Source organism: Somniosus microcephalus, chromosome 12 (genome assembly GCF_052327205.1).
Source record: "Somniosus microcephalus isolate GS21.2 chromosome 12, FLI_Smic_1.0, whole genome shotgun sequence".
Lineage (NCBI taxonomy): Eukaryota > Metazoa > Chordata > Chondrichthyes > Squaliformes > Somniosidae > Somniosus > Somniosus microcephalus.
The window spans coordinates 219,172,932-219,317,110 of record NC_140998.1 but is presented as its reverse complement, the minus strand read 5'-3'; the positions used below and the strand labels follow the sequence as shown (position 1 = coordinate 219,317,110).

General features: G+C 52.1%; 3 protein-coding genes across 4 annotated transcripts in view; 1 reads left to right on the top strand and 2 right to left on the bottom strand.

Annotated features, from left to right (window-relative positions):
- Positions 1-7,623, top strand: part of LOC147110141 (myelin-associated glycoprotein-like) — a 26,174-nt gene extending 18,551 nt beyond the window's left edge. For both annotated transcript variants that reach the window (XM_086004070.1, XM_086004069.1), the window contains exons 5-7: positions 2,300-2,581; positions 4,168-4,249; positions 7,534-7,623. In XM_086004070.1, the coding sequence (XP_085860196.1) occupies positions 2,300-2,581; positions 4,168-4,220 (335 nt within the window). In that variant the 3' untranslated portion in view covers positions 4,221-4,249; positions 7,534-7,623. The remainder of the gene's footprint in view (positions 1-2,299; positions 2,582-4,167; positions 4,250-7,533) is intronic.
- Positions 7,624-15,417: 7,794 nt separating this feature from the next.
- Positions 15,418-23,930, bottom strand: LOC147110140 (sialic acid-binding Ig-like lectin 13). The gene is made up of 4 exons (XM_086002472.1): positions 23,854-23,930; positions 19,944-20,309; positions 16,933-17,226; positions 15,418-15,518 (listed from the first exon to the last, which is right to left on the bottom strand). Exons 1-4 carry the CDS (start codon positions 23,891-23,893, stop codon positions 15,418-15,420), a joined length of 801 nt encoding a protein of 266 aa, XP_085858598.1. The 5' UTR covers positions 23,894-23,930.
- A 38,071-nt stretch (positions 23,931-62,001) lies between these two features.
- On the bottom strand, positions 62,002-120,857 carry LOC147110139 (B-cell receptor CD22-like; the record flags this gene model as incomplete). Its single annotated transcript, XM_086002471.1, is given in 13 exon segments — positions 62,002-62,177; positions 66,228-66,408; positions 66,410-66,517; positions 66,730-66,734; positions 69,257-69,532; positions 72,378-72,659; positions 90,060-90,326; positions 94,453-94,740; positions 106,087-106,371; positions 110,659-110,958; positions 115,230-115,580; positions 116,895-117,161; positions 120,557-120,857. Coding segments are annotated over 13 exon segments (3,087 nt in total), but the record flags the coding sequence as incomplete, so codon positions are not given.
- Positions 120,858-144,179: the final 23,322 nt, after the last annotated feature.

Sequence of the window (144,179 nt, the reverse complement as noted above, 5' to 3'; positions counted from 1 at the left end):
TAAGGTATCTGCCAGTCACTGGCAGTGTTTCGATAGTTTGCGCAGTTCTGTTAAATTTTCAGCATTGCTTTCATCCTTATGCTGGTTCCGTTTGTGAAACTTGAATCTTTCTGCTATCAGCAGCGGTGCGGGGTTTAAATGTTCCTGTAGTATTGTTACTATGTCTTCAAAACTCTTTTCCACTGGCTTCGCTGGGGTTACTAGATTTCATAATAAGCCATACGTCTTTGCACCCATTAAATTTAACAATACCGGCGCTTTCTTGTCATCTGACACCTCATTTGCCTTGCAGTATACCTCTATTCGTTCGACATATGTAGTCCAATCTTCGACTTCATTGTCAAATGCGGTGATACTGCCACTCTTCGGCATTTTGGGTGTGGCTTAAAATGGCGTCTCCTGCACTTTCCTTCCTCCCCCGCTGCTGCCAACGCCGCTCTCGGTGGTCCTCGTTTCAATGGCGGCGCCCTGTAGGTTTCGCGCGCTTCTCCTGCGCTGCTGCGAACGCCACTCTTGGCGGTCCTCGTGGCAATGGCGGCGCCTCGCGGGTTTCTGCGCGTCTCTCTCCCTCTCCTTGACGCTGCTTGGCCCCTGAACACCGGCTGCGCCCTGTGCGCTCTGCCCTCTCTCTCTCCCGTCGAGGCTGCTCGGCCCTTTGCTGTGCCGCTCGGTCGGGCTCTAGCCCGCCGCTGTCCGGGAAGGGTCTGCGCACTACCTGTTGCCAGCCCGTTTCGCTGGACCACCACGACTGGAAAGCCAAGCCTGGCTCTCAACAGCCTCTCCCGCAATTCTCGAGTCTCTGCTGGATGACTGGGCGGTTGCCCGTGGTCGATGCCCGTGTCTCTGGCCTTGACCTCCAATCTACTGGTCTCTAGGAACGAATCCCTGGGAGGTGATGCAGAGTTGCAGGTAGGATCGAATTTGCCTTGTCGCCAATGTTGTGTCTGTCAGTAGTAAGACACAAGACTGCAGGAGAACGTTACAACAGGTATTTACTCAACGTGGCTCACTCTGGAACTGAACTGTACAGATTACTACTCAGTGCTATATACAGGTGTGGTCACTGCCGGTACTACAGTATACATGAGCTGTAAAAAGTAGTTCCCCCCCTTAAAGGTATATAAATTACAGTCACCAAACTTGGGGGGGGGGCAAACAGTGAGGATGATACCGATCGACTGCAACAGGACACAGAAAGGCTAGCAGAATGGGCAGACAAGTGGCAGATGGAATTTAGTGCAGAGAAGTGTGAGGTGATGCATTTTAGCAGAAGGAACAGGGAGAGGCAATATACATTTAATGACACAGTTTTAAAGAGTGTGCAGGGACAGAGGGACCTGGGAGTTAATGTGCATAGGTCCCTGAAGGCAGCGGGGCATATTGAGAGAGTGGTTAACAAAGCATATGGGATCTTGGGCTTCATAAATAGAGGTATTGAGTACAAAAGTAGCGAAGTTATGCTGAACCTTTATAAAGCGCTGGTTAGGCCACAACTGGAGTATTGCGTCCAGTTCTGGTCACCACACTTTAGGAAGGATGTGAAGGCCCTTAAGAGGGTGCAGAGGAGATTTGCCAGAATGGTTCCGGGGATGGGGGATCTTAGCTACAAGGACAGGTTGGAGAAGCTGGATTTCTTTTCGTTAGAGCAAAGGAGGTTGAGGAGTGATTTGATTGAGGTGGACAAGATTATGGCAGGTTTGGATAGGCTAGACGGGGAAAGGCTGTTCCCACTAGTTGATGGTACAAGTTCCAGGGGACAAAGATTTTGGGAAAGAGAAACAGGAGGGATGTGAGGAAAAACGTTTTACGCAGCGAGTGGTGAGGATCTGGAACTCGCTACCGATGACAGTGCAGCACTCCCTCAGTACTGCCCCTCCGACAGTGCGGGGCTCCCTCAGTACTGCCCCTCCGAGAGTGCGGTGCTCCCTCAGTACTGCCCCTCCAGCAGTGCGGCGCTCCCTCAGTACTGGCCCTCCGAGAGTGCGGTGCTCCCTCAGTACTGGCCCTCCAGCAGTGCGGCGCTCCCTCAGTACTGGCCCTCCAGCAGTGCGGGGCTCCCTCAGTACTGGCCCTCCGACAGTGCGGGGCTCCCTCAGTACTGCCCCTCCGACATGCGGCGCTCCCTCAGTACTGCCCCTCCGACAGTGCGGCGCTTCCTCAGTACTGCACTAAAGTGTCTGCTTGGATTACTTGCTTTGTGATGAAGGAACTTGCTTTGATATCATACCTTTGACATTCTAAGGGTCTCTCAAAGTGCTTCACAGCCAATGTACGTTAACTGATCTTTATTTTTCTTTAGACGCCCCATGTAATCTCTCCATTACTTCTCGTGATACAATTAAAAATTCATCGATCAATATAAAAGAAGGGAGCTCTACAGCGATACTCTGCTCTGTCGCGAGCTTCCCAGCTTCTAACCTGACCTGGCGACTTCATGGTGTCACAATGAACAGAACAAGTTCCAACAACGAGCTGTGGTTGGAGATTCCTCACGGTACACCCAGGGCCGCTGGAGACTATCAGTGTGTGGCGGAGAATGGACATGGAGCAGTGGAGAGGACCATAACCATCACTGTGGAACGTGAGCCTACAGATACTTCCACATCTCTCTAAATACAAACTGGATGTTGTTTTCTGATACAAGACAGCTGCTTGTTGCATCAGGCAGAACGTCACAAACATTGCAGAATGGTCCCAGGGATGAGGGACTTCAGTGATGTGGAGAGACTGGAGAAGCTGGGGTTGTTCTCCTTGGAGCAGAGAAGGTTAAGGGGAGATTGACCAGAATGGTCCCAGGGATAAGGGAATTCAGTGATGTGGAGAGACTGGACAAGCTGGGATTGTTCTCCTTGGAGCAGAGAAGGTTAAGGTGGAGATTGACCAGAATGGTCCCAGGGATGAGGGACTTCAGTGATGTGGAGAGACTGGAGAAGCTGGGGTTATTCTCCTTAAAGCAGAGAAGGTTAAGGGGAGATTGACCAGAATGGTCCGAGGGATGAGGGACTTCAGTGATGTGGAGAGACTGGAGAAGCTCGGATTGTTCTCCTTAGAGCAGAGGTTAAGAGGAGACTGACCAGAATGGTCCATGGGATGAGGGACTTCAGTGACTGGAGAAGCTGAGGTTGTTCTCACTGTCTGCCATCCCAAGATAGGTCAGTTTCACTCCAAATCTTCACTGATTGGCGTTCCTTCAGCATGACACGTTCATGTTCCTGTGAGGTGTGTGGGGGCGGGTAGAGGGCGGGACTTCCTCTTCACTCGGTGTTTCTACTTCCTGTCCGTGTGACCTTACAAACAAAGGACCAGGCTGACCACCAGACAAAGGAAGTCCCTGCTGACCTCCGCCATTCTGCGTCTTCACAAACACGGAACACATGCTGACCTCCTACTCTTTGAATCCGTCTGTAACCAGTTCACGATTCATTCTGAACTCCGATCTCCACACGGTAGCAACGGTTTAAGTAGAGTTTTCAGAATCTTACACCACCCACCTCCCCCTTCTCCAAGGGGCAACTAGGGATGGCCTCGCCAGCGACGCTCACATCCTGATAATGAATGGCCAACTAATTAATGAATTCATGGCCGTTTTTACAGGTGGCAATGAATGGAGAGTAGGATTGCTCACTGCTGGGATCGCGCTGAGCGTGGCACTGGCTGGATTTGTGATCTTCGCATGCGTGCGAACGTAAGTGCGAAGGTTTAATTTAATTTTTTCAAAATCTGCACTCCAATCACCTCTCCTTGAGTCAGTGTCTGTTTCCCATTAGGTTCGGCAGCAGACGTCGCTCCCCGTGAGCGGTCCCTGCGTCCGCTATGTTCTGGAGTGCGCCTTTCACTGCCCAGTGTCCAGTTGTTGGGATCTGGAATGCGCTGCCTGACAGGGCGGTGGAAGCAGATTCAACAGCCACTTTCAAAAGGGGGGAATTGGATAAATAATTGAAGGGGTAAAATTCACAGGGCTGTGGGGGAAAGAGCGAGGGGGGGAGTGGGGCTAATTGGAGAGCTCGTTCAAAGAGCCGGCACAGGCACGATGGGCCGAATGGCCTCCTTCTGTGCTGCGTGATTCTATGTATGGGGACAGAAGCGATGCAAAGAGACTGTCCAGTATTTGCTGTGATGTTTTACTCTGAGATATGATAACCGCAGTGCGATATTCTGCTATTTCAGGAGAAAGACAGCGACTGAGGAGAGAGTTTCAGAGCCCAGTGACATTGCAATGAACTCCAGTCCACTCTCCGCCAAGCACCAGGTACAGGAGCTGTTTGTACTTAGTCTCAAGCCGCAATCTCAGCGTGTAGACAACACGTGTTGGAGATTCCCAGTTGGATTGCCCATGAATTTCTGCCTCTGATGTCAGTCGTGGCTCAGTGGGTTTACAAATCTCCCTCTCGACTCTGAGTCAGAAGTTCATTGTTTCGAATCCCCGCTCCAGAGAGTTGAGCCCACAATCCAGGCTGACATTCCCCAGTATCAGTACTGAGGGAGCGCTGCACTGTCGGAGGGGCAGTACTGAGGGAGCGCCACACTGTCGGAGGGGCAGTACTGAGGGAGCGCTGCACTGTCGGAGGGGCAGTACTGAGGGAGCGCTGCACTGTCGGAGGAGCAGTACTGAGGGAGCGCCGCACTGACGGAGGGGCAGTACTGAGGGAGCGCCGCACTGTCAGAGGGGCAGTACTGAGGGAGCGCCGCACTGTCGGAGGGGCAGTACTGAGGGAGCGCCGCACTGTCAGAGGGGCTGTACTGAGGGAGCGCTGCACTGTCGGAGGGGCAGTACTGAGGGAGCGCCGCACTGTCGGAGGGGCAGTACTGAGGGAGCGCCGCACTGTCGGAGGGGCAGTACTGAGGGAGCGCCGCACTGTCGGAGGGGCAGTACTGAGGGAGCGCCGCACTGTCAGAGGGGCTGTACTGAGGGAGCGCTGCATTGTCGGAGGGGCAGTACTGAGGGAGCAGCGCACTGTCGGCGGGGCAGTTCTGAGGGAGCGCTGCACTGTCGGAGGGGCAGTACTGAGGGAGCGCCGCACTGTCGGAGGGGCAGTACTGAGGGAGCGCTGCACTGTCGGAGGGGCAGTACTGAGGGAGCGCCGCACTGTCGGAGGGGCAGTACTGAGGGAGCGCCGCACTGTCGGAGGGGCAGTACTGAGGGAGCGCCACACTGTCGGAGGGGCAGTACTGAGGGAGCGCCGCACTGTCGGAGGGGCAGTACTGAGGGAGCGCCGCACTGTCGGAGGGGCAGTACTGAGGGAGCGCCGCACTGTCGGAGGGGCAGTACTGAGGGAGCGCCACACTGTCGGAGGGTCTGTACTGAGGGAGTGCTGCACTGTCGGAGGGGCAGTACTGAGGGAGCGCTGCACTGTCGGAGGGGCAGTACTGAGGGAGCGCTGCACTGTCGGAGGGGCAGTACTGAGGGAGCGCTGCAATGTCGGAGGGGCAGTACTGAGGGAGCGCCCCACTGTCGGAGGGGCAGTACTGAGGGAGCGCCGCACTGTCGGAGGGGCAGTACTGAGGGAGCGCTGCACTGTCGGAGGGGCAGTACTGAGGGAGCTCTGCACTGTCGGAGGGGCAGTACTGAGGGAGCGCTGCACTGTCGGAGGGGCAGTACTGAGGGAGCGCCGCACTGTCAGAGGGGCTGTACTGAGGGACCGCTGCACTGTCGGAGGGGCAGTACTGAGGGAGCGCCGCACTGTCAGAGGGGCTGTACTGAGGGAGCAGCGCACTGTCGGCGGGGCAGTACTGAGGGAGCGCCGCACTGTCGGCGGGGCAGTACTGAGGGAGCACCGCACTGTCGGAGGGGCAGTACTGAGGGAGCGGCGTCCTGTCGGATGGGCAGTACTGAGGGAGCGCTGCACTGTCAGAGGGGCAGTACTGAGGGAGCGCCGCACTGTCGGAGGGGCAGTACTGAGGGAGCGCCGCACTGTCGGAGGGGCAGGACTGAGGGAGCGCCGCGCTGTCGGATGGGCATTACTGAGGGAGAGCTGCGCTGTCGGAGGGGCAGTACTGAGGGAGTGCCGCGATGTCGGAGGGGCAGGACTGAGGGAGCGCCGCGCTGTCGGAGGGGCAGTACTGAGGGAGCGCAGCACTGTCGGAGGGGCAGTACTGAGGGAGCGCCGCGCTGTCGGAGGGGCACTACTGAGGGAGCGCCGCGCTGTCGGAGAGGCAGTACTGAGGGAGCGCCGAGCTGTCGGAGGGGCAGTACAAATGGAGCGCCGCGCTGTCGGAGGGACAGTACTGAGGGAGCGCCGCGCTGTCGGAGGGGCCGTACTGAGGGAGCGCCGTGCTGTCGGAGGGGCAGTACTGAGGGAGCGCCGCACTGTCGGAGGGGCAGTAGTGACGGAGCGCCACACAGTCCGTGGGTCAGTACTGAGGGAGCGCCGCACATTCGGAGGGGCAGGACTCATGGAGCGCCGCACTGTCGGAGGGACAGTACTGAGGGAGCGCCACACTCTCAGAGGGGCAGTACTGAGGGAGCGCCACACTGTCGGAGGGGCAGTACTGAGGGAGCGCCGCACTGTCGGAGGGGCGGTACTGAGGGAGCGCCACACTGTCGGAGGGGCAGTACTGAGGGAGCGCCGCACTGTCAGAGGGGCAGGACTGAAGGAGTGCCGCGATGTCGGAGGGGCAGGACTGAGGGAGCGCCGTGCTGTCAGAGGGGCAGTACTGAGGGAGCGCCGCACTGTCGGAGGGGCAGTATTGAGGGAGTGCCACACAGTCCGTGGGGCAGTGCTGAGGGAGCACCGCACATTCAGAGGGGCAGGACTGATGGAGCGCCGCACTGTTGGAGGGACAGTACTGAGGGAGTGCCACACTGTCAGAGGGGCAGTACTGAGGGAGCCCAACACTGTCGGAGGGGCATTACTGAGGGAGCGCCGCACTGTCGGAGGGGCGGTACTGAGGGAGCGTCACACAGTCGGAGGGGCGGCACTGAGGGAGCGCCGCACTGTCGGAGGGGCGGCACTGAGGGAGCGCCGCACTGTCGGAGGGGCGGTACTGAGGGAGTGCTGCACTGTCGGACGGGCAGTACTGAGGGAGTGCCGCACTGTCGGAGGGGCAGTACTGAGGGAGCACGGCACTGTCGGAGGGGCAGTACTGAGGGAGCATCGCACTGTCGGAGGGGCATTACTGAGGGAGCGCTGCACTGTCGGAGGTTCTGTACTGAGGGAGCGTCGCACTGTGAGAGGGGCATTTTTTCAGATGAGACGTTAAACCTGTAAGGGTGACATAGAAGATCCCGTGGCTAATATTGCGAGGAGCAGGGGAAGTTCTCCCCGGAGTCAAGGTCCAATTTTTATCCCAGAACCAACATCACAAAGTATTTCATTGGCTGTGAAGTATTTCGGGATGTCCTGAGCTTGTGAATTATGGGACTCAAGTCTCTGGAGCGGGGACTCGAACTAACGGCCTTCTGACTCAGAGAGGAGCGAGCGAGTGTGAAACCCCCTGAGCCACCACTTACACTGGTGAGTCTGTGCAATCATTTCACCCTATCAGCCCCGGGAAATGACCTGAGAAAGTCTTGTGCCTCCATTTGCTTTGTAGCGTTTGCAGTGCGGGACGGTTGCTGATGCCTGGAATGCAACCAGTGACGCAGCGAGCGAGGCGGAGACACCAGCTCCCCGGGGTCTCTCTGAAGGTCGGGCGGGAGGAGGTGTTGGACATGGACAACCCGCCAAGAGCGAGGACCTTCTGTACGCCAGCATCAACTTCTTAAAGCTGCCCAACGGCGACGGGACTGGCGACAAGGACGAGGGCACGGAATACGCAGCGATCAGATTTCAGGGAAACTGAGACTGAAACGGGGTGAGGGGTGAGGGGTGAGTAGGTTGAGGAGGTGAGGGGTGAGGGGTGAGGGATGATGATGTGAGGAGGTGAGGGGTGAGTAGGTGAGGGGTGAGGGGTGAGGAGGTGAGGGGGTGAGGTGTGAGGGCTGAGGCTGTGAGGCGGTGAGGGGTGAGTAGGTGAGGAGGTCAGGAGGTGAGGGGCGAGATGAGGAGGTGAGGAGTGAGGGGTGAGGAGGTGAGGGGGTGAGGGGTGAGGGATGATGAGGTGAGTGGTGAGGAGGTGAGGAGGGGAGGAGTGAGGAGGTGAGGGGTGAGGATTTGAGGAGGGAAGGAGTGAGGAGGTGAGGGTTGAGGAGCGGAGGAGTGAGGAGTTGAGGGGTGAATAAGTGAGGGATGAGGAGGTGATGGGTGAGAGGTGAGGAGGTGAGGGGTGAGTGGTGAGGGTGAGGAGGTGAGGGATGATGAGGTGAGGAGGTGAGGAGGGGAGGAGGTGAGGGGTGAGGGGTGATGAGGTGAGTAGGGGAGGAGTGAGCGGTGTGGAGGTGAGGATTGGAGGAGGTGAGGGGTGAGGAGGTGAGGAGTGAGGATGTGAGGGTTGAGGAGCGGAGGAGTGAGGAGTTGAGGGGTGAATAAGTGAGGGATGAGGAGGTGATGGGTGAGAGGTGAGGAGGTGAGGGGTGAGTGGTGAGGGTGAGGAGGTGAGGGATGATGAGGTGAGGAGGTGAGGAGGGGAGGAGGTGAGGGGTGAGGGGTGATGAGGTGAGTAGGGGAGGAGTGAGCGGTGTGGAGGTGAGGATTGGAGGAGGTGAGGGGTGAGGAGTGAGGATGTGAGGGGTGAGGAGGGGAGGAGTGAGGAGGTGAGGGGTGAAGAGGTGAGGGGTTGAGGAGGTGAGGGGGTGAAGAGGTGAGGGGTTGAGGAGGTGAGGGGTGAGGGATGATGAGGTGAGGGGTGAGGGGTGAGGAGGGGAGGAGTGAGAAGGTGAGGAATGAGGAGGGGAGGGCTGGGGTCGGTTTGAGATTCTGGGTAACAACAGACAATCTGCTGGGGGAGATGTTGGGAGGAGGGAAGGGGCGGAAAGGTTTTGCACTTGGCGTGATTGGGATGAAATGGTTGACCAGGGACAACTTGATGCGGACCCCATTCGGTCCGTCTCCCCCTGTGCTACCTCATGCAAACTAGAAATTTTAATATTAAATTACAATCTAGCAAAGCTTAATGCTGAAAATTAGCAAAAGGGATTTGTATTTGGTTGTTTCAACGACTCACAAAGCTTTGCGCATTCCCACAGATTTAGAAAGAGATAAAAGAGAAGCTACAGGTGTCTCTGAGTCTCTCTTGTACTTTCCCTTGCTTTTATAGCAATGAGCAGTGTGTTTGTGCAATAATAAGGCCGCTTGTGATGCCCCCCAGCACCTGCAGTCAGCAGACATTCCAAGGCAGTACGTTTTTGCAGAACGGTAGCTTTTAGAGAAAAGCTTAGGGTCATTTAACTCTTGCAATGCCTAATGCCTCAGAATGCCCTCAAAAGCCCATATTCTTACAGTAGCCATCTTATTTCTTATCCTTCGGCGGGAGGTCCACCAATTCAAAGTTATTAGCGCGTCGACCTAGTACATGTGGTGACTCCACTTCAAAAGTTCTTCATTGGCTGTAAAGCACTTTGAGAGGTCCGGTGGTCGTGAAAGGCGTGATAGAAATACAAGTCTTTCTTTATTTCAAGCAACAGATCGTGATACAGAGAAAAAAAATCACAATACATTGTACAGAAAGCTACAGTTTACCATATAGTCAATAAATCATGGACTTAAAATTTTCCCCAGCTCTCCCTTTACCGGTAACCATCTTGTGAATAATTCTTGCTGGGTATTATTTCTCCCTCGCCCTCAATTGTCCCAATGCAAATTCTATGTCGCTCTCCACTTCAACTTCAATTTCAATCCCTCTGACAGGTAGCAGTGGGCTTAACTCTATCCTGAGTGTTTCACTAATTAGATGGTTTCTCCATGGAGTATGTGTCAGTGCCCTGGTGATTTAAAAGGTTGTCTCATTCTCCTGAGCAACATTAACCATTTTGATGTTGTTGTGTTGTCAGGTGAGTGAGCATGTCTGAGACCCATTCTTCAGTGCAGGTTTTCCATTTCCACATACTAGCTGCCTCACATCTGCAGACTCACACCAGTATCCCAATATCATGCCACACATGACATCCGATATGGGCTTTCAGGTGATCTTACCAAAAGATCGTGGGCTGCCTGGAGATCTTTGCTCATCTCCCCCTGCATGACCCGAACATCTCGGGTAGTGGCCAGGCTGTCAAATGCAGTTTTCTTAACAAGATCCTAGGCAAGGACACAAACATCTCCACGAGAAAGCTATCAATTTATGATTCTCGCCGACACTTTCTTGTCTCTCACCAGAATGTGCATTAATACCAGACCGATGTCTTTTGGTGAATTGCGATCAGGTGATTCATTCCAATTCACCGAAGAAAAGGATTTTAGAGAAATTCCCATTTGGTGTGATTTTCCTGTTTCTATCTTCCACCCTAAGTGGGGCCTCCCATTAATTACCCTTCTGTCTCATTCATGAGCCCTGGAGGAACTCTACTGTCCATTACAATATTATCATAATATCTTTAAATCAGTGATCAAGCGTTGTCACCTAGTCACAGTTATTAACACATGGGGGTGATTTTGTCAATGGGGGAGTGTTGGAGATGGTTTAGGATAGAGTGTACCTGTAGGATTTAGTAAACATTGTTAAGATTTTGTAATCATTATTAAATAACTATAAAATGTGAAATTGTATGTTAAAAACCTAAAAAGCCTGTATAAAATGGCGAATGGCTAAGAAGTAAAGCATGATGGTAAAATGTAATATCCCTTATCGGTCAAGTTTCAGACCAAGCTAGATAATGGGCTATGTGACAGGCAAAAGACCTCTGTGGGACTATAAAAGTTCTCATAGAAAACCTCACGGCAGAAAAAGGGAGGAAATCATAGGACGTACTTGTGAAGGTCAGAATGGTGAGATAGCCCAATCAGCTGCAAGTAGCTCTGTATTTTTGAAAGGGAAAAAAAAAGCTAGAAAGCAGTAGCTATGGAACACTGAAAGCAGCGCGAAACCAGAGGCTGAGAAGCTTCAGTCAACAGAACATAGCAAGTGCTAAAGATTCACTCGGAAGGAACGCTGGGGTTCAATGAACAGTCTGCGACTATCTTCTTGTTAAATATTACCTCTTTGTACCGGATGTTTAATGTTTAATAAACCTGTGTTACTGATACACAATATACCTGTACCCAGGGTGGTTCGTGCAGTCACGGACAAATTATTATAAAGAGCTTTTGAAAGCTACAGCGGGACTGCTGCTTGTTGGGTTTTAGTCCCGCCTCCATCGACTTGTGGCCAACCCACACTAGGTTCCCTTGGTTAACCTTGTTAAGCCCCGCCCAGCGGGTTTAGCCGGCCAATTAAGGGGAAGCCGGTTACAGAGAACGTCAGCGTATGACGTTTCATCTGTCAAAAATTTTAGACAGGTGAATTGTCACCGTTTGACAGCTCTGTGAAGCTGTCAATCACTGACATTCCCTGTTGTTTGATGAGTCCTTGTATTCAAGACCTCATCAAACCTCTTTTGTCAGCTGAAATCAGATGGTTGTTGCGTCGGAGAATGCAGCGGCCATTCTGTCATCTCTGCCGGCGAGATGCGAGTCTCTCCGCATCCCCAACGGTTGGAGCCTGCAGGAAGAAACAAAGGTAAGTAAACATTTTCTATCCACCTCTTGGGAAGAAGGCACGGAGACGGGATGGGGCGCGATGGGGCGGGATGGGTACCCGCCCCCAGATTCTGCCATTTTCCCAGCAGTCCTGTCTCCAAACCCGCCTCGCCAGGGCTGGCAAAATCCAGCCCATTGTGTCTGTTTATTTTAGAGGATCTTTTAGTTCCCCCAAATAACCCGCTAGATTGTGCCTGATTCCATCTTATCAGTTCAAAATGATCATAAACCCAAAGAGCAGTATTGGTGGACTGACAGGTTTTATCGATGTTCAATCTTATTTCCCCCAAACTTTCTTCCTTGATAACAGCAATCGGCAGGACCACCTAGATTTCTTTCCACCAGATTCTTTTAATAAAAAATTGATTTTCCCTTAAATGCCAGGTAGATTTTCCCTTCTCAAGTGCTTGAAACTGCACCTCATATCAATTTATCTTGATCAATTCCAATTTCAGAAACAAGTGCTGCCCAGGACTGGTGGTTGTATATTAGAGACTGCAGCGCTTGCAATGATATTGTCATTTAACTCTTGCAATGGTATTGTCATTTAACTCTTGCAATGGTATTGTCATTTAGCTCTTGCAATGGTATTGTCATTTAACTCTTGCAATGGTATTGTCATTTAACTCTTGCAATGGTATTGTCATTTAACTCTTGCAATGCCTAATCCCTCAACATATCCTGAAAACCACAACAACTTATATGTGTATCGTGCCTTAAACGTCATAAACCATCCCGAGACGCTTCACAGGAGCGTTATCAAACAAAAAACAAAATTTGACACTGAGGCAAAAGACATAAGAAATAGGAGCAGGAGTCGGCCATTCGGCCCCTCGAGCCTGCTCCGCCATTCAATGACATCATGGCTGTTCTGATCTTTGCCTCAACTCCAGTTCCCTGCCCGCTCCCCATACCCCTTGACTCCCTTATCGTTGAAAAATCTGTCAATCTCCACCTTAAATATATTCACTGACTCCACCTCCACGGCTCTCTGGGGCAGAGAATTCCACAGATTAACGACCCTCTGAGAGAAGAAATTCCTCCTCATCTCCGTCTTAAATGGGCGACCCCTTATTCTGAGACTATGCCCCCGAGTTCTAGATTCCCCCACGAGGGGAAACATCCTCTCTGCATCTACCCTGTCGAGCCCCCTCAGCATCGTATATGTTTCAATAAGGTCACCTCTCATTCTTCTAAACTCCAATGAGTATCGGCCCAATCTGTCTTCATAAGACAACCCTTTCATCCCAGGAATCAACTCATGAACCTTCTCTGAACTGCCTCCAATGCAAGTATATCCTTCCTTAAATAAGGAGGACAAAACTGTACGCAGTACTCCAGGTGTGGTCTCACCAAGGCCCTGTACAGTTGTAGCAAGACTTCCCTACTTTTATACAGCATACCCCTTTGCAATAAAGGCCAACATTCCATTTGCATTCCTAATTACTTGCTCTACCTGCATGCTAACTTTTTGTGATTCATGTATGGGAACCACCAGATCCCTCTGTACCGCAGCATTATTTAATATAAGGAGATATTAGGGCAGATGACCAAAAGCTTGGTCAAAAAGTTAGGTTTTAATGAGCATCTTAAAGGAGGAGAGAGAGGCGGAGAGGTTTAGGGAGGGAATTCCAGAGCTCAGGGCCCAGGCGGCTGAAGGCACGGCCACCAAAGGGGGAGCGATGGAAATTGGGGGATGCGCAAGAGGTCAGAATTGGAGGAGCGCAGAGATCTGGGAGGGTTGTAGGGGCTGGAGGAGGTTACAGAGGATAGGGAGGGTTGTAGGGGCTGGAGGAGGTTACAGAGACAGGGAGGGTTGTAGAGGCTGGAGGAGGTTACAGAGATAAGGGGTGTTGTAGGGGCTGGAGGAGGTTACAGAGATTGGGGCGGTTGTAGGGGCTGGGGGAAGTTACAGAGATAGGGAGGGTTGTAGGGGGCTGGAGGAGGTTACAGAGAAGGGGGCTTGTAGGGGCTGGAGGAAGTTACAGAGATAGGGAGGGTTGTAGGGGCTGGAGGAGGTTACAGAGAAGGGGGGGTTGTAGGGGCTGCAGGAGGTTACAGAGATAGGGAGGGTTGAAGGGGCTGGAGGAGTTTACAGAGATAGGAAGGGTTGTAGGGGCTGGAGGAGGTTACAGAGATAATGAGGGTTTGTTGGGGCTGGAGGAGGTTACAGAGATAGGGAGGGTTGTAGGGGCTGGAGGAGGTTATAGAGATAGGGTTGTAGGGGCTGGAGGAGATTACAGAGATAAAGAGTGGCGAGGCCCAGTGATTGCTTTAAGCTGCAGGCCACTCGGACGCCCAGCGTTCTACAGCTCCCGCGCACGTGCGGTATTTTGAATGGGTCGCGCAGCCCCTTAAATCGGCCGCGCACCCCAGCAAAAATTTAAAGGGAACAGTGGCGAGGCCAGGGAGGAATTTGAAAACCAGGATGAGAATTTTACGATCTATAACGGCTGTGGCGGCGAGCGCTCGTCTTCAGTCTGTTGTCCGATGGAATAAGTGGTCAGACCGCTGATTCCCGCTGTTTCCCGACTCCCGGCTCCTCACAGCTCCCAACAGGCTCTGGACTTCCGTTAACTGTCCTTCGGTCCCAGACGCCGACCCCAGCGACGGTAGCGAAGACGGCGAGAATGAATATAGCAGCTCGTATTCCCAGGATCTGAATCGAGTGCAGAGTGCCTGGAAACGTACAGCAAGAGACGAGGACTTACTCTCCGCTTTAGATCCACTCGCTGTGCGATCAGCAACCAAGCTTAATATTAGTGGAATGTTTGGTGTAAACATTCATACATCTACTAAACACATCTGTAACCATTGAGCTCATGGCAAACTCTCTGAGAGGGAGCGATTGTAACTGGCTCCTCAGGGTGGGACACTGGCATTAGTGGACTGTTTCACCCCCTGTCCAAGGTCCCCATCTATTGACGTGGGCAGGGTTGTGCTGTACAATGATCTGGAAACATTTTACACAAAGTGAAAATTCATCACGGACAGTTGTGCAGTTCGGGCGCTAACGCTTCGGACTCCCGTTACACGCCCCGCTTAATAATCACTTCTGCTCGTTCCCCGAGAGAGTGGTGAGAATGGGGAATTCGCTACTACGGGGAGTAGTCGAAGCGAAGAGCAGAGATACATTTAAGGGGAAGCTGGATAAACACATGAGGGAGAAAGGAATAGAAGGATAAAGTGATGGGGTGAGATGAAGAGGGGTGGGAGGAGGCTGGTGGTGATGGGGTGAGATGAAGAGGGGTGGGAGAAGGCTGGTGTTGATGGGGTGAGATGAAGAGGGGTGGGAGGAGGCTGGTGTTGATGGGGTGAGATGAAGAGGGGTGGGAGGAGGCTGGTGTTGATGGGGTGAGATGAAGAGGGGTGGGAGACGTTCTCTCACCTTTGACCCACAGATAAACCTTGAGCATGGCCTCTCCGTGCCGGTTCCTACCCGAGCAGTAGACCGTCGCTTCCGCCTCTCCCTCGCCCTCCCTCAGGGTCTGGGAGCCAGTCAGCAGCTGGCTGTTGCTGACCCGCCACACCAGGAAAGGGCCGCGCGTTTGACTGCCACTGACGTTGGCGAAGGGGGAGACGCCAGGTGAGGTCTCCGGGCCGGTTGGATCCGGCCGCGCCGACGCAGGGGACGCCCTGGGCATTCCGAGCGCAGTGCGACTTGGGGGAAAGCTCCGGCTCATTTGCGGAGGGAAGAACAACAATTAAGCGACTCCCTTGCAGCGTGAGACCGTAAGGCTGAACCTAACGATGCATTGTGTTAGCAGGCAACCTCCTCCCTCCCCTGGTCTACAAGCAGACGTCTCGAGTGAGCACGGGACACTTCCTAGTGGAGTATGCGGAACAGACTTTATTAATGAGTGGATTAAGCGATCAGCTCGACCTCACACTTTATCTTCAAGTTGTAACGTTCGAGCTCTCTGAAGAGCTGCTGAAAACCAGGCTTCTCGATCCACCATATTCTGCCTACATCAGAGGCACGTGTCACAGATAAGACTGCAGGACGGATCTATTCCTGAATCCTTCACACAGGAACAGGAGGAGGCCATTCAGCCCCTCGAGCCTCTTCCGCCTTTCAATGAGACCATGGCTGGTCAGTGACCTAACTCTATCTACCCGCCTTTGGCCCATATCCCTTCAAACCACCACCCCAGCCGACAACACAATCCAGAGGCTGCCTACACTCTGGGACAAGACAAACCGCCCAACACCCAGTCCATTCCTGCATCTTGTGGGGTTTAAACCCTACAGGGAGAGCAGGTGTAGCTTTCCATAAGTAACAGATTGGCTTGTAAAATGTAAACCATTTTAAAGGCGTACTTCATTTCCAATTAAATCTGTCCCAAACTGGTGAGTAGAGTTGGTTGGAGCCTAGAACAGGCTGAGGAGCTGGGAAACGCAAGGATTGAATACTGCAATGCCACCACTGGTGGGAGGGTGTAATTACAGCGTGACATTTACATAGGCAGTGTCCATTGGTGATGTGGACACTAGACTTAACGGGAAAAGTGGACACTGGACAGGTGAGGACAGGATGTACGCTGTTCACAGACAGGAAGTGCCCGAGTTTTAATAAGAGACGGATAGAGGAAAGTACTTACATTCCACACACAGGTGTACAATGGCGGACCTGCCCATACTCCCCAGGGCCAGTACTGAGGGAACACCGCACTGTCGGAGGGGCAGTGCTGAGAGAGCGCCGCAATGTCGGAGGGGCAGTACTGAGGGAGTGCCGCACTGTCAGAGGGGCAGTACTGAGAGAGCGCCGCAATGTCGGAGGGGCAGTACTGAGGGAGTGCCGCACTGTCGGAGGGGCAGTACTGAGAGAGCGCCGCACTGTCGGAGGGGCAGTACTGAGGGAGCGCCGCACTGTCGGAGGGGCAGTACTGAGAGAGCGCCGCAATGTCGGAGGGGCAGTACTGAGGGAGTGCCGCACTGTCAGAGGGGCAGTACTGAGGGAGCGCCGCACTATCGGAGGGGCAGTGCTGAGGGAGCGCCGCACTGTGGGAGGGGAAGTACTGAAGGAACGCAGCACTTTCGGAGGGACATTACTGAGGGAGCGTCGCACTGTCGGAGGGGCAGTACTGAGGGAGCACCGCACTGTTGGAGGGGCAGTACTGAGGGAGCGCCGCATTGATGGAGGGGCAGTACTGAGGGAGCGCCGCACTGTTTGAGGTGCCATCTTTCGCATGAGATATTAAACCGAGGCACCATCTGTTCTCTCAGGTGGATGTAAAAGATCCCATGACACTATTCAATGAAGACTCCTATCTGTAAAATACAGCTGATCTTGACATCGGAACATTGCTGTTTGTTGGATCTTGCTGTGTGCAGTGTAGACTATCACGGGTAATATAGAATTAAGGATGTCCATACTTACATTGCACAGTGAGTGTGAGGGTCTGCTCCGATGAAACAGATGGATATCTGACTCTGCAGGTGAGAGTTTGTCCGTGGTGTTTGAGTGATGGGATCAGGGACAGAACAGAAGTATATGTCAGAGTGACGCCATGCTGAGTTACACTGTTTGAGACTGACCCGGGTACGTCAGTGTGATGGACCCAGGTTAAGACAGGTGCTGTTCCAGTGCACGTGGTGTTGAAGGTGCAGCTTACGTTCACACGCTTTCCTGCAATCATTTCAGCAGGGAATATCCTGGGTTTATCTGTGAAATCTAACACACAGAGAATGGATCCTTTTAGATAAATATAACGTGAGGCATCAGTTCAAATAGGAATCACAGTCCCGCAAGAGAAAGTACTTTTATACGGATAATACCAGAACTGAGAGGTTATAACGATCAGGAAAGACTGAACAGGCGGGGGTTCTTTTCTCTAGAAAACAGAATGCTGAGGGGTGACCTGATCGAGGGCTTTAAAATTCTGAAGGGTTTCGATAGGGTAGACGTAGAGAAGATGTTTCCACTTGTGGGGGAGACCAGAACTAGGGGCCATCAATATAAGAGAGTCACTGATAAATCCAACAGGGAATTCAGGAGAAACTTCTTTCCCCAGAGAGTGGTGAGAATGGGGAACTCGCTACCACAGGGAATGGTCGAGGCGAAGAGCAGAGACACATTTAAGGGGAAGCTGGATAAACACATGAGGGAGAAAGGAATAGAAGGATATGGTGATGGGGTGAGATGAAGAGGGGTGGGAGGAGGCTGGTGTTGATGGGGTGAGATGAAGAGGCGCGGGAGGAGGCTGAGGTTGATGGGGTGAGATGAAGAGGGGTGGGAGGAGGCTGGTGTTGATGGGGTGAGATGAAGTGGGGTTGGAAGAGGCTGTTGTTGATGGGGTGAGATGAAGAGGGGTGGGAGGAGGCTGGTGTTGATGGGGTGAGATGAAGAGGGGTGCGATGAGGCTGATTTTGATGAGGTGAGATGAAGAGGGGTGGGAGGAGGCTGGTGTTGATGGGGTGAGATGAAGAGGCACGGGAGGAGGCTGGTGTTGATGGGGTGAGATGAAGAGGGGTGGGAGGAGGCTGGTGTTGATGGGGTGAGATGAAGAGGGGTGGGAGAGGCTGGTGTTGATGGGGTGAGATGAAGAGGGGTGGGAGGAGGCTGGTGTGGATCGGGTGAGATGAAGAGGGGTGGGAGGAGGCTGGTGTTGATGGGGTGAGATGAAGAGGGGTGGGAGGAGGCAGGTGTTGATGGGGTGAGATGAAGAGGGGTGGGAGGAGGCTGGTGTTGATGGGGTGAGATGAAGAGGGGTGGGAGGAGGCTGGTGTGGATCGGGCGAGATGAAGAGGGGTGGGAGGAGGCAGGTGTTGATGGGGTGAGATGAAGAGGTGTGGGAGGAGGCAGGTGTTGATGGGGTGAGATGAAGAGGGGTGGGAGGAGGCTGGTGTTGATGGGGTGAGATGAAGAGGGGTGGGAGGAGGCTGGTGTTGATGGGGTGACATGAAGAAGGGTGGGAGGAGGCTGGTGTTGATGGGGTGAGATGAAGAGGGGTGGGAGGAGGCTGGTGTTGATGGGGTGAGATGAAGAGGGGTGGGAGGAGGCTGGTGTTGATGGGGTGAGATGAAGAGGGGTGGGAGGAGGCTGGTGTTGATGGGGTGAGAAGAAGAGGGGTGGGAGGAGGCAGGTGTTGATGGGGTGAGATGAAGCGGGGTGGGAGGAGGCTGGTGTTGATGGGGTGAGATGAAGAGGGGTGGAAGGAGGCTGATGTTGATGGGTTGAGATGAAGAGGGGTGGGAGGAGGCTGGTGTGGATCAGGTGAGATGAAGAGGGGTGGGAGGAGGCTGGTGTTGATGGGGTGAGATGAAGAGGGGTGGGAAGAGACTGGTGTTGATGGGGTGAGATGAAGAGGGGTGGGAGGAGCCTGGTGTTGATGGGGTGAGATGAAGAGGGGTGGGAGGAGGCTGGTGTTGATGGGGTGAGATGAAGAGGGTTGGGAGGAGGCTGGTGTTGATGGGGTGAGATGAAGAAGGGTGGGAGGAGGCTGGTGTTGATGGGGTTAGATGAAGAGGGGTGGGAGGAGGCTGGTGTTGGTGGGGTGAGATGAAGAGGGGTGGGAGGAGGCTGGTGTGTGGCATAAACACCAGGATGGACCAGTTGTGCTGAAAGTCCTCTTTCTGTGCGGTAGACTCTATGTAACTCTGTGTGAATCTGTAAGAAGAAATTTTTGCCAATTTCTAGTGTTGGTGGAGTGTCTGTCATGGAGCTTAATGCACTTTCTCTCCGAGACCCTGGAATTGACAATACTGGGTGGGGGTGGAGGACCTGGTCACAGCCCCAGGAATACTGGCTGGCCACTCGCTCAGAGATCTCTGCCAACGTTAAATTAAATCCTCTCCACTGCAGGACACAAACAATTTGTAATTATCCATCAACCAACACTTACAAGAAAGACTTGAATTCTACAGCACATTTCATGCCCTCAGGACGACCCAAAGCGCTTCACAGCCAATGAAGTACTTTTGAAGTGTTAAACCAGACGATCTGGTCATTATCTCATTGCTGTTTGTGGGAGCTTTCTGTGCACACATTGGCTGCCGCTTTTCGTACATTACAACAGTGACCACACTGCAAAAAAATACTTCATTGGCTGTGAAGCGCTTTGGGACGTCCTGAGGTGGTGAAAGGGGCTGGAGAAATGGGAGTCTGTCTTTTGTCTGTATGTAAGACTTTTAAACACGATTAGAGAGATAGGTGGGAGTCGATAACCTGATTACAATGATGGACACAGTCAAGACATTCAATCATTGATAATAAAGTGAGTATTCAAGGTTGCTTTAGGACTGAACTGGACGGTATCGCCAGGTTATTGATAATCAGACGCTGTGTTATAATACGCTGTGTTTTGTGTTAATATGTAACTGCCACAGCTTATGTTATTTCCCACTGAATGTTGAACGTGGATTGTTGAGTAATTATAACCCAGCACTTACCAGAAACATGAAGCTGTGTTACAGGGTAGTAGCTATACCGATGAATGTTCTCAAATTCTACGCTGAAATAATAAGTTCCTGCGTCTCGCTGTGTGATGTTGTTTATAATCAGGGAACAGTCTCCATCTCTCAGGTCTCCAGACAGCTGGGTCCGATGGCGAAACTCTGACGACTCATGATTGTGATCCTTGGAGTGAAAGACTATAGACGAAGATCTCCGTCCCTCATTATTAATCCAGACTCCACCTCGTGGTCGGTTTGCCAGATGCGATGGATAAGTGTAATGACATGGAATCTGTGCACACAAACCTTCCTGTGCTGTCACCTCTCGTGGAGTCTCGCCTTTCCACTCCTCTGACAATACAGCTGGGGAGAGAAATATCAATATTTAGCACTGGATGGCTGGTCGCTCCACTGGACTCGATATCCACCCCCTCTGTCACTGGCGCTCAGTGTCTGCAGTGTGGACCATCGACAGGACACACAAGGAACTGACCAAGGTTATGTTGACCGCATCGCCCTCCCCTGCAACCTCTACCACCCAGAAGGACAAGAGCGACTGAGACAACACAATCTAAGAATGAATATCAAACACTGCGCACCGTGTTCTGTGACTGGGGAGCATTATAGTGAACCCACATGTCGGACAGACTTATAGTCACCTTGCCCGTGGACATCGCACCCGCCTGTCCTCATGCCTTTTCCTCAGCACACAATGTTTCTGTATGTGAAGACAATTCTTGACCCAACAGATGGCTCCATCAACCCAATGGATGGAAGGGAATCCTCGGCACGGGAGTGGACAAGTTCATTCTATATTGGTGACCAGTATAACTTCTCTACTTTTGTACTCAATACCTCTATTTATGAAGCCCAAGATCCCATATGCTTTGTTAACCACTCTCTCAATATGTCCTGCCACCTTCAGGGACCTATGCACATTAACTCCCAGGTCCCTCTGTCCCTGCACACTCTTTAAAACTGTGCCATTAAGTGTATATTGCCTCTCCCTGTTCCTTCTGCCAAAATGCATCACCTCACATTTCACTGTATTAAATTCCATCTGCCACTTGTCTGCCCATTCTGCTACCCTTTCTATGTTCTGCTGTCGATTGGTATCATCCTCACTGTTTGCCACACCCCCAAGTTTGGTGTCATCGGCAAATTTAGAAATTCTACTCTGAATTCCAATATCCAGGTCATTTATATATATCCAAAAAAGCAGTGGCCCCAGCACTGACCCTTGGGGAACACCACTGTCTACCATCCTCCAGTCTGAAAAACAGCCATTTACCACAACTCGCTGTTTTCTGTCCTGAAGCCAATTCCTTATCTAAGCTGCCACTGACCCACCTATTCCATGAGCCTCAATTTTGTAAACCAGTCTTTTATGTGGTACTTTGTCAAACACCTTCCTAAAATACATGTAGACAACATCCATTGCATTCCCTTCATCAATCCTCACTTTTACTTCATCAAAAAATTCAATTAGATTAGTCAAAGACGATCTGCCTTTTCCAAACCCGTGTTGGCTCTCCTTAATTAGCTTAAACCTCTCCAAGAGTCCGATAATTTTTTCCTTGATTATTGTTTCTAAAACTTTACCCACCACTGATGTTAAACTGACTGGCCTGTAGTTACTAGGATTGTCCTTACACCCTTTCTTGAACAATGGTGTCACATTTGCCACTTTCCAATCCTCAGGCACCCCCCCGAATCGAGGGAAGATTGAAAAATTATGGCAAGCCCTTCCGCTATCTCCTCCCACAATTCCCTTAGCAAACCTAACTCTCTTGTTTGCTCTAAAGCCCTTCTGATTGTCTAAACTGATTCAGTCTACTTGGTGCATTTTGGATCCTCATTGTCTAAACAATCTCTTTGGATTAAAGCCTAAGGAATCTCTTTGGACCCTCATTGTCTAAGGAATCTGTTTGGATTCTCATTGTCTAAGGAGTCTCTTTGGATCCTCACTGTCTAAAGTATCTCTTTGGATTCTCATTGTCTGAGGAATCTCTTTGGATTCTCATTGTCTGAGGAATCTCTTTGGATCCTCACTGTCTAAGGAATCTCTTTGGATTCTCATTGTCCGAGGAATCTCTTTGGATTCTCATAGTCTGAGGAGTCTCTTTGGATTCTCATTGTCTAATGAATCTCTTTGGATCCTCATTGTCTAAGGAATCTCTTTGGATTCTCATTGTCTAAGGAATCTCTTTGGATCCTCATTGTCTAAGGAATCTCTTTGGATTCTCATTGTCTAAGGAATCTCTTTGGATCCTCATTGTCTGAGGAATCTCTTTGGATTCTCATTGTCTGAGGAATCTCTTTGGATTCTCAATGTCTAAGGAATCTCTTTGGATTCTCATTGTCTGAGGAATCTCTTTGGATCCTCATTGTCTGAGGAATCTCTTTGGATTCTCATTGTCTAAGGAATCACTTTGGATTCTCATTGTCTAAGGAATCTCTGGATTCTCATTGTCTAAGGAATCTCTTTGGATCCTCATTGTCTAAGGAATCTCTTTGGATCCTCATTGTCTAAGGAATGTCTTTGGATTCTCATTGTCTAAGGAATCACTTTGGATTCTCATTGTCTAAGGAATCTCTTTGGATCCTCATTGTCTAAGGGATTATTTTTGGACCAACAATATTGCTGTAGGGTGATTCCGATACACCATTGTAGACTGACTTGTCCCCAAGCTCAGCAATGGCCCTAATCCAGCAGACTCTTTGAAGCACAGGAGCGAATCGCCTCTCGCCTGAGCTCTGAATGTGTCGGAGGGGCAGGGCGTTGGGTTCATGACTTTTACAGGCGGTCTCGCTGCGTGTTTGTTAAAACTGAACTGGGCCTCACTGTAAACGTTGGTGGCAAACACCTCTTGTTCCGTGTCCATCTGAAATATTCATGGTTTCAGCAGGGCTGTGGGGAAAGAGCGGGGGAGTGGGATTCACTGGCTAGCTCTACCAAAGAGCTGGCACAGGCACGATAGGCAGAATGGCCTCCTTCTGTGCTGCCTCATTCTATGATGCTATGAAATGTAACTGCCCAGCAGATCAGAGGCAAACAGAAAAACTGTATATATGACCCCTTTATACACTTTCTGTCTTGTTTGCTTGTTAACTTTACCATATCTCGCACCCTTACCGTGGTTGCTATCATCCTGAGATTTGACACTAAGTGTGAGGGCTGAACTGCCTGTCTATTCCATGCGCTGCTGTGTTGCGGTCATGGCGACTTGTAACTAAAATTTGGATCTCTGTATTCCTCCAATTCTGGCCTCTTGTTCATCCCTGAGTTTCAGGGAGGGGATTCCAAGGCTAAGGGTCTAGATGGCTGAAGGCACGGCCGCCATTGGTGGAGCGATGGAAATCGGGGAGGCACAAGAGGCCAGAATGGGTGGAACGCAGAGATCTCGGAGGCTTGCAGGGCTGGAGGAGGTTACAGAGATAGGGAGGGTTGTAGGGGGCTGGAGGAGGTTACAGAGATCGGGAGGGTTGTAGGGGCTGGAGGAGGGTACAGAGATAGGGAGGGTTGTTGGGGCTGAATGAAGTTACAGAGATAGGGAGGGTTGTAGGGGCTGGAGGAGGTTACAGAGATAGGGAGGGTTGTAGGGGCTGGAGGAGGTTACAGAGATAGGGAGGGTTGTAGGGGCTGGAGGAGGTTACTGAGATAGTGAGGCAGAGGGGGGAGCCCGTGGAGTGATTTGAAGAGGAGGATGAGGATTTTAAATTTGGGGAGTTGCCGGACCGGGTGCCAATGCAGATCAGCGAGCGCAGGGTTGATCTGTGAACGGGACTTGGTGCGAGTTAGGACACTGGGTCGCTGCTGAATTTGGCCCCCAATCATAGCTCAATAAGAATGATCTTTCACAAAGACTATTAACCACAAATATGTCCGAGCTGATGATGATATTACCTTGGAGAAGTGACAGGAGGAAGTAAGATTTCCTGATCATTGTCCGCTCCCAGATATTTCATCAACTTCTCACTTTCAAGGTCTGAAAGAGAAAGGAGTTAATGAGACCTCACCTCTTGCCCGACAGCTCTCGAGAGATCAAAACTGCTTTGAGACAATGTCTTCACGGACTAATTTGACTCACTGTGGGATGATAGGTGCTCTGCAGTGAGTTACAAGGCTTCAAGAAAGAAAAACAAAGGAATACTTGCATTTCTCCAGCCACTTTTGTAAAGTCTGTGGGTTGTGCAGTTAATAAATGCACAGACTTCAGAAGTAACAAACAAACAGGTCTTTACTATTCGAAGGTCCGGGCGAATCTGCCCCAGCAATCATGCCACAACACTTATATACTGGTGTGGTCACTATCGGTATTACAGTATACAGAAGCCAAACAAATAGTGCCACACCTAAAGTAGTTCCCTTAAAGGTGAACGGTTACATTCAATACGATAGCAAAAGAAGGGTCAAACCCGAAACGTCAACTCAAATTTCTCTCCACGGATGTTGCCTGACTTGCTGAGTTTTTCCAGCATTTTCTGTGGTTACATTCAATAGTTCCCTTAAAGATAGACGGGTACATACACTACAATCCTCCCTTTTTAGCTTATTACTTACAGAGTCCCCGTTAAACATACATATCTTCAAATTCCTATAAAACAAATTACAGATATAATCTCGGTGGAGTCAATGTCATATAAAACAATTTACAAATATAATCTCGGTGGAAACAGTTCACAGGGTCAGTCTCTGCGGAAACAGTTCATAGATTCAGTCTCTGATCTTGACTCGTTCCGAACAACATTTCTTTGGTGTAGCCGGTTCACCTGGCTAGCGTGACTCCTCCATAGCCTTTTTCTTGACGTAACAGCTTGAACTTTCGTCCTGTTGAACCAGCAGTGCGGACTTTTACAACCAACTGGCTGTCTTGACATTTTCCAGTTTTTCAACTAATTTAGCTCCTTTCGTAATGTCCCGCCTGGAATGGTAGAAGTGCTAATATTTTAGACAGTTATTATCTTCTGCTTCTTCTTTTTCTTTTCTGCCTTTTTGAAACTCTCGGAGCTCCTTTCTCGGCTGCCAGCTGTAGCGCCACCAACTCTCTATGTTCCTTAGACCTTAAGTGCTTCATCCGGATTTCAGCACTTTGAGAGTTTTCATCACAAGCTGGGAAGACCACACCCTCGTAATATTCAATGTCACTCAACAGGTCATGGTAATGTGATAGCAAAATACTGCAGATGTTGGAAATCCGAAATAACAACAGAAAATGCTGGAAAAACTCAGCAAGTCAGGCAACATCCGTGGAGAGAAATTTGAGTTGACGTTTCGGGTTTGACCCTTCTTCAAAACTGGAGAGAAAAGGAACTGGATCGAAGGCAGGGCTGCGATCGGACAAAAGAATAAAAGAACCAAAAGAAGTAAAAGAGATTAGAAGCTAGACGAGATGGTAATAGGCTGTGATTAGGTGTAAAGTGTACTGGCAGGGCAAAAGATAGCTGCCAGGTGTGAGAGAGAAACAAAAGGAAAGGGGGGGGGGAAAGGAAAGGAGTGGAAAAATATAAGTGAAAATGAAATAGGGGCCGAGGTTATGATCTGAAATTGTTGAACTCGATATTGAGACCGGAAGGCTGCAGAGTGCCTAATCGGAAGATGAGGTGCTGTTCCTCGAGTTTACGTTGAGCTTCCGTGGAACAGTACAAGAGGCCAAGGACGGTGAGGTCCGAGTGGGAATGGAGCGGTGAATTGAAATGACAGGCGTGGTAATATTCAGGTTCGTCCTGAGTTAGGCCAGCGAGAGAGACTTCTTCTTCCTCCTCACCCGTCTGGACGTTAGCTGACGGTGGTTCCTTCCCTAAACATCTTTCTTGAAAAGCCTTCTTCATGCATTCATATTCCTCCCGCTCTTCCTGGGTTATCTGCCATTCCTTCACGACGGACCTCATTTGTGAGTTCAATACCTTCCTTCCCATCGGTAATTGCGTTATCAGGCTATTTAACCCTTCTACTGAAATAACGGTTTCCACATTCTTCTGTTCACCTTGACGTGATTCAATGTACTTTTGGCATCCTTGTAAAATTTGTGTTGCCACCTCAGCTATCTCTGTGACTTTTGAGAGCTCCGAACTCGTTCCCCCTGAAGATTGAAGCTCGTGTTCAGATTGTTCCCCTTGCCGAGTCTTGTCCTTCAGCATATGAAGGAGTTGGCCGACCGTTAACTCTTCCCTGGGAACACGGTGGATCAGAGTCTTCTCCATTTCATCCACCTCTTTCTCCAATACTTCCACCTTACGTTCCTCTTGAACTTTGGCTTTCAGCGCTCGGCAAAGTTGCGCCCTGATGCTCTCTAGTTCATGTTCAGGGACCATTCTTACAGTGTCCTGTTCTTCCACTGAAAGGATTCCCAGTCGAATCTGTTCTTCAAGTTGTTGAACCTCGGTCATTGCCACCTCATACTTGTCTTGGGTGTCCTTCAATGTTTTTATAAGTCCTTGGACATCCTGTCTTTCATGCTCTGCCATGATTTTCACCTCTAATTGCTCATCTATGGATGGAGCTTCTATCGATGAGTCTGTCTTGGCCTTGAGTTCATCAAGAATTTCCTGCAGCCTTTGGACTTCTTGCTCATGTTCAACCTTTAGTTGTTCATATGCTTCTACTGAAACTAGCTTTTCGGAGGCTGCTGAGTTAACCCCCTCCAGAATTGTAGCCTGGGCCTGTTCATACTGTTCTTTCAACTTCTCACACTCTGCTTGTAAGGAGTGGTAAAGAAGAACTGGAATAAAATCCTGGCTCCCTGAAGATTCCTCTTCCTTTGGTTCATTCTGTAAATATTCTAGTTCCTGAACAGCATCAGGGGAATGTGATTGGTATTTGACCATGATGGCTCTATGGTCGCTCCCTGCTTGAGCTAGCTGTCTCTGTAGTCTTTCCAGGTTCTCCCATTCGGTGTCCCAGAACTTTTCCATATTTTTCATCTCCTGTACGAGACGGTCACTCAACTGTTCTAATTGTTGTCATACTTTGACATAAGTTTGCGTCCGAGCTCGGTGTTCTTCCATCATGGATGAATCCTTTGCTTGAACAGGCTCAGGATTCTCTGTCAACCTGGAGTTCTGCTCTGCAGCTTTATTCTTCTTGGTACCATAAGTCCTTCTGCATGTCTTCGTTTTCTTTCCCATCGTCGGCAAGTCCCTTTTAGCCTTGTCTTCCATATTCGACTTGGTCTTATCATCATCCATTCCAGAATCTGAGCTAATAGCTTGCACCGAGTCCTCCCTCATTATGGCTTTTAGGTAATGCCATTCCATGTCTATTTTCTTAATCCACTCCCGTCCTAGACGTGGTGGTCCTCCCTCAGGTAATATGTACAAGTTCATTCTTGGGTGTTCTTTACCCCTATCTCTCACCTTGACTCTTATTTTCCCCACGGGGTATACGTTATGCCCCGTGTATGTCTGTAATACAAACTTGGTATTTCTTAAAGGTGTGTGAGAGAATAGCCGGTGGTAGTCCCTTTGGTTGATGACTGATAGAGCTGATCCAGTGTCCAGCTCCATTCTTACTTGGACTCCAGCTATTTTTAGTATGACCCAGATGGCCTGTAGATCCGTTTCTTTACCCACATTGTGGATTCTCAGACTACCCAGCTCCTGGTTGTTTGGGTCTGAGTCTGAATTCTGTTCGTCTGAACTTTTCTCAGCCACCTTGTGTACCTTGTTGTACTTTTCTGGTGGTGGCTTCCTTTGATTATTGGTCTTTTTCCCGGACCGGCAGACCTTCGCGATGTGACCCAGTTTGCCACATTTCCTACACTCTTGGTTCTTAAACCAGCATTGATTCTGGTCATGCGTTGTCTTCCCACAACGGTAGCATTTTGTTGTGCTTGAAGTAATTTGGTCCACCCCGAGTGCCGCCGCCTTTAGTTGCATTTCCGCCGTTCCTTTCGCTGCGGCTTCGTGCGATGCAGCTATAAGGACAGCCCTGTCCAGTGTGAGGTCGTTCTCTTCCAGTAGTCGCTTCTGCGTCCCTTCTTTGGACAATCCGCATACGAACTTGTCCCGCAGCGATTCTGTCAGATTCCCTCCGAACTGGCAGTATTTCGCTAGCCTACGCAGTTCGACCAAGTATTCCGCATTGCTTTCGTCTTTCTTCTGCGTTCTTGCGTAGAATTTGAATCGTTCAGCCAGCATCAGCGGTGTGGGGTTCAAGTGGTCCTTCAGCACAGCCACAATCTCTTCGAAGGTCTGATCCGCTGGTTTATTTGGTGCTATTAGATGCTTCAAGAGCCCGTATGTTTTTGCCCCCATCGAGTTTAGCAATGTTATCGCCTTGTTGTCTTCCTCTATTTTGTTGGCTTCGCAATAGATCTCTATGCGTTCCACGTACGTGGCCCAGTCTTCTATTTCAGAATTAAAGTCATTAATATTCCCTCGCTTAGGCATCTTTCTTCCCTTGGGAGCAGCACCAGTATTTCTTTAAGTATTCTTATTTATTTGTTTGTTTCTAAGATGGCGGTTTTCCCGCGAAATCGGCGGTTTCCCGCTCTTTCCTTCTCTCCCCGCCCACTTCAATGGCGGTTTCCCGCTTCTGGCGTCTTCTCCGCCTAATGGCGGCTTCCCGCGTTTCTTCCCGGTGGAAGGGGTACGCTTCCCCCACAGCGGACAGGTTCAGCCGCTGGCTGGCTACCGCACAGCTCCCCTTACTCGGCTATGTCTTTTCCTCCCGCCCGCACGGCTCTACCGGCGCTGGGTACACCCCGTTAACGGAGGACAGTTCAGCCGCTGGACTGGCTCTCGCGCAGTCTCTCTCTCCGTACCCGGCTCTGTCGCTCTCTCACCCGCACGTTCGGTGCTACCGGCCCTGGGTACCCCGTTGGTGGAGAACAGCTCAGCCGCTGGACTGGCTCTCGCGCAGTCTCTCACCCCGTTTTCGGCTGTGTCTCTCACCCACTCCCGCATGTTCGGTTTTGCCAGCTCTGAGTACCCCATTGGTGGAGAACAGCTCAGCCGCTGGACTGGCTCCTCGCAGTCTCTCTCTCCGCACCCGGCTCTCACCCGCACGGTTCCCGTTCGCCTCCCCAGCCCTCTCGCAGACCGGTGTTTCCCTCCCCGGCTGTGGCTGGGTTTCTCTTCCCGCGCCTACTCGCAGGCTCAGCGCTTCGTGGCTGCGGTCGCTGCCCGGATTTTTCCCGCCGATCGCGGTCCGGCTGTCACCCGACGCCGTTGGACCCGACTTTTGGCCGGCACAGCTCCCCCTCGACTGAGGTCGAGTGCTCTGCCCTTATCCTCCGGATACTTCTACACCTTCCCCTACTCACAGTCTCTTCGGCCGCCTTGTTTCTTGCTGGTCGGCTCACTCTGCACCGTGGCAGAAGGGTAGTCAGTGCCTGTTGCTGATACGCTTTTGTTGTTAGTCTTCCTGCTTTCTGATGTTGCAGCCTCGTGTTTTCTTTTGGTAGCACGACGAGGGCGGTTGTCTCTCTTCGACGCTCTTCGTTGCTTTTGGTAGTCTTGCCGCAGGGTACGATCGGACTCGTCGCCACTGTAAAGTCTGTGGGTTGTGCAGTTAATAAATACACAGACTTCAGAAGTAACAAACAAACAGGTCTTTACTATTCGAAGGTCCGGGCGAATCTGCCCCAGCAATCATGCCACAACACTTATATACTGGTGTGGTCACTATCGGTATTACAGTATACAGAAGCCAAACAAACAGTGCCACACCTAAAGTAGTTCCCTTAAAGGTGAACGGTTACATTCAATAGTTCCCTTAAAGATAGACGGGTACATACACTACAACTTTCACCACCTCAGGACGCCCCAAAGCGCTTCACAGCCAATGAAGGACTTCTTACAGTGTAGTCACTGTTGTAATGTAGGAAACGCGGCAGCCAAATTGCACACAGCAAGATCCCACAGACGGCGATGTGCTAAACGGTCAGACAGTCTGTTCTTGATGTTGCCGACACTCACTGCTTGGGCTGAACGACCACTTCCTATGCTGCGGCTCTCCCTCAGTACTGCCCCTCCGACAGTGCGGCGCTCCCTCAGTACTGCCCCTCCACCAGTGCGGCGCTCCCTCAATACTGCCCCTCTGACAGTGCAGCGATCCCTCAGTACCGCCCCTCCGACAGTGCGGCGCTCCCTCAGTACTGCCCCTCCGACAGTGCGGTACTCCCTCAATACTGACCCTCCGACAATGTGGCAGTCTCTCAGTACTGCCCCTCCGACAGTGCGGCGCTCCCTCAGTACTGCCCCTCCGACAGTGCGGCGCTCTCTCAGTACCGCCCCTCCGACAGTGTGGCGCTCTCTCAGGACTGACCCTCCGACAGTGCGGCGCTCCCTCAGTACTGCCCCACGGACAGTGCGGCGCTCTCTCAGTACTGCCCCTCCGACAGTGCGGCGCTCTCTCAGTACCGCCCCTCCGACAGTGTGGCGCTCTCTCAGGACTGCTCCTCCGACAGTGCGGCGCTCCCTCAGTACTGCCCCTCCGACAGTGCGGCGCTCCCTCAGTACTACCTGTTAAGTCTGTGTGTTCCAGTTATATTTAAGGTCAATTACTGACACAGACTACAAGAATAACTTTTCAATAGGTCTTTACTATTCGGAGGTTAGGGCTGTACTACCCAGCAAATTACTACACAGCACTTATATACCGGTGTGGTCACCACCGGTATTACCGTATACAGCAGCCAGAGAAAGTAGTACATCTCTTAAGGTGGAACAGGTTTAAGTTCTCTTAAGGTGGAACAAGTTACATACACCACAATCCTCCCTTTTTAGCTCAACAGTTATATCCCCATTTAACATAACATAATAACATATATACATATACAACTTCATGTAGAAACAGTTCAAAGGTTCAGTCTCTCAGGAGGTCTCCTGATTCGAGTTGGATAACGCCTTTCAGGGGTCTCTGATTCTTGTTGCTGAGTTGACTCCTCTAGTTGGTCTCTTATGTCTTGGACATCATCATCAGGTACATTCACTGCCGAGGTAGATGCTTCAGGTTCACTAACTTCTTCCACTGTTGTCTCTGTCGTAACCATGGGGTCGACCCTTGTTCTCGATTCTACCAGTTGGTCAGCATGACGCCGTATTACATTTTTACCAACATCTACCGTGTACATCAGGGGTCCTTGTCTGGCCCGAATTGTTCCGAATTGCCATTTCTCGTTTCCATAGTCCCTGGCCAACACTGGTTGTCCTACCTCGAAACTCCGAGTGGTCTTGTTATTTATATGCTGGAACTGTTTGTTTTCAACTTCCCTCCGCACATTTGGTTTTAACAAGTCCAACCTGGACCGCAACCTCCTGTTATAAAACATCATGGCAGGACTTTGGTTTGTCACTGCATGAGCGGCGTTTCAATATGCCAGTAGAAACTTGTCCACCTTATGTTGTAGTGGAATCTGATCTTCGCTCATGGCCTTTATTGCCTTTTTGAATGTTTGTGCAAATCTCTCGGCCGACCCATTTGTAGCCGGATGATATGGGGCAGAGGTATAATGTTTCACCCCATTCTTCTTTAAGAATTTTTGGAATTCTTCTGACACGAACTGTGGTCCGTTGTCGGAACATATTTGTTCTGGCAATCTGTTCCTTGCGAATATCGTTCTTAACACCGCAATTGTCTTTTCTGAAGTAGTGGTAGTCATCTTGATCACTTCTGGCCATTTAGAATGTGCGTCCACCGCAATTAGAAATATGGAGTCCATGAATGGACCAGCAAAGTCAATATGTACATGTTGCTATGGGGCTGAAGGCCATTCCCATGGATGCAGCGGTGCAATCGGAGGTGCATTTTGCACTTTTTGGCAACCTGAGCAGCTTTTCGTCAACTCCTCTATCTGTTGGTCGATACCCGGCCACCACACATAAGCCCTAGCAAGGCTTTTCATCTTGACTCCCCCCAGATGACCTTCATGCAGTTCCTTTAGAACTCTTTCCCTTAACTTAGGAGGAATAATCACTCTCGTTCCACACATCAATGTTCCTTGACAGACGGACAGCTGGTCTCGTCTTGCCGAGAATGCCGGTAACAAAGAATCACCATGTGCTGGCCATCCCTTCATTGCCACCTCGTAGACTCGGGACAGTGTCGGGTCGTTCCTGGTTTCTCTTTCAATACTTGCATTGGTGACTGGTAAACACTCGATGATGGTCGAGTGAAATAACTCAACAGGGTCAACCTTCGTTGTCTCCTCTTCTTCAGGTAGTGGCAGGCGCGACAGCCCATCAGCATTACCATGCTGCTTTGTACCTTTGAATTCTATCTGATATTGATGTGCCCCTAGGAAAAGGGACCATCACCGACACACCCTTCTTAGGGTTAAAAATGGATACCAACGGCTGATGGTCTGTCAGAAGCGTAAACTTTTGGCCCTGCAGGTAATGATTAAACTTCTTAACTCCCCACACAAGGCTGAGAGCCTCCCTATCTATCTGAGCATAGTTGCGCTCAGCGGAGGTCAATGATCTGGATGCGAACGCGACTGGCCTCTCCGTGCCATTTGGCAACTTGTGTGAGAGTACTGCCCCAATACCATATGGAGAAGCATCACAAGCCAAACGAATAGGCAGTGTTGGGTTGAAGTGAGCCAACGCTTCCTCTGAGGTTATCAATTCCTTGCTTTTGCGAAAGGCCTTCTTACAGTCCTCGCTCCACTCCCATGGTACTCCCTTCTGCAAAAGAGCGTTCAGCGGGTGCAGTGCCGTGGATAAATTTGGCAGAAACTTATGGTAATAGTTAATCAATCCTAGGAACGACCTCAACTGAGATACATTAACCGGAGCGGGAGCCTTCACAACTGCTTCGATCTTGTCAGGAGACTTATGAAGTCCTTCCTGGTCAATGACATGGCCACAATACGAGATCCGCTTCTGAAAGAACTCACATTTCTGCCGATTAACTCGAAGTCCATATTCTTTCAATCTGATGAGCACCAGTTCCAAATTTGCGAGGTGTTCCTCGTCACCATCTCCTGTAATCAGAATATCATCCAGGTAACATTGTGTGCCTGGAATTCCCTGTAATACCTGCTCCATGGCCCTCTGCCAAATTGCTGGAGCCGATGCCACTCCAAAAACCAGTCTATTATACCGGTACAAGCCTCTATGCGTGTTGATCGTGAGGTACTGGCGTGACTCTTCCTCAACTTCCATCTGTAAGTACGCCTGCACCAGGTCTATCTTGGTGAAGTGTTTCCCGCCCGACAATGAAGCGAAGATATCCTCAATCCGCGGAAGCGGATACTACACCGTGTGAAGGAACGGATTAACAGTGATCTTGAAATCTCCACAGATGCGAACCTTCCCTGGTTCTCCCGGCTTGTTGCTCGAAGGACGTTTCATCACGGGAACAATGGGCGTAGCCCACTCACTCCAGTCTACCTTAGACAGTACTCCTGAATGTTCTAGCGCTTCCAGCTCCGCTTCCACAGCAGGTCGTATCGCATAGGGTACCGGTCTGGCTTTGAAAAATTTAAGTTGTGCATGTTCTTCAATCTTGATGTTTGCCGTAATCCCTCTCAGTGTTCCCAGTCCCTGCTGGAACACCTCTTTAGCATCGTCCAATATTCTGGACAATCGTTTAGGTTTGACATCTGTTTCCCTGGCATCTACCGTTAGTGCTTTTAAGGAATGCCAGTCCATATTCATTTTTCTAATCCACTCCCGTCCCAGTAGTGGTGGACCTCCTTCAGGTAGCACATATAAGTCCATTCCTCGGCTTTCTTTGCCCTTGTGGACCACCTTTACCTCTATCTTTCCGATGGGGTATACTCTTTGCCCCGTGTATGTTTTCAATACAATCTCCGTATCCCGTAGAGGAATATGTTGGAATAACCTTTTGTAATCTTTCTTATTCATGACCGTCAATGCCGATCCAGTGTCCGATTCCATCTTCACTTGGACTCCTGCTATCTGAAGTGTGACCCAAATTGTCTGGAGGTCTGCTTCCTTACCAACGTTGTGTACTCTTAAGCTACCCAGTTCATTACTGCTGGCGTCTGAATCTGACTTCTGTTCGTTCGAACTGTTCTCTGTCACCTTGTGTACCTTTCTGTACTTTCCCTGCGGTGACTTTTTGTCGCTGGTCTTCTCTCCTGACCGGCATACTTTAGCTATGTGACCAAGCCTGCCACATTTTCTGCATTCCTTATTTTTGAACCAGCACTGGTTCTGATCGTGCGTTGTCTTTCCACAACGATAACATTTTACTGTACCCAAGACCATTTGATTTGTGCTGAGTTCCGGTGACCATAGCTGCATTACCACCGTGCCTCTCGCTGCGGCTTCGTGCGATGCTGCCATAGCGACAGCTTTATCAAGCGTCAGCTCATTCTCCTCAAGCAGTCGCTTTTGTGTCTCTTCTTTTAACAATCCACACACAAATTTATCTCTTAGCGCATCTGTTAGTCCTGTTCCAAACTGAGAGTGCTTTGCTAGCTTACGCAATTCAATTAAAAATTCAGCATTGCTTTCATCTTTCAGCTGCTTTCTGCTGTAAAATTTAAATCGTTCTGCTAGCATCAGCGGCGTGGAGCTTAAATGATTTTTCAGGACGGTAACAATATCCGCGAAAGTCTTATCCGCCGGTTTCTCTGGTGATAGAAGGTGTTTCAATTGCCCGTATGTCTTCGCACCCATTAAGTTTAATAAGGTTAGTGCTTTCTCCCCATCTGGTATCTTATTTGCTCTACAATAAACTTCTATGCGTTCTACATACGTGGTCCAATCTTCGATGTCGCTATCAAAAGTATTAATGTTCCCATTTTTCGGCATCTTTGCAATTTTTTTTTCCAAAATGGCGGCTTCCCGCGCTTGGCGGCCTTTCCCGCGCTCGTCTTCTTCACCCGCTGGCTGCAATGGCGATTGCTGTGCTGCTGCCGGTCTCGCCTCCCCAGTGGTTAACAACTCCCCCGACGCTGTTTCTACTCCACCGCGGTTCCCGTGGGCATTCGCGCTTCCCTGCCGTCGCGCCTCGCAGCCCTTCTTGCAGCCCGGTTATGTGCACCCGCTGTGTTCGACTTCACCGCGGCTCTCGCACCTTCAGCTGCCCCAGTCGCTGCGCCTTTCGGCCCGAATGCGGCCCGGCCCTTTTCACCGGCCGCGGTCGATTTCACCGCCCACTTTCCTCCGTCTTCCCTCCCCTTCGCTACAGCCATTGCGGCCGACTTTCGCTGATTGGCTTACCCACCACCGTGGTAGAAGGAAGATAGCTGTCTGCCGCTGATGGGGGCTTCGAGTTCAGAATTTGTCTTCTTCACTCCGGGTCCTCGATGCCTCCCGCGCGACGTGCTGTTCAGCAGGATGATGAGGGTGGATGCCTCTTCTCGACGCCCGTTCTGAGGACGAAGCTGCCGTGGATGTAAACTGCCGCAGGGTAAGATCGGACTCGTCGCCACTGTTAAGTCTGTGTGTTCCAGTTATATTTAAGGTCAATTACTGACACAGACTACAAGAATAACTTTTCAATAGGTCTTTACTATTCGGAGGTTAGGGCTGTACTACCCAGCAAATTACTACACAGCGCTTATATACCGGTGTGGTCACCACCGGTATTACCGTATACAGCAGCCAGAGAAAGTAGGACATCTCTTAATGTGGAACAGGTTTAAGTTCTCTTAAGGTGGAACAAGTTACATACACCACACTACCCCTCCGACAGTGCGGCGCTCCCTCAGAACTGCCCTTCCGACAGTGCGGTGCTCCCTCAGTACTGCCCCTTTGACAGTGCGGCACTCCCTCAATACTGCCCCTCCGACATTGCGGCGCTCCCTCAGAATTGCCCCTCTGACAGTGCGGCGCTCCCTCAGTACCGCCCCTCCGACAGTGCGGTGCTCCCTCAGTACTGCTCCTCCGACAGTGCGACGCTCCCTCAGTAATGCCCCTCCGACAGTGCGGCGCTCCCTCAGCACTGACCCTCCGACAGTGCGGCGCTTCCTCAGTACTGCGCCTCCGACAGTGCGGCGCTCCCTCATTTCTGCTCCTCCGACAGTGCGGCGCTCCCTCAGTACTGCCCCTCCGACAGTGTGGCGCTCCCTCAGTACTGACCCTCCAACAGTGCGGCGCTTCCTCATTTCTGCTCCTCCGACAGTGCGGCGCTCCCTCAGTACTGCCCCTCCGACAGTGCGGCCCTCCCTCAGTTACAGCCCCTCTGACAGTGCGGCGCTCCCTCAGTACTGCCCCTCCGACAGTGTGGCGCTCCCTCAGTACTGACCCTCCAACAGTGCGGCGCTTCCTCATTTCTGCTCCTCCGACAGTGCGGCGCTCCCTCAGTACTGCCCCTCCGACAGTGCGGCCCTCCCTCAGTTACAGCCCCTCCGACAGTGCGGCGCTCCCTCAGTACTGCCCCTCCGACAGTGCGGCACTCCCTCAGTACTGCCCCTCCGACAGTGCGGCGCTCCCTCAGTACTGCCCCTCCGACAGTGCGGCGCTCCCTCAGTACTGCCCCTCCGACAGTGCGGCGCTCCCTCAGTACTGCCCCTCCGACAGTGCGGCGCTCCCTCAGTACTGCCCCTCCGACAGTGCGGCGCTCCCTCAGTACTGCCCCTCCGACAGTGCGGCGCTCCCTCAGTACTGCCCCTCCGACAGTGCGGCGCTCCCTCAGTACTGCCCCTCCGACAGTGCGGCGCTCCCTCAGTACTGGCACCATGTGTCTAGGCCTGGATTATGTGTTCAGGTCTCTGGAGTGAGGCGCTGAACCCACAACCTTCTGACTCAGAGGCGAGAGTGAGAGAGCGAGAGCGCTGAACCCACTGAGCTACAACTGCCGCAGGATAGATTGAGGATTGTGTTCGGAACAGAGAACCGAGTCTGGCCTTGAGTTGATAAAGGGAAATCTGTCAATAATTGTTTATTGTTCAAAGGAGAAATAATCTCAAATGGAATATAGCATGTGTCATCATGTTGTGTTATATTTACTTCTTTCCTATTTCTCAAGCACCTCTTCACATAAAGGGGGGTGGAAACCTGGAACTCTCTTCCCCAAAAAGGCTGTGGAGAAAGGGAGTCTTTAGAAATTGAGTTTGCTAGATTTATGTTCGTTAAGGGTGTCAAAGGATGTGGAGCAAAGGCGGGTAAATGGAGATGACGTACAGATCAGCCATGATTGAATTGAAAGGTGGAGCAGGCTCGAGGGGCTGAATGGTCCTCCTGCTGTACCTGTGTAACAGGCTCGAGGGGCCGAATGGGCCTCCTCTTGTTCCTGTGTAACAGGCTCGATTGGCTGATTGGACCTCCTCCTGTTCCTGTGCAACAGGCTCGAGGGGCTGAATGGTCCTCCTGCTGTACCTGTGTAACAGGATCGAGGGGCCGAATGGGTCTCCTCTTGTTCCTGTGTAACAGGCTCGATTGGCTGATTGGACCTCCTCCTGTTCCTGTGTAACAGGCTCGAGGGGTTGATTGGACCTCCTCCTGTTCCTGTGTAACAGTCTCGAGGGGCTGAATGGGCCTCCTCCTGTTCCTGTGTAACAGGCTCAAGGGGCTGAATGGGCCTCCTCCTATTCCTGTGTAACAGGCACAAGGGGCTGAATGGGCCTCCTCCTGTTCCTGTGTAACAGGCTCGACGGCCTGAATGGGCCTCCTCCTGTTCCTGTGTAACAGGCTCGAGGGGCTGAATGGGCCTCCTCCTGTTCCTGTGTAACAGGCTCGAGGGCTGAATGGGCCTCCTCCTGTTCCTGTGTAACAGGTACGTGTGGCTGAATGGGCCTCCTCCTGTTCCTGTGTAACAGGCTCGAGGGGCTGAATGGGCCTCCTCCCCTTCCTGTTTAACAGGCTCGAGGGGCTGAATGGGCCTCCTCCTGTTCCTGTGTAACAGGCTCGAGGGGCTGAATGGGCCTCCTCCTGTTCCTGTGTAACAGGCTCGAGGGGCTGAATGGGCCTCCTCCTGTTCCTGTGTAACAAACTCGAGGGGCTGAATGGGCCTCCTCCTGTTCCTGTGTAACAGGCTCGAGGGCCGAATGGGCCTCCTCCTGTTCCTGTGCAACAGGCTCGAGGGGCTGAATGGTCCTCCTGCTGTACCTGTGTAACAGGATCGAGGGGCCGAATGGGTCTCCTCTTGTTCCTGTGTAACAGGCTCGTTTGGCTGATTGGACCTCCTCCTGTTCCTGTGTAACAGGCTCGAGGGGTTGATTGGACCTCCTCCTGTTCCTGTGTAACAGTCTCGAGGGGCTGAATGGGCCTCCTCCTGTTCCTGTGTAACAGGCTCAAGGGGCTGAATGGGCCTCCTCCTATTCCTGTGTAACAGGCACAAGGGGCTGAATGGGCCTCCTCCTGTTCCTGTGTAACAGGCTCGACGGCCTGAATGGGCCTCCTCCTGTTCCTGTGTAACAGGCTCGAGGGGCTGAATGGGCCTCCTCCTGTTCCTGTGTAACAGGCTCGAGGGCTGAATGGGCCTCCTCCTGTTCCTGTGTAACAGGTTCGTGTGGCTGAATGGGCCTCCTCCTGTTCCTGTGTAACAGGCTCGAGGGGCTGAATGGGCCTCCTCCCCTTCCTGTGTAACAGGCTCGAGGGGCTGAATGGGCCTCCTCCTGTTCCTGTGTAACAGGCTCGAGGGGCTGAATGGGCCTCCTCCTGTTCCTGTGTAACAGGCTCGAGGGGCTGAATGGGCCTCCTCCTGTTCCTGTGTAACAAACTCGAGGGGCTGAATGGGCCTCCTCCTGTTCCTGTGTAACAGGCTCGAGGGCTGAATGGGCCTCCTCCTGTTCCTGTGTAACAGGCTCGAGGGGCTGAATGGGCCTCCTCCTGTTCCTGTGTAACAGGCTCGAGGAGCTGAATGGGCCTCCTCCTGTTCCTGTGTAACAGGCTCGAGGGCTGAATGGGCCTCCTCCTGTTCCTGTGAAACAGGCTCGAGGAGCTGAATGGGCCTCCTGTTCCTGTGTATCAGGCTCGAGGGGCTGAATGGCACTCCTCCTGTACCTGTGTAACAGGCTCGATGGGCTGAATGGCCTCCTCCTGTTCATGTGTAACAGGCTCGATGGGCTGAATGGGCCTCCTCCTGTTCCTGTGTAACAGGCTCGAGGGGCTGAATGGGCCTCCTACTGTTCCTGTGTAACAGGTTGGAAGGGCTGAAGGGCCTCCTCCTGTTCCTGTGTAGCAGGCTCGAGGGGCTGAATGGGCCTCCTCCTGTTCCTGTGTAACAGGCTCGAGTGGCTGAATCGGACTCCTCCTGTTCCTGTGTAACAGACTCGAGGAGCTGAATGGGCCTCCTCCTGTTCCTGTTTAAAAGGCACGAGGGGCTGAATGGGCCTCCTCCTTTTCCTGTGTAACAGGCTCAACGGGCTGAATGGGCCTCCTCCTGTTCCTGTGTAACAGGCTCGAGGGGGTTGGATAGGCCTCCTCCTGTTCCTGTGTACCAGACCCGAGTGGCTGAATGGGCCTCCTCCTGTTGCTGTGTAACAGGCTCGAGGGGCTGAATGGGCCTCCCCCTGTTCCTGTGTTACAGGCTCGAGGAGCTGAATGGGCCTCCTCCTGTTCCTGTGTAACAGGCTCGAGGGGCTGAATGGGCCTCCTCCTGTTCCTGTGTAAAAGGCTCGAGGGGCTGAATGGGCCTCCTCCTGTTCCTGTGTAACAGTCTCGAGGGGCTGAATGGGCCTCCTCCTGTTCCTGTGTAACAGGCTCGAGGAGCTGAATGGGCCTCTTCCTGTTTCTGTGTAACTGGTTCGAGGGGGCTGAGTGGGCCTCCCCCTGTTCCTCTGTAACAGGCTCGAGGGGCTGAAGGGGCCCCCTCCTGTTCCTGTGTAACAGGCCCGAGGGGCTGAATGGGCCTCCTCCTGTTCCTGTGTAACAGGCTCGAGGGGCTGAATGGGCCTCCTCCTGTTCCTGTGTAAGAGGCTCGAGGGGCTGAATGGGCCTCCTCCTGTTCCTGTGTAACAGGCTCGAGAAGCTGAATGGGCCTCCTCCTGATCCTGTGTAACAGGCCCGAAGGGCTGAAAGGGACTCCTCCTTTTCCAGGGTAACAGGCTCGAGGGGGCTGATTGGGCCTCCTCCTGTTCCTGTGTAACAGGCTCGAGGGGCTGAATGGGCCTCCTCCTGTTCCTGTGTAACTGGCTCGAGGAGCTGAATGGGCCTCCTCCTGTTCCTGTGTAACAGACTCGAGGGGCTGAATTGGCCTCCTCATGTTCCTGTGCAACAGGCTCGAGGAGCTGAATGGGCATCCTCCTGTTCCTGTGTAACGGGCACAAGGGGCTGAATGGGCCTCCTCCTGTTCCTGTGTAACTGGCTCGAGGAGCTGAATGGGCCTCCTCCTGTTCCTGTGTAACTGGCTCGAGGAGCTGAATGGGCCTCCTCCTGTTCCTGTGCAACAAGCTCAAGGGGGCTGAATGGGCCTCCTCCTGTTCCTGTGTAACAGGCTCGAGGGGCTGAATGGGCCTCCTCCTGTTCCTGTGTAACTGGCTCGAGGAGCTGAATGGGCCTCCTCCTGTTCCTGTGTAACAGACTCGAGGGGCTGAATTGGCCTCCTCATGTTCCTGTGCAACAGGCTCGAGGAGCTGAATGGGCATCCTCCTGTTCCTGTGTAACGGGCACGAGGGGCTGAATGGGCCTCCTCCTGTTCCTGTGTAACGTGCTCGAGGGGCTGAATGGACCTCCTCCTGTTCCTGTGTAACAGGCTCGAGGGGCTGATTGGGCCTCCTCCTGTTCCTGTGTAACAGGCTCGAAAGGCTGAATGGGCCTCCTCCTGTCCCTGTGTAACAGGCTCAAGTGGCTGAACGGGCCTCCTCCTTTTCCTGTGTAACAGGCTCGAGGAGCTGAATGGGCCTCCTCCTGTTCCTGTGTAACAGGCTTGAGTGGCTAAATCGGACTCCTCCTGTTCCTGTGTAACAGACTCGATGAGCTGAATGGGCCTCCTCCTGTTCCTGTTTAACAGGCTCGATGGGCTGAATGAGCCTCCTCCTGTTCCTGTGTAACAGGCTCGAGGGGCTGAATGGGCCTCCTCCTGTTCCTGTGCAACAGGCTCGAGGGGGCTGGAGAGGCCTCCTCCTGTTCCTGTGTAACAGACTCGAGTGGCTGAATGGGCTTCCATCTGTTCCTTTGTAACAGGCTCGAGGAGCTGAATGGGCCTCCTCCTGATCCTGTGTGACAGGCTCGAGGGGCTGAATGGGCCTCCTCCTGTTCCTGTGCAACAGGCTCAAGGGGGCTGGAGAGGCCTCCTCCTGTTCCTGTGTAACAGACTCGAGTGGCTGAATGGGCTTCCATCTGTTCCTGTGTAACAGGCTCGAGGAGCTGAATGGGCCTCCTCCTGATCCTGTGTGACAGGCTCGAGGGGCTGAATGGGCCTCCTCCTGTTCCTGTGTAACAGGCCCGAGGGGCTGAATGGGCCTCCTCCTGTTCCTGTGTAACAGGCTCGAGGGGGCTGATTGGGCCTCCTCCTGTTCCTGTGTAACAAGCTCAAGGGGGCTGAATAGGCCTCCTCCTGTTCCTGTGTAACAGACTCGAGGGGCTAAATGGGTTTCCTCCTGTTCCTGTGTAACAGGCTCGTGGATCTGAATGGGCCTCCTCCTGTTCCTGTGTAACAGGCTCGAGGGGCTGAATGGGTCTCCTCCTGTTCCTGTGTAACAGGCTCGAGGGGCTGAATGGGTCTCCTCCTGTTCCTGTGTAACAGGCTCGAGGGGCTGAATGGGTCTCCTCCTGTTCCTGCGTAACAGGCTCGAGGGGCTGAATGGGCCACCTCCTGTTCCTGTGTAACAGGCTCGAGAGGCAGAATGGGCCTCCTCCTGTTCCTGTGTAACAGGCTCGAGGAGCTGAATGGACCTCCTCCTTTTCCTGTGTAACAGGCTCGTGGGGCTGAATGGGCCTCCTCCTGTTCCTGTATAACAGGCTCGAGGGGCTGAATTGGCCTCCTCATGTTCCTGTGTAACAGGCTCGAGGGGCTGAATGGGCCTCCTCCTATTCCTGTGTAACAGGCTCGAGGGGGCTGAATGGGCCTCCTCCTGTTCCTGTGTAACAGGCTCGAGGGGCTGAATGGACCTCCTCCTATTCCTGTGTAACAGGCTCGAGGGGGCTGAATGGGCTTCCTCCTGTTCCTGTGTAACAGGCTTGAGGGGCTGAATGGGCTGTATTGTATGTACCTTGAAGAAGGAACTATATTCTGCAGCCCCTGTATACTGCAGTACCAGTAGTGACCACCCCTGTATATAAGCCTGTGAAGTAACTTGTATAGTAGTTCCAGTTTTGTCTCCTTTCAGTAAACACCTGTTATAACCAACTTGTGCAGTCCGTGTTTCAATTACACACGGACATTACATTGGCGACGAGCAGATCCGAACTTACCTACAGTTATGCCCCACCTCACGGGGATCCATCCCTGAAGCGAAGTTATTGGAGGTCGATGCCAGAAGGAAGAAATCCAAAAAGAAAGGAAAAAGGAAAAAAAAACAGACAGAGGAAACGTGCGTCGACCGTGGGCAACCGCCCTCTGATTCATCAAATTCGAAGATTTGCAGAAGAGGCTGTCGAGAGCTGGGCTTGTTTCTCCAGTCTATGGTGTTCCAGCTAATCGGGCTGGTGGCAGGTAGTACACTGATCCTTCCTGGGCTGCGGCGGGCTAGAGCTCGATCGGGTGGCTTTTCAACGGGGCGAGCAGCGTTGTCGGGAAAGAGGAGAGAGAGAGAGAGGGTGGAGCACACAGGGCGCGGCCGGTGCTACGAAGCCGGGCAGCGTACAGACCCGAGAAGAGGGAGGAAAGTGTCCCATATGGTCTGCTCTGACGACGGGAACAGTAATTAAAATAAAGGAAAAAGAAGTTAGCAGCGCAGAAAGCCGCGAGGAGCTGCAGTTTGCCACGCAGACCGCGGAGAACTGCGTTGGAAGCAGCGCGGGGGGAAGCGCGCGAAGGCCATAGGGCGTCGCCAGCAAGGCATAAAAATGCCAGCAACAGCGCTGGCAGCAGCGGAAAAGGCAGAAAGCGCGGGAGGCGCCATCTTAATCCAGCGGGGAAGAAGGCAAAGCACGGGAGGCGCCATTTTGTTCAATCGGGGGAGAAGGCAAAGCGCGGGAGGCGCCATCTTAGATCTCCAAGATGCCGAAGACTGGCAATATCACTGCCTTCGATAATGCATTAGAAGACTGGACCACGTATGTGGAAAGAGTCGAAGTATATTGCAAGGCAAATGAAGTAGCCGATGAGAAAAAGGCATCGGTACTACTAAACTTCATGGGCGCAAGAATGTACGGCCTATTGCGGAACCTGATCACTCCAGTCAAACTGATGGAGAAGCATTTTAACGAAATTGTTGATATCCTACAGGAACACCTAAATCCTACACCGCTGCTGATAGCAGAAAGATTTAAATTCCACAAGAGAAATCAGCATAAAGATGAGAGCAATGCTGATTACCTTACGGAACTACGCAAGCTATCAAAGTACTGACAGTTCGGAGCAGGACTGGCAGATACCCTACGGGACAAATTTGTCTGTGGACTCCTGAGTGAAGGAACCCAGAAGAGGTTACTCTCAGAGAAAGAGCTGACGCTAGATAAGGATTTCAGCGTGGCAGTATCATCCGAAGCAGCAGCAAGGGGAGCTGCGGAAATACAGCAAAAGCCACAGGAATACGGCACCCATGAAATGACACGGGGATTTGAAAAATGTTATCGCTGCGGCAGAACAACCCATGACCAGAAGGACTGCTGGTCCAAGGACAAAACATGCAGGCAATGCGGAAAGATGGGACACATTGCATGAGTTTGCAGTTCCGGGAAGAAAACTAACGACAACAAAAAGACGACGAAGGAAAAGTACAGGAAAGTACAAAAGATGACGGACAGTAGTTCCGAAGACCAGAAGAGCGATAGTGAATCCGGGAATAAGAGACTAAGCTGTCTCAAACTACACAACGTAATCACAAAAGAGGATCACCGAACCATTTGGGTCACCCTCACGATAGCAGGGTCCCAAGTCAAAATGGAATTGGATACAGGATCAGCCCTGACCGTCATGAATCGATGAGACTACGAGCGGCTATTCTCACACATACCCTTGAAAGACACATCCATTGTCTTGAAGACATATACGGGGCAGAAAGTATACCCCAGAGGGAAAATAGGGTGCCTGTCGAATACAATGGCAAGGAAATACAGAAATTGTATCTGTACATACTGCAAGATGGTGGACCACCGTTATTGGGACGTGAATGGATCAGAAAGATAAGTTTAGACTGGCACTCCATTCAGGCACTGACGGTGGCTAGTAAAAAGGATGACGACGTCACACCTGGACGATTGTCAAAAATCTTAGCTAACGCTAAAGAGGTATTTCAACAAGAACTGGGAACTCTTAAAGGCATAACCGCCTCGATAAAAATAGAAGAGAATGCAATTCCCAAGTTTTTCAAAGCAAGACCGGTACCGTATGCAATTTGCCCAGCAGTCGAGGCAGAGCTGGAGAATCTGGAGAATGCAGGCTTGCTAACTAAGGTAGACTGGAGCGAGTGGGTGACACCCATCGTTCTTGTCATGAAGAAAACGTTAAACAATAAGTCTGAGGAGCCAAGGAAGGTTCGCATCCGTGGGGACTTCAAGGTGACTGTGAACCCAGTCCTTCACACAGTACAGTATCCTCTTCCGAGGATAGAAGATATTTTCACCTCACTATCTGGAGGGAAACTTTTTACAAAAATTGACCTAGCGCAAGCATATTTGCAGATGGAGGTTGAAGAATGCTCTAGGAAATATCTCACGATAAACACTCACAAAGGTCTTTACCAGTATAATCGACTGGTATTCGGAGTTGCATCAGCTCCGGCTACATGGCAAACAGCGATGGAACAAGTCCTGCAAGGGATTCCGGGGACTCAGTGTTACTTGGACGACATCCGAGTGACAGGTGAAAATGACAGTGAACACCTTGCCAACCTAGAGCAGGTGCTCACTAGACTAAGAGAACATGGGCTACGAGCCAATCGCCCCAAGTGCGAGTATTTTAAGAAACAGATATCGTATTGTGGCCACGTGATTGATGAAGAGGGGTTACATAAGTCCCCTGACAAAATTGAAGCGGTAGTTAAGGCTCCAGCGCCTGAAAATGTGTCGCAACTGAGGTCATTCCTCGGATCGGTGAATTACTACCATAACTTTTTGCCGAATTTGTCCACAATTCTGCACCCACTGAACGCCCTGCTACAAACTGGAGTAGCGTGGAAATGGAGAGATGAATGTAAGCGGGCCTTTCATAAGTGTAAAGGCCTGATCACTTCAAGAGAAGTATTGGTTCACTACAACCCATCACTACCGATAAGACTGGCGTGTGATGCGTCTCCCTACGGCGTTGGAGCGGTACTGTCACATAAATCCCTTGATGGATCAGAGAGGCCGATAGCTTTTGCGTCACGCTCGTTAACTGCAGCCGAGCGTAACTACGCCCAGATTGACAGAGAGGCCCTCAGCCTGGTGTGGGGGGTGAAGAAGTTCAATCACTACCTGCACGGACAGAAATTTACTCTACTAACTGATCATCAACCTCTTGTCTCCATTTTCAACCCTAAGAAGGGCGTCCCGATAATGACAGCACAACGGCTACAGAGGTGGTCCCTTTTCCTAGGGGCACACCAATATGACATCGAGTACAAAGGAACTAAACAGCATGGGAATGCTGATGGATTGTCGCGCCTACCGTTGCCGACGGTGGAAGAAGCACCTGCAGTGGATCCAGTGGAGATATTCCACTCGACCATAGTCGAATGTCTCCCTGTGACGAATGCAAACATAGAAAAGGAAACACGAAATGACCCGACACTCTCCAGGGTCTATGATTTAACTGTGAAGGGATGGCTAGTACATGGCGAACCACTGTTGCCATCATTCTCGCAGAGAAGAGAACAGCTGTCAGTGTGCCGAGGAACCTTGATGTGTGGATCCAGAGTAGTAATTCCACCCAAATTGAAGGATAGAGTGCTCAATGAGCTTCATGAGGGTCATCTGGGTGGGGTAAAAATGAAGAACTTAGCCAGAGCGTTTGTGTGGTGGCCAGGAATTGATAGAGAAATTGAAAAGATGACCAAGAGCTGTACAGGATGCCAGAAGGTCCAAAACGCCCCACCACAAGCCCCTCTACATCCATGGGAGTGGCCCTCATCTCCATGGCAAAGGGTACACATTGATTTTGCTGGTCCATTTATGGACTCGATGTTTTTAATTGCGGTGGATGCACATTCAAAGTGGCCAGAGGTAATAAAAATGTCCTCAACCACCACAGAAAAAACCATCACAGTCTTACGAACCATATTCGCCAGGAATGGGCTGCCTGAACAGATTTGCCCCGACAATGGACCACAGTTTGTGTCTGAAGAGTTCCGGATAAAGAACAATGGTGTTAAGCATTACACATCCGCCCCATATCATCCAGCCACCAATGGATTGGCTGAAAGGTTCGTTCAAACATTCAAGAAGGCTATCAAGGCTTGTGTAATGAAGACATACCTCTACAACACAAGGTGGATAACTTCTTGTTTGCCTACCGGAATGCGACACATGCGGTTACCAACCAAACTCCAGCCATGATGTTCTTCAATCGAAGACTAAGATGCTGCTTGGATTTGGTTAAGCCAAACATCAGAAGAGATGTGGACAACAGGCAGTTTCAGAACATGAATGAAAGGCCAACCGGGAGTTTTAAGATAGGTCAACCAGTTTTGGCCCGGAACTACCGCACAGAGAAATGGCAGCCAGGAATGATCTGCACACGGCAAGGACCTTTAATGTATACCGTGGACGTTGGAGAGAGCATTGTAAGACGCCATGCTGACCAGATTCTAGAGTCACTGGAAAACGTCAAATCCACACCACGATCCGCTACAACTGGTGATGAAACCGAAGTACCAATTGCATCAACCTCAGAATCGGTGATATTGGAAGCAGACGAACCAAACAACGACGTTGATCCCGATTCAACTTTGTCAGAAGAACCTGATACCCCAAAGAGGCATTATCCGGACAGAATCAGGAAGCCTCCTCAAAGACTGAATTTATAATTGCTTAACTTCAGCTAATGTATATAGCAACTGTAATTGTAAATATGTTATTTAATAATTAATCGAATGTTATGTACTGTTTAGCTAAAAGGGGAGGAATTGTAGTGTATGTACTTTGAAGAAGGAACTATATTCTGCAGCCCCTGTATACTGCAGTACCAGTAGTGACCACCCTGGTATATAAGCCTGTGCAGTAACTTTGTATAGTAGTTCCAGTTTTGTCTCCATTCAGTAAACACCTGTTATAACCAACTCCTGCAGTCCGTGTCTCAATTACACACGGACGTTACAACCATCAGCTCCAAGTTCCCCTCCAAGTCACACACCATCCTGACATGGAGATATATCGGCCGTTCCTTCATCGCCGCTGGGTCAAAATCCTGGAACACCCTCCCTAACAGCACTGTGGGAGCACCTTCACCACACGGACTGCAGCGGTTCAAGGCGGCGGCTCACCACCACCTTCTCCAGGGGCAATTAGGGATGGGCAATAAATGCTGGCCTTTCCAGCGACGCCCACATCCCATGAACGAATAAATAAAAAAGTTGAGTTGTTTGAAGGTAAAAAAAAAAGCCATGAGCTGAATGTTTCTCGTCTGGGTTACGAACCCGCCTGCGAAGCTCTGCACAACTTGGCAGAAAGTGCTGGTCCCACTTAGAGGGGTCAGCTGACTTGTTTGGGAAGCAAAGTGCAGTGGGAAGGCTGCTTTGCTGGGAATGGGCTAGAGCCCAGTGTTGGAGGTCACATGGAGAGAGCGTTACTTTGAACCTGACCCTTTGAACCCGGCTCCCTTTTCCCCCCCCTCACTCAATGCCTGCCCCCCCCAACCTCGCAAACCTCAAGCCCAGCATTATACTCGAAGCCTGCGGACTAAACGCTTATGCTAAACTTGTATAGGCATAGTATGCTCCCGTCAATTCCTTCTTTTCAGAACTCACCAAAGACAGCCCTCGTCCAACAAACCTCTCGGAAAAGTCCAGCCTTCGGATCAGCGAGTGAGCCAACAGGGTCTTATCTGGGATGGCACGGGAGTCTCGGGTGAAGAGAAACACAGAATGGGGATTGCTAAACGCTTATACTTCTGTACTCTGGTCTATGATCAGCCTTTCTCCCTAATTGGGAAGCTGGCATCCGGTCCAAGAGGAGACCTCAAACCTGTTCCTCTTTTCACTTTCACTTGTGCTCGGTAAGCCAGATACAGCGCTTCCGAGGAAATTTGCTCACTCTGGGCAGTGACATCATCGCAGCTGCAGGAGATGGTCTCTCTACTTGCAGAATAAGAGTCTAAATGGGGTCGAGGAGCAGAGGGTGCCTGGGGGTACAGATATACAGATCACTAAAAGTAGCAACACGGGTTAATGAGGCCGTAAAACACAGCAAACCAACACTGGGGTTTATTTCTAGAGGGGACAGAATTGAAAAGCAGAGAAGTTATGTAAAACTTGTATAAACATAGAATGGTTTCAGCACAGGAGGAGGCCATTCGGCCCGTCGAGCCCGTACCGACACTCAGATAGTTCCACTCCCCCGCCTTTTCCCCGGAGCCCTGCAAATTTCTTTCCTTCAGAGTGTTCCTGCCTCTCTTGGCCAACACCAGTTTGCCTATCGTGCAAACAGGTCAACGGAGGATGCAATCACAACTGCTCTACACTCGGCACTGAATCACCTAGATGGTAAGGAGACCTACATCAGAATGCTGTTCATAGACTACAGCTCAGCATTCAACACTATCGTCCCCAACAAGCTGGCCACCAAACTCCAAAGTCTTGGCCTGAACACTTCCCTCTGCAACTGGACCCTGGACTTCCTAACAAACAGACCCCAGTCTGTCAAATTAGGTAACCACACCTCCCCCCCCCCGACCCTGAACACGGGGGCCCCACAAGGATGTGTGCTGAGCCCCCTCCTCTACTCCCTTTTCACCCACGACTGTGTGGCTGTTAATGGTTCCAACACCATCATCAAGTTTGCGGATGACACCACGGTAGTAGGCCAGATCACCAACAACGATGAGTCAGCCTACAGGGAGGAGGTCCAGCATCTCGTGAAGTGGTGCGCCGATAACAACCTGGCCCTTAACATCAAGAAAACCAAAGAAATCATTGTGGACTTCAGGAAGTCCAAAGGCGGAAGTCACACCCCCATCCACATCAATGGGGCTGTGGTGGAAAGGGTGGACAGCTTTAAGTTCCTCGGAGTCCACATCACGGAAGACCTCTCCTGGTCCCTCAACACCTCCTCTCTGGTGAACAAGGCCCAGCAGCGCCTATATTTCCTAAGGAGGCTGAAGGGATGTAACCTGTCACCCCTGATCCTCTCTAACTTTTACCGCCGCACTATAGAGAGCATCCTGACGAACTGTATCACAGTATGGTATGGCAGCTGTAGCTACTATGACCGGAAAGCCCTGCAGCGGGTAGTCAAAACTGCCCAACGCATTACCGGCACCCGGCTACCGACCATAGAGCACATATACTAGAAACGCTGTCTACGGAGGTCACAGTCCATCATCAAAGACCCTACCCACCCCAGCCACAGTCTGTTCGCCCTCCTGCCATCTGGGAGATGCTACAGATGCATTCGCACCCGTACGACCAGATTTAGGAACAGCTTCTTTCCCAGGGCTGTCATCCTACTGAACTCCACAAATAAACTCTAAAGCCTGCACATCTGCCAATGCACTTTATTACGGTTATATTTATGTTAATGTATTACAAGCCAAATATATGTTGAATGTTTAAATGTCTTAATCTAAATGTACACTCTCGGGAGCCGCAAGCCTACATTTCGTTGTACTGCACTTGTGCACTAACAATGACAATAAAAGTTGATTTGATTTGATTTGATTTGATTATCCAACTCCCTTTTGAAAGCCATGATTGAATCTGCCTCCACCACCCTTTCAGGCAGTGCATTCCAGATCCTAACCACTCGCTGCGTGAAAATGTTTTTCCTCATGTCGCCTTTGGTTCTTCTGCCAATCATAGAAACATAGAAACATAGAAGATAGGAGCAGGAGTCGGCCATTCGGCTCCTCGAGCCTGCTCCGCCATTCAATGAGATCATGGCCGATCCTCCAAATTCAGTACCCTGTCCCTGCCTTCTCCCCATATCCCTTGATCCCTTTAGCCTTAAGAAATATATCCAACACCTTCTTGAATATATTTAATGAATTGGCCTCAACTGCCTTCTGTGGTAGAGAATTCCACAGGTTCACCACTCTCTGGGTGAAGAAATTCCTCCTCATCTCTGTCCTAAATGGCTTACCCCTTATCCTTAGACTGTGACCCCTGGTTCTGGACTCCCCCGCCATCAGGAACATCCTTCCTGCATCTAGTCTGTCTAGTCCTGTTAGAATTTTATAAGTTTCAATGAGATCCCCTCTCATTCTTCTAAACTCTAGCGAGTATAAGCCCAATCGACCCAATCTCTCCTCATACGTCATTCCTGCCATCCCAGGTATCAGATAAAATAAGACAGTTTATTGACCAAAGTAAGCGTGCACAGAAATACCTTTGATAAAAGGGCATACAAAATGGCCGCCGGGCCTCGTGATCAGTTTCTGGACCATTTGATTTCTGTTACTGCAAGCCAGACAGGCTTGTGGATTGAAAACAGTAAGCCCGCGAAAGCCAGTATCGGGAAACCGAAACTCAGGGAAACAGCATACATATTCAATGGATTCTAAGTACAGGACGGTTTCAGGCAAACAGGATGGGGCCCATCAAGATATGGGCAGACAATGCATGAACACTTATACCCATTTAATGTACAAAGGAGAAACCGTTTAACAGCCATCAAGGGAAATCTCCAGACCGATCAATATGCGAACCGAGTCACGGTGACAATGTAAAAGACATTAAAAGACATTGGCCTAGAAATTGGGTTTTGGCGCAGCAACGGCTTTAGCGCCGGAAGTTAGTGCCGGAGCTAAGTCGCGCTGGTCGGGCCAAAAATTCAGTACTTCTGCGCCCAAACGGCTGCCGGCGCTGCTGAAAGCTGTTAGCGCCTGAAAACTGGCGCTATGCGCTGAATTTCGGCGCTATTCCGGCGCTGCGGCACCCGCTGCGGTGCGGCAGGTTCGGGAAGTGCAGGCCTCCTCCTTCCCTTAAGGAGGACCTGCCTGCACCCGGCCGCGGCCCGCGATAATCGTATTAAAAATGAGCCCGGCACCTCGGACAAGTGCCGGGCTTGCTTCTGTTCCGGGGGGGGGGGGGGGGAAGTCCGGGGAGGGAGCTGCGGCCAGGCGGCCGGCGGGAAAGCGGCCGGCCGCCGCGGGGCCTTTAATGCGCCGGCGCAAACTTGTGCAAGGCACCTCTGCCAGAACGTTGCTTGCAGCTGCCACGGGCGAGGCGGCCGCAAGTCAATTTCCCAGTTCGGGCGGGTTACCACGGCAACCGGGACGCTGCGCACACCGATGACGTCATCGGTGCCGGCGCAGCGCTACCGGTCTACCGCGGCGGAAGGGCCCCAGGCAATTTAGGCGCCGGCGCCAATTGCAGCGCTAGGCCCTCTAGCGACGCAAAATCGGCGCTAAGGGCACTGAATTTCTAGGCCATTGTCGGCCAGGAAGGCCAGTTAAGTTATCACCGGCTCCAGTTACAAGACAAAGCGCCCCTGCAGAGGTTTCTGCCCGCCAAAATTAATACAAAGACAGGACTATGATTTGGCGGGAGATAAGACTGTCCCAAAAGGGTATAACTATGGATTGAAAATCCATCAAAGTGACGGTTACACAGATCCAGGATCAAGTTCACGTTTCACTTCTTCGGAATTCGACCAAGACGTTTCTTCTTTTCGAGGACGCTTCGGACGGACTTTTCAGTGCAAGGCAGCACTTCGATTCTGATAGTGGTGAGCATGATCCCGAGTTCCTCAAATCGAAACTTAGTTTAGGTGTTTAGGGGAGGGAGTAAGGTTAAATCGTAATGTGTTTCCCCTTTTACGACGTGCCGTGTGTTCCCCATTTCCATAGAGTCAAGTTCATAAATTTGTGCATGATTGTAGTTACTTTAATCTGTGCCTATGACATGTATTTTGTAATGCTTCAAACTGTTTAAAAATAAAAGCATCCATTCCGTGCTATTCAACCTGGTCTATTGAGTCCTTTCTCTGCACTACAGTTCTCTGCATCTAAGTCCAAGGTCTAGAACTGTAGGGGAGAGTGGGTTGAACCACTCAAGGGTAATTATTGCACAAAGCCTGGCAGGAGACCAGAACGAGCAAGAGAAACCCCCTACACCCGCCCAAAATCAGGTTAGTCTTTGTTTAACTTTTGGCGGGCTGGGGGCACAGCGGGGTAGTTATTATATTTTAAAATGTCTTAAACAGCTGGTAAAGGCCCATCTCTGGTCTGGAATGACCTTCATTGTTTTTAATGTCCTGCTGATCTCGTTATCTAGTCCTGGGTGCTGTTCTCATGAATATGAAATTGTCCCCTTTTGTCTGGGTCAACATTTTGATGGCCTCTGTCTCCAGGCCGGTCTTGAGTGGATCTGCATCTAATCTATATGTATACGTATGGGTCTGGTTTCGTTCTCTCAGAAACTGCTTCCAGAACTTACTGTGGGTTCAATCCACAAAGCTGTCTGAGGTTGCGCAGGAACCATTTTAAAGTGTCCCAATGAGCTGGTCACATGGTATGGTGGCCATTTTGTATGCCCCTTTTTCTGGGCTTCTATTAAAACAGTCTTTAAAATCACGGCCTCTTCTACCATTTAACCCTTATTAATACGAAATCCAATTTTGCGAATCCTACACTCCCCCCTGATGATACTGTAACTTGCTTGGAGTATCATAATTCTGGGTGAGCAAAATTTTCTGACTTTCCACAATCTAACCATCCCCAGTATTTACCTACCTATGACCCCACGACACATGCATTTCCCATTTCAGAAAAATTTAGTGTCTATCAAGCATCTATAGATGGCAATACTTTGGAGATAAAAATCTTACAACTTACTTCCAGGCGTGGAGGGGGCCCTTATACCCCTACATCACCTGGTGCGTACACATTACTTTCTAATAATATCACATCTAATAAAACTTCAATCAAAAAATAAAGTACATACATGAAAAATTCAAGAGTACATGAATACATATCAAAAATATTACAGAGGAGGGAGGGAAAACTTTAGCTTTATACAAAACAGCAAATCTAGACGGGTGTCTCTTCTACCCACACATAATGCTCCCTCCATTCCCCTCTATTCTCGTACTTTTGCGAATGTTTGACCTTTTTACAGTGCAGAAACAGTAAATAAACTACAATGACAACCTGGCACACTACAAGAATGTGGGAGGCTATCCTAATCCAGGAAGGGACTTTATATTCGTGAACAGGTCCCACCACGGTGGGGTCACTATGTCCAATATGCCTGCCCCTATCTCTAGAGTCTTCTGCTCCAGTGTGTAGAAGTGTTTTTGTGAAACAACAACGGCTTTTAATATCTTGGTGAGGTGTTCAGGGAGAGGGGGAAAGATACATCCAAAATGTGCAACGAATCGCTGCAAATCGGTGAAATTCTATTTCACAGTGATGTGAACAGTGGAAGGTTCAGGAATGGGGACAATTCGCTCTTCGGCCACTTCTACTTCTGCCCTGGGCTTGAAACAGAAGCTGCTGCCACTCACCGGACACCAACCGTGATGTCCATGCTGGTAGTGGGGCGCTGCAGTGGTGACACAGTATGTCCCACCTCCTATATATGCCACCTGCGGGGGCACATGGCCTTGTGCCATTGCCTCCATGGTGCAATTTATATGCTTCGCGCCAGCAGTTCTGAACCCGCACTGTGGTTTTAAATGGGCATTCAAGTGCTGGGGACACAGGATGATGTGTGCTCCCCGGCTCCGGCACCCCGAGAGGTCGGTACCCGTCATTGCATGCTCCCATCGAATGACGTAAGGTGGGGCCCCCGTGTAGCGAATGTGCGCACCCCCCTGAATGACTCCAAGGTTCTCCACCCTGTATACCAGGGCGGGTTTAGCTGTCTTTCCCATCACCGGCATTCTTACCACTATACCCATAATGGTGTGATTAGACCATCCGCAGTCCACTGGGACTGGGTAGGCTTCTGAAGCTAGTCTGAGCTGGCACGGACTCAATGTATTCTCAAAAGGGTGGAGGGCTGTGAGGTGCTTGTTGCTAATCCAGGAGGGGACTAAGCCTTGCTTTAAATCCTTCAGATTACTGCGGCCCTCGCCCAGTAACCACGCCCCGTATAGCACACAAGCTTCGTTCTGCGCAGCCTGATCGGACGCATTCCAATCCTCCCTGATGAGAGCAATTACCGTTCTGGCGTGTTTTTCCAGCCCAGCTATTATCTCTTTTAAGTTTAGTGTCATGGCCTGGTCCTCGTGTAACTCAGAACCCACTACCTTATTCTCATCAGTCAGTATCTTTCTTAGCTGTGTTTTTAAACCATTAATCTGTGTTTGCAGCTCCACATCATCCAGTGTGTTGATGACGGAAGTTCCTGTATTAAAAGCTGTAAAAATATCATTTACTGCACCCCTTCTTTGCCTCCCTATTCTGTCCAAGACCTCATGTGGTGTGGTGTACAATTCGGCTCTGTCGACATCGGCAAAGTCGAATTCGTAAAACTGTTTAAACATGTTTGTTAACAGGACCTGGTATAATTGCTCCGTTTCCCTGGGGCACCACGCTGGCAATCTTACCTCGGTGAGATTTAAAATCACCGAAGCCACCGCGTAGTGGACCCCTTGGTACAGCACCTGACCTGTGGGTACCAATACCAATCTGTTCCCAGGTCCCTTTGTTGTGGTGGGGCACCCTTCCTTGAGGGCTTTAGCTACTGGAACTGTGGGCAGGGGCTTGCGGGGTCGGGAGATGAGCTCCGTGGCGTTTACTGGGATCTGTGAGTATGGGACTCCGCACGCCCGTGAGCTGACGTCCCACCTCATTCCTTGTCCAGCATCCTGCCACTGTCTTTGGAAAAAGATGGAGACGCCTGTGGGGCAAGCGCGTTCTGAACCCCACATACAGATGTAGATCCCCTCATCTGGTTCCCACCATTTGTCCCAACAGACACTCGACCCCCCGTGAGTTCCCGTTATTGTCCGATGGGTGTTATTACCCAATCTCTCCCATTCCACGGTGGAATTCTTCATGGTGCTGCTCAACTTGCACAGCCACCACCAATGGTCCAAAGGTACATTCCCCAAACAGACAAGGCAAATCTTCTTGCTCACGGTGACGCTGATCCTGGGCGCAATGATCCACACGCTGGGGCACATCAGAGACGTTTCCCTGTATGCAAACCCCATCTGGCTGGAGTATTCAGAAGAGTTTGACCCCAGCCAGCCTGGCCATCTCCCTTCATGGAAGTAGGCAGCAGTCTCTTCAGCGCCCCGTGAGCCGGTTCCATCAGTCGCGATGGGGCCTCTATTTCCAGAGCACCCATAAACGGTGGAGTCCTTGGTGCGGCCCTGATAGGCCCAGCTCCATCCGATCAGCACGAACGCGACGAGGATCCCTCTCATCTTTACTGGCTTCTGCAACAAACCAAACAATATAGCCAGGCTCCCGAGAGATTCTGGCTTAGGTGACGGCATGATCGGGTCTTTCGACCTCGATCCCAAAACAACACACATACTGGGCAGATTTAAAACTACTTAAACTCTAAATCATTTTATTATTTACACACCTTAAACTTAAACTTAAACTAAACTTATGTACAGCGCCGGCCATCCCCGGGCGGCTTGCCTAATCTCTGATCGGACTGCAGCTTGCCACTCCCTGTGGCGGGGCTGCAGTGACCTGCGGTTTTGGTTCCCCGCAGCCTTTTGCTGCTAATCGGGGACTGTGTTTCTTCAAGGATTTCTGAAGTCGGCGTTTGCTGGGAGTGGGGGACTCGGGCCAAGGTTTTACAGGCTGAGGCGTTCGAGTCGACCTGCGAGAAGGTACTTTGGGCGTGGCTCCCTTAGCGAGTGGACCTTCGGGTGGGACCTTAGCTCTCACAGCCTGTGGCTCTTCCACGACTGTAGGCTTCGGCTCCCTTCCCTCAGGCTCCGCCCCTTTGGGATTCGGGCAGGCTCCCTTGGCGAGTGGACCTTCGGGTGGGACTTCAGCTCTCACAGCCCGTGGCTCTTCCACGACTGTGGGCTTCGGCTCCCTCCCCTCAGGCTCCGCCCCTTCGGGAATTGGGCCTGTGGCAGACGGCTCCTCCCCACCTGTCCCTACAGGTGGAGGATCTCTGCCCCAACTTCTACCTCCCCCACGCTTGAGTCGAGGGCGGGATCTCCGTCCTCCGACTCTACCTCTTCCAGAATCGTGTCGAGGGCAGGACCTTGTTGTTCGGCCCCCTCCTCGTCCGAGTCCCAGGCCATCGGAGAACGCTCCCCCCAGGTGGGCGGGACCTCTTCTCCTTCCAAGCAGGCTACAACGCCAGCTTGTGTGGTCTGTGACTCATCGCGCGCCTCAGGTTGAGGATCTTTATCCTCAGACCTGGCTTCGGTTGCTGATGTTTTTGCACCCGGTTTAAACAGTTTGCACCGCTTCATGCGAAACCACTTGTTGCGTCGGGACACCTCCACTGTGCGAGTGGCGTAGACCGGCGGATTTTGCACCGATTCCGGCTCATCCTCCTGATCTACGGTTCTCTCGCCAGTGCATAGGGTTAGACCCAAGAATTTTACTTCTCGCCGGCCAACCCGCGCCTTCGTAGGGGTTTCCTTAACACTCTCTACCTCCTTCACACTCGTACCCTCTCCCCAGAGACAATGATTTCTTAGGTCCACGTGGATCCCGTGGGCTACCAAGAAATCGGACCCCAGGACTCCCGTTCCACCTCCCACCTCCCACTTCATTAGGGTACACTTCCACATGGTGCGGAGTGGTCCTAAACGAATGGAGAGGGGAAGGGAATGTGCGCCAGCCTGTTCTTTGCCCGTGAAGCCCGACAGAAGATATGGGACCCCGGTCGACAGAGGCGAGGCGGTAGGGTTATCTGCGTGGACCACGGTGCATGATGCTCCCCTATCCAACAGATAGGTTCCCTTCACCTCCTCCACCTCCATCTCCATGAGGGGTCGTCTCCATACATCATATCGCAGCGCACACAGGTAGACGGGCTGCGCCGACTCTAGTCACTTGGGTACAGCGATCGGGGTTTCGGGAGCGACAAGGCCGTTGGTGACAGCTATTTTCCCCTGCAAAGTCATCAGAGACTGCATTGTCTGTATGATTGACTCAATCACAGCGGGATTCATAACCGCACCATCTCCTTGTGCTGGGGCAGGAGCTATGGCTTGGGTTTGGGCTGGTGCTGGGGCGGCGGTCTGGGCTTGGGCTTGGGCTTGGGCTGCGGGAAATCTCCCTTTATTATCCTTCCATGGATTTCTACAGTCCTTGCGCCAATGTCCATCCTTCCCACACCCGTAGCAATTGAGCTTGGTTTGGTCAGGGCGATTCCCCTCCTGACGCCACTCCTGCTTGCTTGGGGCTGCGGGTTTTGCCTCGTGCACCTTTCCCTTCTGGGGTGGTGTTTCCTGACCTCTGCAATTCTTATACGCTACATTTAACTGACGGAGTACCGTCTCTTCCGTGACACCGGGACCTTGGGGATCAAACCATGACCTGGCTAGGGCCCGTATCTCTGGCAAGCTGTTGGTGACCAAGCAACAGAGCCAATGAACCCGCTGTTCGTCGCTCATTAAAGCCCGTTCAGGCACACCCGGACAGCTGCGTCGATATACTGACCCCAGCCTTTCTGCGAAAACCCGTGGGGGTTCTCCAGATAGCTGCACGGTCCCTTCTACACGGTCGAACGGACTACCGTCGCCCACTCCCATTACCTCTAAAACCTCCTCCCTGAGATCCATGTACCCTTTCCGTCCCCTCTTGCCATCCTCTGAGAGGCACTGAAGGATCGTGGGATCCAGGGAGAAAAGCAACAGTTTGACCTGTTCCTGCTCATCACAGTCATTAATGGCTGCTGTTTCCTCTGTTTCTCTGAAATGAATCGAGGGATCTCCCTTTACTGTGAGTCGTGTGAAGTGGCTCACCATGGACCTTAATTGCGGGCCAGCGTAGGGCACCACGAGTTGGTTCTGGTGGAGTCCGACACTGCCATCGGCAGCGTTGGGACCGAACCTCTGGTGCCGAGCAGGACACACCGGTGCCGGTCCCAGTTTTGCGACCAGTGGTCCTTCCACACACTCCACCTCGGCTACCTCCTCTTTCGCTACCCCTTCCTTTTCCGACCAAGTCTCACTATAGCTCGGCGGTGCTGAGGGCTCGGTGGCTGGTACCACAATTACCTCAGCTGGAATCGGCTGTTTTGATTCCTTTAAAAAGTCCATGTGACTGGCTTTCGGGCTGACGAGACACACCATGCCTCTTGCCTTAACCAGGGCCGTTCTTAGGTCCTCTATGGTCTTTTGGCAGTGGCCGTGGTCTCTGCTCTCAAACCCGTGCTCGAGGGCTAGCTTGTAAGCTGCCTTAACCTCCACTACTCTCTCCTCCTGCGCTCTTAGCTGTTGTGCGTGGCGGGCGTTTTTCTCCCGTATCCTCGGTTCATTAATCTTTGCCTCAGTAACCTGGCACTCCAGGCACTCTATCCTAGCCTGATGTTGACTAGCTACCATTTGGTGTTCCTCATTCAGCGTGTGAAGCGCTGTGATGAGTTTTTCCCCACCCAAGGCCTTTTCCTCTATCTCTGCTGCCTGGGTTGTGATCTTGGCTGCCTGTGCTGCAACGACCCGGTCCAAGATCTGGACCTGCTTCTTGTAACACATCAGCCACACTGCCTTTTCCACTGACTTCTTATGCTCTTTGCTCTCTGTCCACCTGATGGCTGCGTCCACCGGACGCCCATCCAGCAAGAGATCGGAAATCCACTGTTTAGTGAGATTTACCTTGCCAAAGACAAAATCCGCTATCCTCTCATCCATTGCATTTCGACCATTCAAACTTGGATCTACTACATTGCAATCCTGCTGCCAGAGTCCTGCCGCGGTCGCCATTTTCTGTAAGGGGTTTCGTCCTCGAGAGGTTTCCCTGAGGTTTCTCTCTCTAGAGGCCTCTCTCTCTTGCACAGTAAACCTTGAGTGGTTCGACCCATTCGCCCCTTAGATTCTATACTCTGGACTTAGGCGCAGGAACTGCAATGTAGAGAAAATCGTGTAGACCAAGTTTGATGAAACAAAATGAAATTTTATTGCATAAGTAAAAATATCAAATCAAATGCAAGCAGATAAGGGAGTACATGGGAGGGAAAAACACGCAAACAAATCATAACGACACAGTACTAGCTAAAACAAATACAGGCATCTTATACTCTACAAAGATCATCATGAAATAAGGAAACACACGGAACATCGAGGGACAACAACTCATGTTAATTGTACCCTTAAATCCACCCCCTTATTAAACCTATGTAGATCTGATTGTGAAGGGCCAGAAACATGCTCACCAATCCCAATAGGAAGTGCAAGGTTTTGAAATCGAGTCTGTGTTTAGTCCTTTCAGGCGTCTCGTCTCCACGTGGATCGTGGAGCCCCTGCGAGCTGCGCCACACCTCTCTCCTGAGGTGGGGGTCGGGGGCTGCTGGACACCGGCGGGCCTGGATGTTGGCGGGGTTGAGGATCATCGGCTCGACCCTGGTTAGAGGAGCCTTGGGCTGGCTCCCATCGCTTCTTCAGGTTCCTTTCCTCTCTTCTACCGAGCCGTGGTGGCTGGAAGGTTTCTTCGCTTGGGACCTTTATTATTTTGTTTCTTCTCCCAAGCTGGGTCTATGGCCTCTCGTTCCGGCAACGGCCCGGGGATGGTCGATGATCTCCCGATGTGCTTCCCCGGGGCGGAACGCCTGCGATTGACTGCTCCTTCTTCTGGGTGTCCGGATTCAAGCTGCCTGTTTCCAGCTCTCCAACCCGGCGAGTGCTTTCTGCTGTTCGTACCCCTCCAAGCTTGCCCCCAACTGCCCAAAAGGTCTCTCCAGATATACCTTTCTTCCCGAGGCTTCACTTCCCCCCCAAAATCAGGTCAGTTTTTGTTTTAATTTTGGCGGGCTGCGAGCAAAGTGGGGTAGCCATTATATTTAAAATGTCTTAAACGACTGGTAACAGGCCCATCTCTGGTTTGAAATTACCTCCATTGTTTTGAATGTCCTGCTGATCTCGTTATCTAGACCTGGGTGCTGTTCTCATGAATATGAAATTGTCCCCTTTTGTCTGGGGCAACATCTTGATGGCCTCCGTCTCCAGGCCGACCTTGACTGGATCTGCATCTAATCCATATGCATACCTGTGGGTCTGGTTTCGTTCTCTCAGGAACGGCTTCCAGAACTTACTGTGGATTGAATCCACAAATCTGTCTGAGGTTGCGCAGGAACCATTTTAAAGTGTCCCAATAAGCTGATCACATGGTATGGTGGCCATTTTGTATGCCCCTTTTTCTGGGCTTCTTTTAAAACAGTCTTTAAAATCACGGCCTCTTCTGCCATTTAACCCTTATTAATACAAAGTCCAATTTTGCGAATCCTACACTCCGATCCTCCTCCTCCTCCTGCGTGACTGCACCTGTCCGGATCGGTGTCCTTGCCGGCCCTTCTACACTGAGACTGAGGCCAATCCCACCAGGATGGACCCAAAGAGCCGGAACTGCGGAGAAACCCATCCAACCATAGGCGCGGCGGGTCCTCTGTGTCCAGGCACAGGCTCTGGGCCTCCCTTATCTGCTTTTTACCCTCAGCACAAGCTCTTTCGGTGCTTGCTGTCTGTTTCCATGGAGATAAGGCAACCCAGGAACTTGAGTACAACAGGTTCCAACTGTAAATAAATTCTAGACTTTAACATACTTTCCCCTGATTCTAACAGAGGAGAAATGAGACTAAATTAATAAAACTGTAAACTAGCAAGCTTAATATTAAACTACAATCTAGCAAAGCTTAATGCTGAAAATTAGCAAAAGGGATTTGTATTTGGTGATGTTTCAATGACTCACAAAGCTTTGCGCGTTCCCACAGATTTAGAAAGAGATAAAAGAGAAGCTACAGGTGGCTCTGAGTCTGTCTTGTTCTTTCCCTCGCTGTTATAGCAATGAGCAGTGTGTTTGTGCAATAATAAGGCTGCTTGTGATGCCCCCCAGCACCTGCGGTCAGCAGACGTTCCAAGGCAGTACGTTTTTGCAGAACAGTAGCTTTTAGAGAAAAGCTTAGGGTCATTTAACTCTTGCAATGCCTAATCCCTCAACCTATCCTGAAAACCACTACAACTTATATTTGTATCGTGCCTCAAATGTAATAAACCATCCCGAGGCACTTCACAGGAGCGTTATCAAACAAAAAACAAAATTTGAAGCTGAGGTTTATAAGGAGATATTAGGACAGATGACAAAAAGCTTGGTCAAAGAGGTCGGTTTTAAGGAGTGTCTTAAAGGAGGAGAGAGAGGCGGAGAGGTTTAGGGAGGGAATTCCAGAGCTCGGGGCCCAGGCGGCTGAAGGCATGGCCGCCAATGGTGGAGCAATGGAAATCGGGGGGATGCGCAAGAGGCCAGAATTGGCAGAGTGCAGAGGTCTAGGGGGATTGTAGGGCAGGAGCAGATTACAGAGATACGGAGGGTTGTAGGGGCTGGAGGAGGTTACAGAGTTTGGCTGGGTTGTAGGGGCTGGAGGAGGCTACAGAGATAGGGAGAGTTGTAGGGGGCTGGAGGAGTTTACAGAGATAGGGAGAGTTGTAGGGGCTGGAGGAGTTTACAGAGATACGGAGGGTTGTAGGGGGCTGCAGGAGGTTACAGAGTTGGGAGAGTTGTAGGGGGCTGGAGGAGGCTACAGAGATAGGGAGAGTTGTAGGGGCTGGAGGAGGCTACAGAGATAGGGAGGTTTGTAGGGGGCTGGAGGAGTTTCCAGAGATAGGGAGAGTTGTAGGGGCTGGAGGAGTTTCCAGAGATACGGAGGGTTGTAGGGGGCTGCAGGAGGTTACAGAGTTGGGAGAGTTTTAGGGGGCTGGAGGAGGTTACAGAGATAGGGAGGTTTGTAGGGGCTGGAGGAGATTACAAAGATAAGGAGTGGTGAGGCCAGGGAGGGATTTGAAAACCAGGATGAGAATTTTACAATCTATAACGGCTGTGGTGGCGAGCGCTCGTCTTCTGTCTGTTGTCCGATGGAATAAGTGGTCAGGCCGCTGATTCCCGCCGATTCCCGACTCCCGGCTCCTCACAGCTCCCAACAGGCTCTCGGCTTTCGTTAACTGTCCTTCGGTCCCAAACGCCGACCCCAGCGACGGTAGCGATGACGGCGAGAATGAATATAGCAGCTCGTATTCCCAGGATCTGAATCGAGTGCAGAGTGCCTGGAAACGTACAGCAAGAAACGAGGACTTACTCTCCGCTTTCGATCCGCTCGCTGTGTGATCAGCAAACCAGCTTAATATTACTGGAATATTTGGTGTAAACATTCAAACATCTACTAAAAACATCTGTAACCAATGATTTCATGGCAAACTCTCTGAGAGGGAGCGATTGTAACTGACTCCTCGGGGTGGGACACTGGTGTTAGTGGACTGTTTCACACCCTGTCCAAGGTCCCCATCTATTGACGTGGGCAGGGTTGTGCTGTACAATGATCTGGAAACATTTAACACTGGGTGAAAATTCATCACGGGCAGTTGTGCAGTTCGGGCGCTGACGCTTCGGACTCCCGTTACACGCCCCGCTTAATAATCACTTCTGCTCGTTCCCCAGAGAGTGGTGAGAATGGGGAACTCGCTCCCACAGGGAGTGGTCGAGGCGAAGAGCAGAGATACATTTAAGGGGAAGCTGGATAAACACACGAGGGAGAAAGGAATAGAAGGATATGGTGATGGGGTGAGATGGAGATGGGTGGGAGGAGGCTGGTGTTGATGGGGTGAGATGAAGAGGGGTGGGAGGAGGCTGGTGTTGATGGGGTGAGATGAAGAGGGGTGGGAGAGGCTGGTGTTGATGGGGTGAGATGAAGAGGGGTGGGAGGAGGCTGGTGTTGATGGGGTGAGATGAAGAGGGGTGGGAGGAGGCTGGTGTTGATGGGGTGAGATGAAGAGGGGTGGGAGGAGGCTGGTGTTGATGGGGTGAGATGAAAAGGGGTGGGAGGAGGCTGGTGTTGATGGGGTGAGATGAAGAGTGGTGGGAGGGGGCTGGTGTTGATGGGGTGAGATGAAGAGGGGTGGGAGGAGGCTGGTGTTGATGGGGTGAGATGAAGAGGGGTGGGAGGAGGCTGGTGTTGACGGGGTGAGATGAAGAGGGGTGGGAGGAGGCTGGTGTTGACGGGGTGAGATGAAGAGGGGTGGGAGGAGGCTGGTGTTGATGGGGTGAGATGAAGAGGGGTGTGAGGAGGCTGGTGTTGATGGGGTGAGATGAAGAGGGGTGGGAGGAGGCTGGTGTTGATGGGGTGAGATGAAGAGGGGTGGGAGGAGGCTGGTGTTGATGGGGTGAGATGAAGAGGGGTGGGAGGAGGCTGGTGTTGATGGGGTGAGATGAAGAGGGGTGGGAGAGGCTGGTGTTGATGGGGTGAGATGAAGAAGGGTGGGAGGAGGCTGGTGTTGATGGGGTGAGATGAAGAGGGGTGGGAGGGGGCTGGTGTTGATGGGGTGAGATGAAGAAGGGTGGGAGGAGGCTGGTGTTGATGGGGTGAGATGAAGAGGGGTGGGAGGAGGCTCGTGTTGACGAGGTGAGATGAAGAGGGGTGGGACGAGGCTGGTGTTGACGAGGTGAGATGAAGAGGGGTGGGAGGAATCTGGTGTTGAAGGGGTGAGATGAAGAGGGGTGGGAGGAGGCTGGTGTTGATGGGGTGAGATGAATAGGGTTGGGAGAAGGCTAGTGTTGATGGGCTGAGGTGAAGAGGGGTGGGAGGAGGCTGGTATTGATGGGGTGAGATGAAGAGGGGTGGGAGGAGGCTGGTGTTGATGGGGTGAGATGAAGAGGGGTTGGAGGAGGCTGATGTGGATGGGGTGAGATGAAGCGGGGTGAGAGGAGGCTGATGTGGATGGGGTGAGATGAAGAGGGGTGGGAGGAGGCTGATGTGAATGGGGGGAGATGAAGTGGGGTTGGAGGAGGCTGGTGTTGATGGGGTGAGATGAAGAGGGATGGGAGGAGGCTGGTGTTGATGGGGTGAGATGAAGAGGGGTGGGAGGAGGCTGGTGTTGTTGGGAGAGATGAAGAGGGGTGGGAGGAGGCTGGTGTTGATGGGGTGAAATGAAGAGGGGTGGGTGGAGGCTGGTGTTGATGGGGTGAGATGAAGAGGGGTGGGAGAAGGCTGCTGTTGATGGGGTGAGATGAAGAGGGTCGGGAGGAGGCCGGTGTTGATGGGGTGAGATGAAGAGTGATGCGAGGAGGCTGGTGTTGATGGGGTGAGATGAAGAGGGGTGGGAGGAGGCTGGTGTTGATGGGGTGAGATGAAGTGGGGTGGGTGGAGGCTGGTGTTGATGGGGTGAGATGAAGAGTGGTGGGAGGAGGCTGCTGTTGATGGGGTGAGATGAAGAGGGTTGGGAGGAGGCTGCTGTTGATGGGGTGAGATGAAGAGGGTTGGGAGGAGGCCGGTGTTGATGGGGTGAGATGAAGAGTGATGGGAGGAGGCTGCTGTTGATGGGGTGAGATGAAGAGGGTTGGGAGGAGGCCGGTGTTGATGGGGTGAGATGAAGAGGGGTGGGAGGAGGCTGGTGTTGTTGGGGTGAGATGAAGAGCGTTGGGAGGAGGCTGGTGTTGATGGGGTGTGATGAAGAGGGGTGGGAGGAGGCTGGTGTTGATGGGGTGAGATGAAGAGGGGTGCGAGGAGGCTGCTGTTGACGGGGTGAGATGAAGTAGCCAGTACAGGGCATGGCGCGAATCATGTCATCTTTACTCAGGGAGCGATCACAGGCTTGAGGGAAATGACTTGATCCAGCTCTCTCCTCACGTACACACACCATCTCACGTAAATCACAAAGTATTTTCTGTCCTGTAAGTTTTATTTTTAATGCATTTTCGGGATGTGGGCGTCGCTGGCGAGGCCGGAATTTATTGCCCATCCCTAGTTGCCCCTTGAGAAGGTGGTGGTGAGCCGCCTTCTTGATCCGCTGCAGTCCGTGTTGTGAAGGTGCTCCCACAGTGCTGTTAGGGAGGGACTATGTTACAGCTTGCCATGAACAGAGGGACAACCAGTAAACTAAGACAAGAGTATATATAAACAAGGCGAAAATATATTTATAAACTCAGGGATATACCTGTTTATACACTGTATGAATGGAACCGCGTTTATGTGTTCAACCATAAATGTATTTTGATGCTTTGGCAACATAAGATGTACCTTATCATGCCAATAAAGCGATTTGTATTGTATTGTATTGTATTGAGTACCAGGATTTTGACCCAGAGACGATAAAGGAATGGCCGATATATTTCCAAGTCAGGATGGTGTGTGTGACTTGGAGAGGAACTTGGAGGTGGTGGTGTTCCCATGCGCCTGCTGCCCTTGTCCTCCTAGGTGGAAGAGGTGGCGGGTTTGGGAGGTGCTGCCGAAGAAGCCTTGGCGAGTTGCTGCAGTGCATCTTGTAGATGGTCCACACTGCAGCCACGGTGCGCCGGTGGTGGAGGGACTGGATGATTAAGGTGGTGGATGGGGTGCCAATCAAGCGGGCTGCTTTGTCCTGGATGGTGTCGAGCTTCTTGAGTGTTGTTGGAGCTGCACTCATCCAGGCAAGTGGAGAGTATTCCATCACACTCCTGACTTGTGCCTTGTAGATGGTGGAAAGGCTTTGGGGAGTCAGGAGTTGAGACACTCTCCACAGAATGCCCAGCCTCTGACCTGCTCTTGTTGCCACAGTATTTATGTGGCTGGTCCAGTTAAGTTTCTGGTCAATAGTAACCCCCAGGATGTTGATGGTGGGGGATTCGGCGATGGTACCGCCGTTGAATGTCAAGGGGAGGTGGTTAGACTCTCGCTTGTTGGAGATAGTAATTGCCTGGCACTTGTGTGGCGCGACTGTTACCTGCCACTTATCAGCCCAAGCCTGAACGTCCTCCAGGTCTTGCTGCATGCGGGCACGGACTGCTTCATTATCTGAGGAGTTGTGAATGGGACTGAACACTGTGCAGTCATCAGCGAACATCCCCATTTCTGACCTTATGTTGGAGGGAAGGTCATTGATGAAGCAGCTGAAGATGGTTGGTCCTAGGACACTGCCCTGAGGAACTCCTGCAGCACTGCTGTGTAACTATGTGAACCATCATCTCTCCATAATACAGGTGGCCAATAGCTTGGTCACTGAGGTAGGATTTAAGGAGGGTCTTAAAGGAGGTGAGGGAGAGAGTTGGAGAAGTTTAGGGAGGGAATTCCTGAGTTTGGGGAACTAGGCGGCTGAACAGAGAGCGATCCCGAGACGTTCTCTCACCTTTGACCCACAGATAAACCTTGAGCATGGCCTCTCCGTGCCGGTTCCTACCCGAGCAGTAGACCGTCGCTTCCGCCTCTCCCTCGCCCTCCCTCAGGGTCTGGGAGCCAGTCAGCAGCTGGCTGTTGCTGACCCGCCACACCAGGAAAGGGCCGCGCGTTTGACTGCTGCTGACGTTGGCGAAGGGGGAGATGCCAGGTGAGGTCTCCGGGCCGGTTGGATCCGGCCGCGCCGACGCAGGGGACACCCTGGGCATTCCGAGTGCAGTGCGACTTCGGGGAAAGCTCCGGCTCATTTGCGGAGGGAAGAACAACAATTAAGCGACTCCCTTGCAGCGTGAGACCGTAAGGCTGAACCTAACGATGCATTGTGTTAGCAGGCAACCTCCTCCCTCCCCTGGTCTACAAGCAGACGTCTCGAGTGAGCACGGGACACTTCCTAGTGGAGTATGCGGAACAGGCTTTATTAATGAGTGGATTAAGCGATCAGCTCGACCTCACACTTTATCTTCAAGTTGTAACGTTCGAGCTCTCTGAAGAGCTACTGAAAACCAGGCTTCTCGATCCACCATATTCTGCCTACATCAGAGGCACGTGTCACAGATAAGACTGCAGGACGGATCTATTCCTGAATCCTTCACACAGGAACAGGAGGAGGCCATTCAGCCCCTCGAGCCTCTTCCGCCTTTCAATGAGACCATGGCTGGTCAGCGACCTAACTCTATCTACCCGCCTTTGGCCCATATCCCTTCAAACCACCACCCCAGCCGACAACACAATCCAGAGGCTGCCTACACTCTGGGACAAGACAAACCGCCCAACACCCAGTCCATTCCTGCATCTTGTGGGGTTTAAACCCTACAGGGAGAGCAGGTGTAGCTTTCCATAAGTAATAGATTGGCTTGTAAAATGTAAACCATTTTAAAGTCATACTTTATTTCCAATTAAATCTGTCCCAAATTGGGGAGTAGAATGCGTTGGAGACAAGCACAGGCTGAAGAGCTGGAAGACGCAAGGATTGAATACTGCAACGCCACCACTGGTGGGAGGGTGTAATTACAGCGTGTCATGGAAACATAGAAACATGGAAGATAGGAGCAGGAGTCGGCCATTCGGCCCCTCGAGCCTGTTCCGCCATTCAATGAGATCATGGCTGATCATCCAAATTCAGTACCCTGTCCCTGCTTTCTCCCCATATCCCTTGATCCCTTTAGCCTTAAGAAATATATCCAACTCCTGCTTGAATATATTTAATGAATTGTCCTCAACTGCCTTCTGTGTTAGAGAATTCCACAGGTTCACCACTCTCTGGGTGAAGAAATTCCTCCTCATCTCAGTCCTAAATGGCTTACCCCTTATCCTTAGACTGTGTCCCCCTGGTTCTGGACTCCCCGCCATCGGGAACATCCTTCCTGCATCTAGTCTGTCTAGTCCTGTTAGAATTTTATAAGTTTCAATGAGATCTCCTCTCATTCTTCTAAACTACAGCGAGTATAATCCCAGTCGACCCAATCTCTCCTCATACGTCATTCCTGCTATCCCAGGTATCAGTCTGGTGGATCTTCGCTGCATTCCCTCCATGGCAAGAGCATCCTTCCTCAGATTAGGCGACCAAAACTGCACACAATACTCAAGGTGCGGTCTCACCAAGGCCCTGTACAACTGTAGCAAAACACCCTTGCTCCTGTACGCGAACCCTCTCGCTACGAAGGCCAACATACCATTTGCCTTCTTAACCGCCTGCTGCACTTGCATGCTTACCTTCAGTGACTGGTGCACAAGGACACCCAGGTCTCGTTGCACTTCCCCTTCTCCCAATCTATTGCCGTTCAGATAATAATCTGCCTTCCAGTTTTTGCCAGCAAAGTGGATAACCTCGCATTTATCCACATTATACTGCATCTGCCATGCATCTGCCCAATCACCCAACCTGTCCAAATCATCCTGGAGTTTCTCTGCATCCTCCTCACAGCACACACACACACCCAGCTTTGTGTTGTCTGCAAACTTGGAGATATTACATCTAGTTCCCTTGCCTAGATCATTAATATATATTGTGAATAGCTGGGGTCCAAGCACTGATCCCTGCGGTACCCCACTAGTCACTGCCTGCCACTCGGAAAAAGACCCGTTTATTCCAACTCTTTGCTTCCTGTCTGCCAACCAGTTCTCGATCCAAGTCATTACCTTACCCCCAATCCCATGTGCTTTAACTTTGCACGCCAATCTCTGATGCGGGACCTTATCGAAAGCCTTCTGAAAGTCCAAATACACCACATCCACTGGTTCTCCCTTATCTATTTTACCAGTTACATCCTCAAAAAATTCCAGTAGATTAGTCAAGCATGATTTACCTTTTGTAAATCCATGTTGACTTTGTCCGATCCTGTCACTGTTTTCCAAGTGCTCTGCTATTACATCTTTTATAATGGACTCTAGCATTTTCCCCACTACCGATGTCAGGCTTACCGGTCTATAATTCCCCGTTTTTTCTCTACCACCTTTTTTGAATAGTGGGGTAACATTAGCTACCCTCCAATCCATGGGACCTGTTCCAGAGTCTATCGAATTTTGGAAGATGACAAGCAATGCATCTACTATTTCTCGGGCCACTTCCTTAAGTACCCTGGGATGTAGATTATCAGGCCCTGGGGATTTATCGGCCTTCAATCCCATCAATTTCCCTAACACCATTTCCCTACAAATACTGATTTCATTCAATTCCTCCCTTTCATTAGACCCTATGTTCCCCGACATCTCTGGGAGGTTATTTGTGTCCTCCTTTGTGAAGACAGAACCAAAGTATGTATTTAATTGGTCAGCCATTTCTTTGTTCCCCATTATAAATTCCCCTGATTCTGACTGCAAGGGACCTACGCGTGACGTTTACATAGGCAGTGTTCATTGGTGATGTGGGCACTAGACTTAATGGGAAAAGTGGACACTGGACAGGTGACGACAGGATGTACGCTCCTCACAGACAGGAAGTGACTGAGTTTTAATATCAGACAGATAGAGGAAAGTACTTACATTCCACACGCAGTTGTACAATGGTGGACCTGCCCATCCCCAATGGGTTCCTCGCTGTGCAGTAGAAACCGCCATCATCCTCTCGTGTTACGTGTCTGAAGTAGATGGACCGAGCACTTGTGTCTAACTGGGTGATCGTGTCTCCGTCGATCCTGAACCAGGTGTAACTCGATGCCGGGGGGACGCTCTTGCTGGAGCAGGTTAACGTGATGTTGCTTCCCTCTCGTATTCCGCCCGTGGCTCCGCTGATGGCCACTGTCGTCTCCTTGGGTGGATCTGGAGCAAGAGCAGAGGCGAGTCAGCGGGTAATTCCAACGCTCTCCCGGCCGAGGCTCCCGGCTTCCACCCTCAGTATCTTCAGCTCCTCCGGAAACTGCTGCCGCGTGTCCCACTCACCCATCACCCCTCTGCTGATCGCTGACCTTCATTGGCTCACGGTCCAGCAACGCCTTGAATTTAAAACTCTCATCCCCATGTCCCAATCTCTCCATGGCCCTCGCCCCTCTCCCTATCTCTGTAACCTCCTCCAGCCCCACAACCCTCCCTATCTCTGTAACCTCCTCCAGCCCCTACAACACTCCCTATCTCTGTAACCTCCTCCAGCCCCCTACAACTCTCCCTATCTCTGCAACCTCCTCCAACCCCACAACCCTCCCTATCTCTGGAACCTCCTCCAACCCCACAACCCTCCCTATCTCTGTAACCTCCTCCAGCCCCTACAACCCTCCCTATCTCTGTAACCTCCTCCAGACCCTACACCCCTCCCTATCTCTGTAACCTCCTCCATCCCCACAACCCTCCCTATCTCTGTAACCTCCTCCAGCCCCTACAACCCTCCCTATCTCTGTAACCTCCTCCAGCCCCTACAACCCTCCCTATCTCTGTAACCTCCTCCATCCCCACAACCCTCCCTATCTCTGTAACCTCCTCCAGCCCCTACATCCCTCCCTATCTCTGTAACCTCCTCCAGTCCCACAACACTCCCTATCTCTGTAACCTCCTTCAGCCCCACAACTCTCCCTATCTCTGTAACCTCCTCCAGCCCCACAACCCTCCCTATCTCTGTAACCTCCTCCAGCCCCTACAACCCTCCCTATCTCTGTAACCTCCTCCAGCCCCCTACAACTCTCCCTATCTCTGTAACCTCCTTCAGCCCCACAACTCTCCCTATCTCTGTAACCTCCTCCAGCCCCATACAAACCTCCCGATCTCCGTAACCTCCTCCAGCCCCACAACCCTCCCTATCTCTGTAACCTCCTCCAGCCCCATACAAACCTCCCGATCTCTGTAACCTCCTCCAGCCCCTACAACCCTTCCTATCTCTGTAACCTCCTCCAGCCCCACAACTCTCCCTATCTCTGTAACCTCCTCCAGCCCCACAACCCTCCCTATCTCTGTAACCTCCTCCAGCCCATACAAACCTCCCGATCTCTGTAACCTCCTCCAGCCCCTACAACCCTTCCTATCTCTGTAACCTCCTCCAGCCCCTACAACCCTTCCTATCTCTGTAACCTCCTCCAGCCCCCTACAACCCTCCCTATCTCTGTAACCTCCTCCAGCCCCTACAACTCCCAATCTGTGTAACTTTCTCCAGCCCCTACAACCCTCCCAATCTCTGTAACCTCCTCCAGCCCCCTACAACCCTCCCTATCTCTGTAACCTCCTCCAGCCCCTACAACCCTCCCTATCTCTGTAACCTCCTCCAGCCCCTACAACCCTCCCTATCTCTGTAACCTCCTCCATCCCCACAACCCTCCCTATCTCTGTAACCTCCTCCAGCCCCTACATCCCTCCCTATCTCTGTAACCTCCTCCAGTCCCACAACACTCCCTATCTCTGTAACCTCCTTCAGCCCCACAACTCTCCCTATCTCTGTAACCTCCTCCAGCCCCACAACCCTCCCTATCTCTGTAACCTCCTCCAGCCCCTACAACCCTCCCTATCTCTGTAACCTCCTCCAGCCCCCTACAACTCTCCCTATCTCTGTAACCTCCTTCAGCCCCACAACTCTCCCTATCTCTGTAACCTCCTCCAGCCCCATACAAACCTCCCGATCTCCGTAACCTCCTCCAGCCCCACAACCCTCCCTATCTCTGTAACCTCCTCCAGCCCCATACAAACCTCCCGATCTCTGTAACCTCCTCCAGCCCCTACAACCCTTCCTATCTCTGTAACCTCCTCCAGCCCCACAACTCTCCCTATCTCTGTAACCTCCTCCAGCCCCACAACCCTCCCTATCTCTGTAACCTCCTCCAGCCCATACAAACCTCCCGATCTCTGTAACCTCCTCCAGCCCCTACAACCCTTCCTATCTCTGTAACCTCCTCCAGCCCCTACAACCCTTCCTATCTCTGTAACCTCCTCCAGCCCCCTACAACCCTCCCTATCTCTGTAACCTCCTCCAGCCCCTACAACTCCCAATCTGTGTAACTTTCTCCAGCCCCTACAACCCTCCCAATCTCTGTAACCTCCTCCAGCCCCCTACAACCCTCCCTATCTCTGTAACCTCATCCAGCCCGCTACAACCCTCCCTATCTCTGTAACCTCCTCCAGCCCCACAACCCTCACTATCTCTGTAACCTTCTCCAGCCCCTACAACCCTCCCTATCTCTGTAATCTCCTCCAGCCCCTACAACCCTCCCTATCTCTGTAACCTCCTCCAGCCCTTCGACCCTCCCTATCGCTGTAATCTCCTCCAGCCCCTACAACCCTCCCTATCTCTGTAACCTCCTCCAGCCCCCTACAACCCTCCGAGATCTCTGCGCTCCTCCAATTCTGGCCTCTTGAGCATCCCCCGATTTCAATCGCTCCACCATTGGCGGCCGTGCCTTCAGCCGCCTGGGCCCCGAGCTCTGGAATTCCCTCCCTAAATCTCTCCGTCTTTCTCGTTCCTCTTTTAAGACGCTCAGAAAAATTTGACATCGAACCACATAAATAGATATTAGGACTTGGTCAAAGAGGTCTGTTTTAAGGAGCGTCTTAAGGAGGAGAGGCCAAGAGTTCAGGTGTGTGTGTTGTATCCACGTGCGAGAGTGTGTCATAGACATTGTAAATTCCACAGTCTCCCGCGGATATTCATTTGTTTGCATTTGGAGAGATGTGGAAGTATCTGTAGACTCACGTTCCACAGTGATGGTTATGGTCCTCTCCACTGCTCCATGTCCATTCTCCGCCACACACTGATAGTCTCCAGCGACCTTGGGTGCAACGTGAGGAATCTCCAACCACAGCTCGTTGTTGGAACTTGTTCTGTTCAGTGTGACACCATGATGTTGCCAGGTCAGGTTAGAAGCCGGGAAGTTCACGGCAGAGCAGAGCATCGCTGTAGATTCCCCTTCTTTTATATGGATCGAGGAACTATCAATCATATCACGAGAAGTAATGGAGAGATTCCGTGGGGCGTCTAAAGACAAATAAAGATCAGTTAATGTACATTGGCTGTGAAGCACTTTGAGAGACCCTGAGAATGTCAAAGGTGTGATATCAAAGCAAGTTCCTTCATCACAAAGCACATAATCCAAGCAGACACTTTAGTGCAGCACTGAGGGAGCGCCACACTGTGGGGGGGCAGTACTGAGGGAGTGCCGCACTGTCGGAGGGGCAGTACTGAAGGAGTGCCACACTGTCGGAGCAGCAATACTGAGGGAGCGCCGCACTGTCGGAGGGGCAGCACTGAGGGAGTGCTGCACTGTCGGAAGTGCAGTACTGAGGGAGTGCCGCACTGTTGGAGGGGCTGTACTGAGTGAGTGCCGCACTGTCGGAGGGGCAGTACTGAGGGAGCGCCGCGCTGTCGGAGGGGCAGTACTGAGGGAGCGCCGCACTGTCGGAGATGCTGCCTTTTGCATGAGACATTAAACCGTGGCCCTCTCTGTCCTCTCAGGTGTATGTAGATTGTCCCATGACACTATTCAATGAAGAGTCCTAGCTGTAAAATACAGTTGATCTTGTCATCGGAAGGTTGCTGCTTGTGGGATCTTGATCTGCGCAATGTAGACTAGCATGGGTAATGTTGAATTAAGGATGTCCGTACAGTGAGTGCGAGGGTCTGCTCCAATGAACCAGATGGATATCTGACTCTGCAGGTGAGAGTTTGTCCGTGGTGTTTGAGTGATGGAATCAGGGACAGAACAGAAGTACATGTCAGAGTGACGCCATGCTGAGTTACAGTGTTTGAGACTGACCCGGGTATGTCAGTGTGATTGACCCAGGTTAAGACAGGTGCTGTTCCAGTGCACATGGTGTTGTAGGTGCAGCTTACGTTCACACGCTGAAGGAAATAATCACTGCAATACAGAGAAATTATATTGTGTCAAAGGATCAGGATAGTGAAACGGTTTGGGTGGAGATAACGAATAATAAGGGGGAAAAACCACTAGTGGGTGGTGTCTATAGGCCTCCTAACAGTTGCAACTCTGTTGGACGGAGTATTAATCAGGAAATAGTTGGGGCTTGTAATAAGGGAACAGCTATAATTATGGGGGATTTTAACTTTCATGTTAACTGGACAAATCTAATTGGGCAGGGCAGCCTTGAGGAAGAGTTCATTGAGTGTATTAGGGATGGGTTTCTTGAGCAGTATGTAACTGAATGGACCAGGAGGCAAGCAACCTTAGATCTGGTCCTGTGTAACGAGACAAGATTAATTAAAAATGTCCTAGTAAAGGATCCCCTTGGAATAAGTGACCATAACATGGTTGAATTCCATATTCAATTAGATTGTGAGAAGGTTGGATCTCAAACAAACATACTGAGCTTGAATAAAGGAGACTATGAAGGTATGAGAGCGGCATTGATTAGAGTGGACTGGGAAAATAGATTAAAGGGTAAGACGGTACATGATCAGTGGTGTACATTCAGGGAGTTATTTTACAACTTTCAAGAAAAATATACTCCACTGAGGAAAAAAGGGTGTAAAAGAAAAGACAGCCATCCGTGGCTAAGTAAAGTAATAAAAGGATAGTATCCAACTAAAAACAAGGGCATATAAGGTAGCCAAATCTAGTGGGAGGATAGAAGATTGGGAAGTTTTTAAAAGACAGCAAAAAATAACGAAAAGATTGATTAAGATTGGGAAGATAGATTATGAAAGTAAATTAGCAAAAAATATAAATACAGATAGTAAGAGTTTCTGTAGTTATATAAAAAGAAAAAGGGTGGCTAAGTAAATGTTGGTCCCTTAGAGGATGAGACCGGGAAATTAATGGTGGGAAACATGGAGATGGCAAAAACGCTGAACAAATATTTTGTATCAGTCTTTAGAGTAGAGGACACAAAGAAAATCCCAACACTGGACAAACAGTGGGCTCCAGGGGGGGAGGAGCTATATACGATTAAAATCACTAAGGAAGTGGTACTCGGTAAAATAATGGGACTTAAGGCGGATAAATCCCCTGGACCTGATGGCTTATATCCTAGGGTCTTGAGGGAAGTGGCGGTAGGGATTGTGGATGCATTGGTAATAATTTTCCAAAACTCCCTGGACTCAGCAAAGGTCCCGGCAGTTTGGAAAACTGTATATCACACTGTACAGGTTAGGTAGCGGGTATATCACACTGTACAGGTTAGCTGGAGGGTATATCACACTGTGCAGTTTGGGTAGAGGGTATATCACACTGTACAGTTGGGTAGAGGGTATATCACACTGTACCGATTGGGTAGAGTGTATATCACACTGTACATGATGGGTAGATGGTATACCACACAGTACAGGATGGGTAGAGGCTATATCTCACTCTGTAGGTTGGGTAGATGGTATATCACACTGTACAGATTGGTAGAGAGTGTATCACACTCTATAGGTTGGGTAGTGGGTATATCACACTCTATTGGTTGGGTAGAGTGTATATCACACTGTACAGGTTGGTTAGAGGGCATATCACACTTTACAGGTTGGGTAGAGGGTATATCACACTCTACAGGTTGGGTAGATGGTATATCACATTGTACAGTTTGGGTGGAGGGTAAATCACACTGCATCGGTTGGGTAGAGAGTATATCGCACTCTATAGATTGGGTAGAGGGTATATCGCACTCTATAGTTTGGGTAGAGGGTATATTACACTCTATAGGTTGGGTAGTGGGTATATCACACTCTATTGTTTGGGTAGAGTGTATATCACACTCTATAGGTTGGGTAGTGGGTATATCACACTGTACAGGTTAGGTAGAGGGTATATCAAACGCTATAGGTTGGGTAGAGGTTATATCACACTGTACAGGTTGGGTAGAGTGTATATCACACTCTATAGGTTGGTAGAGGGTATATCACACATAACAGTTTGGGTAGAGGGTATATAACACTGTACCCATTGGATAGAGTGTATATCACACTGTACAGGTTGGGTAGAGGCTATATTTCACTCTGTAGGTTGGGTAGATGGTATATCACACTGTACAGATTGGGTAGAGAGTGTATCACACTCCATAGGTTGGGTAGAGTGTATATCACACAGTACAGGTTGGTTAGAGGGTATATCACACAGTACAGGTTGGGTAGAGGGTATATCACACTGTGCAGGATGGGTAGAGGGTATATCACACTGTGCAGGTTGGGTAGAGGGTATATCACACAGTACAGGTTGGTTAGAGGGCATATCACACTGTACAGGTTGGGTAGAGGGTATATCACACTGTGCAGGTTGGGTAGAGGGTATATCACACAGTACAGGTTGGTTAGAGGGCATATCACACTGTACAGGTTGGGTAGAGGGCATATCACACTGTACAGGTTAGGTAGAGAGTATATCGCACTCTATAGTTTGGGTAGAGGGTACATCACACTGTACAGGTTGGGTAGAGGCTATATCACACTCTATAGGTTGGGTAGAGGGTATATCACACTCTATAGTTTGGGTAGAGGGTATTTCACACTCTACAGGTTGGGTAGATGGTATATCACACTGTACAGGTTGGGTAGAGGGTATATCTCACTGCATAAGTTGGGTAGAGAGTATATCACACTGTACAGGTTGGGTAGAGGGTATATCACACTGTACAGGTTAGGTAGAGGGTATATCACACTCTATAGGTTGGGTAGAGGGTATATCACACTGTACCCATTGGGTAGAGGGTATATCACACTGTGCAGGTTGGGTAGAGTGTATATCACACTGTGCAGGTTGGGTAGAGGGTACATCACACTGTACAGGTTGGGTAGAGTGTATATCACACTGTATAGGTTGGGTCGATAGCATAACACACTTTACATGTTGGGTAGAGGGTATATCACACTGTACAGGTTGGGTAGAGGATATATCACACTGTACAGGTTGGGTAGAGTGTATATCACACTGTATAGGTTGGGTCGATAGCATAACACACTTTACATGTTGGGTAGAGGGTATATCACACTGTACAGGTTGGGTAGAGGGTATATCACACTCTACAGGTTGGGTAGACGTTAAGTCACACTCTCTAGGTTTGGTAGAGGGTATATTACACTGTACAGGTTGGGTAGAGTGTATATCACACTGTATAGGTTGGGTAGAGGGTGTATCACACTGTACAGTTTGGGTAGAGTGTGTAGCACACTCAAGGTTTGGTAGCGTGTATATCACCCTGTATATGTTGGGTATAGCGCATATCACACTGTGCAGGTTGGGTAGAGTGTATATCACACTCTATAGGTTGGGTAGAGGGTATTTCACAATGTACAGGTTGGGTAGAGGGTATAGCATACTGTACAGGTTGGGTAGAGGGTATATCACACTTTTCCCATTGGGTAGAGTGTATATCACACTGTATAGGTTGGGTAGAGGGTATATCACACAGTAAAGGTTGGGTAGAGGGTATACCACACTGTACAGGTACCACACTGTACAGGTTGGGTAGAGTGCATATCACACTCTATAGTTTGGGTAGAGTGTATATCATACTGTATAGGTTGGGTAGGGGATATATATAACATATTATTGGTTGCGTAGAGGATATATCACACTGTATAGATTGGGAAGAGGATATATCACACTCTATACATTTGGTAGAGTGTATATCACACTGTGCAGGTTCAGTAGAGGGTATATCACATTCTATAGGTTGGGTAGAGTGTATATTACACTGTACCCATTGGGTAGAGAGTATATCACACTGTACAGGTTGGGTAGAGGGTATATCACACTGTACAGATTGGGTAGAGGGTATATCCCACTGTGCGGGTTGGGTAGAGGGTATATCACACTGTACAGGTTGGGTGGAGGGTATATCACAGTTTATAGGTTGGGTAGAGGGTATATCATACTGTACAAGTTTGGTAGAGTGTATAGCACACTGTATAGGTTGGTAGCGTGTGTATCACACTGTACAGATTGGGGAGAGTGGATATCACACACTAAATGTTTGGTAGAGGGTATATGACACTGTATAGGATGGGTAGAGGGTATATCACACCCTATAAGTTGGGTGGAGAGTATATCAAACTGTATAGGTTGGGTAGAGGGTATATCACACTGTAAAGGTTGGGTAGATGTTAAGTCTCACTCTCTAGGTTTGGTGGAGGGTATATCACACTGTACAGGTTGGGTAGAGTGTATATCACACTGTATAGGTTGGGTAGAGGGTGTATCACACTGTACAGTTTGGGTAGAGTGTGTAGCACACTCAAGGTTTGGTAGCGTGTATATCACACTGTATATGTTGGGTATAGTGCATATCACACTGTGCACGTTGGGTAGAGTGTATATCACACTCTATAGGTTGGGTAGAGGGTATTTCACAATGTACAGGTTGGGTAGAGGGTTTGGCATACTGTACAGGTTGGGTAGAGGGTATATCACACTTTTCCCATTGGGTAGAGTGTATATCACACTGTATAGGTTGGGTAGAGGGTATATCACACTGTAAAGGTTGGGTAGAGGGTATACCACACTGTACAGGTACCACACTGTACAGGTTGGGTAGAGTGCATATCACACTCTATAGGTTGGGTAGAGTGTATATCATACTGTATAGGTTGGGTAGGGGATGTATATAACATTTTATTGGTTGGGTAGAGGATATATCACACTGTATAGATTGGGTAGAGGATATATCACACTCTATACATTTGGTAGAGTGTATATCACACTGTGCAGGTTCAGTAGAGGGTATATCACATTCTATAGGTTGGGTAGAGTGTATATTACACTGTACACATTGGGTAGATATTATATCTCACTGTACAGGTTTGGTAGAGGTTATGACACACTGTACCCATTGGGTAGAGAGTATATCACACTGTACAGGTTGGGTAGAGGGTATATCACACTGTACAGATTGGGTAGAGGGTATATCCCACTGTGCGGGTTGGGTAGAGGGTATATCACACTGTACAGGTTGGGTGGAGGGTATATCACAGTTTATAGGTTGGGTAGAGGGTATATCATACTGTACAAGTTTGGTAGAGTGTATAGCACACTGTATAGGTTGGGTAGCGTGTGTATCACACTGTACAGATTGGGGAGAGTGTATATCACACACTAAATGTTTGGTAGAGGGTATATGACACTGTATAGGATGGGTAGAGGGTATATCACACCCTATAAGTTGGGTGGAGAGTATATCACACTGTATAGGTTGGGTAGAGGGTATATCAACCTGTAAAGGTTGGGTAGAGCGTATACCACACTGTACTGGTTGGGTAGAGTGCATATCACACTCTATAGGTTGGGTAGAGTGTATATCATACTGTATAGGTTGGGTATGGGATATATATAACATTTTATTGGTTGGGTAGAGGATATATCACACTGTATAGTTTGGGTAGAGGGTATATCACACTGTATAGATTGGGTAGACGATATATCACACTCTATATGTTGGGTAGAGTGTATATCACACTGTGCAGGTTCAGTAGAGGGTATATCACATTCTATAGGTTGGGTAGAGTGTATATTACACTGCACACATTGTGTAGATATATCTCACTGTACAGGTTTGGTAGAGGGTATGTGATATACCTATCAATTCGTCCAATAAAAAGCGACGAGTTAGGAACGTAACTAAAGGTTTTTATTGACTAAATAACAGAGCCCACCCTCGTGGGTGATCGGGTCCAACAAGGAGGAATACCAGCCAGTCGACTACCTTTATACCTGGGCAGGTAGGTGGAGCCATGGGCGGAGTCGGAGGTGGTCAGCCCAGGTATAACAGCGCGACAAGAGGCGACCTCGTATCGTGATACAACAGTGATAACGGTGATAACAATACAACAGTGATAACTATCGTGTAACGATAAAAGTGGTTTACCACATTCACCCCTTGTTTAGATTTGAGTCCGGCGGGGTGAAGTGTACTACCAGTTCTGGTATGTCAGTCTGTCCGGAGGCCTCGTAAGCCTCTCCGATCGTCGCAGCGGCGGTGCTGCATTATCCGGTGTTAGTGCTGGTGTCTGCGTGGTCGGCGAAGGCTCGTGGGGTTCCGGCATGCCGTCTACCTGGGCTGGAATTGGGGGGGTGGTGGGGGGGGGTAAAGGTGGTGTCTCCGGAGTGCCCGAGGGTGCGAGGTCTCGTAAAGAGACTGTGTCCTCCCGCCCGTCTGGGTAAGCCACGTAGGCGTACTGGGGGTTGGCGTGCAGGAGGTTCACCCTCTCGACCAGGGGGTCTGTTTTATGGGCCCTCACGTGCTTTCGCAGCAAGACGGGCCCCGGAGAGGTCAGCCAGGTTGATAGAGTGGTTCCCGTAGTCGACTTCCTGGGGAAAACAAACATTCGTTCATGGGGGGTGGCGTTAACGGCAGTGCAAAGTAGTGACCGGATGGAGTGCAGCGCTGTCGGGAGGACTTCCTGCCAGCGGGAGGTTGGGAGGCCCTTAGACTTTAAGGCTAAGAGGACGGCCTTCCATACCGTCGCGTTCTCTCTTTCCACCTGGCCGTTCCCTTGGGGGTTGTAGCTGGTGGTCCTACTTGCTGCAATACCTCTCGCTAGTAGGAACTGACGGAGTTCCTCGCTCATGAAAGAGGAGCCCCGGTCACTATGTATATAGTTTGGGAACCCGAACAAGGCGAAGAGGTCGTTCAGGCATTTAATGACCGTGGTACTGGTCATGTCTGGGCAGGGGAAGGCAAAGGGGAAACGGGAGTACTCATCAACAATGTTGAGGAAGTACACGTTACGGTCAGAGGACGGGAGGGGCCCCTTAAAGTCGATGCTCAGGCGCTCGAAGGGGCGGGTGGCCTTGATCAGGCTTGCTCTGTCCGGCCTAAAGAAGTGCGGTTTGCACTCGGCACAGGTCTGGCAGTTCCTGGTTATGGTCCTGACCTCCTCGATGGAGTAGGGCAGGTTGCGGGCCTTAATGAAGTGGTAAAGTCTGGTGACCCCGGGGTGGCAGAGGTCGTTGTGGAGGGTCTGAAGTCTATCACTTTGCGCGCTGGCGCATGTAATTCGTGACAGAGCATCGGGGGGTTCGTTCAGCTTACCTGGCCGGTACAAGATATCATAATCGTAGGTGGAGAGCTCGATTCTCCACCTCAAGATCTTGTCATTCTTGATTTTGCCCCTCAGCTTGTTATTAAACATAAAAGCGACCGAACGTTGGTCGGTAAGGAGGGTAAATCGTTTGCCTGCCAGGTAGTGCCTCCAGCGTCGTACCGCCTCCACAATCGCCTGGGCCTCCTTCTCGACCGACGAGTGTCGGATCTCAGGGCCCTGTAGGGTCCTTGAGAAGAAGGCCACCGGTCTCCCCTCCTGGTTAAGGGTGGCGGCTAGGGCGAAGTCGGATGCATCGCTCTCGACTTGGAAGGGGATGGACTCATCCACTGCGTGCATAGTGGCCTTGGCAATGTCTCCCTTAATGAGGGAGAAGGCTGCGCATGCTTCCTCTGTAAGGGGGAAGGATGTGGACTTCATGAGGGGTCTGGCTTTGTCCGCATAATTGGGCACCCATTGGGCATAGTAGGCGAAGAGCCCCAGGGTTCTCTTAAGTGCCTTAGGGCAGTGGGGGAGGGGTAGCTCCATGAGGGGGCGCATTCTTTCGGGGTCGGGGCCGATGAGTCCGTTCTCTACTACACAGCCAAGGATGGCAAGGCGCGAGGTGTTAAACACACATTTCTCCTTATTGTAGGTGAGGTTCAGCCGTTGGGCTGTACGGAGGAATTTCTCCAGATTCACGTCGTGGTCCTGCCGGTCGCGGCCGCAGATGGTGACGTTATCTAGGTAGGGGAATGTGGCCTGCAGTCCGTTCTGGTCAACCATCCGGTCCATCTCCCTTTGGAAGACCGAGACCCCGTTGGTGACACCGAAGGGGACCCTAAGGAAGTGGTATAGGCGCCCATTCGCCTCGAAGGCGGTGTACTGGCGGTCCTCGGGGTGGATAGGGAGTTGGTGGTAGGCCGACTTAAGGTCGATGGTCGAGAATACGCGGTATTGTGCAATCTGATTGACCATGTCAGATATGCGGGGAAGGGGGTATGCGTCCAGCTGGGTGTATCTGTTTATGGTCTGGCTGTAGTCGATGACCAGGCGATTTTTATCACCGGTCTTAACGACCACGACCTGGGCACGCCAGGGGCTGTTGCTCCCCTCGATGATGCCCTCCTTCAGGAGACGCTGCACCTCAGAGCTAATGAAAGCTCTGTCCCCAGCGCTGTACCGCCTGCTCTTGGTAGCGACGGGTTTGCAGTCGGGGGTGAGGTTAGCGAACAGGGAAGGTGGCGGCACCTTGAGGGTGGATAGGCTGCAGGTGTTACGCGGTGGGCGGTTTAACATTCGCTGGTTGTCGACTGTGAGTGGGGGGAGGGGTCCACCGTATGCTAGGGTTACACTTTGGAGGTGGGATTGGAAGTCCAGCCCTAGTAGGACGGCAGCGCAGAGCTGGGGGAGGACGAGGAGTTTAAAGTTTTTATACTCTGTACCCTTAACCGACAAGGTCACAGCACAGTAGCCGCTAATGTCCGTGGTGTGGGACCTCGATGCCATCGAGATTCGGTTGCGCGTTGGCAGGACAGGGAGGGAGTAGTGGCTCACCGTGTCTGGGTGGATGAAGCTCTCCATGCTTCCGCTGTCGAACAGGCAGGTCGTGGCGTGGCCGTTTACTTTGATGTCCATCATCGACTTGGACAGGTGGTGTGGGCGGGCTTGATCCAGAGTGACGGAGGCTAGCGTGTAGGTAAGCGAGTCGTTGTCGTCTGCGGGCGAGGCGGTCGTCGGGTCCGGGGGCCCGGTGGCAGTCGGGCGTGGTGGGTAAAATGGCGTCTCCCACGAGGTAGGACAAAATGGCGGAGAAGATGGCTGCCCCCATAACTCACATGAGGCACTATTGGGGTTGGTTGCCTTGATCAAAGATGGCCGCCCCCATGACTCACGTGTGGGGATACTGGCCTCAGTTGCCATGAAAGAAGATGGCCGCCCCCACAGTTCGCATGAGGCACTGCTGGCCTCTGAAGATCCGCTCCTGCAGGCCTTAGAGAAGTGGCCTTTCTTCCTGCAGGTTGCGCAGGTAGAGTTCCTGGCTGGGCAGCGCGACCTCGTATGCTTCTCCTGGCCGCAAAAGAAGCAGCCGGCGGCCCGATCGCGGGTGCCCGATGTCGGAGCCGGTACCGGGGGTGGCGGGCCCGGTCGGGTCCGGGACGCCGACGCTGAGGTAGGTCCCGGGGGCGGCGCTGCGAAGGGTATTGCGGTAGGGGTCGGGCCCGAGTCCCAGGGTCGCGAGCAGTACCTGGAAAACGCCTCCTGGTCCTGATGGGCCACCTCCAGGGAGAGAGCTAGGGCTTCAGCTTTGTCCAGGTCGAGGTCTTTAGCTTCAAGCAGTCTTTGCCGTGAGTAGTCGGACCGTAGGCCTTTCACAAAGGCATCGCGGATATTATCTTCCGTATTTTCAACAGCCGTCACCGCTTTAAAGTCACAGTTCCTGCCGAGTGCTCTTAGCGCCCGTAAAAATTCAGCTACAGACTCTCCTGGCTGTTGCGGGCGGGATCTTAGGAGGTGCCTGGTGTACATGTAATTTACCGGGCTGCGGTACTGCTGTTTCAGTAGGTTGATAGCGGCCTCGTACGTAGTCGTGTCCTGGATGAGTGCGTATACTCTCGGGCTCGCTTGGGCGTTCAGAAGTCTTAGTTTGGATCTCTGCGGGGCGCCGGATTCTTCCAGGTAGGATTCGAAGCAGTCCAGCCAGTGTTTGAAGTTGAGGGCTGCGTTTGCTGCCTGTGGGTTTAGATCCAGGTACGGTGGTTTGAGGGCTTGCAGCCAAGCCGGCTGGTGTGGCTGTGCTTCTGGGAGGGCTTCTGGCTGGCCAATAGTAGACATCTTTAAAATTTAGTCAATAAAATTGATATACCTATCAATTCGTCCAATAAAAAGCGACGAGTTAGGAACGTAACTAAAGGTTTTTATTGACTAAATAACAGAGCCCACCCTCGTGGGTGATCGGGTCCAACAAGGAGGAATACCAGCCAGTCGACTACCTTTATACCTGGGCAGGTAGGTGGAGCCATGGGCGGAGTCGGAGGTGGTCAGCCCAGGTATAACAGCGCGACAAGAGGCGACCTCGTATCGTGACACAACAGTGATAACGGTGATAACAATACAACAGTGATAACTATAGTGTAACGATAAAAGTGGTTTACCACAGCATGTCACACAGTACCCATTGGGTAGGGGGTATATCACACTGTACACGTTGGGTAGAGGGTATATCACACTGTACAGGTTGGGTAGAGGGTATATCACACTGTACATGTTGGGTAGAGAGTATATCACACTGTACAGTTTGGGTAGAGAGTATATCACACTTTACAGGTTAGGTAGAGGGTATTTCACACTCTACAGGTTGGGTAGAATGTATATCACACTGAACATGTTGAGTGGGGCGTATATCACACTCTATAGGTTGGATAGAGTGTATATCACACTGTACAGGTTGGTTAGAGTGTATATCACACTGCATAGTTTGGGTAGATGGTATATCACACTGTACAGGTTGGGTAGAGGGTATATCACACTGTATAGGTTGGGTAGAGGGTGTATCACACTGTACAGGTTCGGTAGAGATTATGTCACACACTAAAGGTTTGGTAGCATGTATATCACACTGTTTAGGTTGGGTAGGGAGTATATCACACTGTGCAGGTTGGGTAGAGTGTATATCACACTCTATGTTGTGTAGAGTGTATATCACGATGTACAGGTTTGGTAGAGGGCATATGAAACTGTACAGGTTGGGTAGAGGGTATATCACACTGTATCCATTGGGTAGAGTGTATATCACATTGTATAGGTTGGGTAGAGGGTATATCACACTGTATAGGTTGGGAAGAGGGTATATCACACTGTACAGTTTTGGGCAGAGGGCATATCACACTCTAGGTTGGGTAGAGGGTATATCTCACTGTACAGGTTGGGTAGAGGGGATATCACACTTTACAGGTTGGGTAGAATGTATATCACATTGTACAGGTTGAGCAGGTGGTATATCACACTATAGCTTGGGTAGGGGGTATATCACACTGTGCAGGTTGGGTAGAGGGTATATCACACTGTACAGGTTGGGTAGAGTGTATATCACACTCTGTAGGCTGGGTAGAGAGGATATCACAATGTACAGGTTGGGTAGAGGGTATAGCACACTGTACAGGTTGGGTAGAGGGTGTTTCACACTGTACCCATTGGGTATAGTGTATATCACACTGTATAGGTTGGGTAGAAGGTATATCACACTGTACAGGTTGGGTAGAGGGTATATCACACTGTATAGGTTGGGTAGAGTGTATATCATACTATATAGGTTAGGTAGGGGATATATCACAATTTATTTGTTGGGTTAAGGATATATCACACTGTATAGTTTGGGTAGAAGGTATATCACACTGTATAGGTTGGGTAGAGGGTATATCACACTCTATAGGTTGGGTAGAGGGTATATCACACTGTACAGGTTGGGTAGATGTTATATCACACTGTACAGGTTGGGTAGAGGGTATATCACACTGTACCCATTGGGTAGAGGGTAAATCAACCTCTGCAGGTTGGGTAGAGGATATATCACACTGTACAGGTTTGGTAGAGGGTATATCACACTGTGCAGGTTGGGTAGAGGGTATATCACACTGTACAGGTTGGGTAGAGGGTATATCACACTGTACTGGTTTGGTAGAGGGTATATCACATTGCATAGGTTGGGTAGTGGGTGTCTCACACTGTACAGGTTGGTTAGAAGGTATATCACACTGTACCCATTAGGTAGAGAGTATATCACACTGCGCAGGTTGGGTAGAAGGTATATCACACTTTACAGGTCGGGGAGAGGGTCTATCATACTGTACATGTTGGGTAGAGTGTATATCCCACTGTACAGCTTGGGTAGAGTGTGTATCACACTGTACACGTTGGGTAGAGGGTATATCACACACTAAATGTTTGGACCAGGGTATATGATATTGTATAGGATGGCTAGACGGCATATCACACTTTATAGGTTGGGTAGAGGGTATATCACAGTATACAGGTTGGGTAGAATGTATATCACACTTTACAGGTTGAGTAGGGGGTATATAACACTCTATAGCTTGGGTAGGGGGTAAATCACACTGTACAGATTGGGTAGAGGGCATGTCACACCGTACAGGTTGGGTAGAGTGTATATCTCACTCTAACGGTTTGGTAGAGGCTATGCCACACTTTATAGGTTGGGTAGAGGGTATATCACACTCTATAAGCTGGGTAGAGGGTATATCACACAGTACAGGTTGGGTAGATGCTATATAACACTGTACAGGTGGGTAGAGGGTTTATCACACTGTACCCACTGGGTAGAGGGTAAATCACTCTGTGCAGGTTGGGTAGAGGGTATATCACACTGTACAGGTTGGGTAGAGGGTATATCACACTGTACAGGTTGGGTAGAGGGTATATCACACTGTACAGTTTGGGGATGGGGTATATCACACTGCATAGGTTGGGAAGAGGGTATATCACACTTTACAGTTTGGGAAGAGGGTATATCACATTCTACAGGTTGGGTAGAGGGTATATCACAATCTACAGGTTGGGAAGAGGGTATGACTCACTCTCTAAATTGGGTAGAGGGTATATCACACTTTACAGGTTGGGTAGAGTGTATATCACACTATATAGGTTGGGTAAAGGGTATCTCACACTACAGGTTGTGTAAAGGGTATATCACACTGTACCCATTGGGTAGATGGTATATCACACTGTGCAGGTTGGGTAGAGGGTCTATCACACTGTACAGGTTGGGTAGAGGGTCTATCACACTGTACAGGTTGGGTAGAGGGTATATCACACTGTGCAGGTTGGGTAGAGGGTCCATCACACTGTACAGGTTGGGTAGATGGTATATCACACTGTACAGGTTGGGTAGAGTGTATATCACACTGTGCAGGTTGGGTAGAGGGTCTATCACACTGTACAGGTTGGGTAGAGGGTATATCACACTGTACAGGTTGGGTAGAGTGTATATCACACTGTACAGGTTGGGTAGATAGCATATCACACTTTACATGTTGGGTAGAGGGTATATCACACTGTACAGGTTGGGTAGAGGGTATATCACACTGCATAGGTTGGGTAGATAGCATATCACACTTTACAGGTTGGGTAGAGGGTATATCACACTGTACAGGTTGGGTAGAGGGTATATCACACTCTACAGGTTGGGTAGACGTTAAGTCACACTCTCTAGGTTTGGTAGAGGGTATATTACACTGTACAGGTTGGGTAGAGTGTATATCACACTGTATAGGTTGGGTAGAGGGTGTATCACACTGTACAGTTTGGGTAGAGTGTGTAGCACACTCAAGGTTTGGTAGTGTGTATATCACACTGTATATGTTGGGCATAGCGCATATCACACTGTGCAGGTTGGGTAGAGTGTATATCACACTCTATAGGTTGGTAGAGGGTATTTCACAATGTACAGGTTGGGTAGAAGGTATAGCATACTGTACAGGTTGGGTAGAGGGTATATCACACTTTTCCCATTGGGTAGAGTGTATATCACACTGTATAGGTTGGGTAGAGGGTATATCACACAGTAAAGGTTGGGTAGAGGGTATACCACACTGTACAGGTACCACACTGTACAGGTTGGGTAGAGTGCATATCACACTCTATAGTTTGGGTAGAGTGTATATCTTACTGTATAGGTTGGGTAGGGGATATATATAACATATTATTGGTTGGGTAGAGGATATATCACACTGTATAGATTGGGAAGAGGATATATCACACTCTATACATTTGGTAGAGTGTATATCACACTGTGCAGGTTCAGTAGAGGGTATATCACATTCTATAGGTTGGGTAGAGTGTATATTACACTGTACACATTGGGTAGATATTATATCTCACTGTACAGGTTTGGTAGAGGTTATGACACTCTGTACCCATTGGGTAGAGAGTATATCCCACTGTACAGGTTGGGTAGAGGGTATATCACACTGTACAGGTTGGGTAGAGGGTATATCACACTGTACAGGTTGGGTAGAATGTATATCACACTGAACATGTTGAGTGAGGCGCATATCACACTCTATAGGTTGGATAGAGGGTATATCACACTGTACAGGTTGGGTAGAGTGTATATCACACTGCATAGTTTGGGTAGATGATATATCACACTGTACAGGTTGGGTAGAGGGTATATCACACTTTACAGGTTGGGTAGAGGGCATATCACACTCTACAGGTTGGGTAGAGGTTATGTCTCACTCTCCAAGTTGGGTAGAGGGTATATCACACTGTACAGGTTGGGTAGAGGGTATATCACACTGTATAGGTTGGGTAGAGGGTGTTTCACACTGTACAGGTTCGGTAGAGATTATGTCACACACTAAAGGTTTGGTAGCATGTATATCACACTGTTTAGGTTGGGTAGGGAGTATATCACACTGTGCAGGTTGTGTAGAGTGTATATCACGATGTACAGGTTTGGTAGAGGGCATATGAAACTGTACAGGTTGGGTAGAGGGTATATCACACTGTACCCATTGGGTAGAGTGTATATCACATTGTATAGGTTGGGTGGAGGGTATATCACACTGTATAGGTTGGGAAGAGGGTATATCACACTGTATAGTTTTGGGCAGAGTGTATATCACACTCTAGGTTGGGTAGAGGGTATATCTCACTGTACAGGTTGGGTAGAGGCATATCACACTGTACCGGTTGGGTAGAGGATATATCACACTCTATAGGTTGGGTAGAGGGTATATCTCACTGTACAGGTTGGTTAGAGGGTATATCACACTGTACAGGTTGGGTAGAGTGTATATCACACTGTATAGGTTGGGTAGATGGTATATCACACTGTACAGGTTGGGTAGAGGGCATATCACACTCTACAGGTTGGGTAGAGGGTATATCACACTGTACAGGTTGGGTAGAGGGTATATCACACTGTATAGGTTGGGTAGATGGTGTATCACACTGTACAGGTTCGGTAGAGATTATATCACACACTAAAGATTTGGTAGCATGTATATCACACTGTATAGGTTGGGTAGGGAATATATCACAGTGTGCAGGTTGGGTAGAGTGTATTTCACACTGTGCAGGTTGGGTAGAGTGTATATCACACTGTATAGTTGGGTAGAGTGTATATCACTCTGTACAGGTGGGGTGGAGGCTACATCACACGGTATAGGTGGGGTAGATGTTATATCACACTGTGTTGGTTGGATAGAGGGTATATCACACTGTATAGGCTGGGTAGAGGGTATATCACAGTCTATAGGTTGGGTAGAGAGTATATCACACTGTATAGGTTGGGTAGATGGTATATCACACTGTACAGGTTGGGTAGAGGGTATATCACAGTCTAAAGGTTGGGTAGGGAGTATATCACACTGTATAGGTTGGGTAGAGGGTATATCACACTGTACAGGTTGGGTAGAGTGTATATCACACTCTATAGGTTGGGCAGAGGGTATATCACACTGTACAGGTTGGGTAGAGGGTATATCACACTGTACCGGTTGGGTAGAGGGTATATCTCAGTCTATAGGTTGGGTGGAGGGTATATCACACTCTATAGGATGGGTAGAGTGTATATCACAATCTATATGTTGGGTAAAGTGTATATCACAGTGTACAGTTTGGGTAGAGGGTACATCACACGCTATAGGTTGGGTCGAGGGTATATCACACTGTACAGGTTGGGTAGAGGGTATAGCACACTGTAGAGGTTGGGTAGAGGGTATATCACACTGTACAGGTTGGGTAGAGGGTATATCACATTCTATAGGTTGGGTAGAGCATATATCACACTGTACAGGTTGGGTAGAGGGTATATCACACTCTATAGGTTGGGTAGAGGGTATATCACACTATACAGGTTGGGTAGAGGGTATATCACACTGGACAGGTTGGGTAGAGGGTATATCTCACTCTATAGGTTGGGTGGAGGGTATCTCACACTCTATAGGTTGGGTAGAGTGTATATCACAATCTATATGTTCGGTAGAGTGTATATCACACTGTACAGTTTGGGCAGAGTGTATATCACACCGTACAGGTTGGGTAGAGAGTATATCACACTCTAGGTTGGGTAGAGGGAATATCACAATCTATAGGTTGGGTAGAGGGTATATCACACTGCATAGGTTGGGTAGATGGTATATCACACTGTATAGGTTGGGTAGATGGTATATCACACTGTACAGGTTTGGATAGAGGGTATATCACACTGTACAGGTTGGGTAGAGGGTATATCACACTGTACAGGTTGGGTAGAGGGTATATCACACTGTACAATTTGGGTAGAGGGTATATCACACTCTATAGGTTGGGTAGAGGGTATATCACACTGTACAGGTTGGGTAGGGGGTATCTCACATTGTATATGTTTGGTAGACTATCTATAACAGTGTCAATACTTACATTGCACATTCATGGTTATGGGTTGGGACTCCTGTTCACCAATGCTATTCTCTGCCGTGCAGTAAATCTGACACGAAGCATCCTCCCTTGAAACAGGGAATCGATATTGAGAAGAAAGCACCAACAGGGGTATTGAAGTGTCTTTGCAGAATTTCTTCCAGGAGAAGGACTGAGCCGCCGGATTGGATTCGGATCGACAGTTTAATGTAAAATATTCACCAACTGTAGCAGAACCCCAAAATTCAATTCGCACGTTGGTGGGAGGAACTGCAATGAAATATTTTCTTCTGTTAATATTTTCTCAAACATCTTACAGGGAAAGGCCAGAATTACCTAACTTTTCAGCTTGACGAGCGGCTGGGTATAAGGCAAAGGAACTTGAGATATTATCCACCCAGCATCAAACACTCCCAGGGCCGATACAGCACGGGTTAGATACAGAGTAAAGCTCCCTCTACACTGTCCCATCAAACACTCCCAGGGCAGGTACAGCACGGGTTAGATACAGAGTAAAGCTCCCTCTACACTGTCCCATCAAACACTCCCAGGGCAGGTACAGCACAGGTTAGATACACAGTAAAGCTCCCTCTACACTGTCCCATCAAACACTCCCAGGGCCGATACAGCACGGGTTAGATACAGAGTAAAGCTCCATCTACACTGTCCCATCAAACACTCCCAGGGCCGATACAGCACGGGTTAGATACAGAGTAAAGCTCCATCTACACTGTCCCATCAAACACTCCCAGGGCAAGTACAGCACGGGGTTAGATACAGAGTAAAGCTCCCTCTACACTGTCCCATCAAACACTCCCAGAGCAGGTACAGCACGGGTTAGATACAGAGTAAAGCTCCCTCTACACTGTCCCATCAAACACTCCCAGGGCAGGTACAGCACGGGTTAGATACAGAGTAAAGCTCCCTCTACACTGTCCCATCAAACACTCCCAGGGCAGGTACAGCACGGGTTAGATACAGAGTAAAGCTCCCTCTACACTGTCCCATCAGACACTCCCAGAGCAGGTACAGCACGGGGTTAGATACAGAGTAAAGCTCCCTCTACACTGTCCCATCAAACACTCCCAGGACAGGTACAGCACGGGTTAGATACAGAGTAAAGCTCCCTCTACACTGTCCCATCAAACACTCCCAGGGCAGGTACAGCACGGGGTTAGATACAGAGTAAAGCTCCCTCTACACTGTCCCATCAAACACTCCCAGGGCAGGTACAGCACGGGGTTAGATACAGAGTAAAGCTCCCTCTACACTGTCCCATCAAACACTCCCAGGGCAGTTACAGCACGGGTTAGATACAGAGTAAAGCTCCCTCTACACTGTCCCATCAAACACTCCCAGGGCAGGTACAGCACAGGGTTAGATACAGAGTAAAGCTCCCTCTACACTGTCCCATCAAACACTCCCAGAGCAGGTACAGCACGGGTTAGGTACAGAGTAAAGCTCCCTCTATACTGTCCCATCAAACACTCCTCGGGCAGGTACAGCACGGGTTAGATACAGAGCAAAGCTCCCTCTACACTGTCCCATCAAACACTCCCACGGCAGGTATAGCATGGGGTTAGGTACAGAGTAAAGCTCCCTCTACACTGTCCCATCTAACACTCCCAGGGCAGGTATAGCACGGGTTAGATACAGAGTAAATCTCCCTCTACACTGTCCCATCAAACACTTCCAGCACAGGTATAGCACGGGTTAGATACAGAGTAAAGCTCCCTCTGCACTGCCACATCAAACATTCCTTGGGCAGGTACAGCACGGGTTAGAGACAGAGTAACGCTCCCTCTACACTGTCCCATCAAACACTCCCAGGGTAGGTGCAGCACGGGTTAGATACAGAGCAAAGCTCCCTCTGCACTGTCCCATCAAACACTCCTGCGGCAGGTATAGCACGGGGTTAGGTACAGAGCAAAGCTCCCTCTACACTGTCCCATCAAACACTCCTAGGGCAGGTACAGCACGGGTTGGATGCAGAGTAAATCTTCCTCTACACTGTCCCGTCAAACACTCCCAGGGCAGGTACAGCACCGGTTAGATACAGAGTAAAGCTTCCTCTACACTGTCCCATCAAACACTCCCAGTGCAGGTACAGCACGGGGTTAGATACAGAGTAAAGCTCCCTCTACACTGTCCCATGAAACACTCCCAGGGCAGGTACAGCACGGGTTAGATACAGAGTAAAGCTCCCTCTACACTATCCCATCAAACACTCCCAGGGCAGGTACAGCACAGGGTTAGATACAGAGTAAAGCTCCCTCCGCACTGTCCCATCAAACAATCCCAGGGCAGGTACAGCACGGGTTAGATACAGAGTAAAGCTCCCTATACACTGTCCCATCAAACACTCCCAGGGCAGGTACAGCACCGGGTTAGATACAGAGTAAAGCTCCATCTACACTGTCCCATCAAACACTCCCAGGGCAGGTACAGCACAGGGTTAGATACAGAGTAAAGCTCCCTCTACACTGTCCCATCAAACTCTCCCAGGGCAGGTACAGCACGGGTTAGATACAGAGTAAAGCTCCCTCTACACTGTCCCATCAAACACTCCCAGGGCAGGTATAGCACGGGTTAGATACAGAGTAAAGCTCCCTCTACACTGTCCCATCAAACACTCCCACGGCCGGTATAGCACGGGTTAGATACAGAGTAAAGCTCCCTCTACACTGTCCCATCAAACACTCCCACGGCCGGTATAGCACGGGTTTAGGTACAGAGTAAAGCTCCCTCTACACTGTCCCATCAAACACTCCTAGGGCAGGTACAGCACGGGTTAGATACAGAGTAAAGCTCCCTCGACACTGTCCCATCAAACACTCCCAGGGTAGGTGCAGCACGGGTGAGATACAGAGCACAGCTCCCTCTACAATGTCCCATCAAACACTCCCAGGGCAGGTACAGCTCGGATTAGATACAGAGTAAAGCTCCCTCTACACTGTCCCATCAAACACTCCCAGGGCAGGAGCAGCACGGGGTTAGATACAGAGTAAAGCTCCCTCTACACTGTCCCCATCAAACACTCCCGGGGCAGGTACAGCACGGGTTAGATACAGAGTAAAGCTCCCTCTACAATGTCCCATCAAACACTCCCAGCGCGGGATAGATACAGAGTAAAGCTCCCTCTACACTGTCCCATCAAACACTCCTCGGGCAGGTACAGCACGGGTTAGATACAGAGTAACGCTCCCTCTACACTGACCCCATCAAACACTCCCAGGGCAGGTACAGCACGGGTTAGATACAGAGTAAAGCCCCCTGTACACTGGCCCTTCAAACACTCCCATGCCAGGTACAGCATGGGGTTAGATACAGAGTAAAGCTGCCTCTACACTTTCCCATCAAACACTCCCAGGGCAGGTGCAGCATGTCTAAGATACAGAGTAAAGCTACCGCAGTACTGCCCCTCCGACAGTGTGACACTCCTTCAGTACCGCCCATCCGACAGTGCGGTGTTCCCTCAGTACTTCCCCTCCGACAGTGCGGCACTCCCTCAGTACTGCCCCTCCGATAGTGCAGCGCTCCCTCAGCAGTGCCCCCCCGACAGTGCGGCGCTCCCTCAGTACTGCCCCTCCGACAGTGCGGCACTCCCTCAGTACTGACCCTCCGACAGTGCGGCGCTCCCTCAGTACTGCCGCTCCGACAGTGCAGCACTCCCTCAGCACTGCCCCTCCGACAGTGCGGCACTCCCTGAGTACTGCCCCTCCGACAGTGTGGCTCTCCCTGAGTGCTGGCTCTCCGGCAGTGTGGCGCTCCCTCAGCACTGCCCCTCCGACAGTGCAGCCCTCCCTCAGTACTGCCCCTCCGACAGTGCAGCGCTCCCTCAGTACTGCCCCTCCGATAGTGCAGCGCTCCCTCAGCAGTGCCCCCCCGACAGTGCGGCGCTCCCTCAGTACTGCCCCTCCGACAGTGCGGCACTCCCTCAGTACTGACCCTCCGACAGTGCGGCGCTCCCTCAGTACTGCCGCTCCGACAGTGCAGCACTCCCTCAGCACTGCCCCTCCGACAGTGCGGCACTCCCTGAGTACTGCCCCTCCGACAGTGTGGCTCTCCCTGAGTGCTGGCTCTCCGGCAGTGCGGCGCTCCCTCAGCACTGCCCCTCCGACAGTGCGGCCCTCCCTCAGTACTGCCCCTCCGACAGTGCAGCGCTCCCTCAGTACTGCCCCTCTGACAGTGCGGCGCTCCCTCGGTACTGTCCCTCGGACATTGCGGCACTCCCTGTGCACTATCTCCAGGAAGCGTTGGCCTAGGATTACGGGACTTGCACCTTTGGGAGTGTTGGGACTGGAACCCAAGAACCTCTAGAAGTTGTTTAACAGATCAGAGAGATACAAATGAATGGTTACTCCAGATTCAGGATGGGATGCTGAGGACTACTCACACAGAACGTTGATTCTGATGCCCTCTGACCTCCTTGTTCCAACATCATTCGTGGCCTGACAGTAGTATTGACCTCTGTCTTGTTTATTGATATCAGTGAAGAGGAGTATCTGATCGGTAGTTCTACTCGCAGAGTAAGACATCTTGTACCAGGAGTAGGCTGTTACTGGTGGATCACTGCTGTCACTCACACAGGTTACATTCAGCTCGTCGTGTTCTTTAACTTCAGTTAGGGAGTTCATCTTTTGACCATTTAAGCTGTAAGAAAGCTGTAAGTCCCTGGGTCGATCTGAAAGAAAGTTTGGTCCATTTATTCTTGGGAAGAGAATTAATTATCTTCATGTATATTTTACACAGAATCTACAGCCCAGAAACAGGTCATTTGGCCCCAGCACTCTGTGCCGATGTTTATGCTCCACACCAGCCTCCTCTCACCCCTCTTCATCTCACCCCATCAACACCAGCCTCCTCCCACCCCTCTTCATCTCACACCATCAACACCAGCCTCCTCCCACCCCTCTTCATCTCACCCCATCAACACCAGCCTCCTCCCACCCCTCTTCATCACACCCCATCAACACCAGCCTCCTCCCACCCCTCTTCATCTCACCCCATCCACACCAACCTCATCCCTCCCCTCTTCATCTCACCCCATCAACACCTGCCTCCTCCCACCATCTTCATCTCACCCCATCAACACCAGACTACTCCAACCCCTCTTCATCTCTCCCCATCAACACCAGCCTCCTCCCACCCTCTTCATCTCACCCCATCAACACCAGCCTCCTCCCACCCCTCTTCATCTCACCCCATCAACACCAGCCTCCTCCTACCCTTCTTCATCTCACCCCATCAACACCAGCCTCCTCCTACCCCTCTTCATCTCGCCCCATCAACACCAGCCTCCTCCCACCCCTCTTCATCTCACCCCATCAACACCAACCTCCTCCCACCTCTCTTCATCTCACCCCGTCAACACCAGCCCCCTCCCACCCTTCTTCATCTCACCCCATCAACACCAGCCTCCTCCCACCCCTCCTCATCTCACCCCATCAACACCTGCCTCCTCCCACCCATCTTCATCTCACCCCATCACCATATCCTTCTACTCCTTTCTCCCTCGTGTGTTTATCCAGCTTCCCCTTAAATGTATCTCTGCTCTTCACCTCAACCACTCCCTGTGGTAGCGAGTTCCCCATTCTCACCACTCTCTGGGTAAAGAAGTTTCTCCTGAATTCCCTATTGGATTTATTAGTAACTATCTTATATTGATGGTCTTCCCCACAAGTGGAAGCATCTTCTCTACGTCTACCCTATCGAACCCCTTCATAATCTTAAAGCCCTCGATCAGGTCACCCCTCAGCCTTCTCCTTTCTAGAGAAAAGAGCTCCAGCTTATTCAGTCTTTCCTGATAGGTATAACCTCTCAGTTCTGGTATCATTATTCCACCTTTTCCAGTGCCTCCATATAAATTTTATAATATGGAGATTAGAACTGTGCACGTCACATCAAGTGTGGTCTAACCAAGGTATACGGAAACTGGAACTGTGCACAATGCTCCTAGTGTGGTTTAACCCAGGTATATGGAGACCAGAACTGTGCACAGTGCTCCAAGTGCGGTCTAACCAAGGTATATGGAGACCAGAACTGTGTACAGTGCTCCAAGTGTCGTCTAACCAAGGTATACGGAGACCAGAACTGTGTACAGTGCTCCAAGTGCGGTCTGACCAAGGTATATGGAGACCAGAACTGTGCACAGTGCACCAAGTGTGGTCTAACCAAGGTATATGGAGACCAGAACTGTGCACAGTGCTCCAAGTGTGGTCTAACCAAGGTATATGGAGACCAGAACTGTGCACAGTGCTGCAAGTGTGGTCTAATCAAGGTATATGGAGACCAGAACTGTGCACAGTGCTCCAAGTGTGGTCTAACCAAGGTATATATGAGACCAGAACTGTGCACAGTGCTCCAAGTGCGGTCTAACCAAGGTATACAGAGACCAGAACTGTGCACAGTGCTCCAAGTGCGGTCTAACCAAGGTATATGGAGACAAGAACTGTGCACAATGCTCCACGTGTGGTCTAACCAAGGTATATGGAGACCGGAACCATGCACAGTGCTCCAAGTGTCGTCTAACCAAGGCATATGGACACCAGAACTGAACACAGTGCTCCAAGTGCGGTCTAACCAAGGTATATGGAGACCAGAACTGTGCACAGTGCTCCAAGTGTGGTCTAACCAATGTATATGGAGACCAGAACTGTGCACAGTGCTCCCAGTGTGGTCTAACTAAGGTATATGGAGACCAGAACTGTGCACAGTGCTCCAAGTGTGGTCTAACCAAGGTATATGGAGACCAGAACTGTGCACAGTGCTCCAAGTGTGGTCTAACCAATGTATATGGAGACCAGAACTGTGCACATTGCTCCCAGTGTGGTCTAACTAAGGTATATGGAGACCAGAACTGTGCACAGTGCTCCAAGTGTGATCTAACCAAGGTATATGGAGACCAGAACTGTGCACAGTGCTCCAAGTGTGGTCTAACCAAGGTATATGGAGACCAGAACTGTGCACAGTGCTCCAAGTGTGGTCTAACCAATGTTAACATAAATTCTCTTTTTCTAAACCCGGTTTTACACAACACCTTCCAGAGCGGATCAAGAACCGCTTGCATTTCTCCAGCTCCTCTCACCATCTCAGGACGTCCCAAAGCGACTCACGGTGAATTAATGGTGGGAAATATGGAGATGGCAAAAACACTGAATGAATATTTTGTATCAGTCTTTACAGTAGAAGACACTAAGAATATCCCAACACTGGACAAACAGGGGGCTATAGCGGGGGAGGAGCTAAACACGATCAAAATCACTAAGGAAGTGGTACTCGGTAAAATAATGGGACTCGAGGTGGATAAATCACCTGGACCTGATGGCTTACATTCTAGGGTCTGGAGGGAAGTGACGGTAGGTATTGTGGATGCATTGGTAAGTTTTCCAAAACTCCCTGGACTCAGCAAAGGTTCCGGCAGACTGGAAAACTGCTAATGTAACACACTTATTTAAAAAGGGCAGTAGACAGAAGGCTGGAAACTATAGACCGGTTAGCCTAACATCTGTGGTAGGTAAAATATTGGAGTCCATTATTAAGGAGACAGTAACAGGACATTTGGATAATCATAATTTAATAGGACAAAGTCAGCATGGTTTTATGAAGGGGAAGTCATGTTTGACAAATTTGCTGGAGTTCTTTGAGGAAGTAACATATAGGGTGGATAAAGGGGAACCAGTGGACTTCCAAAAGGCATTTGACAAGGTGCCACACAAAAGATTATTGCTTAAGATAAAAAATCACGGGATTTGGGGTAATATTCTGGCATGGATAGAGGATTGGCTATCTAACAGAAGGCAGAGAGTTGGGATAAATGATTCATTCTCAGACTGGCAATCAGTAACTAGTGGTGTTCCGCAGGGGTCAGTGCTGGGTCCCCAACTCTTTACAATCTATATTAACGATTTGGAGGAGGGGACCGAGTGTAACATATTAAAGTTTGCAGATGATACTAAGATGGGAGGGAAAGTAGTGAGTGAGGAGGACATAAAAAACCTGCAAGGGGACATAGACAAGCTAAGTAAGTGGGCAGAGATTTGGCAGATGGAATACAATACTGCAAAGTGTGAGGTTCTGCACTTTGGCAGGAAAAATCGTAGAGCAAGTTATTATCTTAATGGCAAGAAACTGGAAAATACTGAAGTACAAAGGGAACTGGGGGTCCTGGTGCACGAAACTCAAAAGGTTAGTATGCAGGTGCAGCAAGTGATTAAGAAGGCCAATGCAATGTTGGCTTTCATTGCTAGGGGGATAGAATATAAAAATAGGGAGGTATTACTTCAGTTGTACAAGGTATTGGTGAGACCGCACCTGGAATACTGCATACAGTTTTGGTGTCCATACTTAAGAAAGGACATACTTGCTCTCGAGTCAGTACAAAGAAGGTTCACTCGGTTAATCCCGGGGATGAGGGGATGGACATATGAGGAGAGGTTGAGTAGATTGGGACTCTACTCATTGGAGTTCAGAAGAATGAGAGGCGATCTTATTGAAACATATAAGATTGTGAAGGGGTTGGATCGGGTGGATGCGGGGAGGATGTTCCCGATGATGGGTGAAACTAGAACTAGGGGGCATAGTCTTAGAATAAGGGGCTGCTCTTTCAAAACTGAGATGAGGAGGAACTACTTCATTCAGAGGGTGGTAGGTCCATGGAATATGCTGCCCCAAAAAGCTGTAGAAGCTACATCATTACATAAATTTAAAACAGAAATACACAGTTTCCTAGAAGTAAAGGGAATTAAGGGTTACGGGGAGCGGGCAGGAATTTGGACATGAGTCTAGGTTCGGATCGGTCATGGCCCTGTGGGTAGCGGAGCGGGCCCAGGGGCCGTGTAGCCTGATCCTGCTCCTATTTCGTGTGTCTAATTCTGTTAGATTCAGGAGATGGTTCTGTGATAGTAGATTGGCGGTTAGGATCAGATCAGCCATGATCTTATTGAATGGCGGAGCAGGCTCGAGGGGCCGATTGGCCTACTCCTGCTCCTATTTCTTATGCTCTTATGTAAGTCCTTTTTTTGAAGTGTGGTCACTGTTGTAATGTAGGAAACGCGGCAGCCAATTTGTGCACAGCAAGCTCCCACAAACAGCAATGTGAGAATGACCTCCTGCTCTTCTTTGAAATAGTTCCCGTGGGATGTTTTATGTCCAAATGAATGCACTTCTGACAGTGCGCCGCTCCCTCAGTACTATCCCTCCTACAGTGCAGCGCTCCCTTAGTACTGCCCCTCCGACAGTGCGCCGCTCCCTCAGTACTATCCCTCCTACAGTGCAGCGCTCCCTTAGTACTGCCCCTCCGACAGTGCGCCGCTCCATCAGTACTATCCCTCCTACAGTGCAGCGCTCCCTTAGTACTGCTCCTCCGACAGTGCGCCGCTCCCTCAGTACAGTCCCCCCGACAGTGCGGCGCTCCCTTAGTACTGCCCCTCCGACAGTGCGGCGCTCCCTCAGTACTGCCCCTCCGACAGTGCAGCGCTCCCTTAGTACTGCCCCTCCGACAGTGCGGCGCTCCCTCAGTACTGCCCCTCCGACAGTGCGGCACTCCCTCAGTACTGCCCCTCCGACAGTGCGGCGCTCCCTCAGTGCTGCCCCTCCGACAGTGCGGCGCTCCCTCAGTACTGCCCCTCTGACACTGCGGCGCTCCGTCAGCACTGCCCCTCCGACAGTGCGGCGCTCCCTCAGTACAGCCCCTCCGACAGTGCGGCGCTCCGTCAGTACTGCCCCTCCGACAGTGCGGCGCTCCCTCAGTACTGCCCCTCCGACAGTGTGGCGCTCCCTCTGTACTGCCCCTCCGACAGTGCGGCGCTCCCTCAGTACTGTCCCCCCGACAGTGCGGTGCTTCCTCAGTACTGCCCCTCCAGCAGTGTGGCGCTCCCTCAGTACTGCCCCTCTGACAGTGCAGCGCTCCCTCAGTACTATCCCTCCTACAGTGCAGCGCTCCCTCAGTACTGCTCCTCCGACAGTGCAGCGCTCCCTCAGTACTATCCCTCCTACAGTGCAGCGCTCCCTTAGTACTGCCCCTCCGACAGTGCGCCGCTCCCTCAGTACTGCCCCTCCGACAGTGCGGCGCTCCCTCAGTACTGCCCCTCCGACAGTGCGCCGCTCCCTCAGTACTGCCCCTCCGACAGTGAGGCACTCCCTCAGTACTGCCCCTCCGACAGTGCGGCGCTCCCTCAGTACTGCCCCTACGACAGTGCGGCGCTCCCTCAGTACTGCCCCTCCGACACTGCGGCGCTCCGTCAGTACTGCCCCTCCGACAGTGCGGCGCTCCCTCAGTACAGCCCCTCCGACAGTGCGGCGCTCCGTCAGTACTGCCCCTCCGACAGTGCGGCGCTCCCTCAGTACTGCCCCTCCGACAGTGCAGCGCTCCCTCAGTACTATCCCTCCTACAGTGCAGCGCTCCCTCAGTAGTGCCCCTCCGACAGTGCAGCGCTCCCTCAGTACTATCCCTCCTACAGTGCAGCGCTCCCTTAGTACTGCCCCTCCGACAGTGCGCCGCTCCCTCAGTACTGCCCCTCCGACAGTGCGGCGCTCCCTCAGTACTGCCCCTCCGACAGTGCGCCGCTCCCTCAGTACTATCCCTCCTACAGTACAGCGCTCCCTTAGTACTGCCCCTCCGACAGTGCGCCGCTCCCTCAGTACTATCCCTCCTACAGTGCAGTGCTCCCTCAGTACTGCCCCTCCGACAGTGCGCCGCTCCCTCAGTACTGTCCCTCCGACAGTGCAGCGCTCCCTCAGTGCTGCCCCTCCGACAGTGCAGCGCTCCCTCAGTACTGTCCCTCCAACAGTGCAGAGCTCCCTCAGTACTGCCCCTCCGACAGTGCGGCGCTCCCTCAGTACTGCCCCTCCGACAGTGCAGTGCTTCCTCAGTACTGTCCCCCCGACAGTGCGGCGCTCCCTCAGTACTGTCCCTCCGACAGTGCAGCACTCCCTCAGTACTGCCCCTCCGACAGTGCGGCGCTCCCTCAGTACTGTACCCCCGACAGTGCGGCGCTCCCTCAGTATTGCCCCTCCGACAGTGTGGTGCTCCCTCAGTACTGTCCCTCCGACAGTGCGGTGCTCCCTCAGTACTATCCCTCCGACAGTGCGGCGCTCCCTCAGTACTGTCCCTCCGACAGTGCAGCACTCCCTCAGTACTGCCCCTCCGACTGTGTGGCGCTCCCTCAGTATTGCCCCTCCGACAGAGCGGTGCTCCCTCAGTACTGTCCCTCCAACAGTGCGGTGCTCCCTCAGTACTATCTCTCCGACAGTGCAGCACCCCCTCAGTACTGCCCCTCCGACAGTGCGGCGCTCCCTCAGTACTGCCCCTCCGACAGTGCGGCGCTCCCTCAGTACTGCCCTCCGACAGTGCGGCGCTCCCTCAGTACTGGCGCCAGGAAGTGTGATCCTGAATATTGTGCTCCAGTCTCTGGAGTGGGGGCTCGAACCCACGACCTTGTGACTCAGATGCGAGGACGTGCTGCCCAATGGGCAATGTTGGATATTTAGGGGAACTTGCCTGTTTTTAAGGGAACTGATGATTTCTTCATACAGTATATTAATTCTTGGGATGTGGGCGTCGCTGGCAAGGCCAGCATTAATTGCCGATCCCTAGTTGCCCTTGAGAAGGTGGTGGTGAGCCGCATTCTTGAACCGCTGCAGTCCGTGTCGTGAAAGTACTCCCACAGTGCTGTTAGGGAGGGAGTTCCAGGATTTTGACCCAGCGACGATGAAGGAACGGCGATATATTTCCAAGTTAGGATGGTGTGTGACTTGGAAGTGGTGGCGTTCCCATGCGCCTGCTGCCCTTGTCCAAAGTACCATGGCAGACGGACAGCTGGTCTCGCCTTGCCGAGAATGCCGGTAACAGAGGATCACCACGTGTTGGCCATCCTTTCACTGTCACCTCGTAGACTCTGGACAGTGTCGGGTCGTTCCTGGTTTCTCTTTCAATACTTGCATTGGTGACTGGTAAACACTCGATGATGGTCGAATGAAATAACTCAACAGGGTCAACTTTCGTCGTTTCTTCTTCTTCAGGTAGTGGCAGGCGCGACAGCCCATCAGCATTGCCATGCTGCTTCGTACCTTTGAATTCTATTTGATATTGATGTGCCCCTAGGAAAAGGGACCATCTCTGGAGACGCTGTGCTGTCATCACTGAAACACCCTTCTTAGGGTTAAAAATGGATACCAACGGCTGATGGTCTGTCAGAAGTGTGAATTTTTGGCCCTGCAGGTAATGATTAAACTTCTTCACTCCCCATATAAAGCTGAGAGCCTCCCTATCGATCTGCGCATAGCTGCGCTCAGCGGAGGTCAATGATCTGGATGCAAACGCGACTGGCCTTTCCGTGCCATTTGGCAACTTGTGTGAGAGTACTGCCCCAATACCATATGGAGAAGCATCACAAGCCAACCGAATAGGCAGTGTCGGGTTGAAGTGAGCCAACACTTCCTCTGAGGTGATCAATTCTTTGCTTTTGCGAAATGCCTTCTTACAGTTTTCGCTCCATTCCCATGGTACCCCCTTCTGTAAAAGAGCGTTTAGCGGGTGCAGTACCGTGGATAGATTTGGTAGAAATTTATGGTAATAGTTAATCAATCCTAGAAATGACCTCAACTGAGAGACATTATCCGGAGTGGGAGCCTTTACAACTGCCTCTATCTTGTCAGGAGACTTATGAAGCCCCTCCCGGTCAATGACATGACCACAGTACGAGATCCGCTTCTGGAAGAACTCACATTTCTGCCGATTAACTCTAAGTCCATACTCTTTCAGTCTGTTGAGCACCAGTTCCAAGTTTGCGAGGTGTTCTTCATCACCATCACCTGTAATCAGAATATCGTCCAGGTAACATTGTGTGCCTGGAATTCCCTGTAATACCTGCTCCATGGCCCTCTGCCAAATTGCTGGAGCCGATGCCACTCCAAAAACCAGCCTATTGTACCGGTACAAACCTTGATGCGTGTTGATCGTGAGGTATTGGCGTGACTCTTCTTCAACCTCCATCTGCAAGTATGCCTGCGCCAGGTCTATCTTGGTGAAGTGTTTCCCGCCAGACAACGAAGCAAAAATATCCTCAATCCGCGGAAGCGGATACTGCACCGTGTGAAGCACCGGATTAACGGTGATTTTGGAATCTCCACAGATGTGAACCTTCCCTGGTTCTCCTGGCTTGTTGCTCGCAGGACGTTTCATAACGGGAACAATGGGCGTAGCCCACTCATTCCAATCTACCTTAGACAGTACACCTGAACGTTCTAGTGCTTCCAGTTCCGCTTCTACAGTAGGTCGTATTGCATAGGGTACCGGTCTGGCTTTAAAAAATTTTGGGTGTGCATGTTCATCAATCTTGATGTTTGCCGTAATTCCTCTCAGTGTTCCCAGTCCCTGCTGGAACACCTCTTTAGCATCATCCAATATTTTGGACAATCGTTTAGGTTTGACATCTGTTTCCCCGGAATCTACCGTTAGTGCCTTCAAGGAGTGCCAGTCCATATTCATTTTCCTAATCCACTCCCGTCCCAGTAGTGGTGGACCTCCTTCAGGTAGCACATATAAGTCCATTACTTGGCTTTCTTCGCCCTTGTGGACCACTTTTACCTCTATCTTTCCGATGGGGTACACTCTTTGCCCCGTGTATGTTTTCAATATAATCTCCGTATCCCGTAGGGGAATATGTTGGAATAACCTTTTGTAATCTTTCTTATTCATGACCGTCAATGCCGATCCAGTGTCCAATTCCATCTTTACTTGGACTCCTGCTATCTGAAGGGTGACCCAAATTGTCTGGAGATCTGCATCCTTACCAACGTTGTGTACTCTTAAGCTACCCAGTTCATTACTGCTAGCGTCTGAATCTGACTTCTGTTCGGTCGAACTGTTCTTTGTCATCTTGTGTACCTTTATGTATTTTCCTTGCGGTGACTTTTTGTTGCTGGTCTTCTTTCCTGACCGGCATACTTTAGCTATGTGGCCAAGCCTGCCACACGTTCTGCATTCTTGGTTTTTAAACCAACACTGGTTCTGATCGTGCGTTGTCTTTCCACAACGATAACATTTTACAGTACTCAAACCCAATTTATTTGTACTGAGTTCCGGTGACCGTAGCTACATTACTGCCGTGCCTCTCGCTGCAGCTTCGTGTGCTGCTGCCATAGTGACCGCTTTCTCAAGCGTCAGCTCATTCTCCTCGAGCAGTCGCTTTTGTGTATCTTCTTTTAATAAACCACACACAAATTTATCTCGTAGCGCCTCTGTCAGTCTCGTTCCAAACTGACAGTACTTTGCTAGCTTACGCAATTCCATTAAATATTCAGCATTGCTTTCATCCTTCAGCTGCCTTCTGCTGTAAAATTTAAATCGTTCTGCTAGCATCAGCGGCGTGGGGTTTAGATGATTTTTCAGGACAGTAACAATCTCCTCGAATGTCTTATCCGCTGGTTCATCTGGTGATAAAAGGTGTTTCAATTGCCCGTATGTCTTTGGACCCATTAAGTTTAATAATGTTAGTGCTTTCTCTTCATCTGGGATTTTATTTGCTTTACAATAATTTTGTATGCGTTCTACATACATGGCCCAATCTTCAATGTTGCTATCAAAGGTATTAATGTTCCCATGTTTAGGCATCGTTGCAATTTAATTTATTTTAATTTTTATCCAAGATGGCGGCTTCCCGCTCTTGTCTTCGTCCTCCGCCTAAAAAATGGCGGTTTTCCCACGCTTGGCGGTCTTCACCCGTCCCCCGACGCTGTCTCCGCTTCACCGCGGCTCTCGCGCCTTCAGTTGCCCCAGACGCTGTGCCTTTTTAGCCCGAATGTGGCCCGGCCCTTATCACCAGCCGCGATTGATGTCCCCGTGCTGCGCCTTTCGGCCCGAATGCGGCCCGGCCCTTATCTCCGGTCGCGATCGATCTCACCGCCCTTATTCCTCCATCTTCCCTCCCCGTCTGTACAGCCAACGCGGCCGACTTTCTGGTCGCGTCGCTGCCCGGCTTACCCACCACCGAGGTAGAAAGAAGATAGCTGACAGCCGCTGATGGAGGCTTCGAGTTCAGGATGTCTTCTGCACTCTGGTTTCTCGATGTCTGCCGCGCGACGTGTCTTCCAGCAGGGTGATGAGGGTGGAAGCCTCTCTTCGACGCCCGTTCTGTGGACGAAGCCGCCGTGGATATAAACTGCCGCAGGGTAAGAATCGGACTCGTCGCCACTGTTAAGTCTGTGCGTTTTAGTTGTAATTACTAACACAGACTACAAGATTAAAGTTCAACAGGTCTTTACTGATTGGAGGTCAGGACTATACTAAATACAATATTACTACACAGTGCTTATATACCGGTGGTCACCACCGGTATTACGTATACAGCAGCCAGAGAAAGTAGTACATCTCTTAAGGTGGAACAGGTTACATACACCACAGCGGGTTTGGGAGGAGCTGCCGAAGAAGCCTTGGCGAGTTGCTGCAGTGCATGTTGTAGATGGTCCACACTGCAGCCACGGTGCGCCGGTGGTGGAGGGAGTGAATGTTTAAGGTGGTGTATGGGGTGCCAATCAAGCGGGCTGCTTTGTCCTGGATGGTGTCGAGCTTCTTGAGTGTTGTTGGAGCTGCACTCATCCAGGCAAGTGGAGAGTATTCCATCACACTCCTTACTTGTGCCTTGTAGATGGTGGAAAGGCTTTGGGGAGTCAGGAGGTGAGACACTTGCCGCAGAATACCCAGCCTCTGACCTGCTCTTGTTGCCACAGTATTTATGTGGCTGGTCCAGTAAAGTTTCTGGTCAATGGTAACCCCCAGGATGTTGATGGTGGGGGATTCGGCGATGGAAATACCATTGAGTGTCAAGGGGCAGTGGTTAGACTCTCGCTTGCTGGAGATAGTCATTGCCAGGCACGAATGTTTCTGGGCTCTTGTTTACCCTCCCTCCCGGTTGTAGAGACTGAGGCACACACTCGCCTCAATACGAAGGCAGCATTAAAGAGACCCTGTCCCCTCAATGGTCCCAGTCCTTACCGCTACAAACAGAGCTTCACCCTACAAAATACTTACACTGCCCCTTCACAGAGAGGGTCTCGGATGGGCTGCTTCTCCCCATGGTGTTGGAAGCAATGCAGGAGTAATTCCCGTAGTCTGTGTAAGAGATTGTTTGAAACCGCAGCTTCTGATCCCACTTGTAGCTGATCTGATGTCCACTCTTGTACCAGGTGTAATCGCTGACTGCTGGGTTACTGTTGAGGGCATCGCAGCTTAAAGTGACAGAGTCCCCCTCTTTCATGCTGTGGCCCATTGTTATCCCATTTACTGTCACTGAGATGCTGGTGTTTCTCGGATGATCTGCAAATGCACAAAGGAGTTAAATAGAAAGTACAACCCAGGAAACAGGCCATTCGGCCCCACTGCTCCGTGCCGGTGTTTATGCCCCACACCAGCCTCCTCCCACCCCTCTTCGTCTCACCCCATCAACACCAGCCTCCTCCCACCCCTCTTCATCTCCCCCATCAACACCAGCCTCCTCCCACACCTCTTCATCTCACCCCATCAACACCAGCCTCCTCCCACCCCTCTTCATCTCACCCCATCAACACCAGCCTCCTCCCACACCTCTTCATCTCACCCCATCAACACCAGCCTCCTCCCACCCCTCTTCATCTCACACCTTCAAAACCAGCCTCCTCCCACACCTCTTCATCTCACCCCATCAACAGCAGCCTCCTCCCACCCCTCTTCATCTCACCCCGTCAACAGCAGCCTCCTCCCACCCCTCTTCATCTCACCCCATCAACACCAGCCTCCTCCCACCCCTCTTCATCTCACCCCATCAACACCAGCCTCCTCCCACCCCTCATCTCCCCATCAACACCAGACTCCTCCCACCCCTCTTCATCTCACCCCATCAACACCAGCCTCCTCCCACCCCTCTTCATCTCACCCCATCAAAACCAGCCTCCTCCCACCTCTCTTCATCTCACCCCATCAACACCAGCCTCCTCCCACCCCTCTTCATCTCACCCCATCAACACCAGCCTCCTCCCACACCTCTTCATCTCACCCCATCAACACCAGCCTCCTCCCACCCCTCTTCATCTCACACCGTCAACACCAGCCTCCTCCCACCCCTCTTCATCTCACCCCATCAACACCAGCCTCCTCCCACCCCTCTCCATCTCACCCCATCAACACCAGCCTCCTCCCACCCCTCTTCATCTCACCCCATCAGTACCAGCCTCCTCCCACCCCTCTTCATCTTCCCCATTAACATCAGCCTCCTCCCACCCCTCTTCATCTCACCCTATCAACACCAGCCTCCTCCCACCCCTCTTCATCTCACCCCGTCAACACCAGCCTCCTCCCACCCTTCTTCATCTCACCCCATCAACACCAGCCTCCTCCCACCCCTCATCATCTCACCCCATCAACACCAGCCTCCTCCCACCCCTCTTCATCTCACCCCATCAACACCAGCCTCCTCCCACCCCTCTTCATCTCACCCCATCAACACCAGCCTCCTCCCACCCCTCTTCATCTCACCGCATCAACACCAGCCTCCTCCCACCCCTCTTCATCTCACCCCATCAACACCAGCCTCCTCCCACCCCTCTTCATCTCACCCCATCAACACCAGCCTCCTCCCACCCCTCTTCATCTCACCCCATCAACACCAGCCTCCTCCCACCCCTCTTCATCTCACCCCATCACCATATCCTTCTATTCCTTTCTCCCTCATGTGTTTATCCAGCTTCCCCTTAAACGTATCTTTCCTCATTGCCTCAACCACTCCCTGTGGTAACGAGTTCCCCATTCTCACAACTCTCTGGGTAAAGAAGTTTCTCCTGAATTCCCTATTGGATTTATCAGTGACTATCTTATATTAATGGCCCCTAGTTCTGGTCTCCCCACAAGTAGAAACATCTTCTCTACGTGTACCCTATCGAACCCCTTCATAATTTTAAAGACCTCTATCAGGTCACCCCTAAGCCTTCTCTTTTCTAAGGCAGCTGAAGGCACGGCCGCCAATGGTGGAGCGAAGAAATCGGGGGATGCGCAAGAGGCCGGAATTGGAGGAGCGCAGAGATCTCGGAGGGTTGTAGGGGCTGGAGGGGGTTACAGAGATAGGGAGGGTTGTAGGGGCTGGAGCAGGTTACAGAGATAGGGAGGGTTGTAGTGGCTGGAGGAGATTACAGAGATAGGGAGGGTTGTAGGGGCTGGAGCAGGTTACAGAGATAGGGAGGGTTGTAGTGGCTGGAGGAGGTTACAGAGATAGAGAGGGTTGTCGGGCCTGGAGGAGGTTACAGAGATAGGGAGGTTTGTAGGGGCTGGAGGAGCTTACAGAGATAGGGCGGGGTTTAGGGGCTGGAGGAGGTTACAGAGATAGGGAGGGCTGTAGGGGCCGGAGGAGGTTACAGAGATAGGGAGGGATGTAGGTGCTGGAGGAGGTTACAGAGATAGGGAGGGTTGTAGGGGTCTGGATGGTGTTACAGAGATAGGGAGGGTTGTAGGGGCTGGAGCAGGTTACAGAGATAGGGAGGGTTGTAGTGGCTGGAGGAGATTACAGAGATAGGGAGGGTTGTAGGGGCCGGAGGAGGTTACAGAGATAGGGAGGGATGTAGGTGCTGGAGGAGGTTACAGAGATAGGGAGGGTTGTAGGGGTCTGGATGGTGTTACAGAGATAGGGAGGGTTGTAGGGGCTGGAGCAGGTTACAGAGATAGGGAGGGTTGTAGTGGCTGGAGGAGATTACAGAGATAGGGAGGGTTGTAGGTGCTGGAGGAGGTTACAGAGGTAGAGAGGGTTGTCGGGCCTGGAGGAGGTTACAGAGATAGGGAGGTTTGTAGGGGCTGGAGGAGCTTACAGAGATAGGGCGGGGTTTAGGGGCTGGAGGAGGTTACAGAGATAGGGAGGGCTGTAGGGGCTGGAGGAAGTTGCAGGGATAGTGAGGGTTGTAGGGGGCTGGAGGAGGTTACAGAGATAGGGAGGGTTTTAGGGCCTGGAGGAAGTGACAGAGATAGGGAGGGTTGTAGGGGCTGGAGGAGGTTACAGAGATAGTGAGGGTTGTAGGGGGCTGGAGGAGGTTACAGCGATAGGGAGGGTTGTAGGGGCTGGAGGAGGTTACAGAGATAGGGAGGGATGTAGGTGCTGGAGGAGGTTACAGAGATAGGGAGGGTTGTAGGGCCTGGAGGAGGTGACAGAGATAGGGAGGGTTGTAGGGGGCTGGAGGAGGTTACAGAGAAAGGGATGGTTGTAGGGGCTGGAGGAAGTTACAGAGATAGGGAGGGTTGCAGGGGGCTGGAGGAGATTACAAAGATAGGAAGGGTTGTCGGGGCTGGAGGAGGTGACAGAGATAGGGAGGGTTGTAGGGGCTGGAGGAGGTTACAGAGATAGGGAGGGTTGTAGGGCCTGGAGGATGTGACAGAGATAGGGAGGGTTGTAGGGGCTGGAGGAGGTTACAGAGATAGGGAGGGTTGCAGGGGGCTGGAGGAGATTACAAAGATAGGAAGGGTTGTAGGGGCTGGAGGAGGTTACAGAGGTAGGGAGGGTTGTAGGGTGCTGGGGGATTTTACAGACATAGGGTGGGCTGTAGGGGCTGGAAGAGGTTACAGAGATAGGGAGGGTTGTAGGGCCTGGAGGACGTTACAGAGATAGGGAGGGTTGAAGGGGCTGGAGGAGGTTACAGAGGTAGGGAGGGTTGTAGGGGCTGTAGAAGGTTACAGAGATAGGGAGTGTTTTAGGGGCTGGAGGAGGTTACATAGATAGGGAGGGATGTAGGGGGCTGGAGGAGGTTACAGAGATAGGGAGTGTTGTAGGTGCTGGAGGAGGTTACAGAGATAGGGAGTGTTGTTGGGGCTGGAGGAGGTTACAGAGATGGCGATGTTTGTAGGGGCTGGAGGAGGTTACAGAGATAGGGAGGGCTGTAGGGTCTGGAGGAGGTTACAGAGATAGTGAGTGTTGTAGGGGCTGGAGGAGGTTACAGAGATGGGGAGAGTTGTAGGGGGCTGGATGAGGTTACAGAGATAGGGAGGGTTGTCGGGGCTGGAGGATGTTACAGAGATAGTGATGGTTGTAGTGGGCTGGAGGAGGTTACAGAGATAGGGAGGGCTGTAGGCGACTGGAGAAGGTTACAGAGATAGGGAGGAGTGGAGGGGCTGGATGAGGTTACAGAGATAGGGAGGGTTGTTGGCCACTGGAGGAGGTTGCAGAGATCGGGAGGAGTGGAGGGGCAGGAGGAGGTTACAGAGATATGCAGGGACGAGGAGGCCATGGAGGGATTTAAAATCGAGGTGCTGCTTAACCGGGAGCCAGTGTAGGTCAACGAGCACAGCGGTGATGGGCGAACGGGATTTGGTGCGAGTTCGGACACGGGGCAGCAGAGTTTTGGATGACCTCAGGTTTACTTGGGGTGGAATGTGGGAGGCCGGCCAGGAGTGCGTTGGAATAGTCGAGCCTGGAGGTAACAAAGTCATGGATGAGGGTTTCAGCAGCGGATGAGCTGAGGCAGTGACGGAGACGGGCGAGGTTACGGAGGTGTAAGTAGGCGGTCTTTGTTATGCTGCGGATATGTGGTCGGAAGCTCATCTCAGGGTCAAATATGACACCGAGGATGCGAACCGTCTGGCCCAGATACTTACACTTGACGTTCAGTTTGACTTCACTTTGGGCAGAAATGGGCTTGCGCCCAAACTGGGCCTTGCACGTTAGCATCCGATCTCGTTGCTCGAACGTCGGGGTGACTGTCACGTCGCGGCTATATGTCCACATGTTATCCCTGTAATCTTTCCGCGTCTCCGACAGGATGCTCGAGTCAGGGACTTTCCACTCCAAAGCAGGGATGTCTTCAGGGCAAAAACTGTGCACAGAACAGGTCACAGTGGCTTTCGTCCCCTCCACGATATCCAAAGGTGGTTTAATCTCTGGTTCCTCCAGATACTCTGTGGAATTGACCAACAAATTAAAGCGTCTGAAGCTTTGTGGGATCCAGCCGCACCTCCAGAGACCCGGTAATCCAGGCCGACACTCCCCAGTGCCAGAACTGTCAGAGGGGCAGTACTGAGGGAGCGCCGCACTGTCGGAGGGGCGGTACTGAGGGAGTGCCGCACTGTCAGAGGGGCAGAACTGAGGGAGCGCCGCACTGTTGGAGGGACAGTACTGAGGGAGCGCCGCACTGTCGGAGGGGCAGTACTGAGGGAGACCCGCACTATCGGAGGGGCAGTACTGAGGGAGCGCCGCACTGTCAGAGGGGCAGTACTGAGGGAGCGCCGCACTCTCGGGGGGCAGTACTGAGGGAGCGCCGCACTGTCGGAGGGTCAGGACTGAGGGTGTGCCGCACTGTCGGAGGGGCAGTACTGAGGGAGCGCCACACCATCGGAGGATCAGTCCTGAGGGAGCCCCGCACTGTCGGAGGATCAATACTGAGGGAGGGGCGCGCTGTCGGAGGTGCAGTACTGAGGGAGCGCTGCACTGTCAGAGGGTCAGTACTGAGTGAGGGCCGCACTGCCGGAGGTGCAGTACTGAGTGAGCGCTGCACTGTCGGAGGGGCAGTACTGAGGGAGCGCCGCACTGTCGGAGGGGCAGTACTGAGGGAGCGCCGTACTGTCGGAGGGGCGGTACTGAGGGAGCGCCGCACTGTCGGAGGGGCAGTACTGAGGGGGCGCCGCACTGTCGGAGGGTCAGTACTGAGGGAGCGCCGCACTGTCGGAGGGGCAGTACTGAGGGAGCGCCGCACTGTCGGAGGGTCAGTACTGAGGGAGCGCCGCACTGCCGGAGGTGCATTACTGAGGGAGCGCCGCACTGTCAGAGGGTCAGTACTGAGTGAGGGCCGCACTGCCGGAGGCGCAGTACTGAGTGAGCGCTGCACTGTCGGAGGGGCAGTACTGAGGGAGCGCCGCACTGTCGGAGGGGCAGTACTGAGGGAGCGCTGCACTGTCAGAGGGGCAGTACTGAGGGAGCGCCGCACTGTCGGTGGGTGAGTACTGAGGGAGCGCCGCACTGTCGGAGGGGCAGTACTGAGGGAGCACCGCACGCTTGGAGGGGCTGTACTGAGGGAGTGCCGCACCGTCGGAGGGGCAGTACTGAGGGAGCGCCGCACTGTCGGAGGGGCAGTACTGAGGGAGGGCCGCACTGTCGGAGGGGCAGTATTGAGGGAGCGCCGCACTGTCGGAGGGGCAGTACTGAGGGAGCGCCGCACTGTCGGAGGGGCTGCACTGAGGGAGCACCGCACTGCCGGAGGGGCAGTTCTGAGGGAGCGCCGCACTGTTGGAGGGGCAGTACTGAGAGAGCGCCACACTGTCGGAGGGTCAGTACTGAGGGAGCCGCGCACTGTCGGAGGCACAGTACTGAGTGAGCGCCGCACTGTCAGAGGGGCAGTAGTGAGGGAGCGCCGAACTGTCGGAGGGGCTCTACTGAGGGAGCGCCGCACTGTCGGAGGGGCGGTACTGAGGGAGCGCCGCACTGTCGGAGGGGCAGTACTGAGGGAGCGCCGCACTGTCGGAGGGGCAGTACTGAGGGAGCGCTGCTCTGTCGGAGGGACAGTACTGAGGGAGCGCCGCACTGTCGGCGGGTCAGTACTGAGGGAGCGCCGCACTGTCGGAGGGGCAGTACTGAGGGAGCTCCGCACTGTCGGAGGGGCTGTACTGAGGTATTGCAGCACTGTCAGAGGGGCAGTAGTGAGGGAGAGCCGCATTGTCGGAGGGGCAGTACTGAGGGAGCGCCGCACTGTCAGAGGGGCAGTACTGAGGGAGCGCCGCAATTTTGGAGGGGCAGTACTGAGGGAGCGCCACACTGTCGGAGGGTCAGTACTGAGGGTGTGCCGCACTGTCGGAGGGGCAGTAGTGAGGGAGCGCCGCACTGTCAGAGGGGCGGTACTGAGGGAGCGCCACACCATCGGAGGGTCTGTCCTGAGGGAGCCCCGCACTGTCGGTGGCGCAGTACTGAGGGAGCGCAGCACTGTCAGAGGATCAGTACTGAGGGAGGGGCGCACTGTCGGAGGTGCAGTACTGAGGGAGCGCCGCACTGTCAGAGGGTCAGTACTGAGTGAGGGCCGCAATGCCGGAGGTGCAGTACTGAGGGAGCGCTGCACTGTCGGACGGGCAGTACTGAGGGAGAGCCGAAATGTCGGAGGGGCAGTACTGAGGGAGAGCCGAAATTTCGGAGGGGCAGTACTGAGGGAGTGCCGCACTGTCGGAGGGGCAGTACTGAGGAAGCGCCGAACTGTCGGAGGGGCAGTACTGAGGGAGTGCCGCACTGTCGGAGGGGCAGTACTAAGGGAGCGCCGCACTGTCGGAGGGTCTTTACTGAGGGAGCGCCGCACTGTCGGAGGGTCAGTACTGAGGGAGCGCTGCACTGTCGGAGGGGCAGTACAGAGGGAGCGCCGCACTGTCGGAGGGGCAGTACTGAGTGAGGGCCGCACTGCTGGAGGTGCAGTACTGAGTGAGCGCTGCACTGTCGGAGGGGTAGTACTGAGGGAGCGCTGCACTGTCGGAGGGGCAGTACTGAGGGAGAGCCGCACTGCCGGAGAGGCAGTTCTGAGGGAGCGCCACACTGTCGGAGGGTCAGTACTGAGGGAGCGCCGCACTGTCGGAGGGGCAGTGCTGAGGGAGCGCCGCACTGTCGGATGGGCAGTGCTGAGGGAGAGCCGCACTGTCGGAGGGGCAGTACTGAGGGAGCGCCGCACTTTCGGAGGGGCAGTACTGAGGGAGCGCCGCACTGTCGGAGGTGCAGTACTGAGGGAGCGCCGCACTGTCGGAGGGGCAGTACTGAGGGAGAGCTGCACTGTCGGAGGGGCAGTACTGAGGGAGCGCCGCACTGTCGGAGGGGCAGTACTGAGGGAGCGCCGCACTGTCGGAGGCTCAGTACTGAGGGAGAGCCGCACTGTCGGAGGGGCTGTACTGAGGGAGCGCCGCACTGTCGGAGGGGCAGCACTGAGGGAGCGCCGCACTGTCGGAGGGGCAGTACTGAGGGAGCGCCGCACTGTCGGAGGGGCAGTACTGAGGGAGCGCCGCACTGTCGGAGGGGCAGTACTGAGGGAGCGCCGCACTGTCGGAGGGGCAGTACTGAGGGAGCGTCGCACTGTCGGAGGGGCAGTATTGGTCTCGGTTCTATCCAGCCCATTCACCATGTCCCGCTCTTCATTGTCAATTCCAGCAGATGGCAATGTTTAATTATCAAATGATCAGAAAGGGAATCTTCGCTCTCAAAGTGACCTGAAGTTTCAAAGTTTTCAATCTCGCTCACTTAGAAGGAGAGGCAAGTGTTTTGTTAATCTTACAATTCATTCTTGGGATTTGGGCATCGCTGGCAATCCGGCATTTATTGCCCATCCCTAGTTGCCCAGGATACCGGGGAGAACTCCCCGACTCTTCTTCGAAATAGTGGCCATTGGATCTTTTATGACCAGCCGAGTGGGCTTTGATTTATCGTCTCATTCGAGAGATGGCCCCTCCGAAAGTGTGACGCTTCCTCAGTACTACCCCTCTGACAGTGCGGCACTCCCTCAGTATTGCCCCTCCGACAGTGCACCGCTCCCTCAGTACTGCCCCTCCGACAGTGCTGCGCTCCCTCAGTACTGCCCCTCCGACAGTGCAGCGCTCCCTCTCTACTGCCCCTCCGAAAGTGTGACGCTTCCTCAGTACTGCCCCTCCGACAGTGCGGTGCTCCATCAGTAGGGCACCTCCGACAGTGTGACGCTTCCTCAGTACTGCCCCTCCGACAGTGCAGCCCTCCCTCAGTACTGCCCCTCCGACAGTGCGGCGCTTCCTCAGTACTGCCCCTCCGACAGTGCGGCGCTCCCTCAGTACTGCCCCTTCGACAGTGTGGCGCTCCCTCAGTACTGCCCCTCTGACAGTGTGGCACTCCCTCAGTACTGCCCCTTCGACAGTGTGGCGCTCCCTCAGTACTGCCCCTCCGACAGTGCGGCGCTCCCTCAGTACTGCCCCTCCGACAGTGCGGCGCTCCCTCAGTACTGCTCCTCCGACAGTGTGGCGCTCCCTCAGTACTGCCCCTCCGACAGTGTGGCGCTCCCTCAGTACTGGCAGCAGGGAGTGTCAGCCTGGATTATGGGGCTCGAGTGTCTGGCGTGGGCCTCAAACCCATGACCGCCTGACTCAGAGGCGAGAGAGAGAGAGCAAGAGAGCGAGCTAAACCCTCTGAGCCACCACTGACACAGTATAGAAAGTAGATAGGCCGATTTCTTTCTCAAACTCACCAGATACCAGCAGTTTGACCCCGACTTGCGTTGACCATTTTGCTCCGCCCAATTTCATTCGGAAATAATATTTCCCGCTGTCTGTCCCCGTTAAATTCTTTATCTTCAAGGTACAGCTTCCGCTGTCCATATTTCCAAGGAACTCTACCCGTCCTGTATAATCAGCATCACTGCCTTCTTTGCTGTGATGTACTTTAGGTCCATCATAATGGTCGTCCTTTAGCCAAATCCCAATCTTTTCGGCAGCTTTCTTAATGTCACTGGGACAGCTGAATTGGCAAGGAATAGTCACACAGGATCCTTCCAGGGCCCTCATTGCAAGCGGAGCCCACACGCCCCAGTTTTGGTTACCTGCAAGAGACAGGGTCGGGGTGAGGACTGTGAACATCGCAAATCAAGGCACAACCAGACAACGGTGAGGGTTAAAGTGATATCGGAGCTGGTGCGAGTGATGGGACAGCGCAAGGGGTTGGAGAATTCCTGGGTTCCAGGATCAAATCCCCTCAGGAATGATAATTACAAAGCATTTACAGCACAGAATCTGGCTATTCGCTTTTAAGGAGCGTCTTAAAGGAGGAGAGAGAGAGGCGGAGAGGTTTAGGGAGGGAATTCCAGAGCTCGGGGCCCAGGCTGAAGGCACGGCCGCCAATGGTGGAGCGGTGGAAATCGGGGGGATGGACAAGAGGCCAGAATTGGAGGAGCACAGAGATCTGGGAGGGTTGTAGGGGCTGGAGGAGGTTACAGAGATAGGGAGGGTTGTAGGGGCTGGAGGAGGTTACAGAGATAGGGAGGGTTGTAGGGGCTGGAGGAGGTTACAGAGATAGGGAGGGTTGTAGGGGCTGGAGGAGGTTACAGAGATAGGGAGGGTTGTAGCGGGCTGGAGGAGGTTACAGAGATAGGGAGGGTTGTAGGGGCTGGAGGAGGTTACAGAGATAGGGAGGGTTGTAGGGGGCTGGAGGATATTACAGAGATAGGGAGGGTTGTAGGGGCTGGAGGAGGTTACAGAGATAGGGAGGGTTGTAGGGGGCTGGAGGAGGTTACAGAGATAGGGGGGGTTGTAGGGGCTGGAGGAGGCTACAGAGATAGGGAGGGTTGTAGGGGCTGGAGGGGGTTACAGAGATAGGGAGGGTTGTAGGGGCTGGAGGAGGTTACAGAGATAGGGAGGTTTGTAGGGGCTGGAGGGGGTTACAGAGATAGGGAGGGTTGTAGTGGCTGGAGGGGGTTACAGAGATAGGGAGTGTTGTAGGGGCTGGAGGGGGTTACAGAGATAGGGAGGGTTGTAGGGGCTGGAGGGGGTTACAGAGATAGGGATGGTTGTAGGGGCTGGAGGAGGTTACAGAGATAGGGAGGGTTGTAGGGGCTGGAGGAGGTTACAGAGATAGGGAGGGTTGTAGGGCTGGAGGAGGTTACAGAGATAGGGAGGGTTGTAGGGGGCTGGAGGAAGTTACAGAGATAGGGAGCGGGGGGCGAGGAGGCCATGGAGGGATTTGAACACGAGGATGAGAATTATAAAATCGAGGTGTTGCCGGACTGGGAGCCAGTGTTGGTCAGCGAGCGACAGGGTGGTTGATGGGTGAACGGGACTGGGTGCGAGTTAGGACAGCAAAGTTTTGGATGAAATGAAGTTTACAGAGGGCGGGAGGTAAAGGAGGCCCCGATACTTACTTAATATTGGCAGGCTGATTTCATCAGAGGAGGTTGTTCCGACTGCATTAGTCGCTTCACACTGGTAGTGATTATACTGATAAGCTGATGGGATGTTCAGTGTTTCTCCAGTCTTGGATCCAGAGGACTGAGCGCTATCCCTTGTACGCCATTTGTAGCCTGTTACTGGAGGGTTACTGGTGGAGACCCCACATTTTAACATCATCGTACCACCTGCACGGATTGGCGTATTGCGGGAGGAGGCAATGTAAACCTGCTTCGGGGCATCTGGTGAACAAAAAGGAGCAGAATCAATGCAGTCCGTTAACACGAGCCGGAGGTCGCAGAGCGCAGGGAGAATAAACTCATCGGGTCTCAAGACTTCCCAAAGCGCATCGTAGACAATGAGTTCCCAATAGAGGCAAAATTGTCCGTGCAAGGTCATAGAAACAGCGATGAGATAGTGACACAGGAACAGGAGGAGACCCATTCAGCCCCTCGAGCCTGTTACAAAGGAACAGGAGGAGGCCCATTCAGCCCCTCGAGCCTGTTACACAGGAACAGGAGGAGCCCATTCAGCCCCTCGAGCCTGTTACACAGGAACAGGAGGAGGCCCATTCAGCCCCTCTCGAGCCTGTTACACAGGAACAGGAGGAGGCCCATTCAGCCCCTCGAGCCTGTTACACAGGAACAGGAGGAGTCCCATTCAGTCCCTCTGGCCTGTTACACAGGAACAGGAGGAGGCCCATTCAGCCCCTCGAGCCTGTTACACAGGAACAGGAGGAGGCCCATTCAGCCCCTCGAGCCTGTTACACAGGAACAGGAGGAGTCCCATTCAGTCCCTCTGGCCTGTTACACAGGAACAGGAGGAGGCCCATTCAGCCCCTCGGGCCTGTTACACAGGAACAGGAGGCCCATTCAGCCCCTCGAGCCTGTTACACAGTAACAGGAGGAGGCCCATTCCACCCCTCGAGCCTGCTACACTGGAACAGGAGGAGGCCCATTCAGACCCTCGAGCCTGTTACACAGGAACAGGAGGAGGCCCATTCAGCCCCTCGAGCCTGTTACACAGGAACAGGAGGAGGCCCATTCAGCCCCTCGAGCCTGTTGCACAGGAACAGGAGGAGACCCATTCAGCCCCTCGAGCCTGTTACACAGGAACAGGAGGAGGCCCATTCAGCCCCTCGAGCCTGTTACACAGGAACAGGAGGAGGCCCATTCAGCCCCTTGAGCCTGTTACACAGGAACAGGAGGAGGCCCATTCAGCCCCTCGAGCCTGTTACACAGGAACAGGAGGAGGCCCATTCAGCCCCTCGAGCCTGTTACACAGGAACAGGAGGAGGTCCATTCAGCCCCTCGAGCCTGTTACACAGGAACAGGAGGAGGCCCATTCAGCCCCTCGAGCCTGTTACACAGGAACAGGAGGAGGTCCATTCAGCCCCTCGAGTCTGTTACACAGGAACAGGAGGAGGCCCATTCAGCCCCTCGAGCCTATTCCGCCATTCAATTAGATCGCGGCTAATCTGTATGTTCACTCCATCTACCCGCCTCGGTTCCGTAACCCTTAATACCCTTACCCAACACAAATCTATCGATCTCAGCATTGAAATTTCCATTTGATCCCCAGCCTCAGCTTTTTTTGGGGGGAGAGAGTTCCAGATTTCCCCACCCTTTGTGTGAAGAAGTGCTTCCTGACATCACCCCTGAACGGCCTGGCTCTAATTTTAAGGTTCTGCCCCCTTGTTCTGGACTCCCCCCACCAGAGGAAATAGTTTCTCTCTCTCGACCCTGTCGAATCCTTTAATCATCTCAAACACCTCGATTAGATCAGCCCTTAATCTTCTAATTTCCAGGGAACACAAGCCCAGTCTGTGCCAACCTGTCCTCGTGATTTAACCCTTTCAGCCCCGGGTATCATTCTGGGGAATCTGCGCTGCTCCCGTGTATTTTGGTTGAAGGATAAATATTGGCCAGGACACCTGGGAGAACCCCCCTGCTCTTTGCCCGGGGATTCTTTATGGCCATTTGAGAAAGCAGACGGAGCCTCGGTTTAATGTCTCGTCCAAAAGCTGGCACCTCCGACAGTGCGGCTCTCCCTCAGTACTGCCCCACCGACAGTGCGGCACTCCCTCAGTACAGCCCCTCCGACAGTGCGGCGCTCCCTCAGTACTGCCCCTCCGACAGTGCGGCGCTCCCTCAGTATTGCCCCTCCGACAGTGCGGCACTCTCTCAGTACTCCCCCTCCAACAGTGCGGCGCTACCTCAGTACTGCCCCTCCGACAGTGCGGCGCTCCCTCAGTACTGCCCCTCCGACAGTGCGGCGCTCCCTCAGTATTGCCCCTCCGACAGTGCGGCGGTCCCTCAGTACCGGCCCTCCGACAGTGCAGCGCTCCCTCAGTACTGCCCCTCCGACAGTGCGGCGCTCCCTCAGTACTGCCCCTCTGACAGTGCAGCGCTCCCTCAGTACTGCCCCTCCGACAGTGCGGTGCTCCCTCAGTACTGCCCCTCCGATAGTGCAGCACTCCCTCAGTACTGCCCCTCCGACAGCGCTGCGCTCCATCAGTACTGCCCCTCCGACAGTGCAGCGCTCCCTCAGTATTGCCCCTCCGACAGTGCGGCACTCCCTCAGTACTGCCCCACCGACAGTGCGGCTCTCCCTCAGTACTGCCCCTCCGACAGTGCGGCACTCCCTCAGTACTGCCCCACCGACAGTACGGCGCTCCCTCAGTACTGCCCCTCCGACAGTGCGGCGCTCCCTCAGTACTGCCCCTCCGACAGTGCGGCGCTCCCTCAGTACTGCCCCACCAACAGTGCGGCGCTCCCTCAGTACTGCCCCTGCGACAGTGCAGCGCTCACTCAGTACTGCCCCTCCGACAGTGCGGCGCTCCCTCAGTACTCCCCAGCGGACAGTGCAGCGCTCTCTCAGTACTCCCCCTCCGACAGTGCGGCGCTCTCTCAGTACTGCCCCTCCGACAGTGCGGCGCTCCCTCAGTACTGCCCCTCCGACAGTGCGGTGCTCCCTCAGTACTGCCCCTCCGACAGTGCGGCGGTCAATCAGTACCGGCCCTCCGACAGTGCAGCGCTCCCTCAGTACTGCCCCTCCGACAGTGCAGCGCTCCCTCAGTACTGCCCCTCCGATAGTGCGGCGCTCCCCCAGTACTGCCCCTCCGACAGTATGGCGCTCCCTCAGTACTGCCCCTCCGACAGTGCAGCGCTCCCTCAGTACTGCCCCTCCGACAGTGCAGCGCTCCCTCAGTACTGCCCCTCCGACAGTACGGCGCTCCCTCAGTACTGCCCCTCTGACAGTGCGGCGGTCCCTCAGTACCGGCCCTCCGACAGTGCGGCGGTCCCTCAGTACCGGCCCTCCGGCCGTGCGGCGGTCCCTCAGTACCGGCCCTCCGGCCGTGCGGCGGTCCCTCAGTATCGGCCCTCCGGCAGTGCGGCGGTCCCTCAGTACCAGCCCTCCGGCAGTACGGCGCTCCCTCAGTACTGTCACTGAGAGTGCCGACCTGGATTTTGGGGCTTGAATCTCTGGAGTGGGTCTTTCGAACCCACGACCTTCTTTCTCAGAGATGCTGGAGAATGCTGAAGCGATTGGGTCAAGCTGAAGCGAGTTAGGTACCTGCTCTGATCACTAACACCTCACCGAAAGCAGGCTTGATGCTGAGCTCTGGATTACTTACACTTCACATTTAAGGTGATGCTTTTGAAGTGAGATTCGTTTTGTACAGAGAGATGTTCGCATCTCAGTGTCCTCCCATTGTGTTTGTAGGATGTGACAAATTTCGACGTTGCATGGGTCACCCATCCGTTTTGGGCAGTGCCAGCGGTTTCTGATGAAGAGGACCTGTTTAAACCATCAGCACCGTACCATCGGAGGAGGCCAGGGCACAAAAACTTCACCGAGCAATTTAATGTCACTTCCATTCCCTCTCTGATCTCGGCAGGCGATGATATCTTTATCAAGCTCGACACATCTTTTGAGAAATAGTTAAGTGAGATACAATGTTATTTAATATGTACCGTGCATGTAAATAGAGCAAAAATCAGCCAGCTCCTTCCTGGAGTTACATCGAGTCCATTGCACCGAAAGAGGGCATTCGGCCCAACTGGTCCATCCAGGTGTTTGTGCTCCACATGAGCCTCCTCCCACCCCTCTTCATCTCACCCCGTCAACACCAGCCTCCTCCCACCCCTCTTCATCTCACCCCGTCAACACCAGCCTCCTCCCACCCCTCTTCATCTCACCCCATCAACACCAGCCTCCTCCCACCCCTCTTCATCTCACCCCGTCAACACCAGCCTCCTCCCACCCCTCTTCATCTCCCCCATCAACACCAGCCTCCTCCCACCACTCTTCATCTCACCCCATCAACACCAGCCTCCTCCCACCCCTCCTCATTTTACACCATCAAAACCAGCCTCCTCCCACCCCTCTTCATCTCACCCCACCAACACCAGCCTCCGCCCACCCCTCTTCATCTCACCCCATCAACACCAGCCTCCTCCCACCCCTCTTCATCTCAGCCCATCCACACCAGCTTCCTCTCATCCCTCTTCACCTCACCCCGTCAACACCAGCCTCCTCCCACCCCTTTTCATCTCACCCCATCAACACCAGCCTCCTCCCACCCCTCTTCATCTCACCCCATCAACACCAGCCTCCTCCCACACTTCTTCATCTCACCCCATCAACACCAGCCTCCTCCCACCCCACTTCATCTTACCCCATCAACACCAGCCTCCTCCCACCCCTCTTCATCTCACCCCATCAACACCTGCATCCTCCCGCCCCTCTTCATCTCAGCCCATCAACACCAGCCTCCTCCCACCCCTCTTCATCTCACCCCATCAACACCAGCATCCTCCCGCCCCTCTTCATCTCACCCCATCAACACCAGCCTCCTCCCACCCCTCTTCAACTCACCCCATCAACACCAGCCTCCTCCCACCCCTCTTCATCTCAGCCCATCCACACCAGCCTCCTTCCAACCCTTTTCATCTCATCCCATCAACACCAGCCTCCTGTCACCCCTCTTCATCTCACCACATCCACACCAGCCTCCTCCCACCCCTCTTCATCTCACCCCATCAACACCAGCCTCCTCCCACGCCTCTTCATCTCACCCCATCAACAACAGCCTCCTCCCACCCCTCTTCATCTCACCCCATCAACACCAGCCTCCTCCCACCCCTCTTCATCTCACCCCGTCAACATCAGCTTCCTCCCACCCCTCTTCATCTCACCCCGTCAACAACAGCTATCTCCAACCCCTCTTCATCTCACCCCATCAACACCAGCCTCCTCCCACCCCTCTTCATCTCACCCCATCCACACCAGCCTCCTCCCACCCATCTTCATTTCACTCCATCCACACCAACCTCCTCCCACCCCTCTTCATCTCACCCCATCAACACCAGCCTCCTCCCACCCCTCTTCATCTCACCCCCATCAACACCAGCCTCCTCCCACCCCTCTTCATCTCACCCCATCAACACCAGCCTCCTCCCACCCCTCTTCATCTCACCCCATCAACACCAGCCTCCTCCCACCCCTGTTCATCTCACCCCATCAACACCAGCCTCCTCCCACCCCTCTTCATCTCACCGCATCAACACCAGCCTCCTCCCACCCCTCTTCATCTCACCCCATCAACACCAGCCTCCGCCCACCCCTCTTCATCTCACCCCATCAACACCAGCCTCCTCCCACCCCTCTTCATCTCAGCCCATCCACACCAGCCTCCTCCCACGCCTCTTCATCTCATCCCATCAACACCAGCCTCCTGTCACCCCTCTTCATCTCACCACATCCACACCAGCCTCCTCCCACCCCTCTTCATCTCACCCCGTCAACATCAGCCTCCTCCCAACCCTCTTCATCTCATCCCATCAACACCAGCCTCCTGTCACCCCTCTTCATCTCACCCCGTCAACATCAGCCTCCTCCCACCCGTCTTCATCTCACCCCATCAACACCAACTTCCTCCAACCCCTCTTCATCTCAGCCCATCAACACCAGCCTCCTCCCACCCCTCTTCATCTCACCCCATCCACACAAGCCTCCTCCCACCCATCTTCATTTCACTCCATCCACCCCAGCCTCCTCCCACCCCTCTTCATCTCACCCTATCAACACCAGCCTCCTCCCACCCCTCTTCATCTCACCCCATCAACACCAGCCTCCTCCCACCCTTCTTCATCTCACCCCATCAACACCAGCCTCCTCCCACCCCCTCTTCATCTCACCCCATCAACACCAGCCTCCTCCCGCCCCTCTTCATCTCACCCCATCAACACCAGCCTCCGCCCACCCCTCTTCATCTCACCCCATCAACACCAGCCTCCTCCCGCCCCTCTTCATCTCACCCCATCAACACCAGCCTCCGCCCACCCCTCTTCATCTCACCCCATCAACACCAGCCTCCTCCCACCCCTCTTCATCTCACCCCATCCACACCAGCCTCCTCCCACCCCTCTTCATCTCACCCCATCAACACCAGCCTCCTCCCACCCCTCTTCATCTCACCCCATCAACACCAGCCTCCTCCCACCCCTCTTCATCTCACCCCGTCAACACCAGCCTCCTCCCACCCCTCTTCATCTCACCCCATCAACACCAGCCTCCTCCCACCCCTCTTCATCTCACCCCATCACCACCAGCCTCCTCCCACCCCTCTTCATCTCACCCCATCAACACCAGCCTCCTCCCACCCCTCTTCATCTCACCCCATCAACACCAGCCTCCTCCCACCCCTCTTCATCTCACCCCGTCAACACCAGCCTCCTCCCACCCCTCTTCATCTCACCCCATCACCACCAGCCTCCTCCCACCCCTCTTCATCTCACCCCATCACCACCAGCCTCCTCCCACCCCTCTTCATCTCACCCCATCCACACCAGCCTCCTCCCACCCCTCTTCATCTCACCCCATCAACACCAGCCTCCTCCCACCCCTCTTCATCTCACCCCATCAACACCAGCCTCCTCCCACCCCTCTTCATCTCACCCCGTCAACACCAGCCTCCTCCCACCCCTCTTCATCTCACCCCATCAACACCAGCCTCCTCCCACCCCTCTTCATCTCACCCCATCAACACCAGCCTCCTCCCACCCCTCTTCACCTCACCCCATCAACACCAGCCTCCTCCCACCCCTCTTCATCTCACCCCGTCAACACCAGCCTCCTCCCACCCCTCTTCATCTCACCCCATCAACACCAGCCCCCTCCCACCCCTCTTCATCTCACCGCATCAACACCAGCCTCCTCCCACCCCTCTTCATCTCACTCCATCAACACCAGCCTCCTCCCACCCCTCTTCATCTCAACCCATCAACACCAACCTGCTCCCACCCCTCTTCATCTCACCCCATCAACACCAGCCTCCTCACACCCCTCTTCATCTCACCCCATCAACACCAGCCTCCTCCCACCCCTCTTCATCTCACCCCATCAACACCAGCCTCCTGCCACCCCTCTTCATCTCACCCCATCAACACCAGCCTCCTCCCACCCCTCTTCATCTCACCCCATCAACACCAGCCTCCTCCCACCCCTCTTCATCTCACCCCATCAACACCAGCCTCCTCCCACCCCTCTTCATCTCACCCCATTGACACCAGCCTCCTCCCACCCCTCTTCATCTCACCCCATTGACACCAGCCTCCTCCCACCCCTCTTCATCTCACCCCATCAACACCAGCCTCCTCCCACCCCTCTTCATCTCACTCCATCAACACCAGCCTCCTCCCTCCCCTCTTCATCTCACCCCATCAACACCAGCCTCCGCCCACCCCTCTTCATCTCACCCCATCAACACCAGCCTCCGCCCACCCCTCTTCATCTCATCCCATCAATACCAGCCTCCTCCCACCCCTCTTCATCTCACTCCATCAACACCAGCCTCCTCCCACCCCTTTTCATCTCAACCCATCAACACCAGCCTCCTCCCACCCCTCTTCATCTCACCCTATCATCGCAGAGCAGCCTGCACAGAGTGGGATTAAAATGGAGTGGACTTAAAAATAGTATTTCATTTGGGAATTTGGAATGAGTGGGAATTTCTGCTAAGTATTGGGTGAGTCGGCGAGGTAAAACGTGAAATTTTGTTCAGCATTCTGATTTTAACCTAGAACTTTAAAAACTGCAGTGGTCGTCAGCTGTACGTGTTTATCTTGAATAGCCGCCAATCACCAGGAGCAGGGGAGCTGGGTCATCACTTGTAAATTGGGTGAGGCGCCTAGAGTATAAAAGTAAACTGGTCTGCAGAGCACAGAGGACCAAGAAATTGATAAGGAAAGAGAAAATAGACTAAAAGCTCCTATAGGTATGTAAAAAGGAAGGGAGTAGCAAAATTAAATGTGGGTCCCTTAGAGGCTGAGACAGGAGAAATTATAATGGGGAATAAGGAATTGGCAGAGAAACTAAACAAATATTTTGGGCTGGATTTTCATTCAGAAGTTGGGAAGGAGGCGAGACTACAACTTTCGGGTTTTAGTCCCGCCTCCATGGAGATGCGGCCAATCCACGTGATTTTACCTTGATTGACCTTGTTGAGCCCACCCAGCGGGCTCAGCAGGCCAATTAAGGGCCACCTGGCAACAGGTGACATCACAGACTGAAATTTCATCTGTCAAGATGTGTTGACAGATGAAATATCAGCGTTTCACAGCTGTTTGAAGCTGTCAAACACTGACAGTCTTACTTCTAACCTGAGTCCTTCTACACAGACTCAGTTAGAAATCTCACCGGCACAGAAAGCTGAAGGCTGTCACTTTTGACAGTTCACAGCCTTTCTGCTTTCTGTGCCGGTTAGATGATGGACTTAGAAACCTAGAGGAAGGAAGGCTGAAAAGGTAAGTACAGGTAATTTAAACTTCTTTACACATTTTAGACACACCAAAGACACTTACCTTTGCACTCATGCACCCATCACTCACCTGAACACCGACATCTCGAACCCTCCAAGCCCTTCAGCCCGACGGCCCGCCTCCTCTAACTTGGCGTGGTTTGGAGCCGTCGGGAATCCCACACGACAACCTTCAAAATAGGGATTTGGCTAAAAACTGCCTGTTAACTATCTGTTAACAGGCAGTTAATTGTCACTAACCCCTTCCCGCCTCGGGTAGGCGGGTCCCAGTGCGGGGCAGGTACCCGCCTCCTTTGAAACTGGCATGGAGGAGGGTTGGGGGCGGGATGGTGTCGGGACCCCCAAATTCGGGACTTTAACCCCCTCGCACGCCTCCAATCCCGACTCCACGGGTCAATGAAAATTCGACCCCTTTGTGTCTGTCTTCACGGAAGAAGACACAGAAAACTTCTTGGAAATAGTGGAGAACCAAGGCACCAGCGAGAATGAGGAACTGAAAGAAATTAGTATTAGTAAAAAGATAGTACTGGAGAAATGAATGGGACTGAAAGCCGATAAATCCCCTGGACCTGATGGCCTGCATCCTCGGGTTTTGAAAGAGGTGGGTATAGAGATTGTGGATGCATTGGTTGTCATGTACTAAAATATCATAGATTCTAGAACAGTTCCTGTGGATTGGAAGGTAGCAAATGTAACCCCACTAGTTAAGAAAGGAGGGAGAGAGAAAATGGGGAACTACAGACCAGTTAGCCTGACATCAGTAGCAGGGAATATGCTAGAATCTATTATTAAGGACGTGGTAACAGAGCACTTAGAAAATAATAATAGGATTTGGGCACAGTCAACACGGATTTATGAAAGGGAAATCGTGTTTGACAAATCTGTTAGAGATTTTTGAGGTTGTAACTAGCAGAATAGATCAGGGGGAACCAGTGGATGTGGTGTATTTGGATTTTCAGAAGGCATTCGATAAGGTGCCACACAAGAGGTTATTAAACAAAATTAGGGCTCATGGGATTGGGGGTAATATACTAGCATGGACTGAGGATTGGTTAACGGACAGAAAACAGGGAGTAGGAATAAACGGGTCATTTTGGGGTTGGGTGGCTGTAACTAGTGGGGTATCGCAAGGATCAGTGCTTGGGCCTCAGCTATTCACAGTCTACATCAATGATTTGGATGAGGGGACCAAATGTAATATATCCAAGTTTGCTGATGATACAAAGCTGGGTGGGAATGTAAGTTGTGAGGAGGATGCAAAGAGGCTTCAAGGGGATATAGACAGGCTAAGTGAGTGGGCAAGAACATGGCAAATGGAATATAATGTGGAGAAATGTGAAGTTATCCACTTTGGAAGGAAAACTAGAAAAGCAGAGTATTTTTTAAATGGTGAGAGATTGGAAAATGTTGGTGTTCAGAGGGACCTGGGTGTCCTTGTACACGAATCACTGAAAGTTCACATGCAGGTACAGCAAGCAATTAGGAAAGCAAATGATATGTTGGCCTTTATTACAAGAGGATTTGAGTATAAGAGTAAAGACGTCTTACTGCATTTATATAGGGCCCTGGTGAGACCACACCTGGAGTATTGTGGACAGTTTTGGTCTCCTTACCTAAGGAAGGATATACTTGCCATAGAGGGAGAGCAACGAAGGTTCACCAGACTGGTTCCTGGGATGGCAGGATTGTCCTATGCGGACAGATTGAGTAGACTAGGCCGATATTCTCTAGAGTTTAGAAAAATGAGAGGTGATCTCATTGAATCATACAAGATTCTGACAGAGTTTGACAGGGTAGATGCAGGGAGGATGTTTCCCCTGGCGGGGGAGTCTAGAACCAGGGGGCACAGTCTCTGCCTGTAAGGCAAGTATATCCTTCCTCAGATAAGGAGACCAAAACTGTGCACAGTGCCCCAAGTGTGGCCTAACCAAGGTATATGGAGACCGGAACTGTGCACAGTGCTCCAAGTGTGGTCTAACCAAGGTATACGGAGACCGGAACTGTGCACTGTGCTCCGAGTGTGGTCTAACCAAGGTATATGGAGACCAAAACTGTGCACAGTCTCCAAGTGTGGTCTAACCAAGGGATATGGAGACCAGAACTGTGCACAGTGCTCCAAGTGTAGTCTAACCAAGGTATACGGAGACCAGAACTGTGCACAGTGCTCCAAGTGTGGTCTAACCAAGGTATACGGAGACCGGAACTGTGCACAGTGCTCCAAGTGTGGTCTAACCAAGGTATACAGAGAGCGGAACTGTGCACGGTGCTCCAAGTGTGATCTATACGAGACTTACCAGAAATATTTATCGTGACTCCATCTGGTCCTGCATATTTAACATTATCAGTGTGCTCCATTCGAAAGTAATAGATTCCCTCATCGCTCTTCTTCAATTTATTTAGTTTTAAGGTGCAATCCCTGCCATTTTCCCAATTGCCGAGGAAATGAGCGCGATGTTGGAAGAGAGGGTTTGAGTTCCCGCTGGAGTTCGTCACGAGGATCCCATCAGTCTTATCTCCCTGCAACCACATGACGGCTTTGAAGGGCGAAGTACTGAGATAACTGAAGGTGCAGGGGATGATCACACAGGAACCTTCTGCCCCGGTTATGAAGCTGGGGGTCGTCACAACCTGTCGCTGGCAAAGGACATCTAGAATAACAACAACAACATGCATTTATACAGCACCTTTCACATTGTACAACGTCCCAAGGTGCTTCACAGGAGTGTAAATCGGACAAAAGATTTGACATCGAGCCACATCAGCAGATATTAGGACAGGCGACCAAAAGCTTGGTCAAAGAGGTCTGTTTTAAGGAACATCTTAAAGGAGGAGAGAGAGAGGTGGAGAGGTTTAGGGAGGGAATTCCAGAGCTCGGGGCCCAGGTGGCTGAAGGCACGGCCGCCAATGGTGGAGCGATGGAAATCGGGGATGGACAAGAGGCCAGAATTGGAGGCGTGCAGAGATCTGGGAGGGTTCATAGAAATCACAGAAACACCACAGTGCAGATAGAGGCCATTTCGGCCCATCGAGCCTGCACCGACACATATCCCACCCGATCCCCCTAACACTAAGGGTCAATTTATCACAGCCAATCAACCTAACCCGCACATCTTTGGACTGTGGGAGGAAACCGGAGCACCCGGAGGAAACCCACGCAAACACGGGGAGAATGTGCAAACTCCACACAGACAGTCACCCGAGGCCGGATTAGAACCCGGGTCCCTGGCGCTGTGAGGGAACAGTGCTAACCACTATGCCACCATGCTGCCCATGGATGTAGGGGCTGGAGGAGGTTACAGAGATGGGGAGGGTTGTAGGGCTGGATGAGGCTACAGAGATAGGGAGGGTTGTAGGGGGCTGGAGGAGGTTAAAGAGATAGGGAGGGTTGTAGGGGCTGGAGGAGTTTACAGAGTTAGGTAGGGTTGTAGGGGCTGGAGGAGGTTACATAGATAGGGAGGGTTGTAGGGGGCTGGAGGAGGTTACAGAGATAGCGAAGGTTGTAGGGGCTGGAGGAGGTTACAGAGATAGGGAGGGTTGTAGGGGCTTGAGGAGGTTACAGAGATAGGGAGGGTTGTAGGGGCTGGAGGAGGTTACAGAGATAGGGAGGGTTGTAGGGACTGGAGGAGGTTACAGAGATAGCGAAGGTTGTAGGGGCTGGAGGAGGTTACAGAGATAGGGAGGGTTGTAGGGGCTGGAGGAGGTTACAGAGATAGGGAGGGTTGTAGGGGCTGGAGGAGGTTACAGAGATAGGGAGGGTTGTAGAGGCTGGAGGGTTGTAGGGGCTGGAGGAGGTTACAGAGATAGGGAGGGTTGTAGGGGCTGGAGGAGGTTACAGAGATAGGGAGGGTTGTAGGGGCTGGAGGAGTTTACAGAGATAGGGAGGGTTGTAGGGGGCTGGAGGAGGTTACATAGATAGGGAGGGTTGTAGGGGCTGGAGGAAGTTACAGAGATGTGGAGGGTTGTAAGGGCTGGAGGAGGTTACAGAGATAGGGAGGGCTGTAGGACTGGAGGAGGTTACAGAGATTGGGAGTGTTGTAGGGCTGGATGAGGTTACAGAGATAGGGAGGGTTGTAGGGGCTGGAGGAGGTTACAGAGATTGGAGTGTTTTAGGGGGCTGGAGGAAGTTACAGAGATAGGGAGGGTTGTAGGAGCTGGAGGAGGTTGCAGAGATAGGGTGGGTTGTAGGGGCTGGAGGAGTTTACAGAAATAGGGAGGGTTGTAGGGGCTGGAGGAGGTTACAGAGATAGGGAGGGTTGTAAAGGCTGGAGGAGGTTAGAGAGATAGAGAGGGTTGAAGGGCTGGAGGAGGTTACAGAAATAGGGAGGGTTGTAGGGGGCTGGAGGCGGTTACAGACTTAGGGAGGGTTGTAGGGTCTGGAGGAGGTTACAGAGATAGGGAGAGTTGTCGGGGCTGGAGGAGGTTACCGAGATAGGGAGTGTTGTAGGGCCTGGAGGAGATTACAGAGATAGGGAGGGTTGTAGGGGCTGGAGGAGGTAACAGAGATAGGGAGGGTTGTAGGGGCTGGAGGAGGTTACAGAGATAGGGAGGTTTGTAGGGGCTGGAGGAGTTTACAGAGATAGGGAAAGTTGTAGGGGCTGGAGGAGGTTACAGAGATAGGGAGTGTTGTAGGGGCTGGAGGAGGTTACAGAGACAGGGAGGGTTGTAGGGGCTGGAGGACGTTATAGAGATAGGGAGGGTTGTAGGGGCTGGAGGAGGTTACAGAGATAGGGAGTGTTGTAGGGGCTGGAGGAGGTTACAGAGATAGGGAGGGTTGTAGGGGCTGGAGGAGGTTACAGAGATAGGGAGGTTTGTGGGGGCTGGAGGAGTTTACAGAGATAGGGAAAGTTGTAGGGGCTGGAGGAGGTTAAAGAGATAGGGAGTGTTGTAGGGGCTGGAGGAGGTTATAGATATAGCGAGGTTTGTAGGGGCTGGAGGAGGTTACAGAGATAGGGAGGGCTGTCGGGGCTGGAGGAGGTTACAGAGATAGGGCGTGTTGTAGGGCTGGATGAGGTTACAGAGATAGGGAGGGTTGTAGGGGCTGGAGGAGGTTACAGATATAGGGAGAGTTGTAGGGGCTGGAGGAGGTTACAGAGATAGGGAGAGTTGTAGGGGACTGGATGAGGTTACTGAGATAGGGAGGGTTGTAGGATGCTGGAGGAGGCTAGAGAGATAGGGAGGGTTGTAGGTGCTGGAGGAGGTTAGAGAGATAGGGAGGGTTGTAGGGGCTGGAGGAGTTTACAGAGGTAGGGAGTGTTGTAGGGGCTGGAGGCGGTTACAGAGATAGGGAGTGTTGTAAAGGCTGGAGGAGGTTAGAGAGATAGAGAGGGTTGAAGGGCTGGAGGAGGTTACAGAAATAGGGAGGGTTGTAGGGGGCTGGAGGCGGTTACAGACTTAGGGAGGGTTGTAGGGGCTGGAGGAGGTTACAGAGATAGGGAGGGTTGTCGGGGCTGGAGGAGGTTATCGAGATAGAGAGAGTTGTAGGGCCTGGAGGAGGTTACAGAGATAGGGAGGGTTGTAGGGGCTGGAGGAGTTTACAGAGATAGGGAGGGTTGTAGGAGCTGGAGGAGGTTACAGAGATAGGGAGGTTTGTAGGGGCTGGAGGAGTTTACAGAGATAGGGAAGGTTGTTGGGGCTGGAGGAGGTTACAGAGATAGGGATGTTGTAGGGGCTGGAGGAGGTTACAGAGACAGGGAGGATTGTAGGGGCTGGAGGAGGTTACAGAGATAGGGCGGGTTGTAGGGGCTGGAGGAGGTTACAGAGATAGGGAGGGTTGTAGGGGCTGGTGGAGCTTACAGAGATAGGGAGAGTTGTAGGGGCTGGAGGAGGTTACAGAGATAGGGAGGGTGGTAGGGGGCTGGAGGAGGTTACATAGATAGGGAGGGTTGTAGGGGCTGGAGGAGGTAACGGAGATAGGGAGGGTTGTAGGGGCTGGAGGAGGTAACAGAGATAGGGAGGGTTGTAGGGGCTGGAGGAGGTTACAGAGATAGGGAGGGTTGTAGGGGCTGGAGTAGGTTACAGAGATAGGGAGGGTTGTAGTGGCTGGAGCAGCTTACAGAGGTAGGGAGGGGGCGAAGAGGGATTTGAACAACAAGGATGAGATGCGATGCCGGACCGGGAGCCAATGTAGGTCAGCGAGCAACATGGGGTGATGAGTGAACGGGACTGGGTGCGAGTCAGGAAACGGGGGCAGTGAGAGGTTGAAATGAGCTGGAGTTTATGTAGGGTGGAAGATGGGACGACGGTCAGGAGATTGTCGGAGTCTGGAGGTGACAGTGTCACCGGTGAGGGTTTCAGCGGCGGAGAAGCTGAGGTAGGGGCGGAGACGGGCGATGTTACGGAGGTGGAAGAGGGCGGTCTTGGTGATGGTGAGGATTTGGAATGGGAAGCTCCCAGAGAAATCTCCCGTCCAATTCCGTTATGATGAAGGAGGAAAGCACAGTCGCCTATCATGAGGGCTGTTAAATCCATGGGCTCGGTCATTCACCACTCGGGCGGTCGATGGGCGCCCCTTCGTTCGGCGACGACGGCGCGGCCGCCTTCTTGGTTGATGGCAGCCATTGTGGTGGCCGGTCGCGGTGAGCGTACGGAGCCAGCAGGAGGCGCACTGCTGCTCCATTCCAGCCACTGTGCAATCAGTCCCCAATCAACTTCAATATCATTGATATTAATTGAGCCAATTAAGGCTTGCCCGATTACAATAATTACCAGTCATACTTATTCTTAATTGGCCTTTGCTTCTCTCATGCAATTGGCAGGCGAAGAGAACCATAGAATGTTTCAGCAAATTCCAATCTCAACTCACTCCCCATACCCTTTAATATCCCACCCAGTCTAATCCCACTCTCCCCCTCACACCCCGTACCCTTTAATATCCCACCCAGTCTAATTCCACTCTCCCCCTCACTCCCAGTACCCTTTAATATCCCACCCAGTCTAATGCCACTCTCCCCCTCTCTCCCCACACCCTTTAATATCCCACCCAGTCTAATCCCACTCTCCCCCTCACTCCCCACACCCTTTAATATCCCACCCAGCCTAATTCCACTCTCCCCCTCACTCCCCACACCCTTTAATATCCCACCCAGTCTAATCCCACCCTCCCCCTCTCTCCCCACACCCTTCAATATCCCACCCAGTCTAATCCCACTCTCCCCCTCACTCCCCACACCCTTTAATATCCCACCCAGCCTAATTCCACTCTCCCCCTCACACCCCACACCCTTTAATATCCCACCCAGCCTAATCCGACTCTCCCCCTTACTCCCCACACCCTTTAATATCCCACCCAGTCTAATCCCACCCTCCCGCTCACTCCCCACACCCTTTAATATCCCACCCAGTCTAATGCCACTCTCCCCCTCACTCCCCACACCCTTTAATATCCCACCCAGTCTAATCCCACCCTCCCCCTCTCTCCCCACACCCTTCAATATCCCACCCAGTCTAATCCCACTCCCCCCTCACTCCCCACACCCTTTAATATCCCACCCAGCCGAATTCCACTCTCCCCCTCACACCCCACACACTTTAATATCCCACCCAGTCTAATCCCACTCTCCCCCTCACTCCCCGCACCCTTTAATATCCCACCCAGTCTAATCCCACTCTTCCACTCACTCCCCACACCCTTTAATATCCCAACCAGTCTAATCCCACTCTCCTCCTCACTCCCCACACCCTTTAATATCCCACCCAGTCTAACCCCACTCTCCCCCTCACTCCCCGCACCCTTTAATATCCCACCCAGTCTAATCCTACTCTCCCCTCACTCCCCACTCAATTTAATATCCCACCCAGTCTAATCCCACGCTCCCCCTCACTCCCTACACCCTTTAATATCCCACCCAGTCTAATCCCACTATCCCCCTCACACCCCACACCCTTTAATATCCCACCCAGTATAATCCCACTCTCCCACTCACTCCCCACACTCTTTAATATCCCACCCAGTCTAATCCCACTCTCCCACTCACTCCCCACACCCTTTAATATCCCACCCAGTCTAATCCCACTCTGCCCCTCACTCCCCGCACCCTTTAAAATCCCACCCAGTCTAATCCCACTCACCCACTCACTCCCCACTCGCTTTAATATCCCAACCAGTCTAATCCCACTCTCCCCCTCACTCCCCGCACCCTTTAATATCCCACCCAGTCTAATCCCACTCTCCCCCTCACTCCCCGCACCCTTTAATATCCCACCCAGTCTAACCCCACTCTCCCCCTCACTCCCCGCAACCTTTAATATCCCACCCAGTCTAATCCCACTCTCCCCCTCACTACCCGCACCCTTTAATATCCCACCCAGTCTAATCCTACTCTCCCCTCACTCCCCACTCAATTTAATATCCCACCCAGCCTAATGCCACTCTCCCCCTCACTCCCCACTCAATTTAATATCCCACCCAGTCTAATCCCACGCTCTCCCTCACTCCCCACACCCTTTAATATCCCACCCAGTCTAACCCCACTCTCCCCCTCACTCCCCGCAACCTTTAATATCCCACCCAGCCTAATCCCACTCTCCCCCTCACTCCCCGCACCCTTTAATATCCCACCCAGTCTAATCCCACTCTCCCCCTCACTCCCCGCACCCTTTAATATCCCACCCAGCGTAATGCCACTCTCTCCCTCACTCCCCGTACACTTTAATATCCCACCCAGTCTATTCCCACTCTCCCCCTCACTCCCCGCACCCTTTAATATCCCACCCAGCCTAATCCCACACTCCCCCTCACTCCCCGCACCATTTAATATCCCACCCAGTCTAATCCCACTCTCCCCCTCACTCCCCGCACCCTTTAATATCCCACCCAGTCTAATCCCACTCTGCCCCTCACTCCCCACACCCTTTAATATCCCACCCAGTCTAACCCCACTCTCCCCCTCACTCCCCGCAACCTTTAATATCCCACCCAGTCTAATCCCACTCTCCCCCTCACTCCCCGCACCCTTTAATATCCCACCCAGTCTAATCCTACTCTCCCCTCACTCCCCACTCAAATTAATATCCCACTAGGTCGAATTCCACTCTCCCCCTCACTCCCCACACAATTTAATATCCCACCCAGTCTAATCCCACTCTCCCCCTCACTCCCTACACCCTTTAATATCCCACCCAGTCTAATCCCACTTTCACCTCACTCCCCACACCCTTTAATATCCCACCCAGCCTAATCCCACTCTCCCCCTCACTCCCCGCACCCTTTAATATCCCACCCAGTCTAATCCCACTCTCCCCCTCACTCCCCGCACCCTTTAATATCCCACCCAGCGTAATGCCACTCTCTCCCTCACTCCCCGTACACTTTAATATCCCACCCAGTCTATTCCCACTCTCCCCCTCACTCCCCGCACCCTTTAATATCCCACCCAGCCTAATCCCACACTCCCCCTCACTCCCCGCACCATTTAATATCCCACCCAGTCTAATCCCACTCTCCCCCTCACTCCCCGCACCCTTTAATATCCCACCCAGTCTAATCCCACTCTTCCCCTCACTCCCCACACCCTTCAATATCCCACCCAGTCTAATTCCACTCTCCCCCTCACTCCCCGCACCCTTTAATATCCCTCCCAGTCTAATCCCACTCTCCCCTCACTCCCCGCACCCTTTAATATCCCACCCAGTCTAATCCCACTCTCCCCCTCACTCCCCACACTTTTTCATATCCAACCGAGTCTAATCCCACTTTCCCCCTCACTCCCCGCGCACTTTAATATCGCACCCAGTCTCATCCCACTCTCCCCTCAGTCCCCACATCCTTTAATATCACACCCAGCCTAATCCCACTCTCCCCCTCACTCCCCACACCCTTCAATATCCCAACTCGTCTAATCCCAATCTCCCCCTCACTCCCCACACCCTTTAATATCGCACCTCGTCTAATCCCACTCTCCCCCTCACTCCCCGCACCCTTTAATATCCCACCCAATCTAATCACACTCTCCCCCTCACTCCCCGTAATCTTTAATATCCCACCCAGACTAATCCCACTCTCCCCCTCACTCCCCGTACCCTTTAATATCCCACCCAGTCTAATCCCACTCTCCCCCTCACTCCCCGCACCCTTTAATATCCCACCCAGCCTAATCCCACTGTCCCCCTCACTCCCCGCACCATTTAATATGCCACCCAGTCTAATCCCACTCTCCCCCTCAATCCCCGTACCCTTTAATATCCCACCCAGTCTAATCCTACTCTCCCCTCACTCCCCACTCAATTTAATATCCCACCCAGTCTAATTCCACTCTCCCCCTCACTCCCCACTCAATTTAATATCCCACCCAGTCTAATCCCACGCTCCCCCTCACTCCCTACACCCTTTAATATCCCACCCAGTCTAATCCCACTCTCCCCCTCACACCCCACACCCTTTAATATCCCACCCAGTCTAATCCCACTCTCCCACTCACTCCCCACACCCTTTAATATCCCACTCAGTCTAATCCCACTCTCCCACTCACTCCCCACACCCTTTAATATCCCACCCAGTCTAATCCCACTCTCCCACTCACTCCCCACACCCTTTAATATCCCACCCAGTCTAATCCCACTCTCCCACTCACACCCCACTCGCTTTAATATCCCAACCAGTCTAATCCCACTCTCCCCCTCACTCCCCGCACCCTTTAATATCCCACCCAGTCTAATCCCACTCTCCCCCTCACTCCCCGCACCCTTTAATATCCCACCCAGTCTAACCCCACTCTCCCCCTCACTCCCCGCAACATTTAATATCCCACCCAGTCTAATCCCACTCTCCCCCTCACTACCCGCACCCTTTAATATCCCCCCCAGTCTAATCCTACTCTCCCCTCACTCCCCACTCAATTTAATATCCCACCCAGCCTAATGCCACTCTCCCCCTCACTCCCCACTCAATTTAATATCCCACCCAGTCTAATCCCACGCTCTCCCTCACTCCCCGCACCCTTTAATATCCCACCCAGTCTAATCCCACTCTCCCCCTCACTCCCCACACCCTTTAATATCCCACCCAGTCTAACCCCACTCACCCCCTCACTCCCCGCAACCTTTAATGTCCCACCCAGCCTAATCCCACTCTCCCCCTCACTCCCCGCACCCTTTAATATCCCACCCAGCATAATGCCACTCTCCCCCTCACTCCCCGTACACTTTAATATCCCACCCAGTCTATTCCCACTCTCCCCCTCACTCCCCGCACCCTTTAATATCCCACCCAGCCTAATCCCACTCTCCCCCTCACTCCCCGCACCCTTTAATATCCCACCCAGTCTAACCCCACTCTCCCCCTCACTCCCCGCACCCTTTAATATCCCACTCAGTCTAATCCTACTCTCCCCTCACTCCCCACTCAATTTAATATCCCACCCAGCCTAAATCCACTCTCGCCCTCACTCCCCACTCAATTTAATATCCCACCCAGTCTAATCCCACGCTCTCCCTCACTCCCCACACCCTTTAATATCCCACCCAGTCTAACCCCACTCTCCCCCTCACTCCCCGCAACCTTTAATATCCCACCCAGCCTAATCCCACACTCCCCCTCACTCCCCGCACCCTTTAATATCCCACCCAGCGTAATGCCACTCTCTTCCTCACTCCCCGTACACTTTAATATCCCACCCAGTCTATTCCCACTCTCCCCCTCACTCCCTGCACCCTTTAATATCCCACCCAGCCTAATCCCACACTCCCCCTCACTCCCCGCACCATTTAATATCCCACCCAGTCTAATCCCACTCTCCCCCTCACTCCCCACACCCTTTAATATCCCACCCAGTCTAATCCCACTCTCCCCCTCACTCCCCGCACCCTTTAATATCCCACCCAGTCTAATCCTACTCTCCCCTCACTCCCCACTCAAATTAATATCCCACTAGGTCGAATTCCACTCTCCCCCTCACTCCCCACACAATTTAAAATCCCACCCATTCTAATCCCACTCTCCCCCTCACTCCCTGCACCCTTTAATATCCCACCCAGTCTAATCCCACATTCACCTCACTCCCCACACCCTTTAATATCCCACCCAGCCTAATCCCACTCTTCCCCTCACTCCCCACACCCTTCAATATCCCACCCAGTCTAATTCCACTCTCCCCCTCACTCCCCGCACCCTTTAATATCCCTCCCAGTCTAATCCCACTCTCCCCTCACTCCCCGCACCCTTTAATATCACACCCAGTCTAATCCCACTCTCCCCCTCACTCCCCACACTTTTTCATATCCAACCGAGTCTGATCCCACTTTCCCCCTCACTCCCCGCGCACTTTAATATCGCACCCAGTCTCATCCCACTCTCCCCTCAGTCCCCACATCCTTTAATATCCCACCCAGCCTAATCCCACTCTCCCCCTCACTCCCCACACCCTTCAATATCCCTACTCGTCTAATCCCAATCTCCCCCTCACTCCCCACACCCTTTAATATCGCACCTCGTCTAATCCCACTCTCCCCCTCACTCCCCGCACCCTTTAATATCCCACCCAATCTAATCACACTCTCCCCCTCACTCCCCGTAATCTTTAATATCCCACCCAGGCTAATCCCACTCTCCCCCTCACTCCCCGTACCCTTTAATATCCCACCCAGTCTAATCCCACTCTCCCCCTCACTCCCCGCACCCTTTAATATCCCACCCAGCCTAATCCCACACTCCCCCTCACTCCCCGCACCATTTAATACCCACCCAGTCTAATCCCACTCTCCCCCTCAATCCCCGCACCCTTTAATATCCCACCCAGTCTAATCCTACTCTCCCCTCGCTCCCCACTCAATTTAATATCCCACCCAGTCTAATTCCACTCTCCCCCTCACTCCCCACTCAATTTAATATCCCACCCAGTCTAATCCCACGCTCCCCCTCACTCCCTACACCCTTTAATATCCCACCCAGTCTAATCCCACTCTCCCCCTCACACCCCACACCCTTTAATATCCCACCCAGTCTAATCCCACTCTCCCACTCACTCCCCACACCCTTTAATATCCCACCCAGTCTAATCCCACTCTCCCACTCACTCCCCACACCCTTTAATATCCCACCCAATCTAATCCCACTCTCCCCCTCACTCCCCGCACCCTTTAATATCCCACCCAGTCTATTCCCACTCACCCACTCACTCCCCACTCGCTTTAATATCCCAACAAGTCTAATCCCACTCTCCCCCTCACTCCCCGCACCCTTTTATATCCCCCCCAGTCTAATCCTACTCTCCCCTCACTCCCCACTCAATTTAATATCCCACCCAGCCTAATGCCACTCTCCCCCTCACTCCCCACTCAATTTAATATCCCACCCAGTCTAATCCCACACTCTCCCTCACTCCCCACACCCTTTAATATCCCACCCAGCATAATGCCACTCTCCCCCTCACTCCCCGTACACTTTAATATCCCACCAAGTCTATTCCCAGTCTCCCCCTCACTCCCCGCACCCTTTAATATCCCACCCAGCCTAATCCCACTCTCCCCCTCACTCCCCGCACCATTTGATATCCCACCCAGTCTAATCCCACTCTCCCCCTCACTCCCCGCACCCTTTAATATCCCTCCCAGTCTAATCCCACTCTCCCCTCACTCCCCGCACCCTTTAATATCCCACCCAGTCTAATCCCACTCTCCCCCTCACTCCCCGCACCCTTTAATATCACACCCAGTCTAATCCCACTCTCCCCCTCACTCCCCACACTTTTTCATATCCAACCGAGTCTGATCCCACTTTCCCCCTCACTCCCCGCGCACTTTAATATCGCACCCAGTCTCATCCCACTCTCCCCTCAGTCCCCACATCCTTTAATATCCCACCCAGCCTAATCCCACTCTCCCCCTCACTCCCCACACCCTTCAATATCCCTACTCGTCTAATCCCAATCTCCCCCTCACTCCCCACACCCTTTAATATCGCACCTCGTCTAATCCCACTCTCCCCCTCACTCCCCGCACCCTTTAATATCCCACCCAATCTAATCACACTCTCCCCCTCACTCCCCGTAATCTTTAATATCCCACCCAGGCTAATCCCACTCTCCCCCTCACTCCCCGTACCCTTTAATATCCCACCCAGTCTAATCCCACTCTCCCCCTCACTCCCCGCACCCTTTAATATCCCACCCAGCCTAATCCCACACTCCCCCTCACTCCCCGCACCATTTAATACCCACCCAGTCTAATCCCACTCTCCCCCTCAATCCCCGCACCCTTTAATATCCCACCCAGTCTAATCCTACTCTCCCCTCGCTCCCCACTCAATTTAATATCCCACCCAGTCTAATTCCACTCTCCCCCTCACTCCCCACTCAATTTAATATCCCACCCAGTCTAATCCCACGCTCCCCCTCACTCCCTACACCCTTTAATATCCCACCCAGTCTAATCCCACTCTCCCCCTCACACCCCACACCCTTTAATATCCCACCCAGTCTAATCCCACTCTCCCACTCACTCCCCACACCCTTTAATATCCCACCCAGTCTAATCCCACTCTCCCACTCACTCCCCACACCCTTTAATATCCCACCCAATCTAATCCCACTCTCCCCCTCACTCCCCGCACCCTTTAATATCCCACCCAGTCTATTCCCACTCACCCACTCACTCCCCACTCGCTTTAATATCCCAACAAGTCTAATCCCACTCTCCCCCTCACTCCCCGCACCCTTTTATATCCCCCCCAGTCTAATCCTACTCTCCCCTCACTCCCCACTCAATTTAATATCCCACCCAGCCTAATGCCACTCTCCCCCTCACTCCCCACTCAATTTAATATCCCACCCAGTCTAATCCCACACTCTCCCTCACTCCCCACACCCTTTAATATCCCACCCAGCATAATGCCACTCTCCCCCTCACTCCCCGTACACTTTAATATCCCACCAAGTCTATTCCCAGTCTCCCCCTCACTCCCTGCACCCTTTAATATCCCACCCAGCCTAATCCCACTCTCCCCCTCACTCCCCGCACCATTTGATATCCCACCCAGTCTAATCCCACTCTCCCCCTCACTCCCCGCACCCTTTAATATCCCTCCCAGTCTAATCCCACTCTCCCCTCACTCCCCGCACCCTTTAATATCCCACCCAGTCTAATCCCACTCTCCCCCTCACTCCCCACACTTTTTCATATCCAACCGAGTCTAATCCCACTTTCCCCCTCACTCCCCGCGCACTTTAATATCGCACCCAGTCTCATCCCACTCTCCCCTCAGTCCCCACATCCTTTAATATCACACCCAGCCTAATCCCACTCTCCCCCTCACTCCCCACACCCTTCAATATCCCAACTCGTCTAATCCCAATCTCCCCCTCACTCCCCACACCCTTTAATATCGCACCTCGTCTAATCCCACTCTCCCCCTCACTCCCCGCACCCTTTAATATCCCACCCAATCTAATCACACTCTCCCCCTCACTCCCCGTAATCTTTAATATCCCACCCAGGCTAATCCCACTCTCCCCCTCACTCCCCGTACCCTTTAATATCCCACCCAGTCTAATCCCACTCTCCCCCTCACTCCCCGCACCCTTTAATATCCCACCCAGCCTAATCCCACTGTCCCCCTCACTCCCCGCACCATTTAATATGCCACCCAGTCTAATCCCACTCTCCCCCTCAATCCCCGTACCCTTTAATATCCCACCCAGTCTAATCCTACTCTCCCCTCACTCCCCACTCAATTTAATATCCCACCCAGTCTAATTCCACTCTCCCCCTCACTCCCCACTCAATTTAATATCCCACCCAGTCTAATCCCACGCTCCCCCTCACTCCCTACACCCTTTAATATCCCACCCAGTCTAATCCCACTCTCCCCCTCACACCCCACACCCTTTAATATCCCACCCAGTCTAATCCCACTCTCCCACTCACTCCCCACACCCTTTAATATCCCACTCAGTCTAATCCCACTCTCCCACTCACTCCCCACACCCTTTAATATCCCACCCAGTCTAATCCCACTCTCCCACTCACTCCCCACACCCTTTAATATCCCACCCAGTCTAATCCCACTCTCCCACTCACTCCCCACTCGCTTTAATATCCCAACCAGTCTAATCCCACTCTCCCCCTCACTCCCCGCACCCTTTAATATCCCACCCAGTCTAATCCCACTCTCCCCCTCACTCCCCGCACCCTTTAATATCCCACCCAGTCTAACCCCACTCTCCCCCTCACTCCCCGCAACATTTAATATCCCACCCAGTCTAATCCCACTCTCCCCCTCACTACCCGCACCCTTTAATATCCCCCCCAGTCTAATCCTACTCTCCCCTCACTCCCCACTCAATTTAATATCCCACCCAGCCTAATGCCACTCTCCCCCTCACTCCCCACTCAATTTAATATCCCACCCAGTCTAATCCCACGCTCTCCCTCACTCCCCGCACCCTTTAATATCCCACCCAGTCTAATCCCACTCTCCCCCTCACTCCCCACACCCTTTAATATCCCACCCAGTCTAACCCCACTCACCCCCTCACTCCCCGCAACCTTTAATGTCCCACCCAGCCTAATCCCACTCTCCCCCTCACTCCCCGCACCCTTTAATATCCCACCCAGCATAATGCCACTCTCCCCCTCACTCCCCGTACACTTTAATATCCCACCCAGTCTATTCCCACTCTCCCCCTCACTCCCCGCACCCTTTAATATCCCACCCAGCCTAATCCCACTCTCCCCCTCACTCCCCGCACCCTTTAATATCCCACCCAGTCTAACCCCACTCTCCCCCTCACTCCCCGCACCCTTTAATATCCCACCCAGTCTAATCCTACTCTCCCCTCACTCCCCACTCAATTTAATATCCCACCCAGCCTAAATCCACTCTCGCCCTCACTCCCCACTCAATTTAATATCCCACCCAGTCTAATCCCACGCTCTCCCTCACTCCCCACACCCTTTAATATCCCACCCAGTCTAACCCCACTCTCCCCCTCACTCCCCGCAACCTTTAATATCCCACCCAGCCTAATCCCACACTCCCCCTCACTCCCCGCACCCTTTAATATCCCACCCAGCGTAATGCCACTCTCTTCCTCACTCCCCGTACACTTTAATATCCCACCCAGTCTATTCCCACTCTCCCCCTCACTCCCTGCACCCTTTAATATCCCACCCAGCCTAATCCCACACTCCCCCTCACTCCCCGCACCATTTAATATCCCACCCAGTCTAATCCCACTCTCCCCCTCACTCCCCACACCCTTTAATATCCCACCCAGTCTAATCCCACTCTCCCCCTCACTCCCCGCACCCTTTAATATCCCACCCAGTCTAATCCTACTCTCCCCTCACTCCCCACTCAAATTAATATCCCACTAGGTCGAATTCCACTCTCCCCCTCACTCCCCACACAATTTAAAATCCCACCCAGTCTAATCCCACTCTCCCCCTCACTCCCTGCACCCTTTAATATCCCACCCAGTCTAATCCCACATTCACCTCACTCCCCACACCCTTTAATATCCCACCCAGCCTAATCCCACTCTTCCCCTCACTCCCCACACCCTTCAATATCCCACCCAGTCTAATTCCACTCTCCCCCTCACTCCCCGCACCCTTTAATATCCCTCCCAGTCTAATCCCACTCTCCCCTCACTCCCCGCACCCTTTAATATCACACCCAGTCTAATCCCACTCTCCCCCTCACTCCCCACACCCTTTAATATCCCACCCAGTCTAACCCCACTCACCCCCTCACTCCCCGCAACCTTTAATGTCCCACCCAGCCTAATCCCACTCTCCCCCTCACTCCCCGCACCCTTTAATATCCCACCCAGCATAATGCCACTCTCCCCCTCACTCCCCGTACACTTTAATATCCCACCCAGTCTATTCCCACTCTCCCCCTCACTCCCCGCACCCTTTAATATCCCACCCAGCCTAATCCCACTCTCCCCCTCACTCCCCGCACCCTTTAATATCCCACCCAGTCTAACCCCACTCTCCCCCTCACTCCCCGCACCCTTTAATATCCCACCCAGTCTAATCCTACTCTCCCCTCACTCCCCACTCAATTTAATATCCCACCCAGCCTAAATCCACTCTCGCCCTCACTCCCCACTCAATTTAATATCCCACCCAGTCTAATCCCACGCTCTCCCTCACTCCCCACACCCTTTAATATCCCACCCAGTCTAACCCCACTCTCCCCCTCACTCCCCGCAACCTTTAATATCCCACCCAGCCTAATCCCACACTCCCCCTCACTCCCCGCACCCTTTAATATCCCACCCAGCGTAATGCCACTCTCTTCCTCACTCCCCGTACACTTTAATATCCCACCCAGTCTATTCCCACTCTCCCCCTCACTCCCTGCACCCTTTAATATCCCACCCAGCCTAATCCCACACTCCCCCTCACTCCCCGCACCATTTAATATCCCACCCAGTCTAATCCCACTCTCCCCCTCACTCCCCACACCCTTTAATATCCCACCCAGTCTAATCCC

Excerpts from the sequence above, each read along its gene's own strand:
- LOC147110140 (XM_086002472.1), bottom strand. The coding sequence starts at position 23,893 with ATGATCAGGAAATCTTACTTCCTCCTGTCACTTCTCCAAG. Across the intron at positions 17,227-19,943 it reads AACACAGCTTCATGTTTCTG|ATTTCACAGATAAACCCAGG; the intron begins GTAAGTGCTGGG and ends TCTGTGTGTTAG. Across the intron at positions 15,519-16,932 it reads CCTCACACTCACTGTGCAAT|GCAGAATATGGTGGATCGAG; the intron begins GTAAGTATGGAC and ends CCTCTGATGTAG.